Source organism: Sparus aurata, chromosome 16 (genome assembly GCF_900880675.1).
Source record: "Sparus aurata chromosome 16, fSpaAur1.1, whole genome shotgun sequence".
In the NCBI taxonomy this organism is placed as follows: domain Eukaryota; kingdom Metazoa; phylum Chordata; class Actinopteri; order Spariformes; family Sparidae; genus Sparus; species Sparus aurata.
In genome coordinates this window covers 1941910-2050258 of record NC_044202.1, presented here as the reverse complement: position 1 = coordinate 2050258, position 108349 = coordinate 1941910, and the positions used below count along the sequence as shown (strand labels likewise).

Sequence of the window (108349 nt, the reverse complement as noted above, 5' to 3'; positions counted from 1 at the left end):
ATCATCTTGGAATGGAACTCCTTTTTTTGAACTACATGAATCTTATTTCTGCCTAATTATTTCCCTGATGAAGCATGATTAAACTCGTAAAGGTTCATGTTTTGTTTTTTTCAGAGTGAGAGGAGATCATGGAGGAGAAAATGTAGGGGTCGCAGAGTTAATGTTCTCTATTCGTGGAACTGACAGTAACAGCTTTATTGCAGGGAAAAGCGTGCACAATCAACGGCAAGTTTAACCTCGTTTTGGAAGTTTTAAGATAATATTGAGATGTAATGGCTTTGGCTGCTTTTTTTTCCCCCTATACAGAATGGAACGGCAATATATGCAATACCTCAAATGCCTTTCATGAAGAAATTAAATGTGAGCCCATAAAACCTGCAAAAATATCACTGATTTATATCAGAACCCAGGTTGTGTGCAGATTTTGAATCAGAACTGGCATCTCTTTAGCTCCACTTGCTTGTTTTGCCCATTCTTACCAGTCCTAGCATCCAAACAACTAAGTGCAAATAGAGAGTCAATGCATAGATTAAGTGTTACCTTCCTCTATGAATTTCCTCAAAAATCCGGTGACGAGACTGATTTTCTCCAATGGAACAGAGTCGTCCTCATCCTCGTCGCTGTCACATTTGGGTTGTGGCCAGTGAATGTTGTGGATCACGGCCTACAGGTGATCAAATACAAGCTTGTTTCATGCTGAGAATAAAACTCGTTAGATGCTGCAGAACAATCTTAAAAGTAGTAAAGCATTGTTTTGACACTGAAAACAGAGACCTGACAAATTAAATTACATCAAAGTCTTTGCAAATAAAACTATCAGGACTAATAAATACAATAAAGACACAAGGCAATTTACCTGTGGGTTAAGCTCCTCATTTGACTCCCTTGGAAAAATTCTGGAGTGGACATCTGGTCTAACTGAAAGAAGTGGCCAGATTCCTGTTTCTTTAAGACTTTGCGGGTCTGCTTAATAGGCTGCCTAATGCGGTGAATTATCTGCAAACAGAGTTGATAGGACAGAAGACAACATTTACACTGGAGCACTACTTTATTGGAAAGACCACAGTTACATATGCAGCTGACCTCCTAATTGGTTAGACTGTCATGTTACCATTATATTATTTCAATAAGGTTATTTATAAAAGTATTACTGCATGTGAAAGCAGTTCCTGGAACAACCAGTCGTGATTGGTGGAGGTTGGAACAGGGAGATCCCAGGACAGGCAAAGATTAGTCACACTGGTGTTTTCTTCCGCTGTAAGTTCTGTTTTCTTCGGCTAAAAGATGCACGCATTCACAAAAGAGGTAAAGATTTTACAATTTACAAGCAAAGTTGTTTCTGGGCAATCCACAGAAAAGGCAAAACATACAACATCACAGGGACACAAAAAGCTTTAGAAATCACAATCTTGCTATATATCCAACTCTGACTTATGAATTTGATTCAATTGATTATGCATGAAATGACAAAATTGAGTAGCATTGTGGTGCATTTTTGTACAACCTGCAAACTTTAACTTCCATTACTCACAAAACCAATTGTTTCACGATGGTCAAGATCAGGACAGTCCAGCAGGGTCAGAGCTGAAATTGCTGCGTCTGTGCCCCCACCAGTCAACAGGGTCACCACAGGCAAACTGAGTCCTGAGACACAGGAACCACCATGCAGGAAGGAATGGCCCATCAATCAACCTGCCATCTCGAACATGTTACTTTACCGAAGCACAACAGCTGCAGAGGGAACCTGATGTTCTTTTTCCCCCTCAAAAAGGCTTGTTAGAGCAGCAGAGCCTTCATAAAAACAGAAAGGACACATATATGGAAATCAGTCCTTCTGACAACAATAGGTGACGGGGCTAAGAACCGCCTTTTACCTCTCGGCTGATCTCCAAACATACTTGGGAACTGCCTGATGTGGGAATTAAAAAAATGTGTGAGGAAAGCCAGAGATAGTCTATTTATTCTAGAGCAATATTGATAAATAGGCTAATTAAAATGTAGGCCTATGGCTTCAGTTGAAGGTTTTATATTTAACTCATTTTGAAAGATTGTAATTAGTAATAGCTACATAGGAGTATAATATATATTCATGCGGTTCAGTAAAGTTATCGTTTGTATAGCAGCATAATAGGACACAGAGAAACGCAGACTGAGGAGAAATGTCATCAACCATAACACTGACATTAACTTTGTAAAATGGTGGACGAGCTCAAATAATGATGTTTACATGTAAACAGGCCTTAAACCATTGTTTTGATATTGTAATGTGAAATATAGGGATAGCTAAGAAAACGCATGACCTTCTCATGGCCTGCCTCACCCTACCATCATTATTGGGGACAGGTTGGGTGCTGTCTCCAGCCCTGACTGGTCCGCTGACTTGGCTCCCTGTTTCTACCCTAACTTGGGATGTGCTTGAAGGCGCGGACAGTTCCGTCGCTAATAGTTGAACCAAAGCCCGTGCTGCTACCTCGGCTCGAGGCGTAAGACCCTGTCACACAGACACTTTATTTTCACTAATGGTAACGTTATAGTTCATACATCATAGAAGTAGAAACACCTAGTTAGCATGCGGAAACTTTACACATGAGCAAAGCTGGCTAACGCTAGCTTATGTAGTTACAAACTTAAAACACAATTAAACCCACTAAGGTTTCAAATCATTCTCGAAATATCTAAGCTCATGTTATAACTTAGCAAACCAATTTATTGGTTACTTATGACAAGGAGGTTAGATGCATAATTAGTTATGTTTTACTTACACTTGAATCCGCAGAATTGCTTGCTGCCATCTTGAAGCTGACCTCTGACCCACCGTTCCCGCGTGGGGTTAAGCTAATGTGATTGGCTGAAAATGAGGGCGACAGCTCATTGGCTGCAGACAATTCCAGCTGAAAAAAATGCATTTGTGCATCGGCTGAGGTCAGGAGGAGACTCAAAAATCCACACACAAATGCAGACAACTTCACACACAAATAGAGACAAATTTATCAATGAAAAACGATTTTTAAATGCAAGTTCAACAGTTTGAATATAAATGTAACAAAATATAAATATATTTTTTACGAAAATTGCAAATACTTTTGAATACATATATATGTGGATTTATATTACATTTATATTAATCATGAAACATTTATGTGTGGATCAGAAAAATATTTGTGAAAGTTTTTTACATTTATATTTATTTAAAACTTTTTGTGTGTGCATTGAAATATATTTGTGTGTGGAGAATCATTTATATATAAATCACAAAACACATTTGTGAGTCTTTCTCTGTGCATTTATTATTTATGAGACTGATCTGATTCCATACAGCTGCAGTAAAGTGAGAAACTCCATGACAGAAGATTAGACACTATGACCATGGGCGTAGCGGACGCGGGGTACGCGGGGGACATGTCCCCCGCACTTCCCGTATCAGTGCCCTCTGTCCCCCGCACTTTTTACAGCCATTACAACGATTCAATTAATGTTTAACACGTGGAAACGCGTTTTTCCGAGCCGCCCTTGAACGCACCATGAGCAGGCGGACCCAGCAGGCTGCAAACACCGCTGTGGTGACACAGACGTCGATTCAGATCTTGTTCAGCATTTTCAGCAAACCAGCCAAGAGGCAAAAAACTAATTTTTTTCCAAACAAACTGTGTAAGTTGAGTAATGCTGTTGCATGTAGATAATGTTTAGCTAAATTATGACTTACTAATAAGTAAGGGATAATGCCCGACGAGGTGTCCATAAACAGAAGTTAATGGCCTCCGCGAAGTCCAATAACTTCTGTTTATGGACACCTCGAAGGGCATTATCCCGCTTATACCATGGTCACTTGCCAAAGAAAAGAAATTCGGACTATTAATTTTCATTTTCATGCGTTTTACAATCAAAATATAAAGTTTTTCACAAGCCATAATTTAGTTTCCCTGGTAACGCCTGAGGGTTTGACTAATACCTGGAACACTTATTAATCTCCCGTAAGATTCTTATGCAACGGAAGCGTTGTTCACTCCTCCAGTAAATAGGACGGACCATAGATACGACTTGGCAACGGGAGATATTCTAGTCCGCTCAGCCATGAGCCAGAAAGCTAACGCTATGCTAGCAAGATTCAAAGTCAATAACATTGCATACGGTTGACAAACAGTAAATATAATTTGACAGTATGCTAGCTAACACGATTAGCTAACTAACCAGTCATGTCATTGACCCCAAATCAATAGCAAGATGTTCACGAACAAATGACCGGACGTGTGTAACGTTACTGTGGCCGCAGCCTGAAGCAGAGAGTTGAACAGCGTATTCGCGTAGCAGTAAGTTTAGAGGGGAAGTGAACTTTCTGCAGCTTGTGTGTTACAGTCGCCACCCTGTGGTGTTCAGAGGATAAGACACTGGAGGACAGACAGTCAGACTGCACTCAGTGCTGGAAATAAAATATTAAGATTTGATACGCCAGCTAGCGCATTAATTTACAGCGGTGAACAGTCAATTTGACTGGAACTACTTAGTAGGTGTCCATATATCAGGGGTTAATGGACACCCTGCAGCCAATCAGAATCGAGTATTCCCCCAGACCATGGTATAAATGTCAATATATCAAGTTAAGCTAGTTAACAATTGTTAACTGTTTGCTATGTTAAATCGCTTGCTAGGTGCAGAGGTGGTAGTAACTAGTTACATTTACTCCGTTACATTTCCTTGAGTGACTTTTGGACAAATTGTACTCCTAACAGTTTTACGTTGTTAAATGTTTTACTTTTACTTGAGCAATATTATTCTAAAGTAACAAGATAGATAGATAGATAGATAGATAGATAGATAGATAGATACTTTATTTATCCCAAGGGAAATTCAAGTGTCCAGTAGCATAAGAAATACAAAACATACATTGGACAATGTAATGTAATTAGACAATACTCTTACTTGAGTAACGTTCAGGGATGGAAATCAGCACCTGCCAAACGCAGTTGAATTTGTGTGCTGCCAGTGAATTGAATCAGTTTACCAGCCATTCCAGTCAGATCTGATCCAATTAATGATCGATATCTTGGTTAAGACATAACAGTGCACTTTTCACAACCCCTAGAGTTAGATCTGGTCAAATTATACGTTTCTGATTGGACCAAAGTTTCAGTTGGACTTCAGAAGGGCCAGAGTTTCAACACTAGAACTGCCGTAGGCGGTCATTGTGACTGCTAGATTTACATGAGAGATCTATAGATCTCTCATGTAAATACCCAACTGAGTGATGAATGCATTCATTGTGTCGTGATATAAAAAAACGAAATAACAGCAAACTGTACATTTTAACAAGTTGAATTATACATTTATCAATATTCATATCGTCACACATAAACTGTAAACTGTAATTATTGCATATTTCCACAAGATTTTAATAGAGAAAACTCTTTTACCATTAAAAATAACTTATTTGATGATGAAACATTTTATTTTAACACTTTATAATATAAATAAAAAGATGATAATAATAATCGAAAAAGCTTGAATAAACCCATCCTCCTTAATTTCTGCACAGAACTTGTGCTCACGATTTTTTTGCACAAATATTTTTGATCTTTATACAAGAGAAAGAGCAGGGTCAGGGAGGAGAAAGTGGACCAGAGGCCAGCAGCAGCAGGAATGAACAGGGAGGGTCTTCACAGCAGGTGAGGACAAATTATGACCATAATCCTTAGAACGTCTCTGTTATAACTGGCTGAGAGAAAATATCGATAGCATGATAGGGACTTTAAGGTTACATTCTACAACAATTTCACTACTACTACTGTATTCCTAATTCTATTTCAAAATGTTGCTTGCCATTTAATTAAATTATGTGGCTTATTACCCTGTTACCTTGTCACTACCATTCCATTTTGGTGCTGATAATTTGAAACAGGAACGGTGTTTTACAGAACTTTTCGTGTTCAGTGTCATTTGGCATTTAATTATCTGGTTACTCACCCTGTAGATGCTCGAGGGTCATTCTGTGTCAACTCAACCAGAGTTTGGCAGCTTTAGATTTTAGATTTTAACTTTAGATTTTGACAGTATATAATTTTAAAGACGTGAAGTCGGTCCCCTGGTGCTATGCGGTTTGTGGTTATGTGGTTCTTTAGCCACTAAGGAGAGGTGAAATTGAATGCAAGAGGATAATAAATCACTCAATAGACCGCTGAATAATTTGTCCCCCTCACTTTTGAAATGATGGCTACGCCCCTGACTATGACTAACTAATCTGCTTTAGCTCGCACTACGATGATAATGCAAACCTGCGTCACACAAAGATAAGCACATCAAAGTTAAACTATCTGCACCTCTCATTTGATCAATGTCCACAATTATAAAAGGAGTTATCTCTGGAAATTAATTATTAACAGAAATAACGACATATCATGTTTTTTTTCTTCTTCCGTCCACTATCGTGTCTCAAAAATCCCATAATGTGATATTTTCTATCATGTGTGCAGGTTTTTATGAGATAATAACTAATCAGTAGCCTTTAATTCATCTTTCCTTGTGGGTGTCTTCTGAGTCTTTCCACCAACTGCATGTCTTGGGTTGACTGATAGTTTCAACTTTCTTCATTTAAAGAATTTCTCTTAAGTAAAGTGATACAGGACTGACAGCAGCAGCAGACAAGATGTTGGGAACAAACCAGAGGATGAACTGAAGGTGATACAGTTAGTGATGGTGGAGTCTAGTTAACATGGTTAGTCAGGCATAGAGTGCAGAATACCAGACTGATAACTTAGTTTCTAACATTGAGACTGTCACCTTCCCTCGTCTCTCTCTCACTGAATCATCCTCTGAATGTGTAAATCACAACAATCTGATCTTGATCTCCTCTGACAGTGGACACATGTCTCAGCAAGCACCACAAACAGTCTCACATAATAAAATACCACACTGCATGTTATAGGCATTTATTGATCTTTTTATTTCCCTTTAATAGCAGTTACATTTGATATTGATTAATACAAAATATAAATCAGCTTATAGAGCATGTATTTTATAGGTTTAACTCCACAGCAGTATATAAAGAAGCTTCAAGATAATTATCTCCACATTTAAGCACACATAAGCACTGCTGACAGTTTACATGTTTACAGACACATATTTAGATTATTCTTCTCATCACATAGAAAAAAAGAAAAACAGATTTGTAGGTAAATGTATATTTGATAAGACTGATTATTATTGAGTAACAAGTTATTAAAATGCAGGAAGCACAATCATTAAGATTCAGTTCATTAGTGCATCAAATTACAGTAAAAAGTCTTTCAGAATCAACTGGGCTAACTTTGGTTGTCATTTTCCAAAAGTCTTCAAACCAAATAAGTTAACAGTCACTTCTGGGTAAACTTGGGTTGTTATTTTCAGCATTTTAAGCATTTTTCTTGAGTACAGTGGCACAGGACTGGCAGCAGCAGCAGCAGCAGCAGATGTTGGGAGCAAAGCAGTGGAAGTAGCTGCAGGGACCTCAGAAAGAGTTACCTCCTGCCTCCTTCAATACACAGCTGGTTATTTTGGAAAATCCTCCCGATCCTTTTTGTGAAAGAAACACAGGATGTTATTTAAACTGCAGGTTGACAATATGGATAAAAATGTTGATCATGGCATATGTAATTTTATATCAAGAGAACATGCTGTGAAATTGTCCGTTTTATGAAAGAAGGTGACGTCTGAAAAATGTTCTAATGTTGCAGTTATCTATGAATGATTGGTCCCAAGTCTCAGATAATTGTTACAACACACAATCACATCCAACATGAAGAGATGAGTCTACATAACAAAGGAAGTATCAGGCCGGTTTTAAAGCAACATTATGTAGAAACTGGCCCTTTGTGCATGTTGGCGCCCCCCAGAGTTTCTGAGTGCAACACCACTGTGGTCAACACAAATCACAGGTCTGTAACAATTTAATGAAGGTGTTAACTACAAACAGAAAAAGGTTTAATGGTGTTAACAGCTTCATCAATATATTTAAGAAGTGTGTGAAAGAATAAATATGAGGTAAACAGATCAGACTCACAGATCACTTTCATCCACTGCATCGTCCTTACTTAAGGTTGCCCTGCAGCAAATAATCAGCACTGTTATCAGGCTACATCATCAGGATGAAAAGAAATGTTGAAAGCAAAAATCAACAGGATTTAAATATGATAGTGAGGAGTGTGAAGAATAAGGTGAGAGGTTGTACATGTAGTGCAACTATACAAAACATTCAGTTAGTAAAAGCTTCCTTCTTCACCACAAGCTGCTGCTATCCACCTACTATCATCTCATCACACATCTAATTACAGCAGATTGTAGTCAAATAGAGGAAATAGTCACCAATGTTGTAAACTATATACTAATATTATAAACTCTGTGTGTGTGTGTCAAATGTTAATGAATGTATGTTGATAAAAATCTTACCTGACACAAACTCGGTCTTGTTTGTATCTAATTGTACCATCTGACCTGTCAGAACATAACAAACATAACAAACATAACAAACATGAGCTCTTTTCAGACAGAGATTCCACAACACTGTGTCAGAGACAGTAACTACAACAACACAACAGTGAAAGACGACAAACACATGTGAGTTCAAGTGTTTTGCTCTAAATCTGGTCACATAATCATCAGCAGTAAACTACAGGAGCTGCCCGGCTCTCACTGCTGGAGACAGACGCTGTTTTTAGAAGAAATGTGATGAAGAGTCGCTCAGACAGATTTTGTGTTTAGTAAATTCTGTATTTTTGTCCTCATATAAGATGCTGAAGACACGAGCTGCTACCACATTACTGTTGTTTGGTCCTGTCACGTGTCTTTGTGGGTTGAAGTGTGGAACATTTCTCTTTTATTTGATGAGTGAAGGATCTGTTGAGCTGTCAGACTGAACGCCATCAGACCGACACACTCCTGACCTGCACTGCTGCCAGTTTATCCATTCACACACACATTGTCTCTCCTCTGTTGCTGCTCTGATTCTACAGCAGCAGCAGACAAGATGTCAGGAACAAACCAGTTGAAGTAGCAGCTGGCAGGTACCTTTTTGAGGATTCTGTCACAACTCGTTCAACAGATATCTCGGAAGTCCCGTCCCTTTTTGTAAAAGAAACACAGGATGTTATTTAAAGTGCAGGTTAGTAATATGGAAACAAATGTTTATCATGGTATATGTAATTTTATATCAAGATCACACACTGTGAATTTGTCAGTTTTTTGAAACTTATTTGAGACAGACAATTTCGATAAAATAACAAGAAGGTGACGTCTGAAAAATGAACTAATGTTGCAGTTATCTATGAATGATTGGTCCCAAGTCTCAGATAATTGTTACAACACACAATCACATCCAACATGAAGAGATGAGTCTACATAACAAAGGAAGTATCAGGCCGGTTTTAAAGCAACATTATGTAGAAACTGGCCCTTTGTGCACGTTGGCGCCCCCCAGAGTTTCTGAGTGCAACGTCACTGTGGTCAACACAAATCCCAGGTCTGTAACAATTTAATGAAGGTGTTAACTACCGTGTTGAGACTTTCGTCACAGCTCCGTTATCAGACTCCTGGGTTGCAACACAACAGTGAAAGACAACAAACACATTCGTGTTAAAGTTTTTCACATCAGCTCACATATACTACAACTGCAGTACGATGATATTTACTTACCTTGCTATTATCTCCGCCCATTCTCAGTGTTGTACAGTCTGATCCAGAGATCTTTATCTCACCTCAGAGTTGGTCTGTCTGTCCTCCTGCTGCTGTATGAGCACATGTTATTAATGAAACCATTTCAGAAAAACTAATATGTTTATTTTGGTGTTCTTGTTTAACAGGTTTGTCAACATTTCGTGTTTATAATGTAAAAACAGAAACGTCATCTTACTTCTTTGACTTCAATAAAAACTAAATTCTGACCTGTTCCTTTGTTTGATTTATAAATTAAATGACATAACAGAATAAATGGATGATACAATAATGTTTAAGAAATAAAATAATCTTAGTTACTTTTCCTGTAGCTGGAAGGTAAAAACAAACAAACAGTTAAAAAGTCAAACTGAAGTGAACTGCTTTCATCAAATCTCTAAACTCTTGTTATTGTTGTATTATTTTTAAACGTCTTTTACAATAAAATGTTCTTGTTGCTCCGACTAAGAACTAATAATTAAAATATATAAAGCATGTGTTACAATACCTTTAGATGGTGAACGAACTGTGCCACTCGAAGAGACGAGTGAAACTAAATCTGCTTTAGTGTCGCACTAAAATGAGAATTGCAAACCTGCATCACACAAAGATCAGCACAGAAAGTTAAACTATCTGCAGCTCCTCCTTGAGACCAAAGGCCACAGTAATATAAGGAGTTATCTCTGATAATTAGATTAATTATTTACAAGAAGACCACGTGTTGTTTCTTTCTTCTTCCATTTTCTATCATATCCCTGAAATCCCATAATGTGATATTTTCTATCGTGTGTGCAGGTTTTTATGAGATAATAACTTTTATCAGAAGCCTTTAATTCATCTGTCCTTATTGTCTGTCTTCTGATAGTAATGCTGAAAAGTCACAGTGTACAAATAAAGAGGATGTGTTAGGAACAATGATACTATGACCAGAGAGTGAGGGAGTTTATTATCTAAAGAGGATACAGATTATTATTATTATTATTATTATTATCTGTGATTAATTTACCCTATTTGTCTTCTACAGAGGCCCTAAAGGCCCATAATGTGATATTTTCTATCTTTGGAGCAAATGGTTTTATAGAAGTTCTATCAGTGAGTCTTGAGACAAGAGCGCACAGAAGTACAAGAGAAAACACTTTTAACGGGTTATTATGGTTTAAAATATCTTAGTTTGTGGGAGCTGTGACGCTGCTTCCAGTGACGCTCACCGGACTTCTGGCATATTGAAGGCCGGTTGTTGTTGTTAGTTGTAAGCCCAGTTGTTAGTCCAGTTGTTGGTCCAGTTGTTGTTGGTTCAGTTGTTGCTCCCCTGCAGCAGGTTTGACAGTAGAGCTGCAGCACTCGGCAGGTGACAGGTGATACAGTTAGTGATGGTGGAGTCTAGTTAACATGGTTAGTCAGGGATAAAGTGCAGAATACCAGACTGATAACTTAGTTTCTAACACTGAGACTGTCACCTTCCCTCGTCACTCTCTCACTGAATCATCCTCTGAATGTGTAAATCACAATAATCTGATCTTGATCTCCTCTGACAGTGGACACATGTCTCAGCAAGCACCGCAAACAGTCTCACATAATAATAAACCAAAGCTAATCACTTCTGCATCCTGTCATCTCCACCTGTACAGGCAGCAAGACAAATGGTACCTTGTTCCAATTTAACTCTTACTTACTGTTATTACTGATCTGGTGATTCGTTCAGATAAGATCCAAACTATTGAAGATTTCAATATCCACTTTAATGAGCCTTCTGACCCTCCAAGTAAAGCTTTTTTCTGGCTTCATTCAGCTTGTTCATGAAACCACTCTAAATAACAAAACACAAATATGAAGAATTATGTGGTTTTTAATGACAAACTGATTATAAGTAACAAATTGTAAAAATACAAGAAGAGGAAGAACAAATTCTGAGGTTAAATCAAAGATCTGAACTTCAGTCAGAGACGAGGTGAATGCTGTACTGACCGAGTCTCAGTGACGATCATTAGTTCCATCACTTCCTTTCATTTTTGGCCTCAGATCGTTTCCTGATCGACAAACATTTTACAATCATATCCAAAAGTCAACAACAACTTAGTATGACAGACCAGATATGTTGAAGTTTCCCCCAAAGTGAGACGGTTGTGTTCACGATGTCTCCATCATCACCTCAGACAACAAACTCCTGAGCAGCAGGGAGACTCCTCTCATCTTCTTCTTTTACATCAAATCATCTTTACATTGTTTGTACAGTAATCTAGTATCATCAGCATGAAGGAAGACATTCACAAGTCAGTCTCCACATATTCACAGGTACAGGTGCACTTTATGAAGATTTAACATTTGTATGATTGATCCCTCATTGATAACATAAGTTTAGTTATCAGCAAAATCAAAGTAAATCACAGTTGAATCCTGCTCCATCATACGGGATCATTTCTGACTCAGGACATTTACTTCCCAGTACTTATTCAGTGTAGTATTAATAATAATTTTTTGGATACACTTTACTTGTAACAGAGTATTTTGTGTGGTATCAATACTTTTACTCAAGTACCATTTTCATGTAAGATTTTTCCTTCCAACGGTACTTTCACAGCGTGGTATTAAAACTTTCACTTCAATAGTATTTTTAAGGCAGAACTTCAAATGAATCTGGTGTTTCTACAGAATTATTTCTCTTTTTTAAAGTCACTTTTAAAGACACTTTTCAGTTTGAATCTTGCTTCATCATCTGGAATCATTCTCGTAGGTTTTGATCTAAAAGAAAAAGAAGTTGATTTCACTGTTGTGACTTCTAGTCCAGATACAAGTGACAGAAAAAAATAATGCAAGTATTACTTATTACTGAAAATGTAGAGTTTTCATGATGTTCACAGCTTCATTTATCTGTTGAAATGTAGAAGTTTAACTCACAGATACTCACCTTTACGTCTCCATGTTGTTATTAAAAAACCCTCTTGAGAAGACGTTTGACGTTATGTCGCAGCCTGCAGTGAGTAACAATCATTATTAGAATGTGACTGTAAGTTATGTTACTAAAAACCTTATCCTAAATTATACAAACTTTTAACACTCAGTGAAAGTTATGTATTAATAACCACTATAATAATGTGATGATTAGTTCAAACTTACATCTTTTTAAAAGAGAACTTTCCCTCTTTTAACTCTTCAGTGTGACCATCTCGTCCGTCACTCTCAGTAGAGGCACAATGCTGATTTTCCACAGAGACTCTGGAAGGAAGAAACACACAAACAAACACACACACACACTTACAATCATCTCATTTTTGTCTATCACAATGTGTACATTATTCATATTTTTAAAGCTTATATGACTTATCTATCAATTTCAATATGCATGACCATCCTGATGGGACATTAAATAAAAGAGCCAGTCAACAAACTCAAACTCAAGATCAAGATCAGGATTAATCCAGGCAGTTTTTATGCAATATCATTTATAAAGGCAGATATTTTCTTCTGGAATGACGGCTGTCGAACTCTCTCTGACGTCAGGTGAACTAGGGTGATAAAAATCTTTGATCTTTGTCCTACACTCTGCTGCTTTACATCATCACACAGGGTTAAAATACAGTTTCTGATTCTGGTAACAAACTCTGTTTTCTAACAGAAGCGACACACTAATATGAATTATCAGATGTTCTAGCATAAATGGAAAATGATGTTCACAGCTTCATCGATATGTGTTTCAACAAGTGGGTGCAAGAATGCAAAATGAGGTTAAAAGATTTGACTCACTGATTTCTGTCACTATCATATTAAATCTAACGTGCAGCAAGTTATCAGCTCTGTTACTTCATCAGTATCATGATAAACATTAAAAGAAAAGCAGCAGATTTTATATGATAACAGTGTGAAGAGGATAACAGCTCGTGCATCTGCTGTCACTGTACACATTGTCCATAAATGCAGGAACATTTAAATGATAATAAAAGCTGACCTGAGAGAAGACGGTCCTCTGAAGTTAAGGTTGGAATCTTTTGACCGATCGCTCCTGAAGGAGTCCCTGAGTGACGTGGACCACTCTCTTCCTCTTGCCACGATCATGCTGAGCTTCAGGAAACTGTAGTGAACATTAATAATTAGAATGATCAGAAAGAAGCCCAGGACACAAAACAACAAGCAGCACTAATCTAAAGTAACACAATAATGACTCACTCTTGGTTGGATGGCATTTTGCACATGACATCTGGACGGTCTGCGCCTGTAAAACAGTTTTGACAAAAAATGGTGAAATCATCTTTATGATTATTTTACTGTTTTCTTAATACATGAGAGAAAGTATTGACATGAGCTGAACGACCGCTCAGAGATGATGAAGGATAACGTTACTAATGTTTTAAAGTTTTCTAGTGAGCACGTTTCCGTTCACAGACGTTCAAAACATGTGAAGACACGACTCGTATTTAGCTCATATCTCACCGTGTGGTGCAGGAAGACTGACAGAGAAATAACTTCACATTAATCCTTCAGCGTCTCTCAACCCACAAATAAACAAACCATCAAAACAATCACACAAAGTTGTGTTTTGTAATAAAAAATCAATGTTGAAATCCAACAGATGTTGTGATTATGTTTGCGACAACACCACCCACTTATATTATCAGATAGAATTAAAATAATTCAATAAACGGATCACTACAATAAGATCAATTTAATATATATAAAACATTTGGTTACAGTACCTTCAGAGGGTGAAAGATCTGCGTCACACAGATGAAAGTGAAACTGTTCTGCTGCAGCTCCTCCTTAAAACCAACGGCTCAAAATCAGGTTTCGTCTCTGAAAACTAACTTCCTTCTCTGATTATTATCTATCTTCTGTTTTCTATCGTGTCCCTGAAATCCCATAATGTGATATTTTCTATCGTGTGTGCAGGTTTTTATGAGATAATAACTTTTACCAGAAGCCTTTAATTCATCTGTCCTTATTGTCTGTCTTCTGATAGTAGTGCTGAAAAGTCACAGTGTACAAATAAAGAGGATGTGTTAGGAACAATGATACTATGACCAGAGAGTGAGGGAGTTTATTATCTAAAGAGGATACAGATTATTATTATTATTATCTCTGATTATTCAACCTTATTTGTCTTCTACGGAGGCCCCAAAGTGCCATAATGTGATATTTTCTATCTTTGGAGCAAATGTTGTTAAGGAGGTTGTGTCAGTGACTCTTGTTGTCTCTCTTTAAACAATAAAAGCATCAAATGTCTTCAGTTTTTCTCATCGTTCCTCCTGAACTTCATTTTGTTTGTCTGCCACCAACCTGAGAAGCCGGACCAACAGGTCACACAGTTTACCAGCCTGCAGGTATCTATGTTGCTTCATCAGATATGAAAACATAAACAACTTATCAGTGAGTGTTTATTGGAAATTGATGTTGATAATGTGTACTGCAGTGGCAGGGGGCCGGAGGGTAACCAGGGAAAACCACTCCCTGTGAACAGAACAGGAAGTAACACCCACCCACCCTCACCTGTGTGCTGCTCACACAGGTAAACTGTTTATTAGTGTCTCTCTTTGCTTAAACAGAAAAGCTGTATGTAGTTTCAAACGCATCAGAAGGAAAATTATTGTCCTTTCTACCCCACTACAAAAAACATTAGTTACTTTGCTTATTCTGATTATTAATAAAAAAATATCAATGAACTAATAAACAGTGATTATTATTGGAGATTAAAGCATTTAAACTGAGCTCCAATCACAAAATTAAATATGTGGACACAGTCAATGTAAAATTGACATTAAGACTTCATTCTTGTTAAAAACGTTCAAACTTAAAGTACCATAATTTACTGATTTCAAAAGTTAATCCTGTTGATCTGAAGTTCCAGAATAATAATACATAATTTTATCATTGATTTACTGTTGGTTTCATAAAAAGATTTTGGACATACAGACAAACCTCACTTTCTGTTTTAGCAGTTTAAACAGCATCATAGTAAAGAACTTCAGACACAGCTAATGGCTAAGTTTTGGCTACCATTAGATGCTAAGCTAACGTCTACCATGACATTAAATTAAAAAATGAGTTAACTCCAACATAATTTTTCCCAGTTAATTAGTCAGCTGACAGGAGGTGATTCATCGATTGAAACAGCTTTAACGTTAGCTGGCTAACACAAAGCAATGATAACTGGTGAATTCAATTAATTCCAGAGAGTAAAATTAAAAGTTTAACAGTTTAATAACGAATACAACTCCAGTTATGACATCATGCTGGAAAAAAGTGTCTTAAAAACACGTCAGTTGACGAAGTCAAGAGTTTTTAACATGTTTTCAACCAGTTTTTAATGATAATTAATGAATATTTGACTCACTTCTTCCTCTCCAGCAGTAAACAAATGCCGCCATGACAGTAGGCGGGCTCACTGAGGAATTGGAACAAATTCGGCTCTCCTATTGGACGACCGAACGTTCGATCCTCAAAATTGAATCAAATCGAGCCGCCTGATTGGCTGAGCTCTCTGGGACGCGGGACAGACGAGAAATTGGAGCAACTGGAGAAGAGCTCCGGTGTGCAGAGCAGCAGGTCAGCGGTTCGATACCCGGTCGTGGCAAAGATGGAATGAACAATACAAGTAGATAAAAATGTGATTCATGTTGTTGTTTAATTAAACGTGTTTACATGTCAATAGTTTAAAATACATCAGAAATAATAAAGCTTCCAAACAAGGTGCAGTTTGAAGAAAGTTTATTTTATTTTGCACAAACATGATTTTAAAGGCCAAATAAAATGTTTTTAACCAGGAGGTTATATATTGACATAAATACTATCAATAAATAATAAATAACTATACAAATATTTAAAAATGCTCCCTCAGTCACATGTAGAAACAATCTACAAGAAAAAGGAGTGAAGGCATTTCTCTAGACATGATTTTAGCAAATAAACATCAGAAATAAATGAATGTTTTCATATAAAACCTGTCAGATTGCACTCCATGTCTCTGTTATATTGTAAACGTGTCATATTAAAGGAGGTTTCTCGTCAATTTAGGTTTCATCTGAGAAAAGGAAATGTTTCCGACCAAAAAATACAACTTTACTCCTGAATGCAGAGTCTGTCTCCTCACGACTGATGTCTCCCACACAGTAAAACAGAACTGCCTTTGAACACAGACATGAGTTCAGTTACATCACAGGATGTTTTAGACATTTAACATTTCAGATTTCACCTGAAGTCTGACACCAGAAACTCGACTTCACCTCTGAAAACAGGCTCCAGATCCTCCTCCAGGCTCCTGTCACCGACACCCAACAACAACACAGATCAAAAGTTGGAATTAAAACGTGTTTTATTGCAGTTTTTCACATTTAAAGACGTTTGAAGTGGATGAACAGTCTGAAGCGGTGCAACAGCACCCTCTGCTGGCCGGGTCGTGAATTACACCACATGGACTCTATCACAGATCTCAGTTGTCCCTCTAAAACCCAAAAATCCTCCTCCAGGCTCGTTTCTCCAACAGCAAACATCAACACAGATCTTACATCCACACTGGAGTCCATTAAATTTACCAAAATTCGGATTAAAATAGCAGTTTTTCCACACATAAAGACGTTTAAAGTAATGATCAGAATTAGACACTATTCTCAGCCAAGGTGCACCAGCGCCCTCTGCTGGCCGGGTCGTGAATTACACCACATGGACACTATATCATTGAAATCAGCTGCATCATTTAAAAGTCAAAATGAGGAACGCTTCACGAATTTGCGTGTCATCCTTGCGCAGGGGCCATGCTAATCTTCTCTGTATCGTTCCAATTTTAGTATACGTGTAACCGAAGTTACACAATATATGAGTAGGAGATGTCTGGTATATATAGGGGTCTGGCCCCGGACCCCTGGGAGTCATGGTGCGACCCTCAGACAGTCCTGTATGTGAGCAAACTGCCTCTGAGTGGCTTCAGAACAGCCTCAGAGCTCAGGGAGGCTGTACTGGGTCTGCTGCAGCTTCAACAACTCATAAGGGACACAATCTGACCCGGTTCTGAAGCATTATGAGTGTTATCCGCATGCTGAGGGCTTGCAAGGCATGCTGGGAATTTTATGCAAGCAGCTCTTATGTCTGTGGGCGGGCTGGGTGGGGGAGGGGAGGCATTCAGAGAAGGGGGGCAGTTGGGGGATGTTAACTCATGTTAACGCTCTCGACGCTCTCGTCCCTCTTCTTACTTCCTGTCCTCCTCTTCAACACATGGTCTATAGATACAAAATACAATATCAAGGCAAGATGCTGTTTGGGAGCCTTATTCTGTCAAACTACAATGGATAGATTCCTTTAACCCTTTTAGGTGATCCACAAAGACGCAACTATCGATTATATTTTAAGAGGAAAACAGACTAGAGTCGTGAAAACCTCTCAAATTAAAATCAAACATACTAAATTGACCCAACCAAGCAAGTTGAACTGATAATACAAGGTAAACGATGTGGATCCTCTACAGGTCAATACATGAAACTGATGCAGTGTTCCCCAAATATATTTATTTTAAATGGTAAAAATTTTTACTTAAACTTCCTGGTCCGGTGGTGCTGAAGGCGGCCGTGCTGCTTCCTGGTCTGCGGATCCAACATATTTCAGAATATCTCCTGCAAACACAAAACTCCTCAGGTTACCAAGAAAAATAGATCCTAAGCAAATATTCATATGATATAATTGAGTTAGGTTACACTAATGCAGAAATTCATAATCTGATTTTATTTTAAACATTGTAATATTTAACAACTCATCTGAAATGATAATATGTCAACAAAATAGTTTTACATTTGAAAGTCCCGCCGATATGCGTCATTAAAGTAGGAGTGAATTTTCGCTGTGTCACTTCCTGTTTGAGGGAATGCTGAAAAGGCATACTGCTCACAGACACAGTGCCATCTAGTGGATTCTTTTAGCATTGCACAACTACACCAAATGGTAGAGATGGCTCATGCAGGTTGAGTTAAGCTTGTGACTTAGAGTGTGGTCTACCAAATGGTTGAGTAGTATGTTTTAAACACATTGTACTTGTTAGTTATAAACAAAGATAAATGACTGATGAGCACTTTGTGATATTAAAGGAATATTTCTGTGTATATTTCACAGGTATTACAAAGTGGACAACTTGTGTCTAACTGATGATTTGGTCTCAATTTATATTCTGTGGGCAGAACTAACAGTCATATATAGTATAGTTTACTTTAAATTTACTTCAATTTGTGTTATTATGATTCTTTTAAATAAAACAATGTAGCCTAATACATCAAAAACATGACTAAAACTGAAGGAATGTTGGCAAATTTGTTCAAATTATATTGTCACAATAAATATTCTAATAAATGTGGTAAAGAAAGACGCAACTAACTCAGTAGAGTTAATAATAATCCACTGGAACAATAGTCCATAATAATCCACAATAGGCCTGATACGTGTATGTGTGTTGTTTAGCACACTTCACATTAGAGACCTATAAACTGAGAACACACTTAAATAACCCTAAAATAATGTTATGTGGCAGATATTTAACAGCAGAGGAGGTTTATGACGGACCAGCAGACATGACAGACTTCTGCCTAACAACCAGTGTTGGGGAGACGTAAACTACATAGGTGGAAGCCTTTGTGAAGTTACCAGATGAGTCCAAACTAAATGCTTTCAGATCTCGTCCCAAAATGTCCAAAGTGTTTGTGAAGTTCAACACTGATGTCACAGCCGCCAGTGCAGCATGTGAGCTGTTTTTTAGTGTTAGTAAAGATGTTTTTAGTGCCAAACAGAACCGGCTGTCTGATAAAAACTCTGACAGACTGCTCATGTGTCGTGTCAACAAGTGATTCTGCCCTGACATCTAGATCCATGTAGATCCATTTGATGTTGACCAAACATGTCAGCTTTTGTTATTTAAATAATAAAACTTGATTTGAGAGGCATATTTCTGCTGGCATGTGAATTTTGTGCAGGCTATTATATTTTGTTTCATATACACCATATGTTGATTTATTTAACGCCGAGTTAAATGAGTATTAGAAGTTGCTAAAGCTACTTTTTTTTAGTAGTTTTACAAACTCCATTTCTCCAGAGGCAGAAATGTAGTTTGTTCAAACTACAGCCAGGCTGAACTACATGTAGTTTTACAAACTACGCTCGCAAAGTAGTTTCCCCAACACTGCTAACAACACTCCCTCCCTTACTAAAGTGATGCTAACGACCTGGACCTGCTGTAATTAGCCCGTTCCTGAAGCAAACACTTAAGCTAGCTAAACATTCAGCATTTAAGCTAGCCCCTCCAGCCACATCATGAAAACAAACCTTACCTTCATCCTGTGAGCGTTTTTCTTCATCTAGTTTCTTCTTTTTTCTGAACTAGATGAATACTTTCGTTTTGACGCCATGTCGTCCTCTCCTCGCTTAGTGGTACTGGTCGTCATAGCAACAGGGCGCAATAGACACCAGATCGGACCAATCAGCGGGCCAGGTGCCAGGAACTTTTCACACCTTTTCCGCCGGGTCACTCCTCAGATATTGAGACAGCTAGTCTGATGATGAATCAGCAGTGTTGCTATTGTTGGAGCATCACAGATTTAACTATGAAGAGCCAACATGTGCTTCAACCACCAAACAAGGGAAAATGCCCGACGAGGAGGGCATTATCCCGCTTATACCATGGTCACTTGCAAAAGAAAAGAAATAAGGTCCATTAATTTATATTTTCATGCATTTTACAATCAAAATATAAAGTTTTTCACAAGCCACAACTGAGTTTCCCTGGTAACGCCTGAGGGTTTGACAGAAAACGTGGTTCACTCTTCCAGTAAATAGGACGGACCATAGATACGACTTGGCAACGGGAGATATTCTAGTCCGCTCAGCGATGAGCCAGAAAGCTAACGCTATATGCTAGCAAGATTCAAAGTAAATAACATTGCGTACGGTTGACAAACAGTACATATAATTTGACAGTATGTTTAACAACAAGACTAGCTAGCTAACCAGTCATGTCATTGTCCCCAAATAAATATCAAGATTTCCACGAACAAATGACCGGCTGTGTGTAACGTTACTGTGGCCGCAGCCTGAAGTAGAGAGCTGAACAGCGAACGGGATGTGAGTATTCATTTATCAGTAAATTTAGAGGGGAAGTGAACTTTCTGCAGCTTGTGTGTTACAGTCGCCACCCTGTGGTGTTCAGAGGATAAGACACTGACGGACTGACGGACTGAACTCAGTGCTGGAAATAACATATTCAGATTTGATACGCCAGCCAGCGCATTAATTTAGAACGGAGAACAGTCAATTTGACTGAAATTATGTTTGCTGTTTTAAGTTCCGCTTGTATGGAGTTAGAATCATGTCCATGAGACGATCTTCAACACATATCCCATGCCGTTGGCGTAGAGACAGCTCATGGCCGTAGGTTCATTTTCATCTCGTAATTTGTAACCTTTGATGAACCTCTCCACCCGCCCTATCATCCTCGGCCATGGTGGCACACTGCCAAATCTATGTCAATGTCAATTTAATATCACACACCCTCAGAACACATCAGGACACAACAACAACACCCAGAAGATGTACAGAAACCAACTAAACGAAACATATCCGAACAACAACAGTCTCATGAGCACTTGAGAATTCACTCCCATGAGTCTTTGCGCCATCAGCGCTCAGCGTCCTCATCAGAGAACGTCACAGACGTTGTTTCTGGTTCCTCTCTGTTTACTGAATATATCCAAACATCTTTGAATGTGTAGATGAGGCATTAACTTAAAGCACTTTGTAGAACGAGCTTCATAAAGTTCACTACATTGACTTGTATCAGTTCACGGGGCGGAGCTGCCTCCTCCAATATGATGGTGCCGTCAACATATGTCTAATGGTAAATCCTGTTGCGGCCTTGAATAAAATAGAAAAATAAAAAATAAAAATGTGGGTGGAAAAAAATCGTCCTGCCGGCCTTAAATTGTCTCAACAGCGCCACCTGTTGTTGTGGAGTGCGAATTACAGGTCATTCGTTAGAAAGTTTACTGGCAAAAGTCACGTGACAGTTTGTTTTTTCTTGTAAAAAATATGTTTCTTTGTATGTGTAAAACATGCTCTATTTGTTTCTGAAGAATGTTGTATTTGTTTGATAGGTACATTTATTATTTGCAAAGCAAAATGCATTAGTTTTGTGAATCATTGGGCGTGAATGAAAGACGTTTTGTGTGTGTGTGTGTGTGTGTGTGTGTGTGTGTGAGAGGTTCTGGCATGATTCTAACTCCATAGTTGAACCCGTTGCTGGTAAATGTTGGTGGCTCTAAATGAATTCGTGCCGTCATATCAGAAAATGCGTACACGCAAAACAAAATGCTTTGGCCACGTTGTATTCCAGCCATGAATACTGATCCATCCAACTTCTGTTAAAACTCTGCTGATTCCCAGATTGCCGTGCGGGGTATTTTTTGTGGTTCCTCTTGAGGATTGTTGCTTATATGACCTGCAGCACAAACCGTAACGTTAGCATCCTGCTAAATGTCGGAACTCGCTATCAAAAACAAGCTGCCATGTGTTAAGGTCAAAGGTTCACCGCGCACTGCGCCCATTGGCCAAAGCAGATCACCTGTTTGGGCCTTGTGTTATTATTTAATTCCCATTTTTAAACAATATGAAAAAGACTATTCAAACATGACATTAAAATATAAAAAATCACAGACACAGACGATACCGGATCTTTATGCTCTAAAATCGATTCTCAAATCAAAATATCGATACTTTTGATACTTCAGTCATTTGAGGTAATGTATATGATTAACAGGAACACAGTGGAAAGTAACTAAACTATTGAGATCTGGTCTGAATGATACGCGGTTGGTGGGAACTACTTTTGCTATTGAGTTGTTCAAATTAATAAAAGTGCTTATGAAACAAGTCATGAAATAAATATGTGATTCAACAAACAGCTGCATGAGTTCAGATCGGAGTCATAATCTGTGTATCACTGAGATAATCTCACATAGGCACAAAAGCCCAGATTTATTCAGGCAAGGTTTCCTAAAGAATTGATCAACTACATTTTTTTTTAGATTTACCAAACTCATTAGGTGTATTTGCACAAACAGGGTTTCTGCAGGTTTGAACGAGCCAGATTTAAGACTTTTATAGACCATTTTGAACTAAATTTAAGACCTACACGAAGTCCAGAAAAGTAAGTAAAGTGCGGTCCCAGAATTACTTTAAGAAATAACCAACTTTTTACATTGAAATTTGTTGCCAAAATGTTCAGCAACGGTGTTCAAAAACCAAAGCAGCTCCGCTTTCAACGTCGGAGTCGAGCCAAAGATGGTTTGAATGTCGACTGAATGTGAGGCGGCAGAGGCAGCGCCGAGTTCCGGTCGAGCAGAACTGGATGAACTTGGACTGGGAACAAAAGTGTGTGATAGTGTGACTTCGCTGGAGATTTGTAGAAGCTAACTGGTGTTTTTCTGATTTTGTGTGTAACACCAGAGCTTTCACACCAAGTGTGCCAAAGTTGAGCTTCCTTTTGCAGAGCGTACACTGCGCTACAGATTCATTATGAGGTTCGGCTTTTAACCAACTGAATTCTGGTTGCTCAAGTCAACACTTGTTAAATTTACACTTTCCCATAGTTGTAGCAGATTCCGCAGTCAAAGTCTTTCCAGAACTGGTGAAATGTGCGGTGATAAAATGCCACTTACGTCCCTGATACTTCAGACAGAAGTACAACACACGGAGCTGACTGTGAATCTCACCAACACATTTCCCCAAAACAGAAAAAGGTGAGGACGGAAGCGCTAAATGAACATATTCAAGACCTACACGCAAAATATGGTCATATTTTAGACTTTTTAAGACCCGCAGAAACCCTGACAGAGTATCAGTATCGGATCAGTATCGCCGATAGCAGCCTGAATTTTACTCAGTATCGTATCGGAAAGGAAATCGGTGGTATCGAACATCACTAACAGACATTTGGGGGTGCTATAGCGATTATAGGGTGAGCTACAGCACCACCTCGCTCCTCCCGGGCACCGCCACTGGCTCCACCTGAAGTCTTCATCATTACAGCACATTAACAACCAGAGGCTTCAGGAGGAAACTTTCAACACTCACAGACGGATGTTTTCATGTCCGTGTAGTGGATTAAACCTTCAGGAAATACTGATATTGATCTCTGGATTATAAAGTGAAGATTGTTGTTTTCTGAGCAGGTTTTCATGTCGACATTTGGAACGTAAACATCAGAACTTTTTACTGTTTTCTTCCATCCAGAACAAAACTCCTGAAACATCCTCCGACAGTTTAAGAGCCACACGAGTGAAAATGTGTTTCTGTTCATCGTGACTTCAGTCGGATGTTTTCACATCGACGTTCTGACGGAGGAAAGTTTCTCTCACTCTCTCACACACACACACACACACAGACACACACAGACAGACACAGACACACACACACAGACACACACACACACACACACACACACACACCTGTGAACCCAGTCAAATAAAGCAAATCCAGCGTCTGGGCTTTATCACAAAACAGGTTTAATTTAATATCTCTTTATTTTTTAAAATAATTAAACATTTGTATTTCTCCAACCCTTTTTTATCTTTTTTTTTTTTTCAGTTTTTAAATCATATTATATCCGGGCCGTTCTAAAGCACACATTAATCTGCCGGGGAGGAGGGGGGAGGCTCCGCCGTGGTCGCACCTCCTGAAGTGGTTCTGCTCCGTCCGTGCCTTCCCCCCCTCTCTCTACTCCACCTCCCTCCCTCCCTCCCTCCCTCCCTCCCCCCTCCGACCCCTGACTTCCCTGCCTACCTGCCCTCACCCTCACCCCCTCCCCTCCTTCCCTCCCTCCCTCCCCAACTAAAAAAAATATATCCAATGGTCAAAAGAAACTTCATCAAAATATCCAAAATGAGATAAAAACCAAGAGAAGAGGGAGGAGTGAGAGACAGAAAAGAAAAAACAGACTAAAAGGGGGGAAACACTATCATAAATACCAGGAAGTCTTGTTCCATAATACCTCTTTATATACTGGATACTCCTCTCCACAGTTTCCTAAGCAAAAAACATAGGCTAAATTACTACAAGATACAAGATTATCAGTGTACTGCATTCAATAACAATGTACAGGGTTGTCTTTTTTTGTCACTGTTGTTGTTGTTGTTGTAATACTGTGAAGTCAACGCGGCGCCCCCCGGTGGGCGGAGGGGGAGGAAGAGGAGAGGAGGAGGAGGAGGAGGTTTGGGGGCGAGGTGAGTCGATCTTTTCACAACAGGGAGGAAGATTTTTTGGCGCTCCTCTGAAGACTTTTCTTTTTTTAAATGTTTTTTTATCGGTTAAGTCCCCGTTATGGCCGGAGGGTACCAGTGCCAGACTGATACCAGGGACACCTGGTCAGGTGGGTGAGGAGGGAGAGAGGGTTTCAAAAATAAACCGATGGAGGTGAGGAGAGACGTATAATCAAGAGATGAAGAGTAGTTTGCTTTCGTAGGAGGAGGAGGAGGAGGAGGAGATGAGTCGAGTGCGTTCACATGCGGATAAGTTCTGGATTCACACGTCAGCAGGAAGTTACACAGGTGACGACAACAAACGGGCGGCGGGTCGAAACCAGAACATCACGGGAATCATCTGAGAATTCAATATGTTCATTTTGTCCCCTTAGTTTGATATTTGTCACAGAATCGACTTCACTCACTGGCTGAAGTTTAATTTCCGCGGAATATTTATATTAGTGACATATTTTAGTTTACTGATTACTTTCCTCTCTGCCACCACTGGATGGCACCAACGTCAAAGGGAAAACTCTGATCCGACACATAGTGTTTTACTTTTAATCATTTCAAACCCCAGTTTTGACTGCATGGGTTTGTGGCGGGGTCCGCCATTCCTGCTCGGGGGTTCAAATCATGTTTACATGCAACAGGAGTGCACATTAGAGCTGCAGCGATCAATCTGTTAGTTAACGACTATATAATTAATCGTCAAGATTCAACCAGCGTCTTAAATGTGAATATTTTCTGTTTTCTTTCCTCGTCTGTGAGAGTGAACAGAATATCTTTGAGTTGTGGAGATAATTTGACATTTGAGGACGTCGTTCTGACATTTAATAGACCAAACAACGAATCGATTAAACAAAAATAAGCCTATTTTCAGAATTTGTCATAAAAATATCACATCAAACTAATTATCTGGGCATTCCATGTAATTATTTTGTCACCCTAGTTTGGCATTTGTTACACCGGTCACTTAACATCGTTGGTTCAAGATAATATAAATTTACGACAACAACATTTTAGTTTATTCGGATGAATTTTTAAATCTCATGCAGAGTTTGTTGTGATAGTAATCCTACAGATATTAGTTTAAGTCATCACTACGTCCCTGTTAAATGTTGTTAACGGGGAACGACGAGCGCACATGCTTCAGTTTTAAAGATTTTAGATGAGAAGACGCTTTAATCATGTGCACACGATGCAAACCGTTAACTACACAGTCTTCTAATTTCGCAGGCTGAACGTGAATGTTTTGAGAAAGCATCGTTTGTCTGCGTCTGCTGTCACGATAAAGAACGGGCATAACAATATGTTATATATACGCTGCAGGAGAAACTGAGAATCTGAACAGTAAACAGTGTTTTAACGGGATATCGTGCCTCCATTGACTGATGCTTTCCTAACTACACATTTCCCTCTGCTGTTCCTTCACATTAAAGCGTCTTAACGGGGGAAACAAGTGGTGGCTTTTATTGTGAAGCAGCCACAGGAAATCAAATGTCACAGAGGTTCTAGTCGTAATACGAAGGTTTTTCTCAGTATATTGAGATCGTAACATACGAATCTTGAGGGGGATTGTTTTGCGTGATTTGAGGGTGAAAAATGTAAAGAAATAAACATTTATTTTACAGTTAAATCTTCCACAAACACGCATGTAAACGCACTCAAAGAGGAGATGTTTGTGTTACTCACAAAGTCCCTGTTGTCGTTTTTTAAAATGTCTTTCTGTTCAGTTTTTTTTTCCCGCCCGTTTTAAACAGGAAGGAGAATGCGTCGGCAGGTGGGCGGGGCCAGAGAGGAGGCGAGGAGGGCGAGGGGGGGGGCGGGGAGAGGGGGACCCATTATCAGTCCGGACCGTCCCACACAGGGGGGCAGAAATGGCAGATGCACCGTTAAGAGAGGAAGGAGGGAGGGAACAGAAAGATGGAGGCAACGAGAGGAAAAGCAAAGAGGAGAACCAGGAAATAAAAATTACATACGGGACTGTACTGAAGAAGAGTGGGATGAAGAGTTAAAATCAATCTATCTTCTCTTTTTTTGTAGTTTTTTTGTTTTCCAAGAGTTCATTTCATGTCCTACAGTCCAAAAGTGTTTTTTTGTTTGTTTTTTTTTGTTCCCCTCCCACACAAGTCATTTTCTCATTTTCTATTTTTTTCTTCCTTTTTTTTTTTATTATTATTGTTTTGTTTTTTTTTCCGTTTTGCAATAATATCAGTTTAAGGGAAAAAAAAAAAAAAAAAAAAAGAAAAAAATAATTATTTACAGTGCTGTTGAAATAATGAAAACAGACGTGATGAATCTACTGTAAAGTAAGTCGCACAAACAAACACAGGAGAAAAAAAAAACATAAGAAAAAAAAAACAAAAACAATTAAGAAACCAGCGGGCGCTCCGTGTCCATCCAGAGACGATGGCCCTGTATCGGGGTTTTCTCAGAGCTCTGGGCAGACATGGCTGATGTGGAGGAGGGGAGTCGGGGGGGAGGATGGAGGGGAAGGGGGAGTCACAGGGGCTGAGAGGTGGGGGGAGGGGCTGAAGGGGAACGCGGCGCTGTCTTCGTTAAGTTGGGATGATCCCGTCGCTCCTAAGGCCCCGCTTCAGCTCCAAGTCCTCCAGCTTCTTCCACAGCTCCTCCCGCTCCTTCTCCTTCTTCTTCTCACTGGAACAAATAAAACAACATGGAGGACGAGCGTGAGAATCTGCAGTCCGGTCACAAACTTCTGAACCTCTGCATGCATTTATGATTTATTCAGCGACTGAGTGAGTTCTGGTGTTCTGGTGCTCGTCTGCGGTTTGTTTCCACCTCTATGTGGACTTCTTCCAGCTGATTCAGATCACAGATAACTTCTAATGTTTGTGTTTTTAAAATGAAGTGTGTAACCAGGAACCCTGAAGTTAACAAAGGCTCAGATGTCGTGAGCAGAGACGGATGATTTAATATTTCAGAACTCTAATAAGATCCTCTGACACTGTCTTTTGTTTATTATTTGATCTCAAAACTTAGAAATGTACAGATTTATGTCACTGACAACAAAATAACAGGCAGCTCTGTGTTAGCATGTTAGCCTTTTCAGGTAATTGATCATAAACAAAGTATTGGAGAAAAGAACACGTTGAGCCTAAAGAAGAGTCAATGGGCCTCATTCACCAATATCTTCTTAAGAATCTTCTTAGATTCTTTCTTAAGTTGTTCTTAAGAGGTTCCTTAAGAAAACCCTACGTCAGATTCACCAACTCGTTCGTAAGCCTCAGAATTGTTCGCAGCTGTGTTCTTACATTGATGAAAGCCGCAGGAGCAAAATATATGCCATTGTTTTGCGGGCCTTGGATGGAGAAATGCCACGTATAAATAGGGTGGGGGGGTTACTAATTGATGGCATGTTTCCAATTTATATGATTTATCTTAAATCATTGGCACATTTAATTTATTTTAGAATTTAAATTCTTTGTAAATTACCAAAAATATGAAATAAATAAATAAATAAATATGACAGAATTATCACTGTAATATTGCATTTTATTGAACTACACAAGAGAAGAAAACACAACCATGCCAACATTTCGGCACTGAAATATGCGTAAGAGTACTCCTGAGTGTTCGTAGGATTTGTTCTTGCCCAAGAAAAAATCCTAGATAAGAAAAAATTCATGAATGCCACAATCTTCGTAAAATCTTCGTAAGTGGGACTTAAGAACAGAATTTGTTCGTAAGAACGGTTCATGAATGAGGCCCAATGATCTCCAAAGTTAATATAATTCACTGTGAGGTTTTGTACTCTTTTCTACCAATGCAACGTCCCTGACATGTCTGGATCAGTGGTGGGTCATCTAAAACACTTCAGTGTCAGTAAGATATCAGCTTCCATGACTCTTCCCCTCTTTGTACTCCTGCTGCTGCTGCTTTCATCACCACAGCTCATATTAAACCTGATGTTTGTGAAGCGTGATGATAGTAACACTGCTGCAGTGACGAGCAGCTCTGCAGGGATCATAACCCATCACATCTATTCATGAATCCTCCTTCAGCGATGATAATGAAGACGTGAACGAGAAGAGTTTCTCACCGCTGGCGGTCCGACTTGTAAGTGGCTGTGAGTTCATCGAATAAGGTACTGTTCATCTCCATGAAGGCCTTCAGTACGTTGTAGACCAGCGCCACGATCGCCCTGCAGGGAGGAAGGAGGCACAGAGACGTCACGTTTATAACTCGTCACATGACAGCTGGATTCATCTGTTTAAAGAGCAACTTTTATTTTAGAATTTTCTCACTGAAATTATACGTACATGGAAACTATGCCTCGTAACATTATATTTATATTTTCCAATATTGTGTTTTAAGGAGGTTTTTAAGAGACTGAAGCCGACTCGCAAATAAAAGACTTACTGATTCTTTATCACGCGTACAATTTCTCCATTTTGAAGTCGACATGCACACGGCCAGATGTCAAAAACACAGTTTCAGCATCATTTTCTTGCACATTAACTTGCCGACCTACTCTTTATTTCCTCTTTAAGATCTGGAAATTAGGTCACTTTGAGATGAAGTTTCCTGATTTTTAAACTTTCCAGAACTGTTAGGATCAGGAAGTGTGAGCACCGCAAGAGCTGCAGCATCAGGATAATAAAAATTATGAATTCATAGAAATATTTATTATGTATGGAGTGAGTCTGCTCGACTTCCTGAACCCCTCATTGACCATTCAGCTGAAAAATATATCATAACTTTCTCACTGTAGTTCTGTTGTAGTTTCTTTTGACTGATTTTCACCTGGAGTTATTTCTCTCGAGCTCTACAAGGTTTCCCTTTCTGCAGCAAAGAGATGCGTCTCTCTGCCGTTCACAGTAAACAAAGACGGTTCAGTTTGTACTTAATGCACAGGAGAAAAAACTGAAAATACGAGGAGAGCTGCAGATAATTCTGCCGGTCAGCAAAAGTCAAAAGACGCCACATGACGCAGCGTGGGAACATAAAATCAGGGAGAAAATCCTCTTTCAATACAAATAATGAACTGGATATTTCCTGTTTCAATATGGACAGAAAGGACAAAGAATGAGTCTTATTCATGACATGAAGTTGTACTCACGGGTTCCAGTGCTCTTTGGAGATCCTGTAGAGGCTGGCGAACATGATGGGCAGGATGACGCTGGAGTTCTCCTCGATCAGACTCATGATGTACTCGTTGTTCCAGTAGTACAGAGCTCGCTCTGCAACCTGAGACACGGCACACAAACACAAACTGGGCTCAGTGTTTGTCTACAATGCAACAAAGACAACTTGTTGTTTTATACAGAAGCTTATAAAGATCAAAATGTTCCCCTGAAATTAAACTGCAGTAGGTGAATTTGTGATTTTCAACTCACTTAAATTATGAAATGTGTTGTTTTTGAGCCAGAACTGAAGCTTGAATGATCACTTAGAAGAAAATAAGGTTAACTGGGACATTTTTAGCGTATCACTTCTAGAGGAAGTTTCTTCTTTTTCTCGTCGGTTATCGGTTTCTAAACTCCAGATGTTTGGTTCTGACCTGGAAGTGTGGGCTGGAGACACATCTGGAGATCTGTTTGAAGAGCGGCTCCTGGATCTTGACGAACTGTGTTGGTTCGATGACGTCCAGGATCTCCTCCAGCTCCCCTAGAAACATCACCTGCACGACAACACAAAGAGTTACCACACACACAGTTCACACACACACACGCAGAGTTCAAACATGAAGAGAAACAACGAGCCTCACCTCTTTTTGACTGCAGGTTTTCGGCCAGTACTTCAGTAAGCCTCTGATGACCTGAGGAGGAAGAAGAGACAGACGTGAGTTCATCCAACTTCTCCTGGTGAAAATGTTCATGCAGCTCCTCGTTTCGCCTCATTGGGGCGCCGTCTGCAGCGTGTTGTGATGTCAGTGTTGCAGGGAGAGGCAGATGTGGAGCAGACAGGTGCTGTCACCCAAAACACTGAGTTCATACAAATGTTCTGTCGCATTATTACACGATTCTAGAGCCCAGTTCCCAAAACCTAATGTCCAGTGATGCAGAAATATTTGAAATATGTCTTTCCCAGGATAAAGGCTCATGTAGAGATAAATCACAGTGTGTACAAGAACATTAAACGCACATAAAAAGACATAAAAGTAGTAAAACTTCATGCAGTTATGTCAGCTGACACTTACTGGTTCTGTTAATGTTGGGTCTTTCTCTAGGAACTGTACAATGCAATACGCCAACTGCAGGAAGAGAAGAGAACCGATGTTAGAAGACAGTTTAGCTCGTTAGCTTAGCGACACAAGCAACTCAGATTAAAATCTTTGGACGGTGTCATAAAATAAACCATTAAACTTCCTCCTACGACTAATTCTTTATCTACTGGCTGAGCAGCTGTTCTTTAAATCTCAGATATGACTTCAGTTTTCATTTTTTAAATGTTTGACATTACTGTTAGTGATCATGAGCGACTTTGTTTACATAGTTTTCTAACTAGTCAGGAAAGTTTCAGCCGCTCTGGATCCTGTCCTTTAATAGTCGGGTTATTCAGGCTTCGTTCAGCTATTCACACGTGAAATTAAAGCATTTTGCATGTAACTAAACCTGAAATCCAAACTCTTAAAGCCTCGATCATCACTTACTGCTACTATACATTAACAGAATTCCTTTACACACCCACAAATCAATGTCTGTCTCTTGGTTTATCTCACCAGCTGCTTGTCATAAGTCTGATCGCTGTATTAAGTGTATAATTGTGTAATTTGATCATGATTACGTTTTTAAATTCATGCTTTATTTTGACACCAAGTCAAGCGACACTGCACACAAACGTTACCTGTGCGTGGAAGAGGGACAGACTCCTGACGGTGTGGAGGGGGAGCAACACTTTGACCAGAAACTGTTTATGCTCCGCTTTCAGTGGCAGAGCGAAACCATTGATTATACTGGGAGAGAGACACACAGACACAGAGAGAGAGAGAGAAGATGAACATAAATTAAACATGAACACATGAAAGAGTTTCATTGTAGAAGATCAATGAGCTGCAGACAAAACGATGTTTATCCAGCCGACGGAGCCCGGAGGAGAACTGAAGAGAAGAACTGACGGAGGAGCTCGTCTGTAACCTTCAGAGAGAACAAGACGTGATGTTTCTCTAAAAGCTCCTGAAACAAACTACACAGAACCTTCAGGCCCGCGGACCTTCGCTGAAACCTTCCTTTCATTTCTTTTTGTGGAACAGTACAAACATATTTAACTGATGAGTATCGAACATTTTGAGGGTTAAATCTTTTCTGCTCGCTGGAACAAACTTCCTGAATACCTGATGTGCTCAAACTGTCACAGCATGCTTGAAATATTACAATCTTTTGTATCTGTAACTTTTTATCTGCTTGCTTTTTGTTTTTGTCGTCTTCTAAATGCAATCTTAACATTTCCTTCATGCTTTAATGTCTTCTTTCGATGCATTTCCGCCTCTGTGAAGCACTGTTGATCACCGTCTGTCTGGATGGTGCCATATTTGTTACCAACGCTGGTAAGAAAGCAGAGAAAAGACGATCTGACCCTGATTTCTTCAAGTGTCAGAAAAATAAAGAACAGAGACAAGAAACGACGCAATACAGATTTGATTACGCCGTTTTCCTCGCCAATGTTTCCGTTTCCTCGTCACTGAGACCGACATCGAGAGATTAATCACTACGATGCTTTTAACTAATGAATCATCCGAGCTGAATCCGACCGGCTGCGTCACATCTCCTTCTGTGACTCATTCAGTTACAGTAACGTTTCATGAACATTCAATCGATTCTCCTGACGCTGGCAGACAGTGAAGCTGTTTGTCGTCTCTGTAGAGACAAATATTTATAAAGAAAAGAAAAATGCTTCAACTTTTCACCCCTTCACTTGTGACTCTCTTTTGTCTCAGTTAAAAGGCTTCACACTGAAGTTTCAGCGTCATATTAATGTCGGATTAAACGGAAAATATGTTAGTGTATGTTGGAGGGAGGCAAAGTCCAAATTAAGGAATAAATGCATCGTTATTTCAAACTGGATTAATCAGTTTATAGCTGTTTTACTTATTTAAACATTTGAGGACGAACCAGTAACGATCGAATCTATTTAAGGTTCATTTTTGGTTAATTAACGACTAATTAATCTCCCTCAGCGAGTGTTTAAAACAGCACACAAACTGAAGAGCTGACGATCGTCATTGATTAATTGTTCTCAGCTTCATTTTGAACTTTTCTGCTTCTGAACTTTAGTTTCAGTCCCCAAAAATAACTTGTGACTCGAGGAAACAGAAACCTTCAGGGTGTCATTTAAATTCTGTCCGACTTCACGTTCTATTAAAGACTCAAGAGCACAGCGCAGCTATGAGGGGATTATGTCGATACATTTCAGACATATTTCATGTATATTTTTTAACAAACTGTTATCAGGCGGCGATCGCCCTCGACCGTGTCGGGCGACCTCGTGCTTCTCCTGACACAAAGCTGATAAATTATCTGTGTACGGCGCTTTTTCTTTTTTTTTTATGGATTAAAATGGATTAAAAAGACTGTTGAGCTGAGAGGATTAATTTATTTCTTATCTACAAGTCAAACTTAGCCTGAACCTGACGTCTCTACACTGTGACAATCCTGTTTGTACGCAGCCGAATCAGAATCTTCACCATCTCGATCAATCGTTTTGTTCTGTCGTCTCGCCTGAAAAAGATCTCCGTCTTTATAAGAGACGAAACAAAAGATCCTCATCGACTCAGAAAGAAGGTTGAGCTCGGTTCTGTCGGCGCTCTTCGGGTCTTTGTGCCTCTAAAAGCATCAGCGGAGTGTAAATGTGTGTGTGAGGGGTCGGAGGTCGTCCACATACCTCCCCAGGATCTCCAGCAACTCCGCCACCCCGTTGAAGTGCTCCGTCTCATAAACAAAACTGCAGACAGGAGAGAAGAGGAGACAAAAGACCAGAGACAGAAATGAGACCGAGGCAGAAATAAAGGCTCAACAAGTGCAACGAAGTGAGGAACCTCAGGGTCCACGCTGCCCTCTGCAGAACCAACAACATCAGAGATTCAGACCTTCGACTTTAAACAAGATCCTGCAGCGGTTCTGACGTGCAGGTTCAACCTTGTGATTGTTAGCTTCAGTCTTGTACCTGCTAAAGACGGAATTATTGTCTATCTTGTGTTAAAAAAACAAACTACAAGATGTTCTTACTTGTAATAAGCTAAAAAAAAAAGTGAACATCCTCCATAAAACCAAAGTTTCTAGAAGACTGTGTCATAAAAAATAAACAAATTCTGTTTAGATTCTGAGTTTTTGCAGTTTATCAGTAGAAAAATCCATTCAAATTGTGTCCACGCTGTTCAGGGATATTTATAAACAGTCATGGGAAATCTCTCTGGAAAAATACCTGCTTGACTTCAGTATCTTTAGCATCTGTGTGCACCTGTGTATTTGCATACTGAAAAAAAAACTGTGTGCTCTGACAGAAAGACGCTTTTGCAAAATATCCAACTGTCATGTTCATTCAAACCTCAGAAACAGATTTCAGCTGTGAGCATTCATATTTTTCAAGATGATTTTAAGATGAATGAAGCTGCAGATGGTTCAACAAGCTAACAGCGCTGATGTGCGACGAAACACAACGACACCAATCATGTTCTAGGAAAGTTTGCAGGCTAGCAGCGAGCTAACTGGAAAAGGAAAATTGTCAAGTCAGTGTGACAAAGAGCTCCCTGGCAAACATGAATATTAGATATTTGAAGAACCAATGTCAACTCACCGTAGAAAAATATTATTGATCTGTTTTCGTATAAAAGCCCTCAGCCCCAGGAATTTGCCGTAGATTCTATGCAAGACTGTCTTCAGGTAGTCTCTCTCCCGAGGATCCTCGCTGTCAAACAACTCCAAGAGCTGGACGGAGGAGAAGGAACACAGACAGACAGACGGGAAGTCAGAATCAGAGAGAAAGGAAGATGAAAGCAGAGAGACACAGAGGAGGCAGCCGGGAGAGAAAAACAACTGCCATGACAGAATGAAGAAGCAGGTGATGTCTGACCTGCATGCCGACTCAAACACTCACCTGTAGGACAAACTTCTGGTCTATGTACTTTTTGGCAATGCTGGGCTGGAATTCCTGACTCTCCAAGAACCGGATGAAGAACTCGTATACCAACTGGAGGGAGGAGGAGAAGAAGAGGAAGAGCAGGGATGGAGGGATGGAGGGAGGAGGAGAAGAAGAGGAGGGACGGAGGGACGGAGGGAGGATGAGAGAGAGAGAGAGAGAAGATGTTAAAAAGATTTAGAATCAGTGCGAGAAGTTCAATCAAGCTTGTTTGATCAGCTGAGTGCTGGACAGGAAGTCACAAATGCCCTGCTGGACGACAACAAGCTGATTCAAAGATACAAGAAAAATCTGCAGACTGACACGTTACTGTTAGAAATAAGATCCCTTAAACTGACCCGGTGATCACTGGGACGGGACTGGACGAGGGGAGAAAGGGGCACAAGAGGCTCAGAGTACTGTGGGTACAGCTAAACATGGTGGGATTGGCCAGAATGATGGTGAATAAACGGGGTTCTGATTGGGGGAAAAAATGACTTTGGGCAAATGAGACAAAACAAAAAAGAAAAGCAGTTTTACCAGGAAGCTTCTCCTTGAGATTTGCATCTCATTTCTAAAGGAGTCCTGAGCAGCAGACACATAGAGAAGGAGGAGGGGAGGTGAGAGACCGGAGAGCCTGGATCTACAACCCACCCACCCACCAGGACCAGGATACAACCACCGGGACCAGGATACAACCACCGGGACCAGGATACAACCACCGGGACCAGGATACAACCACCGGGACCAGGATACAACCACCGGGACCAGGATACAACCACCGGGACCAGGATACAACACCGGGACCAGGATACAACCACCGGGAACAGGATACAACCACCGGGAACAGGATACAACCACCGGGAACAGGATACAACCACCGGGACCAGGATACAACCACGATGACCAGGATACACCCACCAGGACCAGGATACAACCACCAGGACCAGGATACACCCACCGGGACCAGGATACAACCACCGGGACCAGGATACAACCACCGGGACCAGGATACAACCACCGGGACCAGGATACAACCACCGGGACCAGGATACAACCACCGGGACCAGGATACAACCACCGGGACCAGGCTACAACCACCGGGACCAGGATACAACCACCGGGACCAGATTACACACCACCGGGAACCGGATACAACCACCGGACCAGGATACCAACCACGGGACCAGGATACAACCACCGGGACCAGGATCAGGCTAACAGGGACCAGATAAACACCTTGGGGGGACCAGGATACAAACCACCGGACCAGATACAACCACCAGGGACCAGGATACAACCACCGGGACCAGGATACAACCACCGGGACCAGGATACAACCACCGGGACCAGGATACAACCACCGGGACCAGGATACAACCACCGGGACCAGGATACAACCACCGGGACCAGGATACAACCACCGGGACCAGGATACAACCACCGGGACCAGGATACAACCACCGGGACCAGGATACAACCACCGGGACCAGGATACAACCACCGGGACCAGGATACAACCACGATGACCAGGATACAACCACCGGGACCAGGATACAACCACGATGACCAGGATACAACCACCGGGACCAGGATACAACCACCGGGACCAGGATACAACCACCAGGTTTGGGACATTCAGAGAGTGAAAGTCTCCACCACTCTCACGCCTAGCTTAGCATAACGACTGAAATCAGGAGAAAACAGCTCGCCCGTCTCTACACGAGGCCTATAAACGCCTCTACAGCTCACAAATTAACACGCTGTGTCTCGATTCTTTAATCTGTGCAGAACAGAAATGTCCTGACAATTTGTGCAGCTTCATACAGTTTTGTTGTCTCACTGAGATTCAGTGTCGGCCCATAAAAATTAAAACAAGTAACACAAAGACAATCTAAACGCTTCCTGGCGCTGCATGTTAGCGACGGCTGCCTCTGACATGCTGATTGTTTGTTTTTGTCTGTTTTAATCTACCTTCCTTTGGGAGTTCAGCCGGTTACATGTCTATCAAGATTTACGGAAACAACAACTCTGTATGTCTCAGCTCTGAGAGACTCGAATGGAAGGAAAAGGACGGGCTACGATGTAGCACACCCTCGTTAGCATCAGGATCAGAGTCCAGAGCACCTCTGTGGAGCTTCCATGTCAAGAAATCATTCACACCTTCCAGTAAATATCATATGACGTGTGTGTCAGGTGTGTGTATTGTTGGAGATGATGTGAATCTGTTGCTGTTAAAAGATGAGAAATAAAACGAGCTAACTGACATTACGGTCTGTCATGCTGCACAACAGTCCTGGGAGCACGGATGAACCATTGTTCGTGGAGAAATAGCTCGTAATTAATTTATGTTTGAGGAGCAATTAAACAAAACAAGATGCAGCCTGTTAATTAGTAATACACCCACACACACACACACACACACACACACACTTGTTTGTCGGTGTTTACCTGTAAGTGTGGCCAGGAGGCCTCGAGCGTGGGCTCGTCTTCCTCAGGGTCAAACTCGTTACTGTCACTGGGCGGAAGGGTCCGGAATATGTTGTGAGACACCTGCAGCGAAACACAAAGACAACACTTTAGAAATCTGTGTCTGGAAATGACAACAACAGAGTTCTGGCCGGTTTCTGATGACGAGTTCCCATCCCGTCCTGAAAGATGACATGGTTTCACATCTCGATGAAGAACTCTGGGCACGAGGTAAACAAATATTATCATTCAGGACGCCCGCGGCTGCGTAGCGTCCACACACACGACACAATGTGAATTTGTTTTCTGACTTCTTTCATGCAAATGTGTCTGCTGAAGTGTGTGTGTGCTGTCTGTGCTCGTTCCCTTCCAGCAGATAAAAGATAGCCTACAGATATTTGCACAAACAGACTCCAGTTTTTTCAGTTACGTTTCTTTGCATTTTCGATTCTGTCGCTGTTAAATGTTTTAATTAAAATCTATGTTTTTGATTGAGCAGAGTTTCTACAGCTCAGACACTCAAACTGAATGCTTATCAAGACATTTCAAGATTATTTTGAACCAAATTTAAGACCCATTTTGTGCAAATCATCTTTTTCTTATTCAAGTTACATTACGCTTTCCACCGTTGCTGAGTTCACACCGTAAACTGTCAGCTGAGACACTTGTTGAATGTTTTGATTAAACCACACGCATCATCAATCTTTCAATAAGAAGCTCAAGAAGAATGTGGCATAAATAAAATCCACAATAAACCCGACTGAAATCTGACTGCTCAGCCGAGTGTTTGGAGTGATTCTTTGCTTCGAGGAGAGTTAAAGCGAGTTAAATCAGAGCCTCACATGAGTGTTTGTACGAACAACAGAGGCACAAGACAGCCGGGTGGAAAATGGGACCTGAGGACGAGTCTGAGTGTGGTGAGTTTACAGATCAGAGTGAAAACCACAACGATGTGATTATTTTAAGATTTATGCACGTGAGTGTGTGAGCAAACATACAAAATCATCGAATATGAAGGTTAGGATTAAAACCTGTTTGTACCTCGCTTGGTTTGTTAACAATTGTTGGCGTTTACGTTGAACATCTTTATTATTAAACGTCAGAAAAACCGTCTCTTAATCATGGCTGAGAGAGCGGTTGAAGGCGGTTTTAGAGACGATGGACTGGAGCTGAACTTTGTCCTTTTAGATATAAAAGGTCATTCATCCTTTTGTCTGAAATAAATTCTTGGAGTTATAGCCACAAACGTGTTTTGTGAGGTCAGTGACAGTTCATTCTTGAGTCCAAGTGGATGTCAAATTTGAACAATTTCCCTCCAGTTGTTCCTAAAACAGACGGGACGTATATATAGACGGACGACCCTTAAATATAAAACCTCGGGGCAGAAAGCTCTTCCTTACAAGGCAGCTATTCCTTTAATATCTCTGGTGGGTCACAAAAGGAAATGTTGTGAATCAACGAGGAGAGCGTGAAATGAGACTCCACGTAAAATATATGTTACGCCACTTTATTATACATCAGCTTAAACGAGTCTCTGTAGCGCTCGTTACAACAGTTTCATGCCCAGTGAATCCGTCAGATTCTCCGTCTTGTTTCTCACTGAAAACATTTAAATTCCATACAGTAAGACTTCAATCAAGCTGGAGATCGGGGACAACACAGGATAAATCTGACAGGTTGGTCAGATGATTAATGGAACGAGGAAGAAAAAGAGAAAAGGTCTAATACGCAAATTTAAATACTAATGTCCTGCAGACGTCGTTTTATTCTAAAGGGATCACAAGCTGTTTAGGTCAGAAAACGCTGGATTAAGAATCACTTTGTTGTTTCCACCACACCTAAATTTACTGGTTTTATCAGTGGAGTCTGGTGGTTTTGAAAAGAGTAACATCACGGCTGTTTCTGATTAAACAAAGAGGATCTCACTCCGAGTCTGTCAGAGGAGAAAACTAGGAGCGAGGATGTTTTGCAGCTGCCGGCTGAGAAGGTCTAAAACGTTCTGGACCGATACGTCATTTAGACGACACGACATGTAAACATTAAAAACCCTCTCGTTCGACACATGTTTAGCTCCCTGCATCTTTCTCTAGTGTACGTTGGATGCACGTGTTCTCTCCTCCTCACCATTTTGACGACCTCGGGGTAGGCCTGCTCTGTCAGGTAGCCCCGGCTGACGGTCACGTAGTCCACCAGCTCGTTGAGCGTGGAGCGCTTGTACTCCTTCATCTTGAGGTCCGACAGCGTGTCCATAAAGTCAAAGACAGTACAGCACTGCTGCAGCTTCTTCAGGAACAGCTCCGGCTGCTCCGGCGCTGGCACGTCTGGACGCAAAGAAAAAGACACAGAGGAAGAGAAGATGAAGAGAAACGTCAGCTAAATTGGTGCAGAAATAAATGTGAACCACACAGGCAGACGGTTCTGACTCCCACAGAGGTCAGAAACCAAACAGCACAGAATCAAAGACTTGGAATAAAGACAGTGGAAGTAAAAATGGAGACACGGTGAGACGGCGGTCTGAGACGCTGGAACTACGATGCTGCTGGTTTGAATCATTACGTAATGATTTGTTGGTTTCTTGTTCAAAATGTCTCCGTTTTGTTTGTGCTTCATTGTACTTTTTGTTCTGCTGGTTTGATTGTTAGTTTATTTGGTTTCGTCTGAATGTTTGCGTCCACTCTTTCATGTCGTCTCATCTTCGTGTGGTTTTTCTCCTCCGCTGTCTGTCTGACTCGCCTCTCCCAGGGTCCACCTACTGGGTTCTGGAGGAGCTTTCAACCACACTTCCTACTCATCTGAGTGCTTAGCTTTGTTGTCATCACCTGACCCGAGTACAGAACTTACATCAAGTAATAACTGGCCCCCCCCCCACACACACATATATATGACCCTCCCACACAGACAGCAGAGAACATACACACTCCTCAAACACACCATCAATCAATCCTCCAAAAACAGAAACAGACAAACTCAGGCGAAACTTAACTGAGGAGCAAATGTGTGAAAGAGGGAAGCAAACCAAAAAATCTGTGTTAATAAGTAGATAGTGATTTTGTTTCTGAGGATTCTCTGCAATCATTCAGAAGTGTAATTTGAGACTCTCAACAGATTTTCTATCCTGTAGCTGACAATACAGTTTCCTGACACACAGGAAACTCACCGCAGCTGCAAGTCTGTCTGTCTGTCTGTCTGTCTGTCTGTCTGTCTGGGTATAAATAGAAGATGCACTGGGTGGGTTAGCATCAACAGGGATAGCCACAATAGCTACAACAACACAAAAGGATGTAGCTTCCAAAAATTGAGAGTTTTTCAGGTTCTCTCTCTGTGTTTATGTTGGATTACAACAAAACTGTGTGTCAGTGAAGTCAAGAGATGCTACAACCACAACCACACACTGCAGGTAAATAAACTCAGCTTCCTGCTCGGCTTCAGCTTTTCACTTATTCATGTTTTCTGCAAACGCTCTCTATAAGCAGAGGAGCGCGAGAGCCTCATTATCCAGCAGCGAGTGCTTCGGATGGGGTTTGACGGAGGCTGAGCTGTCACAAACCGTACGGATGTACAGGAAGAACGAGTCAGCAGGTGTCTTTATTCAGCGCTCACAGTGGCAGACATGGCGGAGGGTCGCACAGAGTTCAGACCTTCGGGGAGATGCTCGACGCTCTTCCCCGATTACCAGACCTGATCCCAGTAGGACTGGGCCATTCTTATGTAAGAGATAAGCTGCTCTGAAGGCGGCGCACCAGTAGCACTGTGTGTGTGTGTGTGTGTGTGTGTGTGTGTGTGTGTGTGTGTGTGTGTGTGTGCTCTGAAATTACACTTCAAAGCGCTCGTTCGTTTGTCATTATGAATTCTGCTGCACTTGATGTCGAGTCACAAGCTGTATGTAAATGAGAGAGAAACTTTTCTACAAAAACAATCAAACGACTTTTTCAGCCTCCTCACAACATCGGCTGGTTCAGACCGATTAATTAGGAAATAACAACAGTGAGAAATTGTCTTTTTTTTTCTCACCATATTCCAACATTTTATGGACTTGATGTTTAAAAGGTTCAGCAGGATTTTGTGGCATTTTGCTGAGAGGTTACAGACACAACCAACTCTAAACCCTGTGTTTAATTGTTTAACTGTTTAATTTACATTTCTTTACAAGAAAAATAAACTTCATCCAAGTTTATAACAATTTGGTCCATTTTTATGCTAGACACCATTTAGTTTCTGGAGAAAACAACAAATTCTAAGAACAATGTTACATTTGATGATTTCTACATTTAATGACCCAAGAAACTAAAATGTAACACAATATATTGACAATAAAGGATTGTGTGCGCCTGTTGCATTGAAACTGAACTATGTTTAGCTTTCATGTTTGCTGGGAAGGCATCGAGCCAAGAGGAGCAGCTAATGCTCATTAGCACTCCTCTCATTCATTGATGTGCAGCAGGCTACAATGCGAGTCTGATCAGAGACTTATTTTCTTCTGCTGGTTCACCAAAACAATTCTCATGTGACTTTACTAAGATTTCTTGACTTGATAAGGTTTATAAAAACAGGCTGTTTGTGCCTCGAGATGTGGCATGTGGTCGGAAAAAGAAATGTTGAGAAATTTAAAATTCCTTAAAAAGGATTATCGAAGATATTTTGAGATGAAGACGTGAGGTTTTCATTATTTAAAGTATTTTTTCCATTAATTCCATCAATTTAAGTCTCTGGGAGGCAGTCGCTGTCAACAAAAGTTTAAAGTCTGGAAATCCTTTTCTTCCTGAAGCTCTGGACATTCACACAGAAAGTGCAGCTTCCTGTCCTGGGAAACAAGCCTGGGCAGATCTCACCATGCGCATATAAAGTGATTATTCTGAACATGTTTTGATCCAAATGCCACGAGTTACTCACGACCTGTTGGCCTCCTGTTTCAGCTCAGCTCATTGAGGCCGAGTCCAACCAGGCCAGTCGCAAACAAACCCGAACTCTGACTGACTGGCAGGAGTCCTGCGCTCTGCAGGATTTAATCCTGCTCCACAATCTTGTCAGGATGGAAGAACCAAGAGCTCAGCGCTCGATGCCACAATATCCAGACATTCATCAGAGCAAAAACATCAGACTCTCTCGACTTTAAGCAAAAGTTTCATTGCAAAGTGAGATGTTAAATCATACGAAACAGGGATGGAAAATAATCTACAACCTGTGTGGATAGTACCTCACTGTTAATCTGCCAACAAGACCAAACAAGCTCCTCTTCGCCCTGCATGTGATATGATCACTCAGTGCTCCAAATGCCTAAAAAAGAGTGTCGACCAGAATATTAAGGTGGCTGCACAGTCTGCATGTCCTTGAGCGAGACACTCAGAGTCTTTCCTGCTCATTCTTTTGAAGTTGCCCCGGATAAGAGCATCAGGAATTCTGGGAAATATCAGCATGTGGAGAAGAAACCAAAAGCGAGCTTTAAAGCTGCTGTAATCTATATTTTTATATTAACAAGTTGTTTTACGAGCCGCAGCTTTATTGGTTTGGTTCCGTCTCATAGCTCTCATTGTTTCCAGCAGTCGTGCACAGACGGTTTTAGCCAACTGGACGGAACCTGCTGCTCAGCATCACACTGCAGACTGAGTCCGATACTTGCTGGTGAAGAAAGTGAACATTCATCAGGTAGACACAGAATGAATGCTAATGTCTCTCCACATCTGCTGTCTGTGTAAATATGCAGCTGTTTGTTCAGAGGTTCAGTGAATCCACATTGTAAGGTGATATTGTTTACAGCCAACACAAGGACACCAACACGTCAGTGATGGCATTCGTATTCTTCCAACAGGATGCAAAACTAAATAGACAATCCAACACATCTAATTAACATCGCTGATCGTCCAGGATTCTGGTTCCACCAGGTTTACGATCTCTACAAGGTCGGCAGTTAAATTAAATGCAAAAATGTCAAGAAGAAGAACAAGATGAAAAATAAAAGTGACATTAAAACACCTGAGAAAAATCAACAAGGAGGATTTTAAAATGCTGTTTGCATTATTCTGTAAAGTCTGTAGGTCTGTATGTGCTTTTGCATTCTTGCCTGTAAATGTAAATGCATTCATGCACAAATGCATTATGGGTCGACAACATGACCTTAAATTAATACCACTCCTCCACAGCCTGCGCTGCATTACGGCATAAACCCTACTATGCATGCTGAGGTACTATGACTGTGCAGACAGTTGTGACTCTGTTCTGATCCTCACAAACCAATAATCTGGCTCAAATGAATCTAAAAGTTCTTGAAAACTTCTTGAAGATCTCAGAATTCAAGGATGCAGAATGAGGAGTTTCCCCATCCTGGGAATCCAACATCTGCCACATCTCATCAGACGCATTTAAATTGATTAATTGCACGTTTGGATACAAAATGCACCAGTTTTTTTTCTACAAACTCGAGTGCGAGTATGCAAATCTGCAGGGCGGTGCGGCGTATTCACAGAGGACCAGACGAGGCCGAGTACATGCAGAGGTCAGCGTTCATCACCCCGCTGGCCCGAGGAGGGAAGATTTATCTGGGTCTCTGTGTGTTGTGGCTGCGGAGGCGTTTGGCTCGGAGCAGAAGCTGGAACACTATCTGAAAAACTACATCGAGATAAATATCAGAATAAAAATCCTTCTAGCACCGCTCATTGCAGTGCAGTGAATACATGCATGTGTGTGTGTGTGTGTGTGTGTGTACAGTAGGCTGCAGTTCATTACAGTAATTACTGGCTGCAGGGTTCAGGGTCGGCTTGTGTCGCGGGGAGCCTGCAGCTCTGCCACTATAGGAGCATGTGAACGGCCTTAAAGGAAGCTATTAATAGACAGATAATCACACAGGACACAGTAATCCCTCCACAGAGACACAGAGAGAGCACAGCGAACCAGCTCGGAGCAGGCCGAGCGAGCACGAGTGTGAGTGTATGAGAGGAACAGAGAGAGAGAGTGCATGAAAGAGTGTGTGTGACTGTACTTAAGCGTATGAGATAAAGTGTGTGTGTGTGTGTGCAGCCCAGAATAACCCAAACACTGCACTTCACACACAGAAGCACAATTAGTCCTGAAAAAAAGTCAGAATCCTCCAAATCCAGCTTTTTGAATGTGAATATTTTCTGGTTACTTTACTCCTCTGTGACACTAAACTAAATATCTTTGGGTTGTGGACAAAACATAAATCAACAAAAAAACACGCGTAGACATAAAAATCACAACAACACTCCCGGACACTCTTTTAAACCACTTTATGTTTTATAGATATTAAGAACAAACGCTGACGTGCGTCTGCATCAAAACTTCGCCGGGGAATTAAAAAAAAGATGCACCCTAACAATTGCACCTCCTTGGCAAACATTCCATCAATTAATCATTTTATCCATAAAATCAATTCTTCAAAGCACTTGTTTTGTTTCATCAACAGCCAAAAACCCCCACAGATGTTCATCAGTGATATAAGAGAGAAAATCAGCAAATCCTCAAATCCAAACCAACTTTATTTGGTCTGTATTTCATTATGTCAATATAATAAATCAAAATATGCATTCAGTGTTTTGTTATTGCAGATATGATGGACTGAGGATGACATGTGCACCACAGACTGGGCCAAAGTCGAGTTGGTGACCACAAATATGACCTCAGGTTATATTATGAAGGCAGCAACTAACAAATATTATCACTGTCGATCAAGAGCCACTGCAGGATGACCAGAGCAACCATGGATGAATATGTCCAAACTCCCAATATATACAGCTTGGTTAAAAACAAGCAAAGATTCACATGGGGGATCTGGAATCACAACTGTTAGCAATTAATTTTCTGCCACTAACCATTAAAAATGTTGTTTCTTTAGAGCAAAATGTGCGGAGAGCGGGGATACATACGTCTGGAATTTACGCGCTGCCTTAGAGGGACTCAAACATCTAAACTTTGATCGTGTCAGCGCCGGAAAATACCTGCTAATTATTTAATTTTCCTCAATCCACAGTTTGTAATGAGGTTTTAGTAGCAGTTTACCTCGATGCAGCTAATGTTTCCTCTTCAGAAGCAATTAAAAGTTAAACCGAGGATAACCAGAAACATTAAATAGTTAAACATTCAAAGAACGTCTGACCAGGTTTTAGTTTCTGTTCTAGCTCTGCAAACTGCAAAACATCTATACACCTATAAAACACCTGATCTGATGTTGCTTTTACCAACCAGGCATGAAAGCAGAATGAGAATTAATATCAATTCAAGGAAAGAAATTCCAAAGACTCCAAAGTCCAAAGGACAAGAACAACAACGAGTCAGACCAAACTTGGTTTTAACATGCTCACTCTCTCGAGCTACAAGAACCTGATACTCATGTCATAATAACCCCAGAGGATCCCAAACGAACACGCTGACCAGATCAATTTGTCCTAAGACCTCATTCTGAAGCGCCTCCATGTTTTTAAAGTAACCATATCATTGAGAGCATTTACTTTTTAACATCCATCTTTATCCCCAAATCCATTTAGCTGGTACAAATGTGATCTTTTTTAATCCAGTGGATGAAATCGGAGTTTAAAAAAGAATGAGTGTTTGGCTGTTGACTGATCCACTCGGTGCATAAGCCAACCATCATTTTCAGGATGATTACAGCTCCATCGCAGCAGCAGCAGCAGAAAGGAGACGTCACTGTGGTGCAGATCTTGTTGTGCCCCGTTTTTGTGTTCTGTCGATAAAAGACGACTGTTGATGCTAGCTCCTAAAAGCATCACTGCGTCTCATGAGCACACTGGTTTCATATCAACCCGACTATTCTGAGATACTTTACGAGCGTGGAAACACTGATGCTCTGCTCTGGCTTCAGCCTCACCCTGCTGCTCTCCTTCCTGCCGGTTCTGTTCTGTTTCTCAGCTCTGGAAGAGACTCTCATCTGGGCTCCCTTGGCAGAGGAAGAGAGGACTCGCTGCTGCTTAATTAATGGTGGAAAAAAGCTTAACGACTCGCAGCACGAGGGAGAGAGAGAGCAGTCGGATGGCTCACCACAGGAACTCCTTTAAGTTTGGCTAATTACATAACAGCATCAACCTAGTGAGCGCAGGGTCGGGATGCAGCAGCCTGCATACGCTTCAAGAAGAGCAGCTTCTACAATCTGTTGTTTGTATGTTGTTTACTACACTTAACAAGATGTGAAGTGGGAAGTCTCAAATTCTGGGTCTTCAAGATTATGTCAGGCGCTGACTATTATTTTAGTGGCCAAATATGACTTGGCAGCGTTCAAGGAGACTCACATGGTCTGGCTCAGCAAAGAAGAGTCATTAAAATCAACTCCCGAACTGTAAAAATGCAAAACGAGGAGACATGAACACACAACCGATGTGTTTTTTAAGATGCAACACTCACAGGTGTCACTTTGTCATGTGAACAAAAAAACAGAATTAAAGGAATCAAGGTTTCTGCTTTAAAGCACCGAATAACCGGAAGACAACTTAAGCTGCAACATTCAGCTGATTAATCAATTAGTCAATCGTTTCTGATAGCAAGTGAAGAGTCTTTAAGTTTTGGAGCAATTTGAAGACATCAATTTGGGTTTTGGGTGTTAACTGTGAAGTATTTTTCAGACTTTTGTGACATTTTACAGTATAAATGATTAATTGTGACAATAATCAGAAGATAATTGATAAAAAAAACATTTGTTAGTTGCATCTCGTCGTGTTAATGACAGTTGGATGAACTTTAGACAAGTCAACTGCTTTAGTGTGGTTATCTAAAAGCCTGTAGATGTGTCATAGAGCATTGCTTCTTTAATCAAATAAAAGTCAACAAGGCTCTTTAAACTGAACCAAACTCTTCACTTTTTCTGCTGCAAGAAAATAGCTTCCAAAGAATCCTGCAAATACTGACGAGATCACAGTTTAACTTTCTGGGTTCTCTCGAGGTCAAGAGGCTCCAAAACAAACTGACAAAATGAGTTTAAATCTCAAAGAAAGAGACTCGGCTGGACGCTGAGGCCAGAGCAGCCATTCTCAAGATCACAAGCTCGGGCCTTCATCACTTTTCATTTATGATCTGCAGAGAAAATGGGTCTGGAAGAGGTTACGGTGGAAATATCTTAACGTTTTTTCATCGATCAGAAACCTGTGTGTTGAAACACTGCAGCAGTTTTTGAGATACAAACGTTGCACCTCGATCTCAGTTGATAAAAAGACGTCTTTGATGAACTATAACGTCGTTATTTCTCACAAATATTATGATGCATTTACAGGGATGGTTTCCTCACCCTCATCTGGCTGCTGAACTTCAGAACTTCACAGATATAATGATCAGCTTTCTTGTTTATAGTCCGAACAAACTTTGCTGCTGTGCTTCACTATTTTTAGGTTATACTCGTTCTATCCTTAGATTATACTGTTCTACATGCAGCGCTGCAGAGATTTCAATGGAAACACAAGTCTAGGAAGGTGTAAGATGACCAGGCGACGCACTCTTTAAGAACAGTCCACACACACACTGAGTGTAAAAGGGAAAGCCCCTCTTCCCTCAAAGCAGTGTGTGTGTGTGTGTGTGTGTGACCGGGCGAGTGGGCTTGAGTTACTGCAGGAGAGAGAGAGTGAGCAGCTCCGACAGATGGGACCCCTCCGCCTGAAGGTCAGTTAGTAGGATATTATGTACTGGTTATGACGATAGTACGTATGTGTACACACACACAGACCAGCCGCCATAAAGGAATAAACAGTGCAGATGAAGGTGCAGCACAGATTAGTCAAACAATCAGGCAGACATGCAGGGTTACTGATGGAGGTAAGTGATGGCGCTGTGGGTGTGACCTTTGCTCTCCTCGCCGTCGGTGGCATTTAATTAACCTTATTTACTCAGAGAAAGTTACCGCCCCCCGGCCGCGCCCTCGTTCACCTGCCAGCTACAACCAAACACCTTCTATTGTTAGTGAGGAATTAGTCAGGGTTTAAGAACTTCTCCTCAATGAGGAAGAGCTTTGCCACTTAGTGACTGAAATGTAAGTAACATGAAACCACACCAAACAAAAGAATAAATAAAAATGGACACCGTCGACAAAAATCACATGTAAACACGACGGGAAACATAAAACATGATGGTGGAGACGTACGTATTTCAATAAATTGATAAGATAAGATGTTCAGTGAGTAAATAACTAAAGAGTCACGACAACCTGAGATTAATTGCCATAATAAATTGTTCTTTCTCAAGCTGTAAGTGTACAGGTGACTCACACTGAAGGTTAAACAAACAGAACCAGGTTTGGGTTCTGTACTGCCTTAATAAAATGATTCAAAAATTCTGTTTTGGCCGCATAAACATCTAAAGTTCAACGTTAACGTGTCAGACATCTTTCTGCCTGAAGTCAGTTTCTCCTTCCGCCTATAAAAATAGTTTTATTTATTTGAAGTTAAATGGAGTTTCGACCACATCCTCCAACGACCAACTCAACACCTGTTTCCAGGATAAACATTCAGAAGCAGCATTTTATTTTTTTTAAAGTTGTTTGACTGACGTGTCCATGTGATCAGGTCTCTGTCAAAGACAACAACAAACAGTAATAACAGATCTCAGCTGAGTCGAAGAGAATTAGTTATTTATTATTCAGTTAATTTGAAATGCTAAAGGCTAAACTTCATTAGATGCTAATAAAATGCTATCAAACATCAACCAAAGTTCATCTGATTCTCTGGCTTTTTTAGGTTTCCTGTGAGATTTTTTTTAAAAACTGACAAAATACTTCACGCTAAAAGGAAGTAAACTCGCGTCTGACACATTGTGGATACAAATCTGATCTGTGTCTTATTGAAAACAGAATATGACGCTCTTTTGAAGAGGAGTTTTATGGAGAATTTATAGTCAGTATCTATTAGGGCTGCACAATTAATCAAAACATTGTCAAAATCACAACATGGCCAATTAACAAATCACAGAAATGTATGAAAGTAAAATCATCATTAAGTATTGCGGTGCTGCAGAAACGTCCTGGCCTACACATCTTGCTGATCCAAGAAAACAAATGTCACATCATCCGGATTTTCAAGTTGTAAATAAAACATGATCATTTCTTGTAATCATGAATTTTGCGATCCTATCACCAGCGAGATGGAACAAGGCGCTACTAAATAACATTCAACTAGTCGCACAACACACGTAAAAGCACAGTCATGTTTCCGGTTGAGGCGAACAGTTTCCCAGCAGCCACTGCTGTCGCTACTGGGTGTATAAGTCACCCGGGTTAAACATTACATAAAGGATTACAGTGAGAGGAGATGATAAACGCTGACTGGTACAACATCTGTTTGGTCTTTGAAAAAAAACAAAACGCAGGAAGACAGACGTGACCCGGCAACATGCCATCAGCTGTCGACGTAAATCTCCACATGAAGCCGCCACACGAGCAGCTGATCAACAATCGTGACACTGTGCTGGCTTTCACATGTTCGCATCAACACACTAATGGTTGTCGAGCAGTTAAGCAGAGTCCGACAGCCGACGAGCCGCACAATACAAAGGTCAAATACACTCCTGCTGCAGTGTACCGGTACAGTCTGTTGCATTAACCTCTGCAATATTCAGCCGTTTTGTGTTTTCAATCAGCAGATTCTGTTTTTGTGTTATCATCATGCTGCTTTCACGCACATAGAAATGTCTAACATCTCAACACTGTCAGTGTGGTGCCAAACAGAAACAAACATGAACAGATGTGAAGTTAAGGAGTCACCTTTTCCTGCTACCACACCACTTTAAGTTTCAACTCCAAATTTGATCAAATTTTTCAGAGCCAATACTGAATACTTCATGTTTCCGTCGACAAAACCGCAGCCCATTATGTTGTCACTTCGAGGATGTAAACATGCCGACTGGAAGAGATAAATGAAGACAAGCGAGGAAAGTGGACCGCATGAGTTAGAGCGAAACAGCTGTAAACATGGCAACCGACGCAAACAGTCAAACAAATGCTGGACTGCATCACAGTGCAACAAATCTGGTGCAAAAAAGTGCAGCACGGTGCTCTTTAGCTGCAATTACTTTAAAGGTTTTGTTAACTGCACCTATAAAACGCCATAAAATAGCACAACTGATACCAAAACGATCACCAAAAAAACTGACATCATGTCTGAATATGTGCAGTGACACAACTTGACATCATTTCCTTTTTTAAGGCTGTGAATTGTAACAGCTGTAGGCTTCAGATAAGACTTGTTGCACAGAACTCCACATTCACGTCTGAAAATGATGTGAAATTACACATTTTGTACTAAAATATGTCAATAAAACCAACAGAGATCACTGGTGCAGTACAAACATGTGCTGGCCCAGTGTAGGTAACACAGCAGGGTTTGTGTAATGGAAGAACTCAAATATATAAATATATTTTCCGATACAAACTACCCCTGACCCTATGTCCATGTTCTCAGGTCTCATGTAAGCGTTCCTGCAAGGCGCCAGGCTCCTGTCAATCATTAACACATGCGGTCGTCCTGGGTAAACTTTGCTCCCAGCTACTGTAGCCAACAACATGGCAGATGGCAGACCTGCGGAGGCCGAGGCACTTTCACTGCTGTGTTGAACCAACAACGTGCCACAGGTACTAAACGTCTGAATTATCTCTCAGTCCTAATGACAGCAAACTCTCCAGTGAGCATGATCACTGCTTCATCAGTGACGCGTCTTCAAACTGCAGGAAATGTCCGTGTTTTCTAGTTTTTGCCCGAGAGGAATCAGGAATTTTTACATGCCTTAAAACAATAATCAGGTGACCATATAAATGAATCATCAAAGCGGGTTTGGCCTGCAATAAACACTCCCCTGGCCATTGTCCTGCGTGTCTTTCAATGTCCTTTGGCGCACATATCTGAAGAACTTGTCAACATCGGTTGACTCATTTGGCTGAAAAGTGAGTTCTTCTCATAAAGTGTTTAGTCTGTTTAGCACATGGGAACACTGTTTTTACAAAAATGGTAAAAAATGTGCCAGAATGAGCGACAGAAAAGGAGGAATTTTAATTGCTGTATATCAGCGAATACAAGGAGCACACTAAAGTATGTGGTATGAACTCATAACAAGCTGAAGAGAAAAGATATGCAACCACATGAAGCGGAGAAACAAAACAGCAACTGAGGATGAGATCAGCCTTTCCCCAAATTGTGAGACCAATCAGGACAAATGTTGGAATATCTTCTTATCATACTAGATGTAGTTTTAGAAATACACCTTCAATGTTACTGATGGAGAACAAAATCCACAGTAATCATTCTGTGCAAAGTTTGTCTGAGGTTAGATTAAGAAGAGATGTCTTAATGGCCAACATGAGCAGGAGGAGTGATCACCAGAAGGAAAACATGTCGTTGTTCATAAAGGGACGTGAACTATGGTTTTACAACAGACTCAACCTTTTAGAGCGCCTCAGCGGACTCTTTGTCCTCTTAAACAAGGAACACTTTCAATAATTTAAACATTACAACATTATGACATTAAAATCCAACAGCAGCCTTTCTGCTGCTGGAGTCTGGTATCATCACTCATCAGAGGTTAGAGGTTATATTAAAAACACACTAAACTTTCCATTAGGAATGTTCCTGTTCCTGCTTTAGCTGTACATGCTAATGTAACCACGCTTGTTACATAAACGTCTCCATGAGAAGATATGTAGTTTTAAAATAGTTCCTAATCATGCACCTGTGTGATAAGAAAACACAATGTGTATTTGCAGGGTTTTAGCTATTTTTTAAATCAGCGCCATGCAGCAACTAAAGTGGTGCTCAAGATACTATTTTAAGCCAATCACCTGTTTGTTTACAATCAAGGGGGCTTGCTTAAAATGCTCAATCAATAACTGAAGAAGTTGTAGATATTTTTCAGCACTGATAAAAATCCTGCAGAGCTTTCTATTGTCTTCATATATTAGATATTACGATCAGTGTTAAGATGCAGACTGAAGCTTGAAGGATCACAAACTTTAAATTCTCAACTCTTTGAAATCAAAGCAGGTATATTCTACTCACTTCTTCTTTATTTCTTTAATGTTCTGTATAATTTGATATCTAATTTGTCTCACTTCTGAGACATTCGTATCCTCACTGGCAGGGCAGTGTTGTTTGGCAGTGGCTGGACAGACACGCACATAACTGACAGGTCACAGGTTTGAACCCCCTGACAGCTGATGTGTCATGTCAAAAGTTTCCTTGAGTGAGAGACTGAAAGCATCAGCTCAATGTTAAAGCTGCTCTGTGAGGCGGCAGCAGGAATGATCATCTGGGACGGGTCACACAAAGACAGCGTTCAGGAGTCCAGGTGAGGAGGGCCGGCTCGCTCACCGGACTCGCATAGCAGGAATTCCACCGCACAGTGACTCCAACACAACACAACACAACACAGGAGGTACCTGTCCGTCCACTCATCACCTCCTGATGCAACATTTGTTTCAACACATGACGTGCGTTGGTTGACATGTGGACGTGTTTGTGCTGTGTCAGGAGAAGAAGTGTCTCCATCAGCTCATGATAATCTGAACTGCCATGAACCGGATTAGGGTGAGTTTTGATTAGATTTCAGTAGTTAAGACTGAACCTCAGTACTAACAGTCACGTTTTCAGTTCCAACGTAAGTGTGTCCACAGCGCTGACTAAAGCAGGGCTGCAACTAGTAATTCTTTGGTCGGTTATTTATTCAATTAATCGATTAGTTGTTTGGTCCATAAAATGTTGAAAAATGTCGATCAGTGTTTCCCAAAGCAAACATCTGGTTTTGTTCACAACTCAAAGATATTTGTTTACTTTTTCCCTTTAAATATTACTCAAATCAATCTGATGATTATCAAACTTGTTTGCGATTAATTAAATAGTTGATTTATATTATATAATTTATAGCTGCAGCTGTAGATTAAAAATGTGCTATCATATCAGCACTATTACCCAAAATCTTCTAATGATATCCAATAACCAATTCTAATACCAGTTGGGGATTTAATATAATTCAAAAGATTTACTGCAGCAGAGCTCAACTGAAGCTGAAGCTGCAACAAGTTTGATTAAAAAGCATTAAAAAGTAATTTAAGAAAATAATCAAGCCAAAATGGAAAACTCAGTCTTTGGTTACCGACAGCTGAACAAAACAAGAAAACTGTAGTCAAACTTTTGCTGATTATCCAGACCTCTTACTTTTTTTAGACAAGGTAATTGACCAAAAGACATAACTGATAAATAATTGACATGACTATAATCGGTAAGATGCAACCCTATGTTGTAAACACCATACATGTGCATTGACATGTGCATACCTGCAATGAAGATGGAAGCTCAGCAGGCTCAAACTTCACTTTCAAGAATCTAATGACGGGATTCAAAAGTTATTTTCCTTACTGAATCTGGGCTTCTTCTTTGGTTCCAGCTCAGGACAGGTTTGATACCTCGCCACAGGCTGAATCCACCTTCGAAGAATGTCAACACCAACGCGAATACAAAGCAGCACATTCTTCCACATGGAATCATAAAGATAAAATGTTCTCAGTCCACCAGTGAACTTTCCATTCTCCTCTCAGCCAGTAAAAACACTCGTCTTCTGTTACCATTCCCGGTCCATTTTAAGTCCACCTCTCCATCTGCCTCACACACACATGACAGGCTGGGCCGGCTGGTCGCAGCGTCAGCCCCTTGACAGCAGAGGCTAACTTTAACACTCAATGCTCCCGTGCTAGCTGGTGAGCACCCCCACACATACATACCGTCACTCACTTATTCAGGCTTCCTCTCCCAGTTGGGCGCCAACGGCAGAATACGACAGTCATGAACGTTGCGGTGTGAGCTGATTTGAGCCAAACATGTGGACAACAGGCGTTTAGCTGACCCACGCTCCTCTTGTGACTTGTTTGTAGCGAGTGGGGCTGGAAAAATGTAAAGAGACACCTCGTGGATCGGGTTTCTCCTGAGGGGAGGGAAGACGAGGCAGCGTGTCGGTGGGCTTCATTGGTCAAACAGAGACCAGAGGAAGCCGCAGAGAGACACAGGGGCGGGCCGTGAGTTCATTGTACATCTCCCGTCTTTCTTTTCTATTTTCTGCCCCTCTTTATTTTAAAGCCTGTTGCCCAGAGAGGTCAGAGACACATCAGTCCCCCTACACAAGTGGACGTGAGCCTGAGACTCCAGAGGAACCTAATTCAGGTTGAAAATGCCAACAACACGCTCAGCCACGCGAGGATTTGGCCCACATTAGCCGCAGAAATCAGATATATACTCCGACAAGCTGAGTTTGTCAGGTTTTTCCCATTTATGTCACAGCGCCTGAGACGGAGGGGGGGTTCGAGTGTGAGGCGTCGCAGCAGCTAACGTCAGAGAGCGAATGAGAGGAGAGCACCTGCAGGAGGAAAACATTCCAGTCACAGGAGCAGAAGGAACCTGATGTTCACTCACAAATCTTTCTCCTCTCCTCACACGGACGTTGGTGGACTACAAATGTACCCTGGTTCTTTCAGTCTACCAGCCAGACTTAAGTCTAACAATTGTGTCTGGTGGTAATCGCCTTTTTTTTCCTCTGTCAACAAATGTTGGATAACAGTTCTTACATCTTTTGTTTGGAGTTTGGATATTCTTTGACTGGAGTGGTTCTTTGTTTTTTCAGTATTGTACATTAATGGAAGGGGTAGAGCAATCTGATATTTCTCTCCATATAACCATGGGACAGATTTAGAAAGATAAATAATCAAAATTGATGTAAGGTCTGACTGAGTGAAATTGAAGAATAAAGAAATGGACTAATGATGTGAAGGCTGATGATCAGTTGCACTTTCCATTACGCACATGACATTAATTGCCAACTATTTTATAATCTATGAAATCTGTTCGTCAAAACTGATTTCCTCTGAGAAGATAGAAGAGAATTTCTCTAATGTGTGCAGGCACATCTCGGAAAAAACCAAACATGATGAGAGATCATTTTCTTGCTTCTTGTAACATTTTCTCCACATGAAAATGTGTCATTTGAAAGTTTCAACGCTGCCGATTTGCATGTGAAGAGAGGAGAGAAGGGATGAAAGAAGGATGGGATGGACAGATTCCCAAACAGAGGAGGAGTGGAGTTTGTTTATGCTCAGCAGTATCCTTCCCCTCCTCTTCCTCCTTCTTTCCTTCCTCTGCCAGAGAACATTAAAAGGACTCCTAATCCTTCCTCCAGGTTTCCCGCCAGCCTCGACACCTCTCCGTCTCTCTCTCTCTCTCTTTTCTGTTTGCATTCCCTGTTCTACCTCCTGAAGCGAACATCTCTGAGGAAACACTGAACGAAGCTCAAACTATACATGTGCGTACGTGAGATTATATAATTTCTACTGTAAATTTGCGACATCACTGCAGACTCTTCACATCGAGACACATGAAGGGTGGACTCAACCGAGCGACGTGATCTTCTTTGTTGCTATGCCAACTCTGGTGGTAACCAGGGAGCTTGCTGGGGATTTTTTCCTGCCCTCCTCTTATGAACGCTTATTACTTTGGAGGAAACTTTCCACCGTCTACTTGAATGAGTTACAGCGAAACACAAATCATAGAAACCCCTGAGGTCTGCAGGCAGCAACAGCAGGTAATGTTTCCAATTTCCTTCTCCATTTTTTGGCTTTATATTCAACTCTTATTGATTCAGGAGACTTCAGCAGATTGTTGTTTTTGCTTCTCATTCATAAAGCTGCGTACAGTCCCACTTGGGAGCTGGGTAGTACAACCTGAGCAACGTGATGGAAGATTAGGAGTCATGCTCAAGCGCAGTTTGCCAGAACAGAACAGAAATCTTACCATCTTTTGTGGGATTCAAACAAGTTATCTCAGGGTCTAATCAGTACATGTTTTTGTCCTGAACTATTCTGGAGAGGATGTCTGGTTCTGTAATCACCTTTCTTTGATTCTGCACACTGTTTCCAAAAATGATTACTGTCATAGTCACCACATTTTGCATTTGGACAGTCGTCTGTTGTCTTAACTTCGGTTAGCCTTTGGATGTATCACTCATCGACCTATTGTACGGGTGTGATGTGGTTTCTCAGTGAGATACAGTTACCGGGAACAAAGAGGAAACAACTGTGTGCTGGAAATGTTCAACCAAAGTTGTCCAAGCAGTCAAACATCCTAAACATCCATATCTGTGTCACTACAGTGTTGGTACTATATGCAAATGCATAGTAGGATGCCTTCCCTCATTCCCTGGTTCTATCGCCAGAAAAAGTCCTTCAGCTGACGCAAAACTTGACGTCATCTGGAGCATTTTCAGACCTCTGTATCAATGTCAGACTGTTCCACAATTATTATGCACTGTCCACGGTGGCAAAGAGTACGTTCGACTCGAAAGAGAAGGAGGCATCTGAGGCAGCCAGCTAGTTTGTTACTTGCTGGCCGCCTTACTGTTTCCTGTTTCAAAACGGGCATCAAGCCCAAACCAGGCACCGTCCAATTGCAGTACGTCACCCATCAGCACGAGTGTGTATTGGTCCAGTTTATTGGTCTGGTAGGTTTTTTACCTTTTGAGCGAAGGGGAATACCACTCCCCTTTTATGATTTATGATTTTATGATTTTATTCTTTCCACTGCAGAGACAGACTAGTTTTAATGCAAGGAATTTATTTCAAGTGATGGAAGAACAAGCATCACAAATTAACCATGCTCTGACCCCAAAACGTTGGTTTGAGATAAATAAGATTTACTGCTGCATCTTGTGACAGAATGACACCTCTCAGCCACTCAAGGTCGAGTGATTACAGTCATTATATTACACTACAAGACAACAGACTCCTGCCAAACCTCAGAGGGTTTCATTTTTGATGAAATAACATACTTGTGGGATTGTATAAGGCGTTACTTGTTTCAGTCACATAAAAACATCAAACCAATGGCACAGACTAACATGCTCATGCATGTTCACGTGTCTTCAACGTGACGTCAGAGAACCTTTGGACTGACTGTACTGCAGGTTCACCAAGTTATTTCCCATAAACCCACAGCCGAAATGTCAAGATAGAGCCGACTGGCAGCGTGAGGAAAAAGCCAGTGTTGGTATCTGTTGAACAGGGGTGTGGCAGTGGTGGCTTCACATAGCAATGAGGACTAATCTATTGTGGTCTACTGCGAGTATTCCTCCTGATTGCGTCATCCATTTGCCCAGGGATCCCCCCGAGGAAACTGCGCCCTCCCAGTCTTCCTCTAAACGTCTCGGAATGAGCTGCACAGCCACCGACGGGATTTATGTAATCCACCGTGCTTTACCGAGACCCTGCCTGTCATTTCTGGGCGAAATGTGACCTGCGACGGTGACTAACCCGCAAAGAGATGGGAGGAGAAACTGAAGGAGGAAGAAAAGGAGGAGGAGGAGGGAGGAAAGATGTGATTTGTGCATGTTGATGATGTGCTTTTGCAGTCTGCCAGCAGAGTACAGCCGTCCAGATCTACGCCCACCTCTGCTTCTGCTGCTCAAAATGTGTACCTCAAGGCGGGAGAGATTATGGAAATGGGGGAAAAAGAAACACGGCGAAGCATCTTCCTCTATCAGAAAGAAAGAAAAAGAAATCTGCAACAAAGGTTAGATGAAGGACATGCAGGAGAAGATGTCCGTTTTTGTTGAGTTGTGGCCTCAACATACAGACATCCTATTCACACTGCCACAATAAATGATAACATCCTCCGCGGTCATAAAAAAACGAACTGAATGCAAGAAAACAGGAAATTCTTTTTCATAAACGGAGGAAGTTATGGTTTTACGAGTGTCACAGAAATAAAAAAAGAAATACCTGTTGTATCCTCGTCTTTCTTACATAAAAACAATCCTAAAATACCATCCAGATATACACACACACACACACACACACACACACACACACACACACACAAACAGGAATTCAGACTTCAAAGGGATAGCAGACGTGTCTCGAGAATATAAGAAGAAAACAGGACGCATAAAACAACAAAGGACATCTCATCTGAAATAAAAGAAATGCAGCCTGGAGGTAACAAAGAACGTACGAAAGAGATCTTAGAAAACACTGAAATCTTGAAAAGCAGAAATATATATATTATATATATCTATATCTGTATCTCTGACCTCTCTCTCTGAACCCTGGTGTAAAACATTCCCAAATGGGTCGAGCCTTGGGGCGGCCTCAGAGACTGCCAGCCCGTTAGTGAAACACAGTGCTGCCCTATACACATCTCCCTGGCAGTTATATAACTCTGACAGATTAGAGGTAGACGAGTCGGTCAACAAAAGGCAGTCATTGTGTGGCGTTCCTGAAGGCCACGCATGTCGTATGGTCATCTGAGTTTGGCCTTGTTGATTGCATTTATTAATTCAATCTCGCCAGTTGGCGGTTTAACACGGGACTTTCGGGATTCGTCACAGAGAGTCTACTGTGGTTTAAAGTTCAGAAGAGAGCAGAGGAAGAGGAAAACTTAATCCTTGTTCTTCCACTTGGTTTACACAGACAGACATATATGGGAGCACAGGGAGGCTCAGAGGTCAGCGCGGTCGGCTCGTGATCAGATGGAAGGCATCCGGATCACATCCTGTTCTTCACGCACACTACAGGCTATGATTTTGCATTCTAGCAACCACAAAACAGTATGACACCAAACTTGTCATACTCAAAATCAGCCATTAACTTTGTGGACAGCTCTAAATCAATCATTTCACACCTGACATTAACATAAACATGTACACCGCTGGGACAAACAGACAGTCGTATTGACACCAAGAAAGAAAGTTGCTGAATTTAGAGAGATTCTCACAACTCACAAAACTGAACCTGAATTTGTGAAGAGGCACAAATGATTTAGAGGTTGATGATGTAGACTTCAGACAGAGCGAGGCTAGCTGTTTACCTACATCTCCTGTGGTTATGCTAAGCTAAGGCAACCACGTCTTTGCTCTGTACTAAAGACAGCACAAAGGATCATCTACCAACATGTTGAACTGTTTCTTTGCTGCAGGATTGTGTTGCCGTTTCAGGATATTTCCATCTTTTAGAGGATGTCAGCTGACATGAAGCCCCATTCACAGCACATTAAAACATTCATATTTAGAAACATTCAGCAAAATGAGGTTAGGTTGCTAAAACTGGCACATTCATCTTATGAGCCAACACCAAGCATCAGCATCACTTTGGTCTCACATTGCCAAAATGATTTACACACCACGCCAGCGCAGGAAAAACGTCTGGCTGAACCCCAAGAGTAAAAAAATAAATAATAAAACAAAAAAAACAGCTTTGTGTGCTTCCCACTGCAGCTCAACACGATTTATAACTCTTTATCATTGAACCTGATTTTATCAAGGACGTGTAACTTCAAGAATATTGTAGAAAAACATGTTAACGTTTCTGAAAAGAGCCCATTAAAATACTCATTTTGGTTCTGAATCTAACACTTTGGATCAGCACTCGTTAGACCAGACGTCTCAGCTGATCGGAGTCTGAAACAGTGAACAGACCGTCCACCAGCAGCCACACTGCCTGCCCACACAGAGACTTGGTGCCACTCTCATTCAGAACAACCATCATGCACCGATTTAAAAAATGTGATAATCTGCGCTGTGTTTGTGATTCATAACGTACAGTAAGTCTCTGCAGAATACAGCAGAGAAGCAGCCGACAGGGAATAACACCTCACAATGAAATCTGTTATCTGTGACTACGTTTCTAATTTAAGACTGGCCGACTCTGTTGGAAGTAACTCGCCTCCTGAAGCGCCTGTGCGGGGGTAAAAGCTCCAGTGGAGCAGCTCGGCGGTCAGGAGCAGCAGACTGTGATTGTACTGAGGAGGTGAGAAATGTGTGGAGCTGTGCGAATGTGAAGTGAACGTGTGAAACTGAAGCGGGGAGCTGCTGAAAGAAGAGCGGCCGTGTGCCGGCTCAGTCACAGAGACACAGATAATTACAGTGCGGCGATAAAAGACAAACTAAAATAAGCTCCGACAAGAAGCGAGAGTACGTTCTGCCTGTTTTACACATGCGACACTTGTTGCTGGCAAATCCGCCGTACAATTACACAATTAAACTGTCACCTAGATTAGAGATTATACTGCAGTAACTGGGCTTTAGTTACCGCTTTAGGTTTGATGTCCTGATTTTTGTTTCCACAATAAGCCATCATGCAACTACAATTACAACCACAACCATTTTCATTTTCTGTAAATCTGTTGATTATTTCCTCGTTAAATCAATTAGTTGTGTGGTTTATAAAATGTGTCGAATGTCTTCTTTTGACCTGAACTCAAAGGAAAGAAAAAGGTAAAATCATCTTTTAGTAACAAGAACAGAAACAAGAAGAATAACGCCAAGATCAAATCACATGTTCGTGCCGCAGTAATTAATATGTCGCAACGTTGGACACTCATTGATTAATTGCTGCAGCTCATGTAAATTGGAGATATTTGCCAGTTCAAAATCACATGATTTGAGGATTCAAAATCACTGCTTCGAAAAGAAAAACAATATATTTCACAGAATCACTGGTAAACTGGTTGTGCCTGGTTCCAGACCGCTGAATTACCACCGACGTCGACTATCAATTAATCAATTAAAAATGAAAAACAAATGCAGACCGAATGTTAATCAGCAAAAACCTTAAAAGTTATCCTTCTATAGTCACAAGTCATAATTATCAGTAAATATCCAACGTCACTACTTTCTTCCATTTCCGTTTAATTTACTGAGAAGACGGCGACAGAACAAAAGTGAAAGTGACTTCTGCATGTTCCCCCGCTGGAGTACAAAGAACGGCCTGTTGCGTTTATTCACTATCACGGTCTGAATTTCAAATAAAAAGTGACAGGCCTAATGTGCACCATTCCACGACAATAAAACCTTTGTGGCACACAAGATGACAAGATAAAGAATCATCTGAAACCACTAACGGAAATTCTTCTGCGTCAGAAGTTGAAAATGTTGATCTGTGTTTTGTATTTGGACAAAATGTCACCTGGAAACTACAAATCCTGTGTATAAATGTGTCATAAGTAGGTTATCAACTTCTTTTAACGCTTTTAAGTTCTATCATTAAGCTTCACACCATCATGTACTCAGGTTTCAGGTTATATTTGGAGGTTTATTTCTTATAATAGAGCTGTTGTAGTTCTCAAGAAAAAGGAAATGAGACATTCTGCTTTCTAGGAACCTCAGCTGTTACTTTCTTTCAAACAACTCAAACAAGCCTGACATTGTTTGGGTGTTTAATTCTTTATCAAACAGTGTGTGTGTGTGTTTACTGATGAGGTTGAGGTACAGTCTGTGTATGGAGGTCAGGTGTGCTGCTGTGGGCTGCGAGCATGACCATGTTTACATAAAGACAACGAGTGGAGGTGGAGCATGAACGCAGACGCTCTCTCACACACATTTTAACATGTAAACACAGAGAAGACACGTTTATGAGGCGTCAGGGTGGAGAAGAAACCGAGGAACCTAAAAAAGGAGTGTGATGACAGCTGGTTGAAGTCAGTGGGAGATGCTTGGACACACACACCCAACATATCTACATCAGAACACTTCTGATCCTCCACAATGAAAGAGTACACTTCAGAGAGCAGGAAGTGGTTTTCTGTGCTGCAACATTCCTGCTGTTACCGCCAACCACACCAACGCCAAGCTACACAGGTGAAAATATGAGGTGGTGTCCCATTGTGTATTACTACACCCAAATTCCTACCATGCATCACCTAATTCACTTTGATATGCAGTGTGAAATGTCAATACACGCCAATACTAACAAGTCAGAGAGGATACAGCGTCATGTCAGGAGCTCGGCCATCATTAAAACATGCAACTTAAACTGTAATCTGTGTGATAATCAATCAACCGATTGATCAGCGGTCTTCAACCTGAGGGTCGAGACCCACAAAGGGCTTGTGAGATGAATACAAGGGGTCACATGAAGGCCACCAGGACTGGGTCACTATTATGGCCTTAAAATGAAGGACACATAGATAAAATGTTTATCTTGTGATTAAAATGTTCAATAAAATGAAAACTTTGTGGCCCGTCATGTCATTTACAGAATTACAGCGCTCAAGAGACGTCATACGAACCGTCCTGAACATTCAGAAGATTGAGACATCTTTTCTGAGTCGGTGACAGACACAGACAGCAGCACTGTCCTGCCCTGAGTGATCTACCTGTCTAGGCACGTAGCACACACACAAACACACACTTATGCAGACAGATGAGCGGGCATGGAAACAACAACACACTCAGACGGAGCTCGACTCTGTAACGGGCAAAGCAAGAAAAACAAAAGTAGCTCGAGTTTTAGCGGCTGCACCAGTTTCACAATCATCTCTGGGCTCAAAATTTCATGGAGGCTTCTCTGAGCTGAGGAGAGCTCAGGACACACACACACACACACACACACACACACACACACTCAGTGCGTGGTTTACATGCTAAGCTGGGGGAGAGGTGAAGTCAGTGTCGAAAACTCACTGCAGAATTTTTACTCCACAAGACGAACGTGAAGATTTATGCTGGCCAACACAGACGTGTGTCGAGCAGCTAACAACACAAAGAACTTCACGTTTATTTGTGACATATTCTACAGGTACAGATATTAAAGCTGTAGTGAAATGTTGGTATGATGTGGAGATGACATGGCATGCACGTCGCAGTAGAAATATGCAAGACTCTGAAACTCTAGCTCACGCGACGCAGCAGCCACGCTCGACTCGTGCGACTCATGCATCCAGTGCTGCTGGTCAAACCTGTTAACATGGATGCTGAAATGAAAAGCGAGAGGTAACGCCGCCCAGCAGCACTTCACACACATCCAGTGCGTCCAGCGTCCAGCCTGTGAAGAAGGTTATTTACCGATAACCAATAAATAAGGTTTAACACAGAAGTCACTTCAGTTCACAACTGCTTAAAGTGACTTCACGCTGAAGGAGCTTTTCATCTCATGATTTGTGCTTATTTCTTCTCTTAAAACCATCTTTTTCCATTTTGTGCCTACAGTGACTGCACGTCTTCGGTCTCCGTCCTCCCTAATTTGCATTCATCCACACAACTCGCTCCCAGAGAAAACAGGTCACCCAACAGTAGAGCTGTCACCTTTTATTTGAAATGCTCTCTGATCTGTCGGATGTCTTGTTGCCCTGTTAGCAAACGGGGTAATCTCTGCTCTAATCTCTGGAGAAAAAGGAGAAAACTGGCTGTTTGCTCCTGCAAGTGCAGCTTTTCACTCCAGTGAGGCAGCAGAACGATGAGTAAATTAATTGAGCGATCAATATCAATTCCATGAGATAGTTTAAGATGAGGAGACATTGGGACTGCTCAACTTTATTAGAACAATTAGAGATCTCATTCCATCCGACAGCCGACGCCTGACTTCAATAACACTAAATGGAGAAGTCACAAGTTCAGACTGTGTTGAAACTGACCGATCGGGGTCAGCGGCGCCTAATGAAGCAAGAGTCTGCAGACGAGCTGCATTTGTGAAACACCCTTCTTATCTGTGAGCTGAGCATGAGTACTTTTACAGACACAAAGTGGATTTCAGCAGCTACTTAATGTCTGCGTTCAGCCGGGTTATCACTCCAACAGATCAACCCCAACATTCACACACACACAGACACACACACCCTCCTCCCCTCTTACCCTTGAGCAGTGGCAAGGGCGTGAGCTCTATGGGTTTGCCCTGAGAGCGGAATTGGGACGAACTCTGCGACCGCTTCTGCTTGGCCTTCCTGACAGACTTCCGTGAAAATCCGTCCACTTTGTCCACAGATGGAGATGTGGTGGCTGCCGAGGACATAGCCCTGCTGGGAGAGAGACACACAGGGAGGTTAACACGATCACATCAGACGAGCGTCCGCAGAGCTCCTCGGTTCACTGAGGGCAGAACGATTAACCACAGAATACTGCAGGTTTTACAGAAGTGAAACTGGACTTCAACTGACGAGGATTATGCAAAGAAAAGATACATTTTTTTATTAGAGCTGCACGATTAACTGATCAGTCGATTTAAAAGGGAATTATTTGGCAGCTTTTTCGATTAATCGTTTCAAGAAAAAAATGTCAAACATTTGCTGGTTTTAGCTTCTTAGCTTTCAGGCTCTGGGACATCGTGGTGAGAATTTTTTGCAATTTGTTTGACATTTTATCGACTGAACGATTCACAGATCAATCGTAACAATAATCAGCAGATTAATTGATTGTGAAATAATCATTAGTTTCAGCTTTAATGCTTAACAGGAGACGGCGATGATAATAATGCTTATAAATCAGGTTGTATTCATGTAAAAAACAAATATATGATTTGCCTTTATCATCTAAACTTTATTAAAATGAACTCTGAAGTGCCTGACACCTTTGAATGAGTCGCTGAATATCTAATAAATCAATTGAATTGATCGTTACCATACAGCTGCACAGCTATACTTGGTCATGATCTCATGTGAGTTAAAAACACAGACAGAAAACAACATCCTCACAGACGTTTTTTACTCCCTGGCATTTCATTAGTCTCACAACAAACCTGCGCAGCCACAGCAGACAACCTCATGTTCCCAGCATGAGGCCCGGTTACAGTACACACACACACACACACACACACACACACTTCATACCTGCCAACAGGCCATCACACTCTAAAACACACTCACACAGCAAAAACACCAACGTCTACCCACAACAATGGAGCCTGGTCTGCGGCTGTGAGGCGCCGCCAAAGATGGAGGAAGCTGAGGAAACGTCCGCTGCTGTGTGTTAGCGGCTGATTAGGTCTGCAGGACTTCTAACAAACCGGCTGCTCAGACGCTGACGATAAAAGAACGAGCCGCACTTTTTACAGTCAACTACTGCTAAACTACTTTTCTGAACCACACCCAGGAGGAAGAATAACGGTGAAGGTTTCTATACAGCTGACAGAGGAAGTGTGTGATTAAACTGGAGACAAATCACACATCTTGTGCTGACAGACGTGTTCGATATGTATAAGTTTGGACCTGGGATGCATCAACTGGGGATCATGAATGTTTGGGACAAAATCTGATTGAAATCCATCAAATTGTTTTTTACATTTTTGACCAAAAGACTGATAAAACACTCCTCAAAGCTTCATATAATGGAACTGATCTGTGGAACGGAAGCATATTTTGCAGTTAAGTAATTCAACTGTCAATCTAATCATTCACTAACTCTGTGTCATTAACTTTTAGTAATTAGTTTAAGATGTCTAGACTTCCACACGAGCAGCAATAACTCAGGAGAAGACCCGGCCGGATCACACCAAGTCCTCCGAAGAAATAAATCAGATGTGTAGCTGTGAGCAGTTATGTAATAAGACGTGAATGAGACGCTGCAGGCCGTTCTCTGTGCCGGCCGCATCTCTGATGCTCTGTCAAAGTCACGCAGTCGTACAGTATGTCCAGCAGGCCTCGTACATAACCGGACACACACACACACACACACATAAACACACACACACGTCATGCTGCTGCCTGAGGATACGGATGGCGCTGGCTGACAGTGAAAGCCTTTTACAGGCTCCATGAGGCCGCACAGCTGATCGTCCATCATCATACGGCACGCTGCAGTTTTAAAAGTGATTAATGACTGCAGAGCAGACGACTCACTTCCATCTGTGGTTAGAGACCGTCAGCACATTGATGCAATACGAGTGTAAGCGGAGGAAGATTGTAATCAACACTGACAACTGTGATTAATATGCAGAGTTTCAAACTTTAGTCTTTTTTTTTGTTTACATGGTTTGTTGCGCATATTTACATCAGCTGACTACGATGAGAACAAGACGGTTCTCAAACTCAGGACCTCATAATGTCCAAATCCTTGTTCCACTCTTTTCCAGCCCCACATATCTGCACCCTGCTCGGGTTTCCCCCAGGAAACTGGGTAGCAAAAGTGCCAAGTGTCCTACTTTCCTAACTTATATCAAGTTTACTTTTTATCAGGAGGTTACAAAGTGATTTTGATGAATTACGGTGACACTAACAGATCACGAGATCCTCGCGTATCTCTTCTCATCATCAACGTCGTTACGAGAAAATGATTTTTAGATGACGACTTCTGAACTGTTGATATTTTCTGGTTTCTTTCCTTCTCTGACAGAAAACTGAAAATCTTTTGGGTCGTCATCCTGGGATCTGAGAAACACGGACTGACAATTTCACTATTTAATACACCAAACTACTAATCAATTATTCATCAACAAGGTGTCTGCAGGTATCAGACACTTAACTTTAATACATTCAAGGCCTTTTCAATATACTTTATAACCAAATTTCAAACTGATTTCAGGTTTATTCACCTTTTTTTTTATTCAAGCATCGCAGGTAAGACTAATAAAGGTAAGTAATATGTATGTGGCTCCTTTCAGAGGCAGGTAATTGTAGTAATATGGTTATAAAGGTGAATTATGTAAATCTGCAGTTTGCAGGTAAACAGGTTAGTGTAAAGAAAAAAGTGCTATTAATTGACTTATTTTGAAAAAATGAAATAAAAGATGGGTAAATTTAATTAGATCAAATGTTTTTGGCAATTAAGACGTCAAAAACAGACATCAAGACTTTTGTAGAACCTGCAGAAATCCTGTTCTCAAAGGTGATGAGGTAAATTAAATATCCTCATGTAGTGGACACTTTGAGACTTATTCACTATTTTGTGGGGAATTTTGTGGAAAAGATAATCGACACAGATTGATAATGAAAGTAATCGTTGGTTGAAGCCTTAAAAACACGTCTGTAAGATCAAATCTACATCATAATTATGTAAATGGACTGTAACCATCAGGGGATCCTCTTTTAGCTTTTTGTTTACTACCCCACACTGCTAATTCACACATGACTAAACCAATTACATAAGATGACGAGAGTCGTCTGTCACCGCTGCTCATCGTCTTCTCTTTCATAACCACACAGCTGTTAATGATCCGTCCCTATAAATGCATCCTGTCGGGCATCAGCATCGTCACCGGGGTGAGAAAACACCTCCAGCTGATGGTTTCTAAATTCAACTCCTCCACAAGCAGGTAAATCTGAATTAATCTGGAACTCCTGCTGCGTTTTACACTCATTAACAATCAAACTGAGGTGTAATAAACAAGTATGTTAATTTATCGTCTTCGCTGACAGTTTTGACTTTCAAACTTTGGGACAGGACTATTCAAATGTCATACAAACAGCCTGTCAGCTTCATCTCGAGCTTCAGTGAAAACACAAATAAAAACTGCCTCTCGACACCTCAGCACCTGTTCTGAGTGCTGCTGAGCCTCGCAAAGACCGGGCGAAGCAGGACAGAGCCTCTGAAAATCACCTTCACTCTCAGATTATCTCCGGCTAATGGCTTACAGTGGCACAGCTCTGACGTGCACACTCTTTGTGACTGTCAGGTTTTATTCCTGTAAAATCCATATTTTCCGGGAGCTGCCACGATGAAGGCGACGAGCAACAGCTGCCGTCAAATACACAAAAAAAGGTTCACTCAGGAAAGATCAGAGGGTCCAAGAAATGGAGATGCTGTGACGTTTAGTTTAAAGCTAATCGTTGGCTGATTGATTAGGCTAATAAGAGTAAACGTGTCATTTTGTGAGCAAATACATCACCAATTCACTTTTTGCAGCATCTTTAAAAAGGTGGAGATTTGCTGCTTTTGTCAGCTTTATATCATTAACTGAATGTCTCTGGGATCTTAGACATCTGAAGACATCTGAAGACATCTAAAGAGATCTACAGATATCACCTTGGGCGTTTTTTGGGCATTTAATGAACAAAAGAACAGAAGAAAGAGCAGCAGAATAATTAATAATGAAACCACTTGTTAGTTGTAGCTGTAGTACCTTTTTCTGTACTGATGTAAACACTCTGACTTGGAGATGTGAAGCTAGATTTGACTTTAAAGCTGCAACAATCAATCAAGTAATTTGTACAAGTAATTCTTTGGAAAGTAAGTGTAAATTCTTTGATTTCAGCTTCTTAAATGTGAATATTTTCTGGTTTCTTGACTCCTCCAGGACAGTAAACAAAACAAAACATTTGAGGACGTCATCGCAGTGATGTCTTCACATTTTCTGACATTCTATAGACTTAACAACTCACCTATTAATCGAGAATGAGTAGGATCATTAGCTGCAGCCCTACTGAGGAGGCACTTGTTAAAAACACTCTCCTCCACAGATACTTTCTGCACAGCCAGTCAGCTTCATTCAGCTCTGATCAAACACAGTCTATCTGCTGTGAAGTTGTGCATCTTGATAAGCGGCGAGGAAAAAATTCATCATCAGTAACAGACTCTGCGTTTCTTCCTACTACATCGCCAATGGCAACGATGATTATTCAAAGAGCTGTCGATGCTTAAAAGCCATCGCCACCTGGTGAATGCCACCAGTGGAGCCACAACAGTCCTTCAGAAACATCTTCAAACGAGGTTGTTTCAGCTCCACTTACCTGTGCAAAGGGGCACTGGAATCCCCATGTACAACCATCAGTCCCTGACTGTCTGTCGCTCTCTGTGACCAGCCGGCTAATGGTGAAAACACTCCAGTGCCGCCACAACACACACACGAGGGAGAGCAAGACTACGGCGGCTGGTCTGGCGTATGGCACCCAAGCGCCAAAGCCATTCCCCTCCCATACCTCTTACATAAGAGACCAGATGACATCCGAACAGGCTCGGGGAGGGTGGGATTAAAGAACAAGGAGGAAGGAGAGAGGAGGGGGCACAGCCGACAACAGGGAGAGCAACAGAAAGGGAGGAAGAGGAGGGAGGGAGGAGAGAGGGAGCCTGCCGCTCGCCAGGAAGTCAACAAATAGGCAACGGCAAGGCAGAGCGAAAAAGAGCTGAAGTGAGGGAACAAAATGCACACACACACACACACACACACACACACACACACACACACACACTTACACTTACACTTACACACAGGAGATGAAAAGGAGGCTGGCAGGAGGAGAGCTCAAGGATCTCGCCTGTGGTCTGAAGTTAAAATTCAAATCTCTCAGAGCTGCAAAAATCAAACATTGCTGGATTTCTGACTGAACACTGGCTCTGAATATTAGTTCCTCTACCTGCTGTATCTGTTCATTTCAACTCATGTGTCATTTCAGGGGGAAATAAATTGAATGTGAAAGTGATTAACAAGCAGGTTGTGATATTCACTCTTTATTTCACTCAACCAGAGCAATGTAATTGGAAATTGCAGCCTTTTAGTTCAGGCAGACTGAGAGTATCGAAGGGATGGACCGACTGTCAGCCAGACCAATTATCTTTATGGGTATCTGTGTTTTTAGTGTCTGATTGCCAATAAATACATCAGTTTAAATTAATTTGATGCAGCATCGGTTCTCTGTCTGCAGACACCAGTCTGGTCTCACAAATTGTACATCTATCACTGGTTATTCTTAATTTTGATAGCAAGATTTTCATTTTTTCTGCAAATGTATATCGTCTCCAAATATCTGTTGGTCATCCCCTTGAAGAAAACCACAAACACATTCAGTTTTCTGATATAAGATGAAGAAAACCAGCAATAATCACATTTGGTATGCTGGATCCAGACACTTGAAATACAAAATAATCACCGACTTCTACATTTCAGCTCTGTAAACTGTGCACACATTTAACTGATGAATTCTCAATACGGAGCTGCAAGTAACATTTATTTTCACGCTCGATTAATCTGCTGCTTATTTTCTGGATTAGTTGATCAGTTGTTTGGTCTATAAATTATCCCAAGATGACGTCGTCAGATGTCTTGTTTGTTCTGAACCCAAAGACATTCAGTTTACTATCATAGAGGAGAGAAACCAGAAAATATTCACATTTAAGAAGCTGGAATCAGAGCATTTCGTTTTTCCTTTAAATACAAAAAATGACTGATTAGTCAGTGTATAATATATAATCAATTGTTGCAGCTCTAATTCAACATCTGGGCTCACATGCTGATGTTTGCATTTAAAAAGGAAAGCTCGCACCATGACTCATGATGAAGATGGGACACTAAAAGAAACGACCTTTAAGTTGTGTATTAAACCAAAGCCACAGCTTATCAACTTTGAGGCCAGAACTGAGAGATTTTCACGCCTATCACAGCAACACGGAGCGCTTATTTTACACATCGCTCTCATAGATTTACTGCTAAACGGTGAAGTGGTCCGAGCGTTAATTATATCAGTCTGGATCGCAGATCTGCTATTTCAAATCCATCTACTGCTCACTGTTGACTGAATACTGCAATCTGACGGCACGTCTAATTGGTGTGATACGTTCAAGGTATAATTACGCTGTTCACACTGTCGAGAACAAATGAACTCAGCAACTTTCAACACACACACACACACACACACACACACACACACACACAGCTGATAAGAGGGAGGCAGTCATCATAAACACAGGAGACTTTGGATGGTAACCTTTCTCGGCTCTGGACCTGAACCCTCAACGTGGCGTGACATTAACAAACCTTGAAGATGAAGCTGGGTGACAGAACCAGAACTAGGAATACGCCTACACAAAACAAACATAAACACACATACACACACTGGCACCGCAAATACCATCACCTGTGCCACACCTGGCCTCTGGCATGCTGTCATTCACACATGAATGAAGGTAGAAATGGAAAAAGTGTGAGCAAGATGTTTGTCTTACTATGACAAAGGCAGTCCATCACACATTGTGAATTCAGGTCTCTCACCCCTCGCTGTGTTACTACCTCTCATCTCATGTCACTACAGTGTCATTAGTGGTGATGATCTCTCTCTGACTGGTTGTGCACACACTACACAACATGTAAAGGCAAGAATACATGACAGACCAGAGACATTTTTAGAGTTAGGACTTTGTCAGACACCGTCAAAGTTCATATCGGATTATCACCACACAGTTGACAGTTGGCTTCACTTGACAGGGCAGCTAAACTTGTCTCAGGCCAGATTCACAGGGGCTTTTTTCCAACCCCATGAGGGATTAAACATCAGCATTCACTTTTAAGCAAACCTGAATGCTTTAGCTCTGCCCTGGAAAGATCAGCCACTAAGCCACCACCAAAGCCAAATAACACAATAAAGATTAGATCCGTTTACAGTGCAATTTGATGTTACATATTTACTGTTATCAGCTAGAGCAGCAAAGCAGGCCGACAACTGCACAAAAGGTCAAAAATCAAGCCGTTTAGGAGAGCTGGCGTTAGCTTGGCCATGTTGGGCCTGGCAGCAGCAAGCAGCATAATATTCAAAACTTGACAGCGCGATAACCGCACTAGCGTTAGCTAGCTAGCAACTGGAGCTACCCGATTAACTGAATTAAACCAATATACGGTTAGCTAGTTGTCTCCTGAATGTACACAAAACACTTAAATATTCTTAACATGGAGACAATCTGCGCTTTTACCATAACTGTTAAGCTTTATCACATAAAATGGCATCTTAGGTAGCTAGCTAGCTAGCGTTAGTGCTACGGCTATCGCGGGTTAGCTCGAGTAGAACATGTAGCTTTAGCTCATTAGCCGCCACCTGCTAGCTTAAAGTGCATCTTGCAAATGAAACACAAGAAGCTGATGTGAAAACATTGATTGGATCAGATCTTAGATTTACATGTGTGCAGGTAAAGTAACGTTACCTGGGCGGGCTTGGGCGATCACCCATCATCCCAGATGTAAATACAGTGGCAGTGCTAATTCTGCTACCGTTAGCTAGCGCTCAAAGACTGACAGACCGACTGGGTTGGGAAACACACACCGTCCCGAGTCCCGACCCGAGCCCGACAAGCTGCAGCCGACCGAGTGGCTGTTAGCCCTCCAATTGTAGTACTTTACCTTGATCCTTTGCGGTTCGCAACGGAGACGGCGGCGAGGAGTTATCCTATGTTTGGAAATCTATCGGGCTAACTGTTAGGCTACCTCCAGCTCGGTGCGAACAGCCTTTCCCAAGCAGCGGCGGAACAGCAGGAAAATTTGGCCTGAAACAGCCAAACCCACGAGTACCTTTTTCCTTCCAACGGAATAATCCTCAAACTCCCATTAATAACAAAATACGGCTATATAAAACGATTAGGTTCACGCAATTACATTCCTGTTACTGATTCAATTGCTTGTCTTCCCCAAACCCCTGGATTTTGGTATTTTCCTTAGCTCGTTTATGATTCGGGGCTGTTTCTTTTCACCCTATTGTCAACACTGCTGGGCTGAGACCATGGCACACATAACAGAGACGCACTGTAGCATGCTGGACGGGCTAAGATCGACGTACGACGGCGATTGGCTGCCGGGAGCAATGTCACGCGTTCTGATTGGACGGCGCCGGACGTCAATCACGTTAGAGGGAAATGAGGCTCTGAATCCGTCGGTTAGGTGGAGGGGAAGGGACAAGGGAAGAGATCGGGGCAGAAAGCGAAGCGACTCTCCGCCACACAGCGTGCAGGAATGAGGCTAAACCTGTCCGAGGCCCAGCCCTGCACCTCCACACGCTCTGCCCCGCTCTGCCCCGCACTGTGACGGCCCTGTGACCCAGCTCCACATCATTATATTATAATTATATTATATTTAACAGCGCCGTGTGAGGGGAGAGTGCATATCCGAGGAAGCCCCGAGATTACAGAGGGATGTGTTAGCAGGGAGTTACATAACTAAGACAGGTCCGCTATGAATAAAGCTAAATGCTACAGACGGACATGGGCGTGCATGCAGGAGGGAGCAGGGTGGGCAATGTGTTGCACCTCCCTCCTGACTGTCTGCAAGATTTTTATGTTTTATGATTTTTTTTCACTGTTTTTGAGGGTTAAAGTGTTTATCGTCACATGCACGGTGGAAAATAACATTTTATGGTGTTTTTTTAAATGAAACATGAGGTATAACATTAATAATCCGAAAAGAAATACAAGAATAAACTATAATGAGGTAGAAAGTTGTGCAGAAGACGTACAATGGACAATATGCACCAGCTACTGGAACATCAATGTGGCCAAAAACAATATTCAAATCACAAAAACTGCAATTATTTAAATGTTTTTATGATTGTTTTTCACTGTTTTTGAAGGTTCAAGTGTTTATCGTCACATTCGGGGTGGAAAAATAACATTTCATGGTGTCTTTGATTTGAAACATGAGGTATAACATTAATAATCCGAAAAGAAATACAAGAATACATTATAATGAGGTAGAAAGTTATGCAGAAGATGAATTATGACGATATGCACCAGCTACTGGAACATCAATGTGGCCAAGAACAATATTCAAATCACTTAAGCTGCAATTATTTAAATGTTTTCATGATTTTTTTCTTTTTTTTTTTGACAGTTTTTTAGATGAAAGTTTTTACAGTCACATGCACGGTTAAAAAAAAACTCTTCCTTGCAGTTTGCGGAGAAAATACATTGTAAATCTTAAAGATATAAAACAATGAGATACAATGAGATAGAAAATTATCCAGAATACCCACAATGAACAATATGCAAACCTTTACAAATAATATATAGAGAGCAATGTGTCCAAGTACAATAATCAAATCGCACAAGTTGCAATTTGTTTCTATGTTTTTGTGATTTTATTTCATTCCATACTGTTTTAAAAAGTCGAGCTGTTCATCTTCACATGCACGGTTGAAAAAATGACTTTACTTGCAGTTTTGCGATGAAACAGTATAAAATAAATATTAATAATAAACATTTTTATTATATAGCACCTTTAAAAACAGGGTTTAGAAAGTGCTTTGACAAAAGAAAGATAATATTACATGATAAACACTCAACAGTCAAGTCAGTGGCCAAGTACAATATTAAAAACATTTTCCTCAATGTTTCTGCAATTTTTATTGTAGAGTATTTTCTAATTTACAAAATAAAAGTTGTTTGGTCTATAAAATGTCAGAATATGAAAGCTGTCTGTTGGAGTTAATTGTTCCCATTTTATATTCTGTCGGCTGGTTTAGTTTACTGTCTCCACATCATATATCTTATTAAAGGTGCAATAAATGGAATTAAATAATCGAGTAATAAAGCCAACAACTATCAGAAATGTATGGAAACATCCAAATCCACTCACGTAATGTTGCAAACAAAATTTCCTAATATGTCTGGTTTTTTTTTTGCAGAAAATCGGTATAATTATCACATTAAAATCATTAACATGGAGCCCACTTCTTCTGCCTCATTTAAAATTCCAGAAAATGTGAATTTGCACATTTTGCAGAAACATTTGAAACCAGAAGTCTCCTACTTTAAGAGATAAAACTCTGTGTGCAGCTTCGAGTTGTAAAATACTGAATAATTGCAGAGATGCTTCTTTTCCAGACAGAATCTCCTGTTATAACCTCTTTTCATACAGATTTCATAATTTAATGACTCATCACCATGTAAATACTTCTTTTGTTTCATTACAACATGGAGTCAACTTCAATAAATTAAAACCTCACGCAGAGATCACTGGAAATCTTTTATTACCTCTAATGTGAAGGAGATCTTTGACTCACTCACTGCAGGATTTCTCACACACACACACACACACACACACACACACACACAGTGCCAATCATGTTATTCCAGTCGTTTCCATTTGAGGGTGAAAGCTGCTCTCGGTGGGATCCAGCTGTGCCGGGCGGCTCCGGTGACTTTCAGGATGTGATGCAGGAACAGAAGTCGTCCAGAAGCTTGAGAGTAGAAATCACCATCATGTCACAGAACTGAGACGTCACAATAACTCTGACAAAGAGGTAAAAACCGTAATTTAAAAATGGAAATATTAAAGAAACCTTGTGGAGAATATACTGTTGTTACAGATGTTTCTGTTTCTACAGATCGACAGATGTTTTGTCTGTTCAGAACAAAATGCAGAAACAGATGCTGAGTTAATTAATAATCAAACATATACAAATATTCAAATCCACAACTGTTATCAATTTAATACATATATATTAGCCATATTTGAGGGATCATTGTCAGAAAATGTATGTTTGTGCTTATATTCTGTGTAAAAATATATAAGAATATCAGCCAGTATTTTGATATCTGGATGTTTTTATTCTGTAGAATTTGTATCGTCCCAAAAAATCCAGATTCAGTTGAGCTCCACTGTTTTTTCAGCTCGTATTAAAGAAGAAGTATAGTACTTACTTTTCTTCTGTTGCTTCTGAAGAAAAAGTCCAATCAGCAGCTCACATAAAAATCAGAGGGATTTGTTCTACATACTGAAAGTCTGAATCTATATAAACTTTGTCACTTTTCCAACAGTGGTTCTCAAACTTATCTGACACAAAGTATTCCACAGATTTTAAAAGATTTTGTCCCCCAGTCCCTCATCTGACAAGGATTTTGCTTTTAGATACAGAAAAATATGAAACCTATCACCAAAAATAGTCACATCTTCTGTTATTGTGTTTCTTCTGGATTGAATTCCTTCAATCTTTTTTCTGAAGACCTGAAAACCTACTCGAGGACCCATGGGAGGGCCCGGACCTCACTTTGAGAACCACTGACCTGAATAATTTGCATCACAGACTGAAGACGGTGTACGAGTGCAACACTTTGGTGATAAAGTACAACATACAGTGATAAAACATGCCAGTTTAATAATTCTGTTTCCCATTTCCACACTCAGCCTCTCTGCTGGCTGACTGAGCACGTCTGTCTGGTCGGAGGTGAACAAGGATGAACTTTGACCTGCAGGTGTTCAGCAGCAGCTGCAGACTGAACCGACACATGAAAGACACCGAACCTGAGCAAACATTCAGAGTCAGACATGTAAGAGGACCAAACCTTCAGCAGGATCAAAGAGTTTTTCAGATTCAAGGATTTTCTTGAGTTTGAATAAAAGCAGTCGGTGTGATTCACTGCTTGGCACTGACGTCTTCACTCTTCTTCTCTCTCTGGTAGCCGTGTTTTTTATGCGGCCTTGATTTGAGTCTCAAAGCTGATTCGCTCTTCATCGACTCCCTCTTCCCTGACGTGAGCGCCTCCTCCCCTCCTGGCTTCCATAGCAACAGCTGAGCATCCTCTCCCGCGGTGACCAGCGCCTCCTCCGCTGAGTCCCACAGGAAGCAGCGCACCGTGGAGGCGTGGCCGCCCTCGAGGCTCCTCAGCAGACGCAGCCCCCCGTCGTCACACTCCATCAGGTGGAGCTCCCCGCTGTTCTTCCCTCCGACCACCAGCAGCTTCTGGGCCTCCTCCAGCCACCTCCCTCCCACCAGGTAATCCACGCCTCCTCCGTCAGGTGTCAGAGTGAGGCTGCGGGCGTCAGAGGTGCTGAAGATGGTGAGAGGCTCGTCTGTGTCCAGCTGAGACAGATCCCACAGGTGGAGCCCCTCGTCATGGCTGAGGCACAGCAGCTGGGTGTAGTTCGCTCCGGACCAACAGACGGAGCCAGCAGACGAGTCGCTGTTACAGGTGGAGAGCAGCGCCTCCTCCTCCGCCCCCCGGCTCAGGTCAAACACATTAACCAGGCCATCTGTGGAGCCGGACGCCAGACGGTCTTTATCTCGAGGGTGGAAGGTCACCTGTGTGACGTCATCACTGTGCGACTCAGAATAGACCCCGAGGAGCCGGCCGCCTGGTTTCCTGACGTCCCAGAAAACCAGGAAGCTGTCCTCATCGTTCACCTGCTCGGTGCCGCCACACAGGAGCGTGTCGCTGCAGCTCAGGTCGAAGCTGCTGTACCTGTGTGAGGGGTTGCTTTTAAACACCTGGACTGCATCTGTTCCCGGGCGGCGGACGTCCCAGCCTCGTACCGTCCCGTCAGCAGAGCCGGAGTACAGGAAGTCAGAGGAGGTGTGGGAGAAAACGACCCCACAGAGCGGCCCGCTGTGGCCTCGATACTCCCCCACCAGGCTCAGAGTGTCCTTGTTGTGGAGGTGGATGGTGAAGTTGGAGCAGGACACAGCGAGCAGGCCGGCCGGCTGCAGGGCGACGTCCAGCAGGTAGGTGGGTTCATCTGGGCGAGACCGGCGAGCGATGGACAGACCTTTGAGCTTCTCCTCCAAACCCTCCATGACGGCTCAGCGGATTTGACCAAACTGAACAGGAAGAAAATAAACTTTAATAAGATTTAAAGTTTCAGAAGCCAAGAAGCTTCTTGTCACATGCAATCTTTCTGAAAAACACACTTTATAATGTATTTGTACACTACAACTGCATCTGACAGGGATTTTCATTGTAGATATTTTTTCTATTAATCAAATTGTTTTTATTTGGGCTATAAAATGTCAGGAAATTGTATAAAATGTCCAAGTTGACGTCCTCAAATATCTTGTTTTGTCCACAACAAGAGATATTCAGTTTACCATCATAGAGAAGGAAAGAAACCAGAAAATATTCACTTTTAAGAAGCTGGAATGAGATAATTTTGACTTATGATGTATTATCAAAACATCTGGTGAATAATTTAATGGCTGACAACTAATGGATTAATGGTTGCAACTCTTTCTTCCTTATCTTAGACAAGACTCCATTCAGATTTCTCATCATTTAACGTATCATTGCTCATTGTCTATAGTTAGGTGCCCATTAGCACATAACTTTTAATGTTTGAGAAATCTTTAAAAGTCATTTAGCAATTCGGCATACACTCAGTGCAACTTTAACCGCTAATTTACGTAATATAATAAGCTAGTTATTACAGTTTCACTCCTTTATTACCAGCGTCTTCTTTCCTTCACAATTTATTGCAATTTGAGAATTTACTACAATAAATGGTGGATACAACTAATGCCGAACTTAGGAACATTACATACCACTTTGTGAAAGATATTAGTTGTATTTAATGTGATATTTTTTGACACGGAAACCTAAAATATAAACATTTCTGAATGGAGTTTGGTACCAGCTTCTTTAACTTTGAGAGATTCGAGCAGAAATCGGGTCACACACACAGTTTAAACCGCTCAATGTTTTTGAGAGTTAAGTGTTGTTATTAATGTGTCATGTGTTGTCATTTCCAACCTACCCACGTGCTAGAACTTTCCACAAATTCAGGAAAAACAACCCAAACTTTGTAGATTACTTCAACACGTCCGTCGCCATTTTGGAAAAAACATCACTCTAACACACTCTGACGACATTATAAACTATTTAAACATTAATGTTAAATTTAATGTTTAAAAAAAATCATCGGTAATAGAAATCACACATCTTTTGCTGCAAAAACACGCATGGAGGAAATACTTTGTGTCACAATATTTACAGCCGGGTGGGAACACTTCTTGAATAAATGGTTCCGCGACCGTTCAGATGTTCGGCGGTTGTCCAGCAGGGGGCAGCAGCGGGTCTAAAAGCTGTCTGAAACTCTCCAGCTGACCCAAATCTGAGGTGGCACAGATCAGTCACACAGACAGATTTAATACGTCTGCTGCTGCTGCTGCTGTTGTTGTTGTTGTTGTTGTTTTGCTCCAGTTTTCCCTCCATCCCTTCTCGTTTCATGGCTTTACCTGAACTCACCTCTTAGAGTGAATTCATATCTGTTTGCACCGACTCCTGTCTGTGCATTGACTTTATTTAATGGTGCCAACTCCAATATTTGCTTAACATTTGGAGAATTTATCAGGGAACTCAAAACAACAAGCTCCACCCACCTTTGACACGAAAAGAGGACAATCAGTCAAAACCACAAGAAGTCACCTGCAGGGAAATCTGACTTTAAGTGTTGATAAATAATAAAAACATGAGAGCAAAGACTCTGATGAGGATTATAAGCAAAAATCAAAATATGCCTCTATTAGTGCCTCGTCCATTCGACCCTGAGTGGCAGCAGGTGTCTTCAGTCCAGCTTGTGTGACTCATTTCCAATAAAACATTCACAGAAGTTTACCCACAATCCTCTGTGCTTTCACTGGGGTTGACATGCCACTGGGCAGAAGAAGAAAAAGAAAAAAAAAACAAAAAGACAGATGTCTTTAATGTCCAGGCCAGCAGCTGCCGTCTGCCTCTGCTGCAGCTTTGGCAGAGCGAAGTGGAAAACTGGTCGTCCTGTGACACACCATGGCACCACGGCACCACAGCAGAACAGCACCACAGCACCACGGTACCAGAGCTCCACGGCACCACGGCACCATGTGTGGATGAAGGAGGAGAAGTCATTAAAACCCTCACGGACATTTTCAAACATGATTTGCATTTAGAGCTGCTCTGTTACACATTAGAGGAGGTTAGACAGGTTTTATTTAGGCCTGAAGCCCAGAGAGACGTTTGTAATGTAAATAAATATCTAACCCGAAGTTGTCGTGATTTATTCCAGATTTGTTTCTTCTAACTTCTGAGATAATTTTGCAGTTTTTCTGGTTGATGCAGCTGCAGTTTGGTCACAGTTTGATGGTTCCGAGCCCTGTTAGTTCTTCTGTCCTGCCACAAAGATATAATCATTTAGACTTCTGCATTAAAAAGGCGACTCAACCTTTGTGAGATAGTTTCAAACCAGAGAAATCCACAAGTTTGTTAAAGGTAACGCTGCAAAGAGAGAGTCAGAGAGGAAGACAAAGAACGAGACTAAACGTAACATCAGACAGATTCCAGGTCAACTCTGACTCAACTCAGCACTCAGCAGAGACTCTGGTTCTGGTTCTGGTTCTGGTTCTCTCTCTCGTCTCTGTAAGGTTACGTCCATGAAGTAAATTACATTTCCCCTCCAGATCCAGTCAGCAGTCAACTGTACAGAACTTTTACTCCACTACGATTATTTGAGATAACTTTAATTACAAGTTACTTTGCAGATTACATTCTGCATCACAGTCAAAGTTGCTCATTCTTAAATTTATTTATCAGCGATATAATAAAAAAACTGAATCCAAAATCAAAAAACATACGTCAAAATACACGTATGATTTACTTTTGTGTACTTTTTATTCTTAGGCACATTTAAAACCAGAAACTAATCAAGTACGGCTCATAAAGATGACTTTCACCTTTGATAAATAACCAAAGAGCAGAATATTTATTTTTATCATTTTTATTTCAGTTAATTTCACACAAACGAACAATCAGACAGAAACAGATCCTCATTTTTGAATCAAAGATCAAATCCAACAATAAAAACCTGCAGAAATATAAAAACAATACAGTGAAACTCATCCGTCGGATCAGAACACGACCCAGCTCTGAAACTGAAATATGAAGAGTTTAGTTCCAAGATGAAAACTAAACTGACAGAGAGATCAAACTTAACCGTAACATTTCATCTGATCCAGAATATTTTAAATAATTTATCAACTGAGAACTTTTTGATTCCTGAAACGGATGCGAGACATTTTGGAATGAAACTCGTCTCAGAAGAATCCCTCGCAGGTTTATTTGGTTGTGGACAAAAACAAAAATCATCATCGGTGACTCAGTTAATATTTTTTTTCATGCAAACAATCAGTGAATGAAAATCAGATACTTAGAAATCTCAACTACAGTGACTCACTTGTTGCTAATTCAAGTGAAGGCAGAAGTGCAGGAAACTAAAGTCTGGTTTGAATTTACTAAAATGATCAACCAGGAAACATTTTTTCCCTCCGTGAAGAGAAACACAACGCAGCGACAAAGTGCAAAAGGCAACACGACAAACAGACGGAACAGAGTCAGAACAGGAGAAGGGAAATATATAAAATCATCCGGGAAGGCACTGAAGAGAAGCGTGGAGACGACTTCAGCCAGCCGAGCTACAGCGACACAGTTCAACCTCTTTACATTTGGTCAACGTAAGAAAGAGTTCGGATATAAAAAGTCTTTTATAGAAAAGAAAGCAAAAGAGAATCTCAGTAGAAACGACAACCAGAGCCGGGCCCTCGGACCCCGAGGAGCTGAGAGCTTCATGAAGGCTCCTGTGTTCAGTGAAACACAAAAAACATCATTTAAACTTTTACTAATAAACTTCTTGATGTTGTTCAACAGCTGAGGCAACATCTGGGCACAAACATGTCTGCGTTTTCCTGAGCAGAGTCATCATAACATTTGGTCATATTATTAAAAAAAGGTGGAAATAATTCAGGAGTGTGAGAACACGTTTTAGGATTTTATCATGTCGGATTAAAACAGAAAATTCTTGGGATTATATCAGATTTTTGGGGGATTCTACAGAATAAAAATAATGCAGAGAACATCAGAACATTTGGGGATTAAAGCAAATAATGTTCTGTTTTAAAACACATTCTAACAAATAACATTTTAAAAATAGTATCATAACAAATACAATTCAGGATTGTAATCCTCGGGTTTATGTCAACTATTTGTTTTTCCAAGAAACCAACAAAAGGAAAAGATAACGCCAAATACACTTTTAGATTTAAACAAATAAAGTTTAGGATTAAACAGAATCGGTGGCTGACTGACAAATAAAAACATGTGGGATTAGAACACATGAATTTAGGGATTTCCTGGATCACAAACAACAAAATCAACAAGTTTTATAATGTTATTTTCACATTGTTGCCTTTTTTGTTTTCTCTCGAGTTGTTTGTCAAATGAAATGAATTTAAATAAGTGAAATAAATTGTAATAAATAAATTCCAGTCCATGTGAGGGCCGGGCCGGCTCTGCTGTCGTTACCACAGATCCTCCATTCATCAAACACTCATTTCAGTCACACACACGCGTGCGCGCGCGTGCACACACACACACACACACGCACGCACGCACACACACACACACACACAGTATTGAACTTGTGTTGGTCTGTTGGAGCCTCACAATGGAAACGATTATAATAATCAGTGTCGGGAAGTTCGGTTTAATCTCATTTATCATCTCGTTTCCTCGATCGTTCCTCCATCTGCAGAGGAAACTTCTGCAGCCGCCGGGACATAAATACCAAACATGACACGTGTTCAAACACTCACAGCTCCATTCTGATTCATCACTGCTGAACCTCACTTATCTAACATGGAACTACTCGTCGTGTCACATGAACAGACGTTGAAGGGTTTGTTTTGACTCTGCAGACATAGAGAGACGTTTCAGCATGAACTGATGGAGTTGTGTTTTATTTCTTGAAGTTATTGAAACAGCAGCGACTGTTGAGACAAACCTCATCCCACCACAGGATGAACACAAGTTGTTTTGTTGATTAGCCGAAACCAAAAAAAAAAGCAAACGGAGACAAACTTCCTGTTTCAGGAAACCACAGTGAGACAATAAAACGCTTCAACACACAGAAATATGTTGGTGCACGAGGCAAGGCCACAGGAAGTGAAAGGAGCCAGCAGTGGTTCAAAATCTGGGTAAAAATCGCATTAAATTGTTTCCTTTAGATTTTCTTCCAGGCTCGGGTGGAAGCAGTGCATTCTGGGAACAGTGCATTCAAATCAGAACAGTACCGTACAACAACACCGTGCAGCCGCTCAGCTGTGACTCCTGCTGCCTTCACTGAGGCTCATTAAGACTCTGAAATGTCTGTTTGTCTCTGGACTCTGTTGGTCTTCAGCTCTGACAGGTGAAAGGTCCCCAGCAGAGGGCAGCAGCACCTGAAACTGCCCTCGAGCAAGGCACTTCACCCACAATCTGCTGCAGGAGGAATGTGTGAATCAAACATCAAGCTTCGGTCCACATGTTCAGTCGTTATTGCCTCGAGAGTTCAGTCCAAACACAGGACAGTGAAATGTGTCAGACAGTGAACGCATCACCGGTGTTTCTGCTGGAGGGGCACTCAGGGGTCCGTAGTTATTAACTAACTAACACCTGGTGATTCACCTCTGAAATTCAACTCAGTTTGTCATAAATGTATTTCATTTTATAAAGAAAGAAAGAAAGAAAGAAAGACTTAGTGGTCTGTGGAGGGCGACAGGAGGAGAAGAAGCTGGAGTCAAAGTCCACGTGGAGGCTGACGAGTCTGTTTTCTTTATTCTTAAACTGTAACTGAAGTCTTGTTCTGTGATCACATATTAAGTCTCCAGTGTCCTGAATTAACTGCCTTCATATCATCAGCTGAATCACAGACTTGTAGGTAGAATATTGCTGAATACTATCGCTCCATTTATAGTCACAATATTTAACATTTCTGCAGGCGAGATGAATAAACTCAGAGCAGATTCACCACTAAAAATGGCAGAAATATGACTTTACATTCTTGATGTAAATGCACCTTTACTAACATGTTTTCAGGAATAAGAACAGCGAAGAAGAGGCCGATCATGCTGCATGACATTCAGCTGTGGCTTTTTATAATTCACCTATTATTAATTCATCACATGTGGCTGCACCAGTGATCACCATCGATAAATGTCAGAAATGATCGAGAGTGTCGTGTAGTGTCGACACAGAAGCCACATTATGTTTAAATCTAATCTGAACTAATGATGTTTGAGTTTGTGATCGTGTCACATTTTATTCAATGAATTTCTGCAACCGAATATGAATAATTGAGAGGGAGAGAAAATGAAGCGTGTCGATGTGAAACCCAACTCAGAATACACACGACGTACACACAGATGTAGCTGTGAATCTACAGAGTTTCTTACATCTTGCTCTCAGTGTTTTTTGTGATGTGACACCGTACTGCTTCGTCTGTTTCTCTACGTAACTCTTTTGTTTTAAACTCATCTGTTCACTCGTCGTCCCTTCCTCGTCCTGACCTCCTCTGTTCTCTCAGCTGTCAGCGCTCCACGCGTCTTCCCTCCTGAGAGCAGCGTTTTCTCCACCTCCTCCGCCCTCCTGACACGAGCGCATCAAACTGAACAGGAAGTGGCTGCGTGCCATCGAGAGCATCCCTAACAGGAAGTCAGTTTACAGTGTTAGAAAAGAAATGCTGAGCCAAGTGGACAAATTCCTACCAATAAAAAAACTCTCTGTACATTTCCCAGACGAAGTGACGCTTCCTCCTGAATCGTACAGTATGTGCCGGTCGTGGCTTCGTCACAGGAAAAAGACTCAACCTCCGCAGAGAAGAGACGATAAATTGTCTGAATGGAGACAGAGTGGAAGAGCCCTTTATAGGAAGAGACTGTGCACGAGCGATCAAAACACCTCGAAGACGAGTCCACTCGACAGGCCGAAGAGAAACCTTTTTCTCCGCTAGTATAAACTCTGATAGAAGAATAAGAAAGTATAAAATCAGAAGGATCTTATTGCTTTGAGAGTTGAGACACACAAGAGGAAGATCAGATATTATTAAGAAGCTTCCTGACAAAGAACCACACAAAGTTCAGACTCTGCAACCAAACTACACAAATTCTCAGGTCAGGACTCTCGAATGTGAGGATTTACCATCTCTCTCCGTTTTCTATCACTGTCACTGAGTATTTTTGAGTTTTGTTTCGAGCCGCAACGATTAATCGGTTAGTTGTCAACTATCAAATTAATTTAGTTTGAGTAATTTCGTTGGAAAGAAGTTAAAATTTCTCTGATTCCAGCTTCTTAAATGTGAATATTTTCTTGTTCTTTCCTCTCCTTTGGGTTGTGAACAAAACAAGACAGTTGAGGACATTTTCTGACAACTAACTCGGTAATTAGAAGGATCAAAATAACTTTTAGTTGCAGCTCTTCATCAAAAACTATGTCGAGAACTCGTCCACAGCAGTCCAGTAACTCTCTGACGAGTTTGTGGTTCTTTGTCTGAACTCTTAATAATAATGATAATAATAAAAAAGACACTGGTCATCTATCAGTAGCAATCAGTGGCATATTCAGTGTCTGAGAGGCCACAGTTAGGAAGCTTTCTGCTCTCTAATGAATGAAGCTGATGGAGGAGGAGCGGCTCGGTGTGTCCCGAATCAGGAGCCGTCTCATTTGATTTTAAATAAAACTAAAGAACAGAACAGGTACGGGTCGCCACAGGTAGAACTGATAACAGTCGAGGTCGTCAGGACAGTCGAACACTTCCTGAAAACAACCTGAGCCAAAAAACTGATCACACGTCAGCTCAGATCAGTGTTTCGGCTTTAGGCCCCTTCAGTCCCGACCCAGAGGACTGAAGAAAGAGGTCCCGGTGAAGATCCGATCAGGTGGTGAACTAACATCCAATCAGGAGATCTGCAGGCAGCTGAAAAGGAACGGGACCAGGAAGAGCACGCTGAAGCCCACCACCCCGTACACGATGTAGCGGTAGGGCAGCTCCACCTCCATGTGCTGCCGGGCCTTCCTCACGTCGTCGCAGGGCACCCCGGTGACCCGGCACACCAGCGGGATGGTGACGGCCTTCATCACGGCCCGCGTGGTCATCAGCACCACCACGCCTATGACGAGCCGCAGCATGGCCATGCCCACCAGTCCGGCGCTGAGGGTCGGCGCGGTGAAGGGGAGCTGCTCCGGCGTCGGGTCGGGCATCAGGCCCAGAAGGTGGTTGACGTGGGAGGCAAGGGCCACGCCGGCGCCCGTGCCCAGAATCTGAGCGGTGTCTCCCCGAGAGGTGCTCCAGGTGTCCAGGGTGAAGGAGAAGAGGCCCAGGCCCAGGTGGAGCGAGATGATGATGAGCGGGGCGTAGCGGCACGTCAGGTTGAAGCCGTCGATCAGGTCCAGCGCCGGCAGGAAGAAGAGCAGGATCAGGCTGCTGTAGAGGACGCCGGCGATCACGTCCTGGAGGGGAAACCAACAGAGGAACAGAAGGTTAGTGTGTTTTTATCTGACAACACAGACAGATACTGAACATATCGATTCTGAATATTTGAAGCTCAACAAAGAGGTTAAGTGTTTATCTTTGTTTTTCAGAGATCCTCTATTGGTTTGTCTGGGAGGAGGGTTCACTCTGGACAGATTAGAGAAGCAGAACTGTGTGACGAGCTGAATATCTCTCTTTTGCTGTTTACTGTTGAATCAGTTGAATTTATTTATGCACTCCATCGTTATCAGATAACTTTCGATAAGGAGAAATTTATTGGTACATTTCTGCTGATGGATACAGGAAGTTGACCGCTGACAGGAAACGGGAAATAAGCGAGCTCAACATGGCAGTGAACTTTAAACACAGAGGTCATTAGTTATCGACCGAGCGGCAAACTGACAGTTTGTCTTCCTGCTGCAGATTTACTGGATGACAACATTTAACCTCCACATCATATTTCCCCGAATTCACCACGAGGCTGACGAAGAACTCGTGACCTGACGATTCAGAGAACAAAAACCATCTTAACCCCTTTTAGAGACGACCTGGAATTAATGAAATGCATCAGGTCACACAAAAAAGTTTTTAGATCATCAATGAGAGAAAAAAGGAGCAGAAATGGAGGAGAACATGTCAGACTGGTGAATACAGAGTGTGTGTCACTGTCTCTTGATTTACCGACATGAATATTAGGTTTCCTTTATTAGTTTAAAGGACCGAAGGGTCGAATTTACAGCTGTAATGACGAATCGATCTTAAGAAAATGAATCTGCAACTTCTTTGATAATCAGTGAAGCCTTTCAGTTTCTGTCAAACATTTGCTGGTTCCAGCTTCTTAAATAAAGTAAATGAAGAGCATTTGAGTTTTGCACTGTTGGTCAGACAAAGTTTTTTAGTATTTATAGACTAAAAAGTTAAAAAAGCTGCGGATGAACTGATTGTTAGTTGCAGCTCCAGCTACATTTCTGCTAAGTTAACTTCATGTCTTTGCCATTTTTATGTTTATCTACATTTGTTCAAAGTGCGTATGTGTGCTGCACAGACTGCACGGTGGCTGGAGGGTGTGAATCAGGAGTTAATAGTCCCTCTTTAGACCGACTTGGGTGTGTCCAGTATTTACTTTCCTTCAGACGAGTGTTATCAGTGTTCACTTTCCCTGGAAGAGAAATCAATGAGTGTTACTGTAAATTCACACCCGTCTGTGTCCGCCAGCCAAGCGCCGGAACATTTCAGCCGGCAGGTTATCCCACTTGGACGACCTCGCTGAAGGCAAACCAAGGTCCTGTTACAGTTTAAATATCTATCTGGCTGCTTAAATACATGTTGTGGTCCACAGAGGCCCTGCTCTCACAGTCAGTCATTAACCTAAACGTACCAGAGACGGTGTGTTTGCGTCACATGTTGGCAGCGGACTCGTGTCCCGGCCACACGCTCGACTGCAAGGACACATTTTACTGTCCAACCACTGACAGGTGACTCAGCAGAAAGATAACCAACAGGAAACCTTTGATTTATCAGCTCCGTGCTGCCGCTGTAAACTTTTATCAGCCCTCTCTCTCAATGACACACACTGAAAGCTTTAAGCTGTCTGTAATTTTCTCCTCCACTGACACAACTAGAGGGAGCTCCGAACAATCAGCTGTCTGATGTAAAAATGTCCAGAAAGAGGACAAGCGGCTGGCGTGGAGCCCTGAGGAACAACATGTACATGTTACTGGGTACAAGCTTTATCTTAAGTGCCTTATCATGAAAATAAATGAGAGGATATCGTGTCTGTGGAGTACAGCAGTAATAAGACTGTGTGTTCAGCCAGCCTGCGGTCCAACTGGAAGCCTTAATGACTTAATGGTTCCTGCTATCAGTGTCCATTAAAACACTGCTCAACTGAGAGCAGTTGTGGACGCTTGGACAGCGAGTGAATGATCTATTCTCCCTGGAGACGAGTACTTCACGGGTCCTGGAAGAGTTCAACATCCCGGAAAAATGTGAGGAACTTCGGTCGAATATTATCTGTGTTTACTGAGTTTAAAACACTGAACATACAGCACCACCGATCAGCCATCGTTCTCTGCAAACACTCCACCATTAATACAACTCAAATTATGCTTAAATGTAATAATTTTCACTGGACATCTTACAAATTAGCCTCAGAGGGTTTTCTGACTACCTCTACCTTCACTGTGTGTCCACACTAAACAAGAGTCTTACGGGCGGTTAGATTGGATGCAAGGTCAACGGAAAGAGATGTCAACAGAGATGAGAGGAAAATTGAAGAGACCGTAGGGAAAAAGGAAGACTATACACTCCCACAAACAGACGTATGTTGCTAACAAGCTTCCAGTTAACATCTGAAAAGTTACACAACTAAAATCTGCTTCACTTTCTACCCAAACACATATTTAGTTGGATAACGAGAAGCTCTAATCCGCCGTTCACCAAACAAACACATCAGAACGGTTCAGATTCTCTTCTTGTTTTGGACTTAAACCAACAGAGACTGTGTGAAAGTGCTCGGGGAGCAGTCTTTAAAGGTTAACAGATGTCAACAACATCATCAGTAGCAGAACAGCTTCTTGTCTCCGAGCTCTTCCTGCACAACAGAGGAGGAGGAAGTTGTTTTATTGGGCGTGATGATTTCCAGAACACACAGAGAACCCGGCGGGCCCGCAGAGCTGAACAGACCGATAATGGCGCACCATGTGTTCAAGCTCCACTCCCTGAAACACAGCAGTCGACACACAGTCTGACCGTGGAGCAGATGGAGATGAGCTACTTCACTTCTTTGTACTCCAGCATTAAACTGCAGTGTTTTGAGATGAAGCAGTAAGAAAGTAGTCGGTCAGAAATGTGTTACAGTGCAGCCGGAAAGCTTTGAAATCAATAAGGCCGAGCTGTAACCGACTGCTCCATCCTAAATATGCCTGAATCACAAGGCTTCGATGGACAGCATGGATCAGACATCAGGATTTTTCCTAGTTGATGTAATGAAGCAAGTAGACAGCATTTTTGGTTTGAATACTTTACCCATGACACGTACGACATAGTTTCAGGGACGCAGTGAAAGAATCAGACACAGATTACAGGCATGTGGAAAAATCTGGTTTCTTTGAGCTTACTGAAAGGGACAGTTTATGAAAGGGATTATTTAGATCTTACAGACAAACTGACAGGCCTGAGCTGAAATGAAACGGTTGCTACAGTTACAGACAGTATTTACATCCTCGTGAGGTTGAATGTGAGGAAAAATGACCAGAATGAAAAGCAACAGGATGGTTTTTATCCAGGAACCAGAGAAGGAAGAGGAGGAGGAGGAAGAGGAGAGAGGCAGATGTGTAGAGGACAAACTGTAACAGGAATAAATAGTAAAAGTACTTTGCAGGAAGGAAAGGTGGTTTAATGCTTCCTCACTGTAAACAGACAAACAATGCACTGATGTGTGTTTTATTTTTAGTCGCTGGACGGAGCTGCATCCTCTGCTGCAGAGAGGACGCAAAGATACGTCTGCAGCTGAACCTCTGCAGCTCAGGAGGTGTCACACTTTGTGTGGTTCAGACAGGTTTACTTGTCTAGTTGCCTTTAATTTCAAAGTTTGTTATTTCTTCTAAAACTTGCGGTGCACCTGCTGTGTAAATGTTTACTCTTTAATGTTAGTTATTGGGATAAGACTCATTTAAATGCCGTCTCACTGTCAAAATCCTAATCACAGTAACAAGCTTCCTCTCAGGCAAATGAGCTGAGGGTGTCACATGTCTGACAGTTGTGGGATTGTTGGTGCCGGGTCGAACGTGAAGCTGGTGAGCTGCCAGGACAAATGAGGCGTGCCGCAGGTTGTTGCTGAGCTCTCCAGGATGACTCAGCTCTGCTCTGTGAATTGTGAATCTAATTAACTAGATGAATTAATCGTCTTGAGTACTTTTTTCTAGGTCAGGCCTCGTTTATCAGGAGGAGAAAACAGGGATATTTTCCTACAGTGGTGGTGAGATATGAGCCGGCAGATGTGCGCGTGGTCTTCAGCGCCCGCGGGCAGCCACAGAAAGCCCTTCAAGAGAGTCTCTGATGTGGAGTTACCTTCTAAGACTTTGTGTGGGAGGACGGGCAGCGTACTGTAATGTCTGCCGGTCCCACATCATCCGTCAGTCCCTCTGACACAGCTCTGACCGTTGCCGAGGCGACAGACAGCACAATCAACAGTGACATCATTTACCAGTGAAGGAAATTACCCCAAACGAGGGTTAATGTGACGGCCGCGTGGACAGATGGACCCACAGACGCACATCTGGAAGATTTTTTATGATCTTTATGAGCCAAAATAATCTGTCTGAGTCTTTAACATCTGGGGCTCGATGTCTGTGGAATTAGGCAACATGGTGTATTAGATTAATATTTGTGTTAATCCAATGTTAGAATGGTAGATATCAAATCACGTCACAACCTCCATCAAAGTTTCATGGAAATTCGATGGTTAGTTTTTGTGTAATCCTGCTGGCAAAGCGACAAACCAACCAGCTAACAGGTGAAAACATAACCTCCTATCAGAAACACAAAGCATTAATAACAATACAGGTGTGTCTGTTGCAGACATCACAACACCTGACAACACGATAAGAAAAGCAGCTATCAGTAACCTCTTCTATTGTCACTCACAGCCCAGACTTACTGTAATGCCGCAGGGCAACAGGAGCAACCACACCCACCGGACCTGGTGGTGCCGGATGATGTTTTTCATGACTGTACCTGTATTGTGCAGCAGCGATCTCATCCAACCAAACCCTGCTGTCGGCAAAACAGCCTGCTGACGTGACAGCCGCACATAAAAGGAGCCCGAGCAGGTTTTTGCAGGCATGAATGTGTCTCAATGCTTCTCCGGGAGGAATTGTGAGATGCTGCCTCCTGTTATTGTTTCAACCTTTCACATCTGCAGACTGACACAGGCCTAAACATGTTGAAGATATGATGCATGGTCTAGATTTACTGTGTGGAACATCTGCAGAAAACAGTTCCTTCTATTTTAATTAAACTAGAAATCGAATCCTTCATCACTTCTGTGTATATAAGAAACGATGCGAGGGAACAAAAATGAAACTCTGCAGTGATTTCGGTGTAATAACAGTCCTGCAGACACCTGGCAGCAGATGTTGGTGGACTTATGTTGTTTTCTCCAAATTTCTAAAGCAGGAAAAACTATTGTTTGGTGGCTTAAGTTCAGATTCCACCTCCTGCCTAAAATCAATGGCTGCACAGGTTTCCTGTTTCACACCCTGCCAGCTAATCACACCAAACAAATAACACAACCAACACCACAGTTTAGGACATTTTAAAGCGTCACGCCACGATTCTTACTTTGTTTTCACCATATCAAACTGCAATCTCCCAACACTGTCCCGCCCAAATAACACAATAGACCATTTCTTCACTTCTGCCTCTGCAGTCTGCAGCAACACATACAACACTATGAAATAACAAAATAATATTAAATTAAAACGTTTAACTGTGGTGCAAAGAATACAATATAAGTGCAGCTGCTCTCTCTCTGATCTCTGGAGGGCCGGTCAGGTGAGAAATAACACTGGGATAAATTAAAATAAAGAATCACGTCCAGCGAAGAACAAGAGTCACACGCCTGTTCTATATTCATAATAACCAGTACTGACCCAAGCTTAGGAAACATCAACATCTTCACTGTTTTCTCAGATGTTTTGTGCTGTAAGTTTGTGTCTCTGCTCTGTGTGTTGTACTTCTACAGTTACACCGGTTGACACCTGAACCTGACGCCAGCCCAGTAATGGAGTCGAGGTGACTGCCGGTCGGATTCAGTTTCCCACAAATCAGCTATCACGTTCAAACTGCTGACGGCGCCAAACGGACACTGCAGGTGGCGAGGCTCGCAACTCAGTGTGTGTGTGTGTGTGTGTGTGTGTGTGTGTGTGTGTGTGTGTGTGTGTGTGTGTGGACTTACCAGGACCGAGTGCATCCCCATGTAGATCCGGCTAACACAGACCACCAGACACCAGCAGAGCGCGATGCTGAAGCCCAGGGAGAACGGGTACTGTGGAGGTGAGAGGAGACTTTTCAACACAGCTTCACAGGTTTGAATGCTTCTCAATGATTACAGGTGAAACAGAAGTACCTGGAATACAGATTGATGCTTCAATTCCTTTTTAATAACAAATAGCTTTATAAAATATTGGCCATTTCATCATAAACACATGGTTATTGGAGCTGTTAAATTAGCTTTCTGATTTATTTTTATTTGACAAAAGTTATTGAATAAAATGTGATGATATACGACAGAAAGAGGCAAATTAATGTTCATGTTTCAGAAGTTGTGACCATTAAAAGTTTGAGGTTATTACTTGATAGCGACGACAACACAAAGACGAAACCAAGCAGGTCACAAACTTTTAAGTAAATCAGCTTTGACACACGTTCCACCTCTCAACGAGTGTTTTGGTGAGTTACTCTGAACGCACGAGAGAGTTTACAGAGTTCAAATGATTACACAATATTAAAGCCGCGTTCATCTTAATGCATATAAAGTCGACTTATCTTTTATCTGCTCTCACGCTTCAGACTATGCAATACATATTGTATCTGATCTGATAACAAGTCTCTGTATCGAAGCATAAATACATAAAACCTGCATGTTTATTGTTCTGAGCAGATAACAAAAGGATAATAAAGTGATTGTGTGTACTGGAGTCAATATGCTCAATGTACAGTTTGTTAAAGGCCCAGATAAAATGCTGCAGCGATGTAGTGGAGGTGATTATCTGCCGATGTGTTCTGGCTCAACGGACCTCATAAATATTTCAGTGATTCTGCTGTTTCTTTATCAGATGTAGCCGGAGAGAAGAAAGGCTGCGTTCACACTGCAGCTCAAAGTGTCCAAAGTCAGATTCTTTCTCCCTCCGCGTGACTCTGATTATTTGTTTTCTAAACTGCAGAAAGCTGCGCTGGGTCGGGGTTCTGCAGTTCTGATCTGGGTCACATAAACACATGGCTAAAAATCTGATCCAGAGACGTCAGCAGGAACGAGCGAAGTAAAGAAAACCATATGGAGACCAAACCCACAAAATGCAATTTAGAAGTATGTTCACTTTTATACCAGAAGACAGAAAAACGTCTGACGCAGCAGAAGAAGATGAGCTAAAGACTAATAGAGGATCACATAAATGATCGCATCAGTAACATGCTTCTAGATTTTTTTTAAATAAAACTTAAACTGGACAGAAAACTAATGAGTGTTTTCACTGAAAAGGATTCAAACGACTCGGTCAGTTGTCTAATCGATCGTTGCAGCTCTTGTCAATTGAGATAATAATAATCTTGAACCTTATTGTCTTGTCCTCTCTCTAAAGCTCCTGAAGGATTGAAGAGTTGAGTCAGAAAACGTCGGGAAATCAGACAACAGTGAATTCAGCTCGTTCAATGTCTCCATAGACCTTCATCATGGAGGTCAGAGAAAGTAGCCAGGGTCAAAGTTCAATTTATTTCAATCCTGCCTGGAGACTCTGGTGAGGAATCTCTGCACTGTATGCAGCTGTGACTGACACGTGTGCAGAGGTCACCACAGAGATATTCAGTCTATTATCACATAAAACCGAAGCCTGAAACAAAGACACACTTGGATTTTAACGTTGAAAAAACACATAAATGTCGCCTAACAACACAGCAATTTTCCTTCAGCTGACTTGATTTACTACGTAATAGTTTACGCTCTAAATAAAGCAGCAATTCAGATTCAAACATGCAGGTCTGTGGTGTGAACGCAGACAGACGGATCTAAAGAATGAAAGAAAAAGAAAATGAGTGACAGTCGAGCCGAGAGACAGAGATGAGGGATGAAAGCTGCTGAGGTTTGCACACTTGCTGAAAGCCTTTTGTTCTGTTCGCTGCGGCTCCCGTTGTTGAGATAGCTCAGATTTTCTCTCACACATCAGAAAAATCCCACAAAAACACAGCGACTGCAGCCTTCAGGGAGGGATGACTCATCAGAGCTGTTTGATGGTGCTGATGCTAATTAAAACAGAAATGAGGATTGTTTCACGGTGCGGCCTCACATCAGTGATTCAACTGAAAACTGAAGACTTTAACACCTACAATATGTTGGGAGTGGGCTCGTGTCACTATCTTGCACAAGGACATGTTATCGTACAACTAGAGGTGATAATAGAAGGTTTTACGATGCATGTATGAGAAATATCTTCTCGGAAAACAGATTTTTAGTTCAGATCATAGTCTTAAAATGTTTATGAACCTGCTGTCCTTGTAGAGAGTCCACCAGCCTGTAACGTTTATCTACACGTTATCTGCTTTGTTGAAAAGTTGCTGCAATAATGTCAGATTTCCTCCTGAAGTCTGCGTTTCAAGGTGATGAATTAAAACCTGCAGCCAACTGAAAGAAGACATAACAACTATTAATACAGGCCGTTTCACACCCTGATGGATGAAAAGATAGGCGGCTGCTTTGTGCCAACGATGGCTGAACTCCAGCCTTTTAGTGTTTTACTGGACTAATGTATTTTCTGTAACACAGAGATAACCTTTGTTCCAAACAATGACTGCTTATCTGCCAAACTAGCTGTTGGTAAGGTCAGTGAAGTAACCGCAGCTGAATTTGCCTGCGTTTATCCAAAGACGTGTCGACTTCACAGCTCGTACTTTATGAAAATGTAAATAAACATCATTTACGTGTTTTACTTGAAAATACATACAAATCTAACTGCATCTTTTAATATAACGCCCTGATGTCTAGAAGGGCTGCGACTAAGGATTATCATCTTTGTTTATTTATCTGTCGTTTGGTCTAAAAGAAGTCAAAAAACGATGGAAACTGTTGATCAGAGTTTCCCAAAGTCCAACATGACGTCCCCAAATGTTTCCTTTTGTCTACAACACAAATATATTCAGTTTGCTGTCATAGATGGATGAAAGAAACCAAGATTTTAAGAACTTAGGACTCATTTTCAGCAGCAGATGGGATATGACAATGACAGATATCATTCTCCACAATAATTCAGCAGACAAAGATGTCTTACTCAAGAAGGACAAGACACAACAGCTGATCAGAAGCTGCTGCGTCATTGTGCGTCTGTCTGGTTCTGGTCGACACTTCAGTCAGACTGCTCCTGTCAGCCGCTCCTACAGGTGTTTCCCAAACCACCAGGCTGCACTTCAAAGTGTCAATTATAGACTGAGGGCTCTTTCAAAAATGAGGTCAGCGCTGAGGGAGGTTTGGTTGAGAAACAGTTGCTTTCTGTGTGTGGATTAGCTCAGACGCAGCCGCCCAACATGCTCAGACTGACACTGTGTTTGACTAGCATCAAATCTGAGGAGAGAGCAGAGAGGGAGGACTGAGGAAACCATCTGTGGAGATGTTGTTCCAACAGTATCCTCTGTCCGTGAGCAAACAGAGCTCGTGTCATCAAGTCTCATGGCCACGTTTGCCTGCTCGCTCTGGCTTCACGCCACTGACCGCGGCGGTGAAGCGGCCGTCGCCTCATGCAAAGGTTTATGGACGTGGTGTTTTTTTTTGTGTGGTCTGTGGTTCTCTGCACACTGCTCATTGACTCAGTCGAGGGTTTGTTTCCTCAAGTGACGTATACTGCACATACTGTACACACACTGTACACGCATACACACAACCAAACCACACGGCTCGCAGTCAGGGTGTGTGTTTGACTTTCAACACTGCCAACATGTAAGCTAGCCGGGTTTGTGGGTTTCAAACCAAACTTGTGAATATTTTTATTTTGCTGTAAACTGATAATACCACAAGAAAACACAGGAAACTTATCTAGCTACTTTAAATCACTGTTACCATGTTTAATTTGGCAGCTGCTACTTCATACATTTGCAGCTTTCAAAGTCAACAAGAGAAAAATGGGCAATACATTTGAATTTATATCTAATAATTGAATGGAGTGGCTGCTGTTTCCTGTTTACAGCCCCTCTTTGTCATACAACTCTTCAGAAACTCTGAAACTTTCCTTCTCCTGAATGCAACAGAAGAGGATTTAGGTCGATATATATTTGCACGTTGTATGAAAACACAATGTAAAACTCAGGGTTGCACATGGAGGAAATGCTATACAGTTAAATTCATTCACGTTCGCAGGAAAAGCTGAACTGTTCCCACGTAACGGTCCCGCTCAGGGAGAGGAAGTCTCACACAAAGCCTGTTTACCATAATGTTTTCTGTTCTGACTCGACCGGACCACATAATGAGAATTTATGTCCCACAATCTGATAAAAACACGCTCGTATTTTTCACTCGAGCAGCTCTGAAACTCTTGGATTTCCTTTACGTCTTTCTCTCCCCTCTAATCTCTCCATCACTCTCCTCCTCCAGCCCTCTTTGCCTGGAGTCTGTTTTCTCCTCTTTCATCCTTCGTCCTCTTCATCACTCTTCTGTATTAATCTCCTCCTCTCTCCTTGCCTCTAACCTCGTCCCTCCTCTTTGCTTTCTTCATCGCTTGCCCTCGAGTCTCGTCTTGTCTAATCTCCTCTCATCTATCGAGTCTAATCTCTTCTCTACTTTCCACTCCTCAAACTGCTCTTTTTTTCCGTTTTGACCCTCGTCCTTTCCCTTATTCGATTCTCCCCAGTATCTTCCACAGAGACACATCTGGCTCTGGTTACTGTCTGAGGTGGAGATGAGGGCGGTGGTGTGATGGGAGGAGGAGGACAGTCTGGCTGACTGCGACTCCTCCAAATCCAAACACTCCAGCTCTGCTCAGACAAGTCGTCCGAGGCAGCAGAACAGCCACGGATTAACAGAGGAAGTCAACCTTTTAGGAAGATGAGATCACGACGACGGCAGATCAGACCGAACAGGACGGCCAGACATTAAACATTTCCATTCAACAGTTTTCAAAGTCATCTCACAGCCTTGGTTGTTTTTTTTTTTTATATCTATTAACTGGCTAAAGAATTTTAGTCGGACCAAATGCTAAGATAACGTAATGCAAGATAAGATTAATAAGGATATCTTTGATTACCTAAATAAACATGAGTGCATCAGGTTCATAAAGTGAGAGTCTTATCTGCTGTCCCACATGAATACGTCAGCAGTTTGTACCCTGAGACCTTGAATAGAGATTGTTTTGCTTGTGAATGTAAAGAACAGACACTCTCCCGCTTTTCTACACTATTTTCTACTCTTTTAAATGTTTTCAAACTCAGGTCGGAGAGAAGAGAAAGACCTGTTGACACCTCGAGGACGCTGGAGAGAGCTCCAGACACCGAATCAATCTTATCGCAGAGTCCCACACTCGAAGGTCAGGGGGTCGGCCCTCTTATCTCCTCCTCTGGCAGACAGATGGGGAGGCAGAGTGTCGTAAATCAATCCCACCTCTTCGCTCGCCCGCTGTGATTCAGGCAACACAATACTAAGATCCCACGCGTTTCTCTTTCTAAAAACTCTGGGCTTTTTTTCCCACCCACAGCAAAGTTAAGCCTGCTGAACATCAGGCGATTTTTGGGGAACATGACAGCAGCAGCAATAACAGATTCTGCGTGACAAAAAGTGGTAATCAGTGCAGCGACCTTCAACTTTACAGGCCTGCGACTGCAGATAATTGTTGCAGATGAGTCCTCAAATCAGCAAGGAAAAAGTACACTGTCTGTTTGTCATTTAGCCCCTGTGAATATACTCAATTGCACGCTAAAAAAACCTTTGTTTTGTCAATAAAATGTCAGAAAATAGTGAAAAAGGTTATTTTATTCAAGATATTGAATTTAAATGTGGCCAACACTGGTATTTTCTTGAGGAAAGACTCGACAAATATAGTTAGAGAGCGTTAAGAGATTCGCCTTTTCCTCGCATCTCTCCTTTCTATGAAAATCAAATAGACTTCCTGCAGTTTGTTGATCACCTCCCTCACTGTGTGGATGATCAGCGAGACAATGGAAGTGGACAATGCAGACTTTGTGTTGGCTTTTACAGACTGGACACAATGGAGTGTTGTTCCTCCTGAGTGAATGGGAGGTGAGGAAAAGAACAACAGGGACCGGCTTGTTAAAACAAAATTCCTGCAGGAATGTTATTCCACCGATATGAGACATATTTTAACAATGATGGAAAACCAGAGGTAGAATATGAGCTGACGTCAAGAAAAACTCAGTGACCAAAGTGGAGGAAGTAGTGAAAGTTTGTGTGAAGCTGTAACTGTATGCTGAGCTTTAAAAGGGGCCACAAATAGTAGAATACTTTCATGAATAATCGAGTCATCTTTTATTCTATGAAGTGTCAAAAAAGTAAAAAAGTGACGTGTTTAAATCGCTTCTTCTGTCCGACAATCTGTCCAAAACCCAAAGACCCTTCGTTTACTCATAAATGACAAATAAAAGTAACAAATCATCAAACTCAAGAAGATGGATCCAACAAATGTTTGACATTTTTGCTGGACAAAAGCAAAAACTAATCGATTGATCTACTAAATGTTACGCGCCAATGTCACCACCTTCACTTCCAAAAGGTGTTAGCATGTTGCATGTTAACACGCATGTTAGCATGGTAACAAATACACATTTAGCTCAAGTTGCACAACAGCCGAGATTCACAAAATATTTTTAGAATCGATTAATCTGCCAACTATTTTTGCAGGTAATCAATAATCTTTTTCAGTGGTTAAAATATTGCGACACTGTGTGAAGCTGATATGGTTTCATTTCTTGTTTGGTCCAACGAAAGTTATATTACATGTTCAGTTAATTATTAAAGATGACTAAAAAAATTTAAAAGCTGCAATAAAATGTGACACAGCTGAAAAATGTTTCTGAACTTTGTGTCGACGAGGCTTCTACATTATTTATCCACCTAAAAGCTGTCTTCTCTGTTGTGTATGAGCAGTGTGAGACGACTGTCTCTTGGCTGTGGACTCTCTGTCATGTTGTGTCCACAATGAGCTTGGTTTCATTGTCTTACAAGCAGTAAAAGAGTCAGATAATGTGCTCATACGGCTGTAGAGCCGCCCAGGCTCCGGTCACTGTATCCACCGGGCCAACCGCACATTAATTTTTAATGACGCTTCAGAGGGCAAAGTCTCAGTGATCCTGTATCAAGAGTTGGCACTTTGCACATGGTTGCTTCTGTTGCTGCATCATGACGATAGGGGGGCAGATGATAACAAGTGCTGTGTGTACTAGTGGACCACAGATATGACCCCAAATCAGGCAATGTCACAGCGATACTGAGCCGTGAGGACAGCAGTGAAAGCCAAGTGGGTTTTGGCCGACTGTCCTCTGTGATCATGTGAACTAACAAACTAATTCCCTGTAATGAGGTCAGCGACTCAACATTTCTGCATTCATCGGCAGGAAAATATAAAATTCAACATATGTGGAGGAGTTTGACTAATAAATGACTCAAGACTTCCTTTTAAGTTTGATTCAGACTGAATCATTCATGAAGCAAATTCCTTCCTTCTTTCCTTAGAAATGATGAGAAAATTAATTACTTCATATAAACTGCAATAAAATACTGTGATACACCAGTTTGTGGCATATTTAACAATATATTCAGCTGTTATTATATCATGACAAATATCAGATTGTTGTCTTTTGGTTGTGATATCTGTTTGCAGTTGCACAGCCCCTGTCTGGAGGTCAAGGGTCAGCAGCATGTGCAGCTCTCTGGATGCAGTTTTCTTTGGATTTTCACCAATTTCTAGTGTTTCTCAATATATAAACACACGCTGGTGTGAAACAGGAACTTTCTCTGCTTCCTCCTCTGGAAAAGGAAGTAACTTATGTCAACTTCTCCTTCTCTGCTCCTGCTGAAAGTCAGATATCAGGACATTTATGACAGACAGTTGAGGTGCGTTCACGTACCTCCCAGCGGCCGTAGGTCATGAAGAACAGGGAGAAGGGGATGGCGGTGCCCGACATGGCGTGTGTGGAGGGCATGCTGTACTCCGAGTTGTAAAACATCTCCACTTTGACCACAGGAGGTGAAGCGGGCCGGGACCACCCGATCACGTCCTTCGTGCACTGACCCAGGTACATGACCCAGACCCACACCATGATCAGCCTCCGGGCCACGAAGGCGTCCATGTTCCACATAACGAAGGGGAAGAAGGTGATGTAGAAGAGCTCGTTACCCAGCTCGGTCCCGAACGTGAACAGGTAGAACAAGAACCGGTTCTCAATCAGGAACTCCTGTCCGGCATCACCTGTTAGAGAGTTTTTGCGGAGCGGCTTCAGAGTGCTGCTAACCGGGACTTCACCGCCCTTCTCTGCGGGCTCGGTGCGACCGTTACTGCCCGCACCGAGCGCATCTCCCCCGGCGTTCGCTGCGGTCACCACCGCTCCATTCTGGGGTAGATTCTCCGTTTCCTCTCCCTGTTTCCTCCTCCGAGCACCAGCTGCTGTCGTCTGCTTGCACTCGCCTTCGTCAGCTCCGATGACGGCCGCACTTTCGCTCTCATTCCCCCCGGTGATGGGATGGTGGCATGCCCCGTTGTTGTGCGAGTGAGTCCGGTCCGCTTCCTTGCTGCTGCTGCTGCCGCCGCTGCAGGAGGGAGCAGCGGCAGAGACGGTTCTCGAAAACGTCCCGCGTACCCCGCAAAATTTCTGGAAGCGGGCGACAAGGTGTGGGTCTTGCAGATAGTCGAATATTTCTACTAGTCGGCTACTTCTCTCCATGTTTAATCCGGTTTCTTCGCCCCCGAACCGCCGAAACGAGGAGCACGGACTCCGCTACTTTCCCCCCTAACAGCCCGATGATGAACGCTAGCTCCCCGGCTAACGTTAGCTAGCCGACCGGTTCATCACGGCAGAGCGCTACTCAGAAGTGAAGCCCGGGCCGTTTTTAAGCAATAACAAGTTATAACGGCTGGTGTTATTAACTAAGAAGAGATTAAAAGCGTTTTAAAGTGGAATTAAAAAACACAAAAAACCACTAACGGCTCAGTTCTTGTGCCACAGGATGCGTTCAGTGCCCTTCTACCTGAGTGGTGTCCTGCACTGACAGATCCACGGAGCCGTCCGAGCGCGCGCCTTTAATGGTGCCTTTAGGTGCTGTCGGACATTTCGTGATTCTTCGTGAAACGGCCGCACATTCATTCAGGACCCAGTTTTATTAGGACTTTAGAGGTTTCAAAGCAACCTTTGGGGTCAAATAAATGTTGCTACTATTACAGACATAAATAATAGTTATTTTACAAGCTGATTCCAATTTCAAGTAGATATAATTTTACAACTTTAAGGAAAAAGCTCACCCAAAAGTACAATCTACTCAAAAGTGCTGTATTGTAGGCTACTTGACGTGATTCCGTTTCTTAAGTATGGATCCATCCTTTAAGTAGCTGAAATATATTAACAAAAACAATAAGAAGGCTAAAGAAACTGTATCAATCTATATCTCAGTTGCTCACTTTCTCTTTTGTGCTTTTCCATTTTAAATGTATTTCTATTGTCTGTTGTCTGTGTTCAGTTTTGCTGTAGCATCGTCTCCACCACTGTTGTTTCAATTATGTCCTTATTTCTGTATGACGATTACTCTTTTTGCCTTATATAGAAATAAGTTATTTTAAAAGCACTGTGTTTCCTTTGTTTACAATCTGTGGAAATGTGAATACAAATTCAAACGCGATATATTGAAAATATCTCACTGTGAAGAATGCGGGACATTTTCTTACAAACTGATGTTATTATCTTGTTCTGAGAGTGGATAGTTTTTGGGTATTGAGAGATTTTCCCCTGAACATCCAAAATCCGAGTCTTGCCGCAGTGCGTGAAGGCAGCATCAGTTCCGGCGCGTACGCACAATAAACGCGCTTCCGACGTCACGACGTAACGTGACCGCGCTCAGCCTGTAGCCTATCATTTTTCTGGCACAATTAACACCTCTTTTTAAAATGTACCTGAGAAATAAAACAAAAATAAAAAACACATTAAAAATATTATAAAGAAAGAAAAAGATTCATCAAAACACAAAAACAACTTTGTCACCTTACATACTTTATTTGATAATCACCCGAAAAAAAAAAATTCAACGGCCCTTTTTCAAAATATTTCATCTTAAATATGGAATATGCATTTTCATCAAAATATAAATTCTTGTTTTAAAATATCAAACGTCTCTTTAATAGTTGCCTGCAGTGTGTTGTTGTTATTGTTGTTGTTGTTTTTCATTGTAGTGATTGTTTTCAAGATGCAACATTTTCAAACCAGGTGAAACTCCTGGACAGAGACCGAACACTGAAAACACACAGAGATGCTGGAAAATGATGAATCATTGTCATACTGAAGATAAGTCCAGTTTTTAAAGCACGCGTCAAATAATAAAATATCTTCCAACAATTCAGATGAACTCCTCGTGACAACACTTCAGCTGCTGTGGAACCAAGACTGAAGATATGGATCATAATATCGATTTAAAGACATTCTGCTCTCTGAAATTCATCTTTAAAACACCGTGAGGCTGAATTATAATTCTAAAACTAATAATTTAGTTGCAGAAAATCGAGGTTGTGACTTGTGAGAGCTGAAGGGAACGAGGAGAGACGCCATTTTCCTTTTTTAAAACCACAAAAGATTAAAACATGACTTTTCTTCCAACATAACTAAAAAGGGAATTTAGATTATTACCCTTTTCATTAACTATTTACTTTAACCTCCACTATTTAGCATTATAACCACCATACAAACATTTAATATCTGGTTTATAGCACACTGTAACGCAACATAAATGTTTGTTTTGTAGTTTGCTAACCCTCTTTAATAAGTAATTGACGCCTGACTTTCTTCTATTTATTTATTTTTTTCTCCCTTTATTCTAGCAGTCAGTATAAAGTGTCACACACCGTTTGATTCAGGAGAACCTGAAGTTTAAATCTGGTCCAGTCCCAGTTACATTTACCAGAATGATGTAAAAAACTAGTCAAAATGTGAACTGCAGGAAGTTTATCTTTTTGTTTTTAAAGATTTACTTGGTTGTTTTTAGACTTCCATGTGATTTTTGTCTACATCTGAGCTTTCCTGAGCAAGTTAAAGCCATTTATTATGATATTTTCCTCTGAACTATTTCCTTACCGAGCAGGTAGATGTGTCCTAAACAACACTGTAAATAGAAGTCTCAGGTTGTTAAATCATAACATCATAACTTCTTTCTGAGAAACATTTGATTCACTGAACTTAAACAATAAAAATAGCTCAGCTGCGACAGTTCGTTGACCCCGAGGAAGAAACAACGTTGGTTTCTTTAACGAATCAACGCTTCAGAACGTGATTGCATATTTAAGTTCACTACGGAGTCCCTGAATGATCAAAACAGACGTGTGTGATACGACTGAAGAGCTTAGAAACTTCACTTTACATGAGTTTATAAATCAAACTTTATTTTCCACAGGTCAGGTCCAAACTTACAAAGACTGCTTTTAATTTTAGTGCTCCTGACTCCTGGAACTAAATACAGCACCAAATTAAAAAACATTACTTTTATACCTTTTAGCCTTTTCATATATTTGATCTTAAACCTCCCAGACACCATTTTATATGACTGTATTTATATTTAACTTCCTGCAAAGGGGTTATATGTTTCTGAAACTTATTTTATAATGACTTTACATTATTATATCTGTATTTCACTATATTGGGATCTGTTATGCTTATACACCAGCCTCCATTTATGAGTTATATGTGTTGAAATGCATGAATAAACTCTTTTAACCTCATATAACTGCATTATAATGTGCTTAAATGTTAATATAGTGGTTTAAATGCTAAATGCTCGCTTGCATCAACACATTTGGACACATCAGCCGCTTCAAAATGAGTCCTTCGCCCAGCAGAGGGCAGCAACGTGACGGCAAATGAAAACAGCCAGTTGAGTGAACACGGGACATCAAATACAGAGAGAGAGAGAGAAACAGCCTTCCCGCAGGCAGTGAACGCACCTCAGAGGACGAGTATCTTCACACGGTCCAGGGAATGTTACACAGAGTATTTTATAAACCACACAGTAGCATGAAAAGATAACAGAAGCATATCATCAGCACATATTCTCCACGCGAGCCAAGGTGCATCAAAGGTAGCCTGCAGTCTGTAAATCCCTGAATCTGCTCACGCTTCACATGAGCAACAAGAACAATAAAAATCAGAGACACAACATCAACAGCAAATCAAAAAACTCCCGCCTGTTTGTTTTTTTTTGTTTTTTTTCAAGTCTCTCACGTTATAAATGGCAGTGACGCTGCGACAGAGCGTTGACATCAGAGACCCTGTTGATCCTGAGGCAGAAGAAGAATCAAGGTTTCTCAGATCCACCGCCGCCTCTGAGCGAGGAGGCGAGAGGACGCGACATCCCGGCGACGAACAAACACACCCACGATACATGTCCCTCAAATTTACAGCAGCTCTCCTCCTGGTGATTCTGTCCACAGCGTGACCTCAGGTGGCATCTCCAAGCTTTGTAAAGAGGCGACACAGCGAGGTCCAGACAGTCAGCCGTTGTCGTCCAGGTTGTACAGAAGGACCTGGTGGTTGGGGGTGAGTCCCGGGCAGGTACCCAGGCTGTACAGGCATCCGGCTGACGGGTAACAGGGCACCAGCCGGTAATGCTGCAGCTCCTCCAGGCCAAACTTTGGAGAGCAGCAGTCCATCACCAGCACCTTCACCCTCGTCCTGTCCGGGTACAGCAGCCTCCGCTGCCCCCGCTCTCCTATAACCTCTTCCTCCTCTTCTTCCTCTTCTTCTACTTCATCCTCTTCTTCCTCCTCCTCTTCAGCCTCCAGCTCCTCCTCCTCATGGTGGATCTTCCTCAGCAGGTTGTTGATGAGGACGGAGCGCCTCAGGTAGGCCTCGGGGTCCTCCAGGAACCGCAGCTTCTCCAGGGACAGCTTCAGGATGCAGCTCCGGTCCTCCTGCAGTATCAGGTGCTGCAGGTGAAAAACACAAAGGCAGAGCGTCAGTTTCTGCTTTTACATTTTCAGACGACACAGTTTAATTCTACACCTTGTAAAAGGAGGATGTGAGCAGAATAAACTTAGATTTGCAGCTCATGAAGCAGATAAAAGATTCATGTTTTAAGCTCAACACCAAAGAACTAAAACATTAGTCCTGCCTCCTGAGCCTGATGTCACAAAGTCCATGAATCAACCACAATGTTTTAGGACATGACGTGTTTCTCTGAGGGAAATAATTCAAAGGAAACATGAGAAGATACTGGAGGTTTCTTTGACTTGAGGCTATCTTTAAGATGCACACACTCATCCTGAAATATTAAAGAACGCCTGAAGCAAGAAGCTTAACTCGCTTCAACTTCTCCTCAACTGAAGCACAAAGATTTATACACCCGTCTTTATCAAAGGAACAACATTTTGATGCAACGTGCGTCTTCATCAGCGTCGTTGAAAACAGAAATAGCAGGGAATAGAAACTGGGATTCATCATGAACATGCACTGAGCGGATATTTCACCTTGGTAATTTGACATTTCCCCTGTTTTAATTAACTAAAATGATCACGGTTATCAGGAAGGTATAGTCTTTTCTTGGGCTTGCTAGTTTTTAAGCCGGCTAGGCTAATATTTCAAAACAATTCGTCTTGTTTCACTTTGTGTTGCTACCTTTTTCCTTTTCCTCAAAGTGTTAAGAAAGAACATGCATTAAGCTAAAGATCTGCCGTGATAACGTGATGAACATTATCTGGTGTTGGACAGGAGCAAGACCGTAGCAGCTAGCACGTTAGCTAACGTAGCTAGTAGGCAAATGTTAGCGAGCCTAGCCGAGCTGGTTTTGTTCGTTAGTCTTTGCTCGTACTACAAGATAAATTCACTAGAAAAGAAAAGAGATCAAAAACATGATACACTTGTGTTTAAGGTTTTAGATATATGTTATGAGTTTAATCATAATTGTTGTATTATTATCACAGGCGATACCATTAGGATGACGTTAGCTTGGTAGCTAGTTAATCTGTCTGATTAATCTCAGCTGAATTCTCATGAAAACAAAGAAATCATCTGCATAGAATCGGAGAAAGAGTCGAGTATCCTTAGTGACACTTTGGACATCATGCAAAGAGTTAAACAAATGTAGAGTTACACGATCTCTGATGAAGATTGATTTGAATGGTTGGAAAAATGTGAATCAGAGGTTCATACTTTTTGAAAATATCCATGTAAGCCTCCCTGTAAATCCTCCTCCTCCGCATATTTCCTCTTGAAGTAAGCAACTTTCGACGTTGTTGAATGGTTTGGTCTCTCTCACAGGGAAGGGGCTGCTGGAGAAGACAACAAAACATATTCAATATCAGTACTGGTTTAAAGTTACCTGCCTTGATACTGACTGACATCTCACTAGCGCCCTCAAGTTTCCACAAAGTCCTCCAAACTAAACTTCAGGCTCTAATATTGCATCACCTGTGGAGTGAGTGTGAGTGAGGGAACAGACAGAAGCTGATTACCTGCTGCTGACGCTCCACAGCCGGCTCTCAGCTCTCTAACAGGAGGTTGAATCAGTGTGTCTGAGCTGATATGAAGCTCCACATCGCCCTCAGGCTCCTGAAGGGTGAGAAGAGTGAGGAGGAGGAGGAGGAGGAGGAGGAAGAGGAGGAGGAGGAGGACCAAAACATTTCAGCATGAAGACAGACACTCCACACAGCCGAGGGACGAAACATGATCACTGTCAGACTTCTGATTTTGTGTCTTTTATCTTCTTTAATTTGATTTTTTTAGACACATTTTTGCAAACTTGCAAAGTCAGACATTTACATCAGCCTGCAATTAGTTATTTACAACTAACTGACAAAATTGCTGATAAGTCTCGATCAGCGTTTGGTTCAGGACACATCAATCAATCAGCAGGAAAACATGAACACCTGAACAGCTGTCAGCAGAAAAAAAACTGATGAAAGAAGCTGAGAAAAATAAAGAAAATACAGTATATATTAAAAAAGGAACAAAATCAAACAGGATAAATTGTGATATTTATTTTAAGCTTCTTATCATTAATAAATCTGCACTTCATTTGCTGTGTTTCCACATTAAAAGCACCCAGAAGCTGCATATGTGCTGCGATATAATATCCTGGTTTGACCCTGTAACGTTGCATTAAAGGGCAACAAGCTCATTTAAATTCACAGAGGAGCGAGAGGAGGAGAGATAAGAGGCTGGTGTGTGTGTGTGTGTGTGTGTGTGTGTGTGTGCGTGCGTGCGTGTGTGTATTTAAAATGCCATAAATCAATCATAAACACAGAGTGGGCAGCTTTATCGTTGCAAAACATTCGGCCGGCCCCCCTGAAGCTGCCGCGGTGACTCACACAGTTTTTAACATCCAACTGCTGCCTGAATATTTCATCTGTGGGAGAATGATGCATGATGATGGATAAATGTGCAGGGAGAGAGGCTGCGTGGGAAGTGTGTGTGTGTGTGTGTGTGTGTGTGTGTGTGTGTGTGTGTGTGTGGATGCAACAGTATATGTTTTCTCTCGGATCAGAACAGGAGGTCAAGGATTTCCTGTCTGTAAACCACCTTTAACTCTGTGACGATCGGTGGAGAACGTGCTCTGATTAAGAAACTTTACTGAGTAGAGACGCTAAGAAAGCAGCTTTGTTTTCAGCTTTTTGGCAATATTTTGTTTTGATCATTTTAATGTAAAGGGTATAAAATCATCCAATTGGAAAAAAATTTCATCCTTTGATTTATCTGAAAAGGATTTTCACTGTTGAGCATATATTTTAAATGTTTTAAGACTCTGTACTGTCTTTTCTACCTTCTTTCATTCTGCTTTTTACTGTGTTTTTGTGTGTTTTAACCTTCTTAATGTTGTTTTAATTCCATCGGCTCAGCTGCTGTTTTAAATGCAAAACTAACCTCCAACAAATCTGTTGAAAATAAAATCCTCTTACCTTTAAATAATTCCGTCCAGCAGCAGTCCAGTAAATCCCAGTGAAAGCTCCTCTTTCTGTTCTCCTCGGCTCCTTGGCGCGACATCTACCGTCCTCGCACCGACTCAGAGACGCTCCAGCTCAGCCTGAAGTCAGAGCCTCCCCCGGTGCAGACAGACAGACAGGCAGACGGACAGGCAGACAGGCAGACAGCTCCAGCTCCTCCGGGGTGAGACGCTCACTGCTCTCCAGCCTCCTGAAATATCCCGTTCACGGCAACAAGAGAGAGCACACACCGCTCTCCCCGCGCCCTCATTGGTCCTCACGGAGGCTGATGTTTCCTGTTGCTAGGAGACTGAGTGAGTGCGGCGATGACGCGCCAGCATCAATCCTCGTCTTCCCTCTTATCACCAACACAGACACAGACTGAGGCAACTTCTCAGCCTTCAGGAGAACAAAACCATGTGATTGGTTTTGTTTTCTCGAGCACGATGTTTCAGGAAATGATGTTGTTTCCGTAAACACGAATACAACAAGTTCAACACTGCAGTTTTTCATTCATTGACATTTGATTTTAGTCAAACTGTAAAACAGAACTAAAGTTA

At 41.6% G+C, this 108349-nt stretch overlaps 3 protein-coding genes, 1 long non-coding RNA gene and 1 other non-coding gene across 13 annotated transcripts; all 5 read right to left on the bottom strand.

The window, feature by feature from the left end:
* Window positions 1-16506: 16506 nt before the first annotated feature.
* On the bottom strand, window positions 16507-20311 carry LOC115566149 (uncharacterized). Of its 3 annotated transcripts, none has more exons than XR_003980953.1 (4): window positions 19965-20311; window positions 18187-18266; window positions 16887-17876; window positions 16507-16787 (listed from the first exon to the last, which is right to left on the bottom strand). It is a non-coding gene; the product is annotated as an uncharacterized LOC115566149 (long non-coding RNA). The 3 variants fall into 3 exon arrangements; XR_003980952.1 differs by having other exon boundaries at window positions 16887-16921; XR_003980951.1 differs by having other exon boundaries at window positions 16507-16921.
* LOC115566570 (U6 spliceosomal RNA) lies at window positions 17365-17470 on the bottom strand. Its single transcript, XR_003981055.1, has one exon. It is a non-coding gene; the product is annotated as a U6 spliceosomal RNA (small nuclear RNA).
* Window positions 20312-27171: 6860 nt separating the features above from the next.
* Window positions 27172-72646, bottom strand: ppp2r5eb (protein phosphatase 2, regulatory subunit B', epsilon isoform b). Of its 7 annotated transcripts, none has more exons than XM_030444046.1 (14): window positions 72048-72646; window positions 64065-64228; window positions 39600-39796; window positions 37458-37559; window positions 34986-35078; window positions 34686-34816; window positions 33774-33833; window positions 31740-31848; window positions 31093-31146; window positions 30661-30711; window positions 30454-30573; window positions 30013-30140; window positions 28993-29094; window positions 27172-27587 (listed from the first exon to the last, which is right to left on the bottom strand). In XM_030444046.1, exons 1-14 carry the CDS (start codon window positions 72074-72076, stop codon window positions 27488-27490), a joined length of 1440 nt encoding a protein of 479 aa, XP_030299906.1. In that variant the 5' UTR covers window positions 72077-72646; the 3' UTR covers window positions 27172-27487. The 7 variants fall into 7 exon arrangements, with proteins under 7 accessions (XP_030299906.1, XP_030299907.1, XP_030299908.1 ...); XM_030444047.1 differs by having other exon boundaries at window positions 64065-64225; XM_030444048.1 differs by having other exon boundaries at window positions 72244-72645.
* Window positions 72647-73946: 1300 nt separating this feature from the next.
* On the bottom strand, window positions 73947-78575 carry wdr89 (WD repeat domain 89). The gene is made up of 2 exons (XM_030443192.1): window positions 78358-78575; window positions 73947-77428 (listed from the first exon to the last, which is right to left on the bottom strand). Exon 2 carries the CDS (start codon window positions 77402-77404, stop codon window positions 76247-76249), a length of 1158 nt encoding a protein of 385 aa, XP_030299052.1. The 5' UTR covers window positions 77405-77428; window positions 78358-78575; the 3' UTR covers window positions 73947-76246.
* A 3762-nt stretch (window positions 78576-82337) lies between these two features.
* Window positions 82338-100913, bottom strand: sgpp1b (sphingosine-1-phosphate phosphatase 1b). The gene is made up of 3 exons (XM_030391643.1): window positions 99751-100913; window positions 91874-91963; window positions 82338-85892 (listed from the first exon to the last, which is right to left on the bottom strand). Exons 1-3 carry the CDS (start codon window positions 100561-100563, stop codon window positions 85341-85343), a joined length of 1455 nt encoding a protein of 484 aa, XP_030247503.1. The 5' UTR covers window positions 100564-100913; the 3' UTR covers window positions 82338-85340.
* Window positions 100914-108349: the final 7436 nt, after the last annotated feature.

Excerpts from the sequence above, each read along its gene's own strand:
- ppp2r5eb (XM_030444044.1), bottom strand. The coding sequence starts at position 68,907 with ATGGTTGTACATGGGGATTCCAGTGCCCCTTTGCACAG. Across the intron at positions 64,229-68,869 it reads TCCAGTGCCCCTTTGCACAG|CAGGGCTATGTCCTCGGCAG; the intron begins GTAAGTGGAGCT and ends TCTCTCTCCCAG. Across the intron at positions 29,095-30,012 it reads TCCAAAGAGCACTGGAACCC|GGCGATCGTGGCGCTGGTCT; the intron begins GTGAGTACAACT and ends TCCTCCCTGCAG.
- sgpp1b (XM_030391643.1), bottom strand. The coding sequence starts at position 100,563 with ATGGAGAGAAGTAGCCGACTAGTAGAAATATTCGACTATCTGCAAGAC. Across the intron at positions 91,964-99,750 it reads TGACCTACGGCCGCTGGGAG|TACCCGTTCTCCCTGGGCTT; the intron begins GTACGTGAACGC and ends TCACCTCCACAG. Across the intron at positions 85,893-91,873 it reads TGGGGATGCACTCGGTCCTG|GACGTGATCGCCGGCGTCCT; the intron begins GTAAGTCCACAC and ends TTTCCCCTCCAG.
- wdr89 (XM_030443192.1), bottom strand. The coding sequence starts at position 77,404 with ATGGAGGGTTTGGAGGAGAAGCTCAAAGGTCTGTCCATCGCTCGCCGG.